The sequence below is a fragment of the Ananas comosus genome, linkage group 10 (assembly GCF_001540865.1).
Source record: "Ananas comosus cultivar F153 linkage group 10, ASM154086v1, whole genome shotgun sequence".
NCBI lineage: Eukaryota > Viridiplantae > Streptophyta > Magnoliopsida > Poales > Bromeliaceae > Ananas > Ananas comosus.
In genome coordinates this window covers 2,926,354-3,034,692 of record NC_033630.1, presented here as the reverse complement: position 1 = coordinate 3,034,692, position 108,339 = coordinate 2,926,354, and the positions used below count along the sequence as shown (strand labels likewise).

The window sequence follows — 108,339 nt, the reverse complement described above, 5'->3', positions numbered from 1 at the left end:
TATGGTCTACTCGAAAACTCCTTCCACTTGAGTTGAACACGCTCCTGACATAATAAGAGAGGTAGAGTATCTGTGACCTTTTTTCCTCGCTCCATTTCTTATATTATATCAGATTTAAATTTTGGAAAAAGTTTTGTTTGATATTTTCATTGTCATATTCAATATTAAGTCTCCGAAGTCTTGATGTTTACTTGCCATACGTACGTAGCGGTAGTTATGGTTAGTTTGGCAAACTTTGAATAATCTCTTATCTTGCTTTTAGGTTGTCTTCTCTGCTGGAGGACATTTTTGTGAACAAGTCCCATCTGTAGGAATTTATTCAGGCCTTTGACAATACTCACTGGTTATGGTGCGAATAATGTAATTTTATGTTGTGTTTTTTTTTCTTTTTCTAGTATGTTCATTCACCTGCTTAGAAACGGCTGATTTCTTAGTCTTGTTGCGATGTTCGTTCCAAGTAAATCTTGCGAACGTGTAATCAAGCTTTTAAAGCGTTTTTATTGTTGTTTGTTGACTGCGTGGATGTATGAGCCGTAAGTGATAAGTATGTCACCTGCATTGTTAAGTAAATAAAGAACCACAGATAGTCAATATATTATAATTGATGAAAAAAGCTTCATAAAATGATATAATTATATATTGGCTCGATTATCACGGTGGCACGCACATATCCTATATGATATTTATATTTATATTATATATACTATAATGTTATATATATAGAGTGACTATGAATATTTACAAGTGTTTCCATCATGGTGCTTATTAGGTTTAAGTTATGGACTCGACTTTTTGATTATAATAGCCCTGACTTAAACCGATATTCAGACTACCGACCACTCTCACTAATCGGTAACCACTCCATCATTCAACCGCTCAGCAACTTGCTATTAAGGTGACGTAAAAAACACACAAGTATTCAACGCCCCATACTGATTTATTTGATCAATGTTTATTCTTAGCCGACTACTCTTAAATATACTATATATAACTTTGAGTCTCCGTATCGTTTTTAAAAGACCAAGTTTTTAGTTGCATGTAGATTTTTAGCGTATTGTGATTAACGATAATATACGGGTTATAGCGATGATATGGGGTCCGCCGTTTGATGTTAGGCTTGAGTTGGGTGGTTGGTTGAATTATTATAATCTATATGAGTGGAAAATGTCCGAGGAATTTAGATGAGTTTAAACGGGTTAAAAAATTATTTACGAAGCCGCAATGAAGAGAGAGAGAGAGAGTTGACGCTAGGAATGCTGTTATCGATAACAAACGAGGTTCCGTTGTCATCTATTGGGTTTTCAATGTAGAGCCTTTCCAAATCGACGGATCCGGTACTGTTGAACATGGTCATATACACTTGAAGTGTCTTTACAATATCAAATATTTCAATATTTTTCGGGCACCTCATTTGCCTTAATAATCAAAAGGATTTTTAATTTATAATTTTAATAGTTGATATGATGGTTTTCTCGTTAAACGGCTTGTAAAGATATCAAATCAATTGATATTTTTGTTGGTGAATAATTATTTAAACTATTTTAAACAAGATCAATACTCTCTTTGATCTTGATTACAAGACTCAAATAAATCATACATTATATTTAAAGAATATTTATTTGTTCAGCCCGTTCATATTTTGTTGTGTTCACTCGCATGGATAAGGAGACATATCGGAATATTAATGAAAATTTGATTTCTAAACATTTATGTGTATTAAATCATTGTTAAACGGTGCTTGATCGTCATATCAAAGGCTCCATCATTCGAAAGATAAAGTGTGGCTAACGGAGCCCGTTTGCAAATATCTCAATTAGCATTTCTAGCTCAACTCATTTACATAGAGGTTTGAGCTAGAATACTCTCAAAAAACATGTCAAGGGGTGATACTTTGAGTTGATTAAACCATTGATGAGAGGTAAGTAGGATTGGGAATGCGTTGCAATGGATGAGTGTGATAGGTAGCGTGGTAAGGTTAGGATTATGTGATTTGAAGTATCCAAGGGGCCATTAGTAATTTAAGGAGTAAATCCAAGGGCCTAGAACTTAAGAAGAACCAAGGAGTTTGCTTTTATTAAAGTATTCGTAACTCAATTATGTATATATATATATATTATGAATATATATATATTTATACGTATAGTATATATATACTAATAATCATAATATAATATATAAAGAGAGCGAGAGAGACGATCGGGGGGACGTGGAGGAGAGAGAGAGCGGCGGGCTGATATGCTTCTGGAATTCACGGATTTGGCTCCGTGCGTTCAAGTCTTTTCGATGTTGGGACTTATCCGAATAGACGATCAACTCGTTAGATTTGATTTAGAATTTTAAGTTATATTAGAAAATAAATTTTGTTATTTTTTATATATATATATATATATATATATATATATATATATATATATATATATATAGAGGCTACTATACTATTTACACAAAAAGAGAAAAATAAGTGAGTGGATGGGGAGTGTGCAGTGTAGCACTTATTTTTGACATTTATCCCTTCTGATTAAATGGGATACATATCCTAAGACATATATCTAGCCATTTGCTTGTTATTGTTACAGAAATTAATATTGTCAGTGTACATTTTATTTTATTGTATAAATTATCATTAGATATGATGTAATAATATTACTGTTTTATTTTTAGAGCGAGAATTTTCAGTTGAATTTATCATGCACTTAGCTTTTAGTTTATAACTCACGATACGTGTTACCGACCGTCCCTAGAGTAAGCGGCAAAGAATTTGATGATTGGTATTCGAGACCTAAGTTCAAATCCTACTTGATTCACATTTCCGACTAGATTTATTTCTAAATGAATTAAACGAAACGGATAGCATACTACCTAACTTAAAAAAAAAAAAAAAAAAAAAACATTCATGTTAAACAAAAAAACTTACGAAACGTGTTAGCAGTGATGTATACCTATATTTCGTACAATGATATCAAATTCGTGCTGGCCTATTTATTTGCTTAGCCTTTTAGGTTGATATTAATCTTCACATAAATTCGTATTGAATGGGATCATTTCGACTCCGCAGAACCGAGATGGGATAAGTTTATCTTAGTAAATTAAAATTTTGAAAATGTATTTAAGTTATATTATTAGCTTAGCTCTTTAGGTTGGTATCAATCCTCATCACTTAAATCTGCGCCAAATAAGGTGTGGACTAGAATAGGACGAGAATATATAATTTTGATTGAGTGGAAGCACGAAGAGGCAATTTTTTTTTTTTTTTTTTTTTTTTTTTTTTTTTTTTTTTTTTTTTTTTTTTGCAGTTTGAAACTTTTAGAAAATGTATGTAATAATGTAATAATGTAATTAAAGTAACTATCTCACCCAAATTCCACACGGCATCTCCTCACTCTACTCCCAGTTTTGTCAATAATATAAGGATTAATTTCATACAAATCTCTACAAATATAGTAAATAATAAATATATTTTTATAAAGTTTAATTTTTATATATATTATTTTTTTTTGAGAAATAGGTAGCACGCTACCGCTTCGTTTATTTCATTTAGAAATAAACTTAGCTGGAAATGTGAATTAACTAGGATTCGAACTTGGGTCTCGGATACCAACCACTAAGCCCTTTGCCACTTGCTCTAGAAACGGTCGGTAACTTTTATATATTGTTCCTATAAAGATTTTAATATTTTTTAAATATGTCCTTCTGATTTATTACCGATAGAGAACCGTTAGAGAACTGTTTATATTTTCAATTTTGCCATCACAAATATGTCCTTCCAAAAGCGATAACAATATAATATAAGAAGAATAAAAATATCAAAAACTAATCATGGTATAATATTTAACCTGTGGTTAACTAAATTTTTCTAACGGATTCTACCAGCAGGAATATATTTAAAAATATTAGAATTTTTACTGGAACAATATATGAAACTTGAATTTTATATAGATAAATTTATTATTCACTGTTTCTTCCCCAAATCATCACACAACAATAAAACTCACGCGCATACAAAACAACGGACACAGAGAGCAAACTCGGCGCCGATTAAAAAGCCGACGCCGACTTGTTTTAACCCCTGTTTGGTTCGGCCCCTGTTGGGAATCCACATGCAGTAGAAGCGCCACTCAAAACGCTCCCCCGATTTTAAAAACCCACTGAAAAGATTCGAACTTGATCCGATTCCCATCGACAAACCGCGGTTTCGGCGCTTCACTGAGGTTGGTTTTGTTTGAAATCTCGAAAAAATATGTGTGCTTTTATAAAGTTTTGTTTGATGGGTTTGCTTTCCCATGTGAAAGGTGGATTCTTGTATTTTAGTTTGTAATTTCAACACTTCCGTGATGTTTGTTGTGCTCAACATCTCGAGAAAAATGTGTTCTTTTAATTAAATTTTATTTTATTGGCTTTGTTTTTCAAAGTGAAGCTACGTTTCTTGTTGAAATAGTTTTTTTGACTAGGAAATCTCCTACCTCTACTCTCAGTTTCAACATTTCTCGGAGGTTTGTTGTGTTTAAAATCTCAATAAATATTCGTGCTTTACTGGGTTGCTTCTCCCCGTGAAAACATAGTTTCTTGTTCAAATAGTTTCCTTGGTTAAAAATTCTCACAATTTTATTCGTAGTTTCAACACTTCTCTGAGGTTCGTTATGCTCAAAATCTCAATAAAAATGTGCTCTTTTTATCAAACTTCCATTGGTTAGGAATTCTCCCAATTTTATCCATAGTTTCAGCACTTCCCTGAGGCTGGTTTTGAATAAAATCTCAGGAAAAATGTGTCCTTTTTATCAAATTTCCCTTCCTGGGCTTGTTCTTTCATGTTTAAGATAGCTTCTTGTTCAAATAGTTTCCTTTGTTAGGATTTCTTGTGCTTTTAATTTTGGGTATCTTTGGTTGGTTTATCGATTCTGATGAAAAGCTGCACAGGAATAGCATCTTTTTCCTGTTTTTACTTGTTTTCTTAAGTAGATTCCCTTTGCCCTAACTTGTATCTTTTATTTCTTATACCTTTTGGGCATGCTTAGGTTGACCTTGTTCTTAGCAGGTGAGCTGAAACGTGCTTTTCCCTGCTGAATTTTTATTATTTATTATGCTCTCATCGAAAACCACGATCTCCAATATATTTCTAAACATTTTATCACATGGTTTGTAGTAAATTGTGTCGCGGTTTCAAGATGCGATCTTTTTAAATCAGAACCCGGCCATTGTTGCAGATAAGCGCGAAAATTTGACCGGGCATCGAAGATGCTGGAGAAGGAGGGATTGAACATCGAAAAGGTGATCGGCGAATTCGAAGAGCTCACGAAGAACGCTGTTGAAGTTCAGAGAGAGACCTTAAAGAGAATCCTCGAGGAGAACGGCGAAACCGAGTATCTGCGGAGTTTGGGTCTAAGAGGAAGAGTTGATCCAGGGAGTTTCAAATCATGTGTCCCATTAATTACACACAAGGATATAGAGCCTTATATACAGAGAATTGCAGATGGGGATTCTTCTCCTATCCTCACTCGGAAACCAGTGACCAAGATATCACTTAGGTAGTAGTATTACGAAATCTCCTTTCGATGAATATAATTTTTTTTTTTTCTAAATTTTCCTAATTTTGTACGATTTTGGGTTCGTAGTTCCGGTACTACGCAAGGGAAGCCCAAGTATTTGCTGTTCAGCGAGGAGTTGGTGCATTCGACAATGCAGATATACCGAATATCATATGCTTTCAGAAACAGGTACTGTTCTATTTCAGGCCACTTCGTACCGGATATTTTCTTCGAGTTTACACTTCATTTTTTTTTTTTTCGTATTCGTCTGCGGAGTTTGGATAATACCAAAACTTGTGCTGGTTACTTTCATTGCATAAAAGAGATGTATGGTGTTTGTCTTATTCCTTTCTCAAGTGGCCTTTGTGGGCTTCTCTTTTCATTAAAAGAAATAGGCTAGTTTTAGCTATAGTACATTTAATTTTGGTAGAGTTATTGAGTGTTACACATAATGTTGATTGACATTAAGCCACTTGAACCCTGAAATGGGTGGTCATTTTCCTCTTTTTCGCTTCAAACATTAATTATTATACAGATGATCATGAATATTATTATTATTATTATTATTATTTTTGGAACTCTACTTGTCTCAGGGAATTCCCTATTGAACCTGGAAAAGCACTTCAATTCATTTACAGCAGCAAACAGTTTGTAACCAAAGGCGGGCTCATCGCCACGACCGCGACGACTAACGTATACCGCAGTGAGCAATTCAAGTCCACTATGAAGGATATCCAGTCCCAATCTTGCAGCCCCTTCGAAGTCATATTCGGCCCCGACTTCCACCAGTCCCTGTACTGCCACCTCCTCTGCGGACTAATCTATTCAGACGAAGTTCGATTCGTATCTTCTACATTCGCACACAGCATCGTTCACGCCTTTCGAACCTTCGAAGAAATCTGGGAAGAACTGTGTAATGATATAAGAGGAGGAGTTCTCTCCTCGAGAATCACTATTCCATCTATAAGGGAAGCTGTTTCCAGTCTCTTAAGCCCGAACCCCACCCTAGCCGATTCGATATACGAGAAATGCGTGAGCTTGAGTAACTGGTACGGAGTGATCCCCGAACTTTGGCCTAACGCTAGATACGTGTATGGAATCATGACGGGCTCGATGGAACCGTATTTGAAGAAACTGAGGCATTATGCAGGGAATCTACCGTTGGTTAGTGCGGAGTATGGGGCTTCCGAAGGATGGATCGGGACTAGTGTCGACCCGAAGTTGCCTCCCGAGTTGACAACTTTTGCTGTGCTTCCCGATATCGGCTATTTTGAGTTCATTCCCTTGAAACCGAAGGTCGAGGCGAGGGAATTGGAGACAAGCGATTCGCATGCGGAATTAGAACCGGTCGGTCTAACCGAAGTTCAAGTTGGCAAAGAGTACGAGATCGTCGTCACCAATTTCGCAGGTACATCCTCTATTTCACCGAATTCGCAAGCAACATATTAAATTTTTCTACTACTTTGAACATTGAACTAGATGTCTTGTCGGAGCACGTAAAAAGTGATTTAGAAGGAGAAAAAGGCAACTTTTAGGTAGAGGAGGTGCCTTTAGAAATAGTTAATTACTCTAGAGCAGTTGGAAGTCTCTTTCAAGGTGAGATTAGTGTTACCGGTACATAAAAATGACGGCCCAATTCGATAACTAAAACCGCGTAGTGCTGCAGTTGTTTGCAGCAAATCTGGGTAGCTTGTTTTCCGTAGACGAATCTTATTCCAGGAAACTTAAACATGCTATTCTTAAACTTTAATCTAATTAAAGCTGAAATAAGCTTAGCTACAGGAAATTTGTTCAAAGTATATAAGCTAGGCACATGAAGAGTCAAACCGAGAACATGAGCAGAGGAAAGTGTACTTGTCTTAGGAACGGATTATTTAATGCGATCACGTTACTGCATTACGGTAAACTATCAAATTGCATACGAAAACCTTCGACTAGTTAACACGCTTCTTGTCTTGAACATAATAAGAGAGTAGAGTACTGGACCTCTTTTTTCCGCAATCTTAATTATTCAAGTGTTAAATTTTGGAAAAGTTTGTTTGAAATATTTCATTATCATATTAAATTAAGCTCTCCGAAGCTTGATGTTACCTTGCATACGTACGTAGCGGTAGTTAGGTTAGTTGGCAAAGCCTTGAATAATCTTCTATCTTGCTTTTAGTTCTCTGCATTTATTTGTTGACAAGTCAATGTAGGGATTAATTCAGGCCTTGACAAATCATTGGTTAGGTGCCGAAAAATGTTTGAATATCATTCACTAGACTAGAAACGGCTGATTCTTAGTCTTTTTGCGATGTTTCGGTTCCAAGTAATCTTGCGAAAGGTAACATCAAGCTTTTAAATTTTTTTTGTTGTTGTTGACTCGTGGATATGCCGAGTGATAAGTAGTCACCTGCATTTACGTAATAAGAACCACAATAGTCAAATATATATATGATGAAAAAAGCTTCATAAAAGTGATTATATATTGCTCGATTAATCGGTGGCACCGACATATATATATATATATATATATATATATATGTACATGTACATGTACATGTACATATATATATATAGAGTGGGCTACTATGCTATCGGAAGCACGGAGCCTTTCGTGCTTCCAGCTCGTTTTCGATGTTGCAGCTTTCGAATCGTCGATCGGCTCCGTTAAACTTGATCTAGAGTATTTGGAGTACCTAGAAAATAAATTTTATTATTTTTCGATATCATTTGCCTAGTGAAACGAAGGGGCTTTAAAATTCAACGGCTGAAAAAAAATCTACAAATGTATATAATGATGACATTAAAATTTAAATCAAATGATATTGATCTTGTTTTTATATACGTATAAAGGAATTTTCTATCAAAATTCACAGTGATTTGGATACTTTCTACACCCGTTAAAACTGGCAAACGGCTTCACACGACTCATTGAAAATTAATTGTTGATTTGAGCCCATTCGATCACTAAGCATGTTCTAAAATATAAATTTATTTCTAGGTACTCCAAATACTCTAGATCAAGTTTAAGGGCCGATCGACGATTCGAAAGTCGTCCAACATCAAAACGACTGAGAAGCACAGGAAGGCTCCGATGGCTTCCGATAGCAATAGTAGCCTCAGCCTTACACATATATATATTATATATATATATATATTATAATATATATGTTTGAGCTTCCATATAGCTGTTAAGAAAGTTACCAAGTTTTCTTGTGCATGTAGATTTTTAGGCTATTGGATTAAGAGATATAACGGTTAGGATGATATGGGCCCTGGGTTATGGTGGTTGTTGAATAGTATAACTAACATGGTTGAAAAATGGATCCGAAGAATAGATCTAATCGGTAAGAAACTTTACAAAAGGCACCAAGTGCTTGTCTTTTAAACACAATAGCTGGACTCACATATATATATATATATATATATATATACTATAGAATTGAGCTCCTGATGCTTTTAAAAAGTATCAAGTTGTTGGTGCTGTGAGATTGTTAGCCATTGGATTAAGCCAATATATCGGTTATAAGGATGACAGTGGCGCCCCTAAGGGTTGAGTGTGTGGTTGGTTGAGATAGTATAGATCTAATGGTTGAAAAATGATCCCGAAGGAATTAGATCTAACAGGTAAAAACTTTACGAGCCACACAACAACAGAATTAGGTTATAGGACACATTGTTTGGGACACTTTTGAGTAAGTGTCCACTTTATGCTAAACTTAAAGAAAACTACTAATGCCTAAATATAAAGCCGCCAATCCAACAAAAATAAAAAATAACTCTACTCAACCACCGCAGCCCGAGTCCATTTGCCCGAATTACAAATAGAAAAGAAAAAAAAAAGCAAAAATCAATTACCATATTTCTTCTCTCTTCACATTCAATTCTACTGAAATTACTAGACGAAGAGTCATTCCTGTCGTCCTCCTACCGCCACCGCAACCAACGAAATTAGAGTTCGGCGGTTGCTAAATGACTTAAATAAGTTGTTGGTAAAATAGTCAGAGCACTCTGTTTGTTTTTTTTTATTTTTATTTTTTCTTTAGGAGCGACACTCTTAAACTGCTCACTATATAACCTAGGCGACCCCACATATACAACACTTTATCTAAAAGTTCGGTAATTTAGCTAGATCAGACTTTTTTGACAATGTAACCTACATTTAAAAGTGTCGCTATAGACCGTTTTTTGTTGTAGTGCCAAATGTTTGGTGCTTTTACAAAGCACCACATAACTAGCTGGACTCCATATATTATATATATATATATATATATATAATAACAGGCTAATATACTATTAATAGCACCAAGTCTTGGTGCTACTCCAAGTTTTTGGCCATTGGATTAAGATGATGTTGCGGTTAAGATGTGTGGGCTCCCAAGGTTGATGGAGTGGTTGGTTGAATATATATAGATCTAAACGGTGAAAATGATCAAAAGGGTAGATCTAACGACGAAAACTGGTAAGCACCAAGTGCTTCATCTATTAATAGCATAAGTACGCGGACTCTCTCTCTCTCTCTAATCTCTCTCTCTCTCTCTATTATATATATATATACCATTTTCTTACCTTTGCTGCTTTTCGTTTGTTGATTAGGTAAATATAAAAATTCGTCCCCCCCCCCCTCCTAGAAAACTATAGCTTATATTGCAACGAGTATTGAACATTGCATGCAAAAGTAACTATTCATATATAGTAAGATGATCGTGTTAAGAACTCGAAATACCTGAAAATAAGATCCAACGTAGTCGTTACATATATTTGGTTTGCGTCTGTTGTAATGGCAAACAGGATTGTATCGATACCGACTAGGCGATGTTGTGAAAGTCGCGGGTTTCCACAACTCGACACCGAAGCTCAAATTCGTATGCAGGAGGAACCTCCTGCTGTCCATCAACATCGACAAGAACACCGAGAAGGACCTCCAGTTAGCTGTCGAGGAAGCCTCCAAGCTGCTAGCGGCGGAGAAGCTCGATCTAGTCGACTTCACGAGCCAGGCCGACATGTCCACGGACCCGGGCCACTACGTAATCTTCTGGGAACTGAGTGCTGATAATGCCCCAAAGGATGTGCTACAAAGCTGCTGCGATTGCCTGGACCGCGCGCTGATCGATGCGGGCTATGTCGGGTCGAGAAAGATCAAATCTATCGGGCCCCTCGAGCTCCGCATTGTTCGAGGAGGGACATTCCAGAAGATTCTTCACCATTTCCTGGGCCTCGGGGCCGCGGTGAGCCAGTTTAAGACGCCGCGATGCGTCGGACCGGCGAACGCAAACGTTTCGCAGATTTTATGTGATAATTGTATTGAGAGCTTTTTTAGCAATGCGTATTATTGATACATGTTAGTATGAAATATCAACTCATCATCTTATAATTAATAAAATGTGTTTGAATGTGTTGGGGAATTGAAAAGAAATAAATAACTTTAATTATTTTAATTATTTCTTTTCTTTGTTTTGCTTTGATGTTCTTGAAGATTTGTGAAACACACGAGCGGGGATCAAACCACAAGTTAAATATGAAACTTAAACCCAAAAACTTCTTGCAGTAGAGAGGCTTTAAGACCGGCTCTGATATTATACTCTACAGAAGATTTATCTAGTAAAAAAATAATTTAGAAATAGCTAATTTTAGAGTGTGTTAGGTTCATTAAAAGTGAGATCTAAAATTATCGGTTCTGAAAAATGAAAATGAAAATACTCACTTTTTTACCAGAACGCTCGAATAAAAACTTCTTATAGAAAATTGATGGCGCAACTTTTCGTCTCATATGAGTACCAATCATGGAAAGTTGGTGCGGCGCGTATTTTTTGCGACCTTTTTGTCGAACACAATTTCCCTACCTCCCTAAATAGTCTTACGAACAAGGACGATAACAAGCATGAGATCGATTTTTTGAATAGTTAATTAATAGATACTTACAAATTCTGCCGAATTCATCTTGCAAACAGCAATCAATTTCAGTACATCTGTTTTATAAAAAACTTCGAATTCAGCCATATTCGTATGGCAGACGGCAACCAATTTCAATACATCTGTTCTGCTAAAAAAAAACCAACGTCAACGGTTCCTCACTGGCACTAAAAAAATAATGAATAATGAGAGTTGTTTGGAGTTGATCGAGTTGGCCCTATCATTGCTGATCACGTGGTTGAGCATCAAATTGGTGCGGAGAAGTGACAACGTGGGTACGTACGTAACGTCACATGTTGTGCATGGCTTGTGGGACCTGCAAATGCAGGTGCATCTATATATTTTAATTATAATGTATGTCTTTATTTTTTGTTTGAATTTTTAGAATTATTGATTAGCACTTTGGAGTCACGTGTCTCACTGAAAAAAATAGAGTGACCATGTAATTAGAATTTCGACGGCCTTTGTCTTCTATTAAAAGTTGTTTTTCATTTTTTTTTCTAGAGATAAAGGTAATATATTGTCCACTTTGTTTATTATTTAGAAATGAACTCGGTTAAAACTTTATTGTATGAAGCAATTAATTAGGTTTTGAATTTAGGATCTCACGTATACATCGTTAAGTTTTTAGCCAACTGTAGTAGGTACGGTCAATTCTTGGTATTTTATTGTTGTTACTGTATTTAGTTGAAATTCTGTGAGTTTAAAAAATTCAGAGTTCCGCAAAATTTTGAAAAAAATTGGCAATTGTGGGAATGATAAATTATAAATATGTAACACTGAAAACATATTATTATATATATAAAAGCATTAAATAAAAGTGCAAAATATACTGAACAATTCATTTGTTAGCGTAGACCTAAACAACTAGAGGGTCGAGCGAGGTTTTGAGTCCGATTATATATTAGCCTGATTCGGCTCACTCTAATGGGCCTACCGATAGGCCCAATACGAGTCCCGGGCCTCACGGGCCGAGCCGCGGGTTGTAATACATAAGACATAATTCTTTATGGGTCGAATTTGGTAATTGTGACTAAGAATTTAAGTGCCGAGGCACGGAATTATGCCCAAAGCTTATCGGCGCGGTACGCTATGGTGTGTGTCAGGTCGTGCCGATGCATGCCGGTTACAAAAAAATATGTGTATTGACACGTAATGGAATGAAATATTTATTAATTTTAGCAATAAAATATGTCAATTATTTCATATATTATTATTATTATTATTATTTTTTAAATTTTACTGAAAAAATTATTTACTAATTTCAGGAATAAAGAGTTTTGAATTGCTCTATCGGCCCCGCACCAGGCTGTATCTTATCGATATTTTGTTTACACGATACGATGCGGTGGATACGGCCCGTGCAGATAGGCAATTTAATTATTGACTAGTGTAGTGACCCGCGCGATGCGACGGGCAAATATTGTTGTAGCGAAATTTTGTCTTCATCAAGATTTGAATACATATAATGATTAAAAGAAATCAAAAGAATGCCTCATAAGTTTACGAAAAAAAAAAAAAGCGACACATTCTAACCTCGCACAAATTTCTATACAGAGATGGCTTAAAGCAATTTAATCAGTTTACATTCAATAGGCAAAAGAAAAAAAAACACTTGAAGCTATAATTAAACAAAAGTAGTTGTAATTCAGCGACTTTAAACAAAAAAAAGTCTGGCATACTTGAAAAACTTCAGAATATAAAATATAATAAACTCATATAAGATTTAGAAGTAAAAAGTAGTAGAAACCTCGCAGCATGGAAGCTATCACCAAAACAATAAAAGTAGCCACTATTTTAAGTATAAAATATGATATACAGTTAAGGACAAAATAGTAAATACATAAAAGAACTAAAAAATTTTGAGTAACAAACAAATAAAAGTATAAGCAGTTAATTCAACAGCAGCATGAGTGACCATAGATATAATAAAATTGAGAGATGTATAAGCCGAGGAAAGAGTGCTTGTAGAAGTCCAGGAAAGAGTGCAAGAGTTGGCTGAAAGAAAAGGCAATAGTCAGTAAAAAATTAAAGAAAGAATGAAATATGACTAATAGAAAAACTTGATTGAGAAATATTACTAACCTACTGTCCCAAAAATATGCGATTGCAGTAGTTCGAAAATCAAGTGAAGCAGCAACTTACAAAATTAATTATAATATATAAGTTGCAAAACTTATAGTCAAATAATTTTAAAAAGGAATAGTAAGAAAACACCAACACAACAATCAAAGAAACTAATATAGAGACACACTGGTTGTAATTATTTCGCAATGTCCATCCTAGTTAATTTACTTTGTAAAATATGAATTAAGCCAATAGATAAGTTAAGCTGACATATTAGGCGGGCACAAATCCTATAGAAACCCACAATTAAGCAAGATAGTTAAACTAACAGGTATTTTGTACAAAAGTCCAAATATAAGAAAATACTGACATGTCGACAAAAGAAAATAGAATCTAATCAGAAACTATACCTCAAGTGAAGCAACAACTTTGAAAATTGATTATAAAAGTAAAAAAAACATCATAACAATGATCGAAAAGATATAAAGTGAAATAAAATAAAGAAACGGCACCTAAGGTTGAGTAGAAGCTAGAGGAATATCGGCAAGAACTTGTAGTAAAAAAAAGGGAAAAAAAATGCAAACCTAAAATAATGGTAAAATATATATCATAAGGAGTATAAGCAGTAGTAGTAGAAATTTGAGTAAATCAAAAAAGATCAACAGGTAGTAAAATTCTATTTTAAATATAGGCTCAGACATGTAATGAGTATTATCAATAGTCAACAATAGTTTTTTTCTCATTTCAGAAGTCTTTGAGAAAAGGTACCGCGTATAGTTATATGTTCTCAATAGCTTCTGCATATCTTGCTGGGGGTAATCACTGGTTGCATTTATTTAGTAACTGCCATCCTAGTTGATACCCACCGACAAAGAAATAGATTTTTTTTTGCTGCAAATAATTTTTTTACAGAGACATATTATATAGGCAGCAAAAAAGGACCACGGAGAATGAATCCGAACCATTTTCGTGTCCGGAGGGGATGAATAAGCCGAAACGAAGCGTCGCCAATGGAAATGGCGCGACCGTAAGAAGGATCGACCATGAACTCGACCCAACATTCCGGCTAGAGAGGAAACATTCCGTCCAGAGAGGGAACAGCAGTCGGAGCGGCACCTAGGGTCGAATGAAACGAAGCGTCACTAACGGGAACGGGCGCGATGGGAAGAAGGCCCGACCATGAGCTCGTCCCAACATTCTGTCCAAAGAGGGAACAGGAGTCTAAGCGGCACCTAGAGGGGCGAGCGACGGAGACGAAGGTGGAAGATGAAGTTATTTAGAAGCATAGAAAACTAAATGGGAAGCGGAGTAGGGAGGAAAAGTTATTTGGTTGGGTGGGACTCGCCCACTAATTAACAAAGTATCTTAAGATTACAGATAGGGTCCACAGAAAATTAGATTAAGCTAATGTTGCCATGTGGACAAAGAGAACGGGCTTTCATAGGGGCTATAGATATAGATGCATCCTTTGTCAAGGGGAATAACTGGTTGCAATTATTTTGTAATTGCCATTCTAGTTAATTTACTGTGTAAAATCTTCATTGACATTCAACCGTAATTTTATTTCATTTTGTCATAATCGCCAAATATATAAGTAATTACAAATGTAAACTATCTCAATCTTTGCTTCATCACTTGTTAAGCGAAATTCTTGGTTGCAACGGTTGCATAACTGCCATCCAAGTTGCCTTACCATGTATATACTCTTTTTATATTAATCATAAGATTATTCATTTTGTCATCATTTTGTCATCATTGCCAATGCCAACAAATAAAAAACTTAATATCACGTTCGTAGAACTTATTAGAAAGTATCTNCATAAAAGAATTCAACTATCAGACTAAAAGCAAATTCTTGTCATATATACAGCAAATTCTTGTCATATATACAGTAAAGCAAAGAATCCAAAAAATGCAGAAAAGTTTGACCTCATTATTCCTTGATCATCATTTTCAGTAGGTCTAAATAAGGAGTCTATCATTTCCACCTTTGGCGACTGGGTTCGGACAGATGCCCTATACTTTGAAATGAGAGGCCACTGTCTAGAACTAACAACCTAACAATTTCCACCAAACAAACACAGGGACAAGGTCAGCTATATTTTTTTCAAAAAGAAAAAGAAAAAAAACCCAAGCACCCAACAAAGATGGAATTTATATTTACAGCAGCAATTGATGGCACATCAGATTGCCCTGGCTGTCCATGGGAAACATCCATCCCCAAGATAATTGTGGGCATCTTAGACACCAGAGGAATAGCAGGAGTATGCTCAACATGCAACAACGAGTTGATTCCACCCAGCTGTTCATAGCCATAAGAAAGCAATTTAAGATTTAAAACAAAAGGAAATTATAATTTGACAAAAAGCATATAAAAAATGGACCTTGGCATTAATCTTTAGGAGCACATTTGTAAGGTACTGATCATTGACTCTAGTTGGAGCAATGCATTGTGTGACAATTCCAAATTCAGCGAGGCATTTTCTCTTCCAAGGTCCTATCATTGAACATGGCCAGAAACTAAGAAAAGGATCATAAGAGTGGTGAAAGTGCAATTTCACAGAACAGACCATAAACATCACAGTTCTTCCGCTCAGGCAAAAGGCAGAGAAGGAAACGTGGTGCTCCTGGAAGCTTTGTCTTAATTTGTTGAAACATGTCTTCCACCCTAGCAGTGGGAGGAGCTCGCCTCAACTGAGGACTCTCTTCAAATACATCGAATGGTTGCTCAATGGACTAAAGAGTAGCAAAAAAATAGCAATGAATAAATACAGATTAAAAGGACACAAAGAGTAACAAGATAACAAGGATAACCTACAATTCCTTTCATATCTCCACATTTGATCAGATCTCGGACAAGAGACCTGATATCACAACGAGCCGAGAAATTGACCACAGCCCAGCGATCAACATTTGAGGGCTGAACCAGTTTCTGCAAAAAGGAAAACAGCGAATTTTCTTTTTTTATCATAATCAAAAAGTTATGGGATGAAGCAATAGAACAACAAAAAATGACCTTGTTGTTGAAGTTCCATCTCCCATTTCGTGGAAGAAAATCTTCACCGTTACCAACTTTCAGCTATTGGTCAAGAAAGTTTGTTAGCATTAACAAGGAATATAGTAATCATAACTGATAGTTTTTAATGTTGATGCTAACCTTTGGGGCTGGTAAAACACGGCCTTCCACTTGTGTAAAACTTGTAGCAATGGAAATACCGCAAGCCCGCAGCATTGGCTCAGAATCATAATTGCTGTGCTTTAAGGCCTACATAGAGGGCAAAAAAACGGAGACAACTAAGGACAAGCGAGGACACACAGACACACAAACAGACATACGCACACGCATGCGCGCACACGAATAGAGAGAAGAAGAGAGACTCACATCATTTAAAACCCTCATTCTCTCTTGAGGCTTCTGCCTCGATTTCTCCACCAGTGAGGCACGTTGAAGGTTAGATAAAGCCTTTGTGTATCTTTGCAGTGATACTAAATTGCATAACTGGGAAGTGAAAGAAGCATCAACAAATTTATAAGCATCGAAAACTAAAAATACTTCCACAAATAAATTAAAAAACAAACAGACCTCCATGGGAATGTACGTGGGGCGCTTTGGTTTTCCAACATTAATGCATGGCAGATCAGCCGAATACCTTAACTCAATATTCCGATGTTTAACAAAATACTCATAGACTGTTATTTCTGAAGTATGGAAATCTTCACCATTTCCATCCCTACCATTTCTCTGCTTTAATACAAACCTGATGAAACAATAATGACAGACAGACATTAGCTAACAACATACAAATTCAATCTACTCCATGAAATCGATAAATAAGGCATCAAAGATACAAAAGAACCATGAGTAATGTTGACTTCGATTTCTCCTGAATTCTCTTGGTGAGTAAATTTTAAACATTCATGGTAAGATAAAGGTTAAGTACACATCATATAAATTCAAAGAAATAATTACATTTGCTCATTGCACGGCAGTTCACTCAAGCCAACAATCTTGTATTCAGTATTTTGTGGACTTGTCTTTATACTCAGATTTTTCAGCATGCGCTTAGCCTGTACCACCACCAAATAGAACCAATATATATATATATATATAGCATTTGGTCTAGGGCCAATGATAAATCAAAATATGCCAATGATAAATCAAAATATTACCACGCATGACCAAACGGATAGATAGTGGAAAAAGGACTAAAACTGAAGATTTTATTCATATATTAACCCTGCCTCTTATAAATCTAAATTTTCAATAGTGCCCTTTCTTAAAAAAACATATCTTTCATAATTGAGCAAAAAAACTTTGCTTAAAACTGACATTAAAAAACTACCAATTCCTTTTTTATTGAAATTAAGAAGTTCACAAAAAAGTGTATTGAGATCAAAACCGACCTCCATCACCATGACCTCCTCTAACCCTTTCGAAATCTCTCAACCCCCATCCCAACGCGCGACCACGATCGCGACGACGCAATTGGCGAGATGGTGATGACGAACCAGTCGCTCGCGAGCATGAAGGCGAAGGGGTTAATCAACAAATATTAGAAAGAAAACGTAATTATATCAAAATTGGTGATGAAACAAATTCGCAAACTTGCATAATCTAGCTAGCTCAAAAATTTGTCATACATTCAAAAAATTAAAAAACGAAACTCTTCAGGTCGATGAGAGAAACTAAAACTGTAAATTATTAAACAGGGATAAAAACATGGAGGGAATTGACATATGCACATATTAGGTAGAAAGAAAATTACCATTTAAAACCGTGGCTTCCTGATGTACTCCCCAGAATATGGGGTCGAGCAAGGACATCATAAATTATAGGCCGCTCAAATCATGGAATCACCAAATGCGTTCCTTCAGGGTAAACCTAAATTAGCGAAAGTTTGCATTAGATAAAAAGCAAATAAGCAGGTTCCATACAAACCAGTAAAAAAAAAAACACTGTACAAAAACAAAATTTAAGTTTAGTGAAATAACTATAGAACCATTCCTTATGAGTCCACTAATTTTACGTGATTGGCTGCATTGTGACAACATGATATAGTGATTTTTTTTCCTATTGAAAATTTGTCAGATTTGAATAGTGAAAAAAAAAGGGAACTGTTATCACATCCAAAAACATTCAAAAGAGGAACATCAACAGAGAGAGTTTTTTATTTTTCTCACCTCCGAATCGCTCGACCCCTTGGCTGTAATCGAGCCTCTTGACTGTAATCGAGAAGCCTTTGCTCGATCCGCTTCCCCGGAGGTGAAATCGAAGCCGTGTAGGGACCGCTACCAAAATCAGAGATGAAAAAAATCACCAAGAGATGCAAAATAAATTTTTTTTACAGAGGCATAGTATATAGGCAGCAAGAAGGGACTAAAGAGACTAAATAAATATATATGTATACATTTTATTTTGAAACAAATCTATAAGTGTTGTGACATCTTCAACTAAAGGACATTTTTATAATTGTGAGGAGCATTAAAAAAGGATCTGTTTTCACCTCCAAAACATTCGAAAACATCAAAAGAGCGAGCTTTCTTTTTTTCTCACCTCCGAACCACTCAGCCTCTTGACAGTAATCGAGCCTCTTGACTGTAATCAAGAAGCTTCCGCTCGATCCGCTTCCCTGGAGGTGAAATCAAAGCCCGCAGAGTGATCACTACCAAATCAGATAAGAAAAAAATCACCAGGAAACGCAAATATTTTTTTTACAGAGGGATATTATATAGGCAGTAAGAAGGAACCATGGAGAATAAATTCGCACCATTTTCGTGACCGGAAGGGATGCATAAGCCGAAACGAAGCGTTGCTAACGGGAACGGCGCGACCGGAAGAAGGGACGGCCATGAACTCGGCCAAGATTCCGTCCAAAGAGGGAACGGTTGTCGGAGCGGCATCTAGGGTGCGAACGAAACGAAGCGACCGGAGGTGATGCATAAGCCGAAACGAAGCGTCGCTAACGGGAACGGCGCGACCAGAAGAAGGGACGGCCATGAACTCGGCCAATATTCCGTCCAGAGAGGGAACGGGAGTCGGAGCGGCACCTAGAAAGGCGAGCGAAGGAGACGGTGGTGGAAAAGACGAAATTAATTAGAAAATAAAAAATTAAATGGGAAACAGAATAGAACAAATTTTTAGGTTGGGTGGGCCCCACCCACTAATTAACAGTCTCTTAGAATGACAGGTAGGGTCCACCAAAAATTAGATTAAGCTAATGCTGCCACGTGGACAAAGAGAACACGGGCTTTCATAAGGTTATAGATTCTGACTACTTTTGGACCAATAGAGTTTTCAGGACCCGATCCAATTAGAAAAGTGAACCCAATCCAAACAAAACGGGTAGCGGCAAATGGTGAAGCCCTAATGCCGCGGTGAAGGAGATGCTGCATCTCCCGAAAATGTCGTACCCAATTTGCCATTTGGGGAGGAGGGGGAGGAGCAGCTGCAGTAGCTTGATCTCGCAGCTGAGTTGGCGGCGATTGCGATCGAGCTCGGCCATGGCGCGGGGGGGAGAAGGGGAGGAGCTCGGGGGGTTCTCGGAATCCATGGAGAGGCTCAGGAACTACGAGAGGATCGGCGTGCCCAGAGGCGCAGGGACCGACTCCGGCGACGGCTTCGACCTTGGCCGGATGCGGCGGTTGCTCCGCCGCCTCGGCGATCCCCACGCCCTGTTCAAGGTCAAATCGCTCCTCTGTATTTTCCCCCCCATCCTTTTTTTTTTAAAAGTAAAAACGCATTGAGAATCCCTCACCTATGGGCCATGCTGAAACAGCCCCCTTAACTTTTAATTATTCTTTTTTAGTTTGAGTTTTTATAGTTAGTCAAGTTAGAATTTTATTAAATTTAATGACTTTGTTAGGAATTGACCATTAATCGGTTTACTTTATTCACTAAAAAGTGATTAGAATCATTAAATTTGGTGAAATTATAAATAATTTGAGAAATTTCCTTTTTTTTTTTTTTGACTTAAGTCCCTTAATTCTGAAAAACACAAAAAAAGAGGCCTATAGGTGAGCGGTCTCCATACATTTTCATTCTCTTTTTTCTTTTTTTGGTTTTTGAAAAGTCTCAATTGCGTACAATTAAGTGGTTTTGCGGTAACATGTATTGTGTTTTTGGGGGCAAATGCATATATATCACTGCAAAGTTTGAAAAATGCGGATTTGCCACGCAAAATTGTAATTCTTTTTTTACAAGTTATCATTTTCAAATGGATTCCCTCAAAATTTCAAAATGTTGCAGATTAATCTATGATAATTGACTATGTCAGTTCACGACCATTATGCTTTTGACAAAAAATAGATAAAAACGTACAAAACTTACCTGAACTATGGCCTATTTTGAATTGGCTACCAACCTTTTAAAAATTTGATTTTATTATCCAATCTTTCAATTTGTTTGATTTGAGTCAGTCAACGGCACTTTGACTTTAAAATTTGAATCCGTCATTCATCATTATAAGTTTAGCTAGTATACTTCATGCAATTTTGCATTTATAAATTTACTAAATTAAGCAATTAGCGTAAATTTTAAAATCAAGTAGCTGACTCAAATCAAACAAATTGAAAGGTTGAATATTAAAATTAATTTTTTGCAAAGTTGGGTAGCCGATTCAAAATAGTCCATACTTCAAGTAAGCTCTATGTCTTTACCCAAAAAAAAGACATGACACAAAATATAGAATAGTGACGTTATAAAGGTACTCATTCGACCGTACGATGGCCATTTTTACAGGAAAAATTCTGCTTTAGCTCGTCGGTCAGCTGGCAGAGGGATAAATTTGCAAATATTTAACATGTGTAGGGGATATGTTTAGTCTGTAAAATTTGTGAGGGACTAATCTGCAATTTCATTACTTCACAGAGATATACAAGCAATTTTCCCTTGCTCTGAGGTAGCTGAATCTGTTTTTAGGCTTCTGGGTTTTATGTACTACTGGACTGAATGAATTTCTATATGAATGTTCTATGCACGTTCTTGATATTTATGAGCAAGACAAAGTTGATAGAGAATTCAATTTTTGCAGTCAACTTTAATTTTTCAGATTAGAATAGTCAAATAGTCGAATATATATGGCAATGTCACTGTTGTGATCTTGTCTATAGGCTGTTCATATCGCTGGCACTAAAGGGAAAGGTTCATCTGCAGCATTTCTGTCCAATATTTTACGAGAAGGCGGCTATAAAGTTGGCTGCTATACCAGGTTTTACATGTTTTTCCAATTTCTTGCAACAATCTGCAGCAATAACATAACTTTGGAAAATTATTTAACATGAGAATGAGATGGGCGTTGATGCACTTCTATTTTCAGTTTATTGATTCTTTAAAATTTATGTTAAGCTTTCATTCTATTTGCATACCTTTTATCTTCTAATTATCACACCATATTTTATCCTCATTTTCTGTTTCATGTTTTGTTTGTTCGTTTTTTTTTTTTTTTTATTTTTTTATTTTTTATTTTATAAGTTTTATGGGTAAGTATCAGACATTTTTATTTTTTGACGTGGAAGCAATTAAATTATTTAAGCAGCCATTCAATTTTGCGGCTATAATTACTTCTAATTATCTCTAGTCAAGGTTGGCTGCAAAACATCTAATGCCCTTGTTGTGCAGTCCACATCTTTTGACCATTCGGGAACGGATTTCTTTAGGAAGAAATGGAGATCCTGTTTCAGCTGAATTACTAAGGGATACTTTCCATGGAGCGAAGGGAGTTCTTGATCAATCGATAGAGCTGGAAAATGGAGCTCTGACCCATTTTGAGGTATGTATTTTGCGATAAGCACTTAGTGCTTTGTTGCATTTGCTTTCACATGTTTAGATGCAACTGGGGCTGTTTATTTTGTAGCTTTCACTGCTATTTACTTAGTGTAAAACTATTTGGATTCCATGCATGCTTCTACAATTCAATATTTATTGCTTTTACAACGAGTGTTTTGTTCTGTCACCTCTTTTTTTTTTTAAGGGTTTTTGTGATTTGAGCATATTTCATGCATTTGTAGGTGTTCACAGCTCTTGCTTTTCTTCTGTTTTCTCAAGAGAAAGTTGACATCGCCATTATTGAAGTAAGTAGAATGCAATACTTTTCTACCTAATGGTCCTTCTAGGGGTTCGAATGCTTATATTTATTTATTGGAGATATAGCACTAACTAGAAATATGCTTCTGTTTGTGCTTTCGATAGATTAGCAATAGTATGTTGTAATATCATCATGGTAATTATATCCCTTGTTTGTAACAGGCTGGTCTTGGAGGTGCAAGGGATGCAACCAATGTAATTCGCAACAGTGAACTTGCTGCCTCTGTATTAACTTCGATTGGCGAGGAACATTTGGCTGCTCTGGGTGGTTCTTTAGAAAGTGTGGCGATGGCAAAGTCAGGAATAATCAAGCAGGGGCGTCCGGTTGTGTAGTTTTCACCACTTGGTTCTTTCACATACCTTCCCCTTTTATTTGTTATTGTTGATTATACAACTTCTAATTAACACTCCCATAACAAAATTTCGGAAGTGCTGATCAGAGTAGCTTAGTAACTAGTACTTCTATCCTTAAGTAGCTATACTACACTGAGCTGAAATCCTCTAGAAATACTTAAATTATAATGTTTTTTCTAATTTTTCAGGTTATTATTGGTGGCCCTCTTGAGGAAAAAATTGAGCGCATTATTAAGGATAGGGCATCTGTCATGAATTCTCCGGTCATATCGGCATGTGATCCTGGAATACGGAGCATTTTAAAATGCTTTGCGAGAGACGATGACGAACCTCGCCAAACTTGTGACATAGTTGTTGACATTCAAAAAGACATGAAACTGGTAAAATTTGGTAGCAAATTTTTCTTATTTTTGGGTTTGCGGTGGGGGTTTTTTTTTTTGGAGGGGGGGGAGAGATATGTATATATTTTTCCCTGCAAAAATTCTATTTATGTAAATACCAGTGTACAATCTGAATTTTCATATATGCCCTCAACTAGTGCAATCTCTTATAAAAACGTCCTTATCTTTTGTTGGGGAGTTATCCAATTTATGGGGAGAATTTTTTGCAAGTACAATAGCGTGTATCTTAAAAAAAAAGGGAAAAAATTGACTTTTGAAGAGCATAAACATTTCTCTGCATAAGAGTATTTCTTCCTTAGAGGATTTGCTTTTACTCATCAGGAGATAGCTGAAATATTATGCAGAGTATCAAATTACACGATTTGAAACTTCACATGCTTGGAGCTCATCAGCTACAAAATGCTGTTACGGCAACATGTACAGCCCTCTGCCTCAGTAAACAAGGTAAAAGGTCTGTATAACTCTGGTTCTGTAATTCATAAATGAAAATTGCCTAACTGTACTTCTGATGAGTGCTAGTGATATCAATCAAACTTTTAAAGTGAATTCTTGAATCATCTCTGTATAATAGCATGTCCTAATAATCACGCTTAAAACAAGGTTGGAGAATATCGGATGCATCCATTCGAGCTGGCTTGGAAAGGACAAAGTTGCATGGTAGAAACCAATTTCTGACTCAGAAGGAAGCCTCAGCTTTTGGGCTTCAAGAAGTGTCATTACTTGTTGATGGAGGTTTTATTGATGTTCCAACCATGATTTTTATCTTCTTGGATTTTTTTTTTTTTTTTTTTTTTTTTTTTTTTTGTTCGCCGAGAGGCCTTTTGACATTTGGAAATATGTTCCAGCTCATACTGAAGCTTCTGCGAAGGGCCTATCAGATGTAATAAGAATGGCGCATCCGGATGGGCCGTTGGCTCTTGTGGTGGCAATGGCGAGCGATAAAGATCATCTTGCATTTGCTCAACAGCTTCTTTCAGGTAGTGTAAATACACACTTGAGTCATTTACTACCTTTGCCGAATCTGTAATTCTTCTTATAACACCTTGAGCCTCCTTGCGCCTTTGTATGCTGTACTATTGTTGGCAACCGGTGTAACATGTGTTTCTAATTAATGTGGATCTGCGACCTTACATAACAGTTACTGCAGTTCCAACAATCACTCTTCTTTATCAGTTTCTTTATTTTCTTTTCATGATTTCTGCTTTCTGAAGGCTGTGCTTCTCTAAAATTTCAAAGTGAAATTTCGTTTCTTTACTGGAAATTTGCTCTTTATGTGGGGAAAGAACCTGCACAATGTGCTAACAATGCATGAACGATCCTCTTCTCCTTTCCCCATCAAAAATATTCCTCAATTAGTTAGTTACGAGATTACCTCGAACTGATTTGAACTTCCCTATCAAATACTATCTTTCCGCGTCATAGGCAAGAATTATTGACCGCCAAAGTTGTATAATTAGGTGAAATAATCAAAGTTTAATGTCTAATTCTTGGAGGATTAGCCATGCTGCTGCAAATGCCGTGAAGTTTCTGTGTACTAAAGTTTGTTTTTCTCGTTCATGCCTTAATTCTTTCAAGCACTTATATCTAGAATTTCTTTCACAGGCAGGAGACCTGACATCGTCCTTTTAACTGAGACGAGCATAAGTGGAGGAAAATCCCGCACGAGTTCGGCTTCAGCTCTGAAAAATATATGGATAAAGGCTGCGCAAGACCTCAGTATCAATCTCATAGACCTTGGAGCGGTCGAACTTCACAAACTTTCCAAGGATAATAATTGCTCGTTCGTATCAATGAGTGACAACGAAACTATGTTGATCGGTTACCAAGTTGCACCGGTTAATGATTCGATCAGGGTTTGTTCTCAGTTGCTTCAGTCGAAGGAGCAGGATCAGAATGGTCTCATTGTTGTAACAGGCTCCCTGCATATAGTATCGTCGCTGTTAGCGGCTGTATACAAGTAATAGTTGTAGTTTATTCTATTTATTTTTTGTAGGTCTTTTTGATATTCAAGGACCTGATAAACAGCAGGGGTTGTTAAAAGGCAATGTTGTTGACCTTGCTGTTTAGCTGTATTATTATTGCATTTCTACCGTTTTTTCGATTGATGCTGTAAAATTTCTAATTGTTGGTACTAAATTTTTTGTCAAAGAAAATGTTGAGGCAGTGTTTATACATCATCTTTTTGTCAATGAATTAAATCTAAGTGTTAATTTGACTCGTATTAGAGCTTCGGAAGGTGTTAAGTTTGCTTTCAAAAGAGAGGGAGAGAGTAAAACTTTGACAAATATTTACAGGCTACTGGCGAAATTAACCTCGTCCTTGTGTTTTTAGTGGGTCTTTTCATATTTGATAATTGGATGATTGGATTCTAATGTATAGGATCTTATGGGATTAGATGTAATGGATCCGGGTTGGTTGGCATTCCATTCCGTTCCGATCCTTTCTGAATGAGGTGGTAAGTAAGTAAGAGTCGCAAATAAGAAAAATATAAACCCCTTCTAAATTCGCTCTGATATGCTAAAAAATGAAGCGGGAGGTGGGAATCTCCTTCGTCCGTCTAGATTCCACAAAATAAGAAAAAAAAAATCTAACCAGCTCCGAATATGTTCTGATTCACTAAAAAAATTTGAGGTATGTCTCTGAATCTGTCCCGTTTGCGGCCCTATATGCTTGGCTTCACTTCTTATAAGATAAATCTGAGTTCCAAAATATCCGCTCAAAAAAGAGAAAGGAAATAAGGCAAGTCATTTTTGGGCATAAGCAACACTCAGAAAATTTCAAATTTTCACACAATAAACCCTTTTTTTTTGTTACAGAAAATCCATGGGTTAAAATTCCATTAAAAAAGGTCAGTTACAAACATTTTTTTTAACCTTTTTATTAATAATCCAATAAAAACTATTTACATGTGAACTGATCTCTCTTTTTTGAACTCAATCTACCACAAACCCATCATATAACCTTCAATCTGACCGTACCACACCACTTCGATGAGTTAAAAACTTAAATCTATTTGATCTGAACCTGCTAATTTATGTTCATACTTTATTCTCTTTATAATTATCCAGCTCATCAATTTTTCTATAAAATATATTATCAGTTAAATATTATTATTGTTTTCTAATTAAATAATATTACTAATTTGGCATGCTATCATGCGATTAATAACATGAGAAGAAAACCGTGAAGAGAGACTGAATTTCGTGCTAATTGAGTGGACTCCAATACATTAATTTATTGTAGAGAATAATTTGGATTTGACCCTACTACTCCACTTTTTTGCACATAAACAATTTATGTCTTGAGGACTTGTAATGCAGTGGCAACACATTAATTTAACTCAAATTTTTTTAGTTATTATAATTAAGTATTCCAATCTAATTTAGTCGACTAAATTAGAATATTTTACTGAAATGGTATTTTATTTATTATTTACATGATCGATCATAATATTATTATAATTTTAGTGCATCAACAATATATTGCTGTCTATTTAACTTAACTAAATTATAAAATATAATTATAATAATTTTTAAAAAATTAAAATTTTAGGACTAAAATGTCACGTGTCTTTTAGATGAAAGGTGTAGTTAGATTAAAAAAAAACTTCTACCAAACCAGAAGTCACAGGCTGCACATTTCCTTGCCATTATTTATGTCCAAGCATTGTTATTTGTACACTTTAAAAGAAAGTATACGTTTTATTTCTTTTTATTTAAGAGTCAATAATTACTTCTTATTTTTATCAATTTTTTTTGAAGTACAAAATTGTAATTTTTTTTTTCTAATTTTAAAACTAAAGAAATATAAAATCTACATTCCAATATGAGGTATACAAATAGGTAGGGCTGGTAATGAGCCAAACACGAACTAGTTAGGACAAGCTCGTGTTTATTTATTTATAAATAAGCTGAACACGAGCTAAGTCGTTGAATATCGAGCTAAAAAATTTAGTTCATATTCAACTTGTTTATTAACGAGTTGAAATAAGTTTATTTGTAAACATAATGTTAGATTGGTCATTTGGTTGTCCTACTATTGGGAGAAAAGTTAAAAAAATTTTAAAAAATTAAAATTTTAATTTAATAATTAAAATTTATAGAATATAAATCTTTTTATATTTGGTTTGATCTAAAATCTAAATAGTATATATATATTCGAGCTGTATCGTGCATAATACGAACGAACTAATTCAATATATTTAACATGTTAAGGTTTCGATCTAAAAAATTTAACTTTTACACAACTTGTTTATTAAATAAATGATAGATCTCGATTTCATTCAAGTCCAAAAGGAACTGACTCGCAAATTATAAGCCTTAAATTGCTTTTTTTTTTTTTTAGGAACTCTTATGTTTCTTCTGTGCTCATCTTCTCTTCTTCTTTTTTCTTTTCTCTTTTCACTTTGCTACTTAAAAAAAAAGGAAAAAACTCCAAACCTCCCTCTCTTTTTCCTCTTCTTCTTTGAGCTCCTCCTTTTTCTCTCCCACTCATTTCTCTTTTACTTTTTTTTTTTTTTTCATTTTTTTTTTCTCCCTCGTAGGAGGAGATGGGTTCACATAGGGAGCCGAATACAAACGAACTAATCTAATATATTCGACTTGTTAAGATTACGAGTTTAGCCGACCGTTCCGAGCACAAGTGGTAAAAGATTTGATAGTTGATATCCGAGATTCCAAATTCGAATTCTAGCTAATTTATATTTTTAGCTAAATTTATTTCTAAATAAAATAAATAAAACGGATAGCATGCTACTTATCTCTCAAAAATAAAAAAAAAAAAATTACTGAGTTTAAAAATTTAGCTCGTGTTCGACCTGTATATTACAACAATGGTCAATCTCGATCTTATTTCAAGTCAAAAAAGAACTGACTTGCGAATGAGGAGCCTTCACTAGCATTTCTCTTCTAGGAGTAGGGACTCTTCTGTTTCTTCTGTGCACTACTTCTTCTCCTCCCACTTTTTTTCACTTTGCTACTAAACAAAGAAAAAACTCTAAAAACCTCCCTCTCTTCTTCTCCTTCCTTGTTTTCCTCTCCCACTCCTTCCTCTTTTACTTCTTGTTTTCCATTTTTTTTTTCTCCCTTGTAGGAGGAGATGGGTTCACATAGGGAGCCATGGCCATCTCTTTACCGTAACAGGAGCAACCACATCTACATCAAGCTCTTCGTTTCCACCCTTCTTGTGGTGATCTCCTATCGCCTCCTCTTCTCCTGCTCCGCCCCCTTCTTTTCCTTCTCTAACCCACCAACCACTGCTGAGGGAGCTGTGGCTTCTGAAGTTGGAGTTGGGGTTGAGGAAACTCGGAAAGGTGAGAAATTTTAGCCCTTGGATCTTGTTTTTGAGTTGGGTTTTTGGTAAGATGTGGACAAAATGAGAGTGGGTTTTAGGAGGAGTAAAAATTGGATCTTTGTTGAAATTCATACTTGGAGAGAGTATTTTATTGTTGGAATACTTGAAAATTTCAATTTTTTGGGAGTATTTGGTTTTTGGGTTTTTGTCCTGGAAAAGATCTGGTGAGTGTAAATCGAATAAATTTTGATTTAATTGTTGAAAATTGTGAAAATGTTGGAAATTGGGTTTGTGTTCCATTGAAGGATCTAAAAATAAAAAAAAAAAGAATTTTGACTACTGCTTTGGTATGCTTCTAATTATAGAAACATATGTTTGGTTCTAGTTAACAAGAAAGGGACAATTTGATGAAGTTATGAATTTATGGGTTTTTCCTCTTTGATTTGGATGATATAAGTTCTAGTTGACATCTGGTCCCTCTCACCAGAAATAAAGTGAACTTTGGATGTTTTTGGTAAGAAACTTTACAAAGAATGGTTAAATCAATAATATCCTTACTGGTTGTGTAGTAGTTTTCAGGTTCACTTGTAACATTGCTTGGATTAGGCGAAGAGTGTTTTGATGTTATTTTCACTGATTTACTCTTTCCATTCCCTTCACCATTATTTGGCTTAATGCTAGAAAATCTGCATTGAGTACTTGGGAATTTATAGTTTCCTGGGATTAATCTTCAATGTAATTTTATAGTGAATTGTGCAGCACCGAAAATGGCAATTAATGATTGTAATCAGTGGTTGTGGACATGCCAATATAATTGGTCGCTACCGTTATCCTGGGGACTATGTGTACGATATTCTAATAACAAAAAAAGAGAAAAAAAATGAAGATCAATTTGAATTCGTGTACAGTTTATCTTCTCTGATTTCTCTGAATACTTTTGCTCGTCAGAAACTACAGTTATTGCGGAGGCAGCAAATCCTCAAATGGCGTCAGATGATGAAGAAGTTTTTCAAGAAGGTAGTGTGCATTTCAAATATTTTAAACACGATGATGAGAAATAGTACGAATTCGTGAATATATCTTTTATAGAAACTTATATCAACTATGCAATTTGGGTTGTTTTAGTATAATTATTTCAACGAGAAAAGAAAATCCAGCTAGATAAAATGATTTGATTAGAGAATTTTTCGTATATTTTCTGTTAAATCAATAAGTTGGCATGTTTTATCGTATTTGCTGTATCCTGCCGCTAATTTTGATGTAAATCACCTAACTGTGCAGTAACGGAAGTTAGCTCAACGGCGTGCTACTCTTTTTTTTCTTTCCTTTGTTTCTTATATCTTAAAATTTTGTCCGTTGAATGTAAAGCAACAAAATTTTTATTAACAGTAATTGCTGTTATATTTCATGGTAAAACTAGTTCTTGGTTGTTGGTGAATGAATTGTTGCATTTATTCGTTGATAATTTCACAGTTATGTGTAGTATATCTTAATGGTTAGGTTCTTGGTTGTTGGTGAAACTATGCTCATGCTAATTGTGCTTTCTCATACGTATCCAAGCGTCCTATCCTTCGTTTCCCTGAACTTCCTGCGGAAGGTATCCAAGTGTCATGCCCCCATCCAAAGTTAACATTGGGTAGACTAAAGAATCCGCAAAACATTCCTTTTAGTTTCTGTTTGTATTGCCGTATCCATGAGATTTTGTTGTTCCGAAAAGTTAAAAATAAAAAGAACCGTTAGAAAGATAAACAAAGCTTTCTTTTCTCTTTTTGTATGTGTTGTTAAAGTTGGCATGAAGAGCATTTGCTAACTACCATGTATTCTTTTGCCATTTGTACTTTATTGTTTTTTTCCTGTTTTTGTCTATAACTGCTGCTTATATTGTGTTGGCTTTTTACGAAAAGGTATGAGCAACTTCTGTGACAAGTTACATAATTTCCTTTTTGTTCTATACTGATCATATATGGTTTCTTTTAATTTTTATTTTTTGAGTCAGAACAATGTGATCTTTTCGCTGGAGAATGGATACCAAATCCTTCAGGACCAGCTTATACAAATGCGAGCTGCCGTTTTATTGAAGATCATCAGAACTGTATGTTGAATGGAAAGCCTGACACAGGGTATCTTTACTGGAAATGGAAACCATACGGTTGTGACATACCACCATTGGATGCCAAGAAGTTTCTAGATGCCATGCGGAATAAAAGTTGGGCGCTCATTGGTGACTCGATTCTTCGCAATCATGCCCAATCATTGATTTGCCTTCTATCCAAGGTATTTTTGTCGTATATGATATAAGATTCGCAAGACTGCTTTTCTTGCTTGATGTTGTTTTTGTTTGATTTTCTTGCTTGGTATTGTAAAAATTAACTTTTGTATGGTTGACTTCATGATTACAATAATTGTGCAAGTTTGCAAACTAATGCATTTTGCCGGAGAAGGTTTGGCTTAAAAATGATGATTGTTTTCGACTTTTGTGATGACTAAACATATTAGTAAACATTTGAGGATCTGAAATGGCTTGTTTCTTCTGTTTTTGACCTATGGGAGGAAAAAGAAAGAAAAAAAAGGTTCGACTTCGTTTGTTGTCGAAGGGACTTTTAAACTACAAAAGGCTAGTGTTTGGTTCAGGCGAAGGGCGCATCAATAAACAAATCCGTGAAGACTCAATCCTTACCGTGCATCTGAAACTAAAAGGCTTAAGTTATTGAGGCCTGAGCCTGTACCTGGAACAGTTTTGCATTGAAACTTATACAAAGATACGATTAAGGTGCCGACTAAGGATGGGTACAGGGTCTAGTCCTTTGAGGTCCATAGTAAACCATAAAGTTGAAAGGCGAACTCACGAGAACTCAATCCTTGTCTTGTACCCAGTTGCTATTGCTTTTTATTATGATCTGCCTCTATTGTTTAGATCTCATTCTTATCGGACTTGTTCTTCTGTATGGTTCAGGCAGAAGAAGCTGTTGAGGTCAACCACGACGAAAATTTCAAATCGCGAGAATGGCGCTTCCCCTCCCACAACTTCACCGTCTCTCTTCTCTGGGCTCCTTTTCTAATCAAGTCTGAAACTTTCGAGAACGAAGACGGTGAGTCAAAATCCGAAATCCAGCTCCATCTCGACGAACTGGACCCGAAATGGATCAACCAATACGAAAGCTTTGACTACGTAGTCATATCGGGCGGGCAATGGTTCTTGAAGACCGTGATCGTTTGGCAGAACGGAACAGTCATCGGCTGCCACTACTGCCCGGGAAAGAACTTACCTGAGCTCGGGGTGGAGTACATTTACCGAAATGCCCTCCGGATGGCCTTCAACTTCATCACCTCTTCATCTCGCAAGCCGCGTGTTATATACAGGACGTGGACCACTTCGAAGACGGCGAGTGGTTTAACGGCGGGAAGTGTGATAGGACGGTGCCGTATAAGGAAGGTGAGTTCAAAGGTAAAAATATAGACCATTTAATGCGGAGGGTCGAGCTGGAAGAGTTCAAGAGGGTGGAAGGTGCAGGGCATGCTGCTCCGCTAAAGCTGATGGATACTTACCATCTTTCGTTGCTACGGCCGGACGGGCACGCGGGCCCTTACAGACAATTTCGTCCCTTTGATAAGGGTAGGAATGTGAAAGTACAAACCGATTGCTTGCACTGGTGCGTGCCGGGGCCGATAGATGCTTGGAACGATTTAATGATGGAAATGGTGATGAATGAGTGAAAGTGCGAAAATATATGTAGATATTGAATTGTTTGGAGAGTAAGGAGGAGGGGGGTTTTTCTGAGCTAACAATTCGCGGGGGATTAGTTTGTGTTTGTATGATGAGTTGTGATTACTTGTAAAAGTGAAGAGTTCGCGGTTGATCTATTCTTTGTTGGCTTCAGCTGTTACTAAAACAAACTTGATGTGGGATTTATTCTGCCCTTAGTTTTGGTCTTCTTTCCTTGTTCTTTTGGTTTCACAGGCAAAAAAAATCCATCATTAAATCAAGAAGAGCGAAAGCAACAATGCAAACCACGAAAAGAATGTTTCGTCTCAGGCAATTTGGTTCTTAGTCTCATAAAACTGCACCTTCCTTTTCTCCACAGTTCATATCAAATACTCAAACAACATCACCTACAATTTATCAAATTTCTAATCCATGTCAAACCAAAGTGCGTGAGAACTTCGGCTCATATTAAACATACAAACATTTATATACAAAATCACTCGGCTCATATTAAACATACAAACATTTATACACAAAATCACTGTTTCAAGCTCGCTAATGTACATACACAAGAACCTCAAAAAACAACTTAAAAAGGAGCATTCTCCTTGTTTGGATATTGCATCCTTCTAATCTAACTTTCTGCTGCTGCCGCTGCACTTTGCTCTACCATGGCTTTTCTACACGCGATCGCGCTGTTAACACCCTTTTTACAAAGCTTTTGACAAAACATAGTTACCTGATAAAATAGATACAATTAACAGCGTCAGAACACCACGAGGTAGCCGGTTAAGTAAACATTCTCGATATCTATTCTATCATGAGTATGTTCTCTGACAGCAAGGTGACGGATTGCTGACATGACCAAGCATTTAGAAACAATTTCTGGTTCCTCCTGAATGGAAGTTGATGAAATATACCGTCGAGAGTTTCACGATCAAAAGATGAACAAAACAAAGAGGGATTAGATATTCAACTCCAACAGTTAAATTGAGGGAAAAACATATTTGAATTAGATGATAATACATAATACTAATCAAGAACTCAATATATAACAAAGGAAAAAAAAAGACATTATACAGTTTCAATAAAGAGGAGATCCTTTTACAGGCAAAACCCTAATAAAAGCATGCTACCAAATACATCTGGATCAGTTACAATTCAAAGCAGGAAAAAAAAGTGCCCAAGAAAAAAAAAAGCCCAAGAACAACAAGCAATGTCACTCAAGAAAACTGATTTTCCTATAATAATGCCACATCAGCCTATATCATACATATTATCCGAATTTGGCTTGAGACCACCTTAAATTACTTCAAATGTAAGGCACTTAGGTTGGCAGTCAAGCAAGCAGACAAGCAATGCTTTCCGTGGTTCTGGACATCTGCGATCGCATTCCTAATGCCCAACTATTGATTCAAGGAATCCGACAGTTGTCGCATTACAACATATATATGCAAGCTACGAAAGGAAGACTGGCGACATTAAAGCGACTCACATTTAACCCCGTTCTGGTCCTAAGGTGCAAGAAGACAGACTGTCTCAAGAGCCGAAGGTGAAACTCCGCAGGAGTTGATACAAGCGATTGCATTAGCTGCCAGAAGTTGAATAGGGGAAAATTGAGGAGGCGCACAAGCTTATACAGGACATATCAAATTGTTGAACAACTTATGATCTTGCAGGAAACCTTATCTCACATGAGCTCATCAAATTACAACACTAGAAAAAATTGAAACTACGACATAAGTACATAAGAGGACTTGCAATGTACCAATTCAACATTTAGGTGACATGAAAATTCCACCAAATGGTGAAAAGAGATGAATGTTGAATAAAATGATGACACTGTTTTAGGCTCAAGAACATATTGAGCGCAAACCTACTTTCCTAACAAACAGGAAACTAGGATGGTAACAGTATAAAAAGCACTAGAAACATTAACAGTAATTATCTACCCAAAAATGTTTAGTCCATGATTGTAGCACCTTACTCAGCTTAAATCTTTCGTAGCGCCTAATATTCATCCTTTATGGCAAAAACTAAAATCACAATTTTTTTTCTGTTTTCAGAAACTTAGAACACTGAAGTACACATTTAAAATTCAGGTATCCATTTAAAACGACTTTAACCATGTAAGGTTACACAACAATCTATAGAAAAGAGATTGTGTTTGGATATACAAGAACTGTAGATACTAGTATGGCGTACAAGAGGGATCAAGACAATAAAAATGTGGGAATTAAAGCCCTGTTCGAATGTCGGAATAAGTTATCTGATGATAACTTATTCAGTATGAAAAATTTCTTATGTGGTTGAAAATTAACAGTTTTAACTTCCGCTCCTTGAAAGATTTTGACATTTATAATTTGGTACAATAACATATTTCATCTATAGGTAATTTATCCGATTCGAAAAAGTGACTTGTAGCCAATATAATATACCATTCTAAACATTTGATCGCACTTCTGATTACCAAATAATATATATACCTTTTGAGTAAATGAAAAAGATGCACCATATAAAATGTTCATGCATCCAATCAGAGTCCGAGACTCTGTTTCGGGTGCATGAGTATTTTGTTCGGTATATCTCGTTGATTTACTCAAAAAAAATTTTGGTAGATGAGGAGTGCAATAGAATATCTAGAATGGATACCATATGCTGCCTTCAAGTCATTTTAAATTACCTTGTAAATAAAATATGCAATCCTATCCGATTATGGATATCAGTACCTCTCGAGAAACAAAAATCAAATTCTTTACAACGACCGTAGAAAATCCTCATACTGAGTAAGTTAAACTTGGATAGCTTATTGGGACAGTCAAACAAGAGCTAAGTGCTATACATGATAAAATTACACGTCATAGAGCTGATGATCCTCAACTATGCGTACAATTGGATCTGACGAGAAAGCCAAGGTACAGAAGAACTAAGCATTCTAGTACTGACAGGACAACTAGACAGGGAAGATGGCTGTAAATGCAGAAAAATTCTAGAATACAACGGATATATTAGTGATGTGGCGTAACAAACCAATCAAATTAATCTTTTTAAGAATATATGTCCCATCATGATTGTAAAAAAGTATTTTTATTGTACTTTTGTTTGAAAAGGAGGAATGTGATTGGCTTGTTATTGATGACGTGGTGCAAGTGTGACGGTGTAGAATTCCTCGTACATGCATCGGACTGAATCATTACACCCCAAAATAATTAAAAGGATAAACCATATAAAACTTATCTAAACTATAGATAATTTTGAGTTTGATCATCCAACCTTTCAAAATTTTAGCGAACCAGCTTACCATTTAATTTATTTCATTTGAATCAGTCAACCGTACTCTTACTTTATAATTTAATTACGTTTGTTTATCTTTACGGGCTAAGTAAAGTTAATTAATTTTATGTAACACCGGCAACTATAAATTTATTGAAATAAGTTATTAGCCGAAAAATCAAAATATGGACTCAAATCAAACAAATTGAAAAGTGTTGTGAAAAATTAGATGGCCAATTCAACATAGCTTATAGTCCAGATAAATTACGTATATTTTTACTAGAATACAAAAGAATACAAAGCATAAGCACCTGTGGTGGTTATCATCGGCAGCGGAGGAGGAGGCGGAGGTGGAGGCGGGGTGGGGGTTGTGGGAGGGGATGGGGTTGGAGCCTTTGAGGGCCCGGCCGAGGGCGAAGAAGGAGAGGGCGGCGAGGGCGGCGGCGCCCCAGGCGCGGGAGTACCACCGGCTGTAGCGCCGCGTCGCGAAGAGCCACTGCTCGCGGAGCGTCGCCGGGTCCGGGTTCGCCGGGTCCGGCGGGTTCGGGTAGCGCGGGCCGGCGCTCCACGTCGCCGTCTCCGGCGGGTTCGGGAAGTGCACGCCGCTCCGCCACGCCCCCGCCGCCGGTGTCTTCGGAAGAGCGCGCTGGGGCTCCGGCTCCGGCTCCGCCATGGCCAACGCCACACCACTTTTGTGAGCGTTTTACGAACCCTTCTCTCTCTCTCTCTCTCTCTCTCTCTCTCCTCCTTTGGTTTTATATGCGACGGTTTAGTTAGCGCGCGGGTGGAAGCGGCATGAAGCCAGTCGATGGTTCCAGTGGCTCTTTTTTTNTTTTTAAATTTTATATTTTATTCTTTAAAAATTTTAAAATATTTTTAAAAGTACGGTGTCAAGAGCACGTTTGTTTTACTAAAACTAAATTTTGGATAGCAATAAACTTTGGATTGAAATAGAATTGGGTGAAAACTAATTTTCTTTTGTTATTTATTTCGTAGTTATAAAAAGTGAAGTTTTATTAGTTTTGTTGTTTGTTTGATAAAAAAATATATGATGTAAAATTATAATTTATGTATAAATAATAAATAATTTAATAAATAAAAATAATATAATTATATTTTATATAATTAAAATTTAATTTAAAACAACTAAATTATTTTTTTATATATAAATTATAATAATACCATAATAAAATTATAAAGTAAAAAATATTAATACTTAATTAATCAATTAATTGTACAAACTAAATAAAAAAATATTAAGATTTAACTAATTAATTTTTATTATATTTTAAATATACCATTAACTAAAAGAGTAATTAGTACAATAATTAAATATATTTAAAAATAATTATTTTTACCTAGTATATTATTTTATTACTTTTTCTTCACTTTCCTTCATCGTAATTGATTTTGGCAGACGATGGGCCGAAGTCAATTACGTCGTTTCAGATTAACTCGAGTTTCGACTGTAACTTTTTTACGGCGAACCAAATAATGAAAGTAATCATTATGGCGAAAACGACTTCCCCCTTTCCACTTCCACCTCACTTTCATTCAAACAAACATCCCCTAATGGAAATGACAAAATAACAAAATTATATTATCCTTATTGTTTCTATAAAAAAATAATTTTTAATATATTTCTATTATTTTGAAATATATTTTTTATATAAATTATAAGAAATAGACGGAATAGTGATGAAATTCTGACAGGGAGATAAAATATAGATTTAGAAAGTGAGGGAGGAAAAGTAATATATATATATTATATATATATATATATTATATATATATATATATATATAATATATATACATAAGTTTTCTGTAATTTAGTCTTATTTTAAAATATTGAATATATTTCAGTATCTTTATTATATATTCCTCATTACTGTTCAATATTTTAAATTTATTTCTCTATTTTTAAAATATTATTATAAATTTTATTATTAAATTTAAGATAAAATATTTATAAAAATATTTTAAAAATCGATAAAATATTTTGATGAACCAGAATTATATTAAATATATTTAAATATATTAAAATATAGATATTATTTCTGTATTTTAACTATGATGATCTTTTTTGACAAATAATCTACAAATTGCTATATACTATATATATATATATATATATATATATATATATTATATATATATATAATGTGCGTACTTAGAGTTCACGAAATCTTTTGTAGATTTAGTAAAAAAAAACAAACAAAAAATTTAATAAAAAGTGGGCATGCAGAAGGCACATGAGTATAGGCTGAATTGCTCAACTATCAAATCTTTTAAAAAAATTTCTAATTTGCTATATAATCTATTTTAATTTATACATTTTGAGTCATTTAGTGGCTCTTATACTTTTAAATTTGAATGTGTTATTTATTTTCATAGATTTGATTAATATATTTTACGTAATTTACACAACTATAGCTCTACTAAAATAAGTAATAAATCAAAACTTTATACTGAAATTAATTTTTATATTAGCTTAAATCAAAACAAAATTAAATATTGTATACAAAAAATCAAAGTTTTTAAAATTTTGGATAATAAAATAAAACTGGATCAAAATTTAGATAAGTTTTATATATTTTTACTTTTTTATATAGTATAATATTATGTTCCAACACCACTACCTAGAGGGTGAGATATCAAACTGAAAATAACTTAATCTAATAGAAAAAATTTAGTCGTGATATGAAATAAACAACTTTGAATAGACATATGCAGTTAGAAAATGCTAACAAGCTCTGATTTACAGTCACAGAACACACGAATTATTTAACCTATAAAAAAGTCTGTGAAATAAGGGTTCGGCTATATAAGGTTCGATTCGATTCGATGCGGTCGGGTTTTGGATCAGAGAAGCTTGATCGAGTCTCGTCGCGTCAAATTGAGTCCAAAGTGGTTCACGAAAATCTAGTTCAAAGATCGTAATGGCAGCGATGGTGTCTATCCATAATAACAACACAATAGAAAAAGAAGACCTAACAAAAAAAAAAAAATTAAGGGCGAAATATTAGTAATGCTCATAAATATAAGATGAAAGTGATAACAAATTGTTAGGAGTCGTTTAGCATTAGCGAGTGGCTAATACAATTAGCCCGAAAAGGACATGGCAAAAGCGATGTAGAAAATACCTTTCCTATATATTAACTGATCTTAATATAATCTACACAAAGTGTTATTATTTATAATAATAAAAAAAATATTTTCTTATCATAGTGGTGGAAAATAGGCAAGGAAAAAAAAGAGAAAAGAAGAAGAACGAGAAATTTTAAAAAAGAACAGAAGATATTATGGGGTTTGAGTGAAGGTTCGGAATTAGGATCAAAGTCAACAAAAAAAAAAAAAATGCCAACTGTTTTTGAATAAAGGAGAAAACAAAAGCTAGGTTTTGGAATAAAAATAACAGTAGGTTTTGTTTAATAAAAATGTTGATATATGTATATGTTATAATCGGAACGGCGAAAAAATAGATCCAGAAAATAATTTAATGCAAGAAAAGAAAAGATAAGAAAAGAACACACCGATAATTACGTGGTTCGGCCAACGGCCTACGTCCACGGACGAAGACGGAGCAAATACTTTATTAATGTCGAAAAGGCGGAGTACAAGAAAATCTCTTAAAGACCAAAACTCAATTAGATCGAAAACGCCGAAATCCGCATCCTACAACCGACTCCAAATAAGATAGCTCGGCTCACCATAGATGATGTACGGCTCCTTTTGATGCCTCGGAATATCAACATGCATGAATTAATTAGAGCCGCCGCAGTCGCCGCAACGTGACCATCAGCAAGAAAGAAGCCCAGAGAACTTGAACTTAATTGCAAGCTTAATTAGGCATGGCTTCTTAGATCACCGTACGGTCCATCCAGCATAAACTTAATTAATGCGTGGCTTTTAATTTTCGTCGCACCGATTAATTTGGCCGTAGCATATATTTATAATACATGTCTCCTAAATAGAGTCTAATCCTAATTCAATTAAAAATTAGATTCCGACTCATAATCCACATATGCCAAATTAAATCTAAATTATATCCAATCCCAATTAGATTAGGATTTAATTCCAATTTAGATAACTACAAATCTAAACCAAATATAACAATCTCCACCTTGGTTTAATTTGTAGTTTAGCCGCCGCTATGTCGAGATCGCCACAAAATTCCACCTTGAATTTAATTCGCCTCAATGCTCCTTAACGCTCCGTCCTCCGTCTTCTCCAAACGCCCCATAGGGCCTCAAATGCTGCTAACTGCCACCAAGTCCAAACAATGCTTGAACTTGGCAATAGTAAGGGACTTAGTAAGCATATCTGCCGGATTGTCCTCAGTACCAATTTTCTTAACTGTCAACGTGCGTTTCCCAATCACATCCCGAACAAAGTGAAACTTTACATCGATGTGCTTTGTCCTCTCATGAAACATTTGATCTTTAGACAAATGAATAGCACTTTGACTGTCCGAATAAACAATCGTCGGATCCCAATAAGAAGTAAGCTCTCCAAATAAGCCTCTTAGCCACATAGCTTCCTTCACACCCTCTGTCATAGCAATATATTCCGCCTCCGTCGTAGACAAGGCGACAATAGGTTGTAGTGAAGCTTTCCAACTAACTGCACATCCGCCAATAGAGAATACATAACCTGAAAGTGATCTCCTCCTATCCAAATCACCTGCAAAATCCGAATCAACATATCCAACCACACCATCCTTACACCTCCCAAACTCCAAACAAGTGCTAGTGGTACCTCGTAAGTATCTCAGAATCCACTTAACAGCCTGCCAATGAGCCTTACCAGGATTGGTCATATATCTGCTAACCATGCTCACTGCGTAGGAGATGTCCGGCCGTGTGCAAACCATGGCGTACATGATGCTCCCGACAGCACTAGAATAGGGAACATGTGACATGTACTCCCGCTCATCATCGGACTGCGGTGATAACTCGGCGGAAAGTCTGAAATGCGCCGCAAAAGGAGTGCTCACTGGTTTTGCGTCTGTCATCCCGAAACGCTTTAAAATCTTCTCTATATATTTCTCTTGTGTCAAATGCAGTAGTCCTGACTTGTTGTCCCTCTTAATTTCCATACCAAGGATTTTCTTAGCAGCACCTAGATCTTTCATCTCAAACTCACCCTTAAGTAAAGCCTTCAATTTATTTATCTCAACTATGTCGCTGGAAGCAATTAACATATCATCGACATAGAGCAACAAATATATGAAAGATCCCTTATCAAGCTTTCTGAAATATACGCAACTGTCACGTTTGCTTCTGGAATATCCGTGACCTGTCATAAAGGAGTCGAACCGCTTATACCATTGTCGAGGAGACTGCTTTAAGCCATAAAGCGATTTCTTTAACAGGCAAACATGGTCCTCCTTCCCTTCAACAATGAATCCCTCCGGCTGTTTCATATAAATTTGCTCCTCAAGTTCTCCATGCAGAAAAGCTGTCTTAACATCAAGCTGCTCAAGATACAGGTCATTCATGGCTACTAACGATAAAAGAACACGAATAGAAGTATGCTTTACGACGGGTGAGAAAATATCATTAAAGTCCACACCTTCTACCTGACTGTAGCCCTTAGCAACTAAACGAGCTTTATACCTTGTATCTTCCACGCCGGGGATTCCGTCCTTTTTCTTGAAGACCCACTTACAGCCGACAATTTTCTTGCCTGTAGGCGGTTTTACCAACTCCCATGTGCGATTCTTATGGAGAGACTCCATCTCCTCATTCATCGCCACCAACCACTCTGCAGAACTGGCACCGGAAATAGCTTGATTATATGTCGAAGGTTCACCTTCTTCTTCTGTATCTTGTGCCACTGAAAGAGCGTACGCAACCATATCTTCATAACCATATCTCTGCGGTGGTTTGATCTGTCTCCTCGCTCTGCCTGTAGCAATGCTCTGCCTCTCAACTTGTGGGGTTTCAGTTACTGAGGTGTCTGTCGACTGAACTTGTTCTGACTGAGAAGAATCCTGTGACTGAACTATACCATCGGTCTCTACCTCCACCTGCTTGCTAGCACTCGGGGTCTCATCAGAAGAATTACGGTTAGGATATAACATAGCAGATTCATCAAATGTGACATCCCTACTAATAATTAATTTAGACGATTCAGGACACCACAATCTATATCCCTTAACCCCCGATGCATAACCAATAAAAATGCACTTTTTAGCCCTAGGTTCTAACTTGCCTTCATTAACATGAACATAAGCAGGACAACCAAATATTCGCAAATTAGAATAATCAGAAGGGCTACCAGACCATACCTCCTCCGGAGTTTTGCAATCAAGTGCTGAATGTGGAGATCGATTCACCAGATAGCATGCCGTAGAGATCGCCTCTGCCCAGAAACTCTTCGCTAAGCCAGCATTAGAGAGCATACAACGGGCCCTCTCCAAAAGAGTTCTATTCATCCGTTCGGCCACCCCGTTCTGCTGTGGAGTATGCCTAACGGTTTTATGTCGAACGATCCCTTCCTTCTTGCAGAATTCTTCAAACTCTGACGAACAGAATTCCAAACCGTTGTCGGTCCTTAATCTCTTAATCTTCTTTTCAGTTTGCTTCTCAATCATGACCTTCCACTGCTTGAAATAATTGAACACCTCATCCTTACTTTTCAGAAAGAACGCCCACACTTTACGAGAATAGTCGTCAATAAAAGTCAACATATATCTAGCACCACCATGAGTAGGAGTACGAGAAGGTCCCCAAAGATCAGAATGGATGTAGTCCAGAGTACCTTTTGTTCGGTGAACTGCGGCCTTAAAGCTGACTCTCTTTTGTTTGCCAAGAACACAATGCTCGCAGAAGTCCAACTTTTCTAAACTCTGACTACCAAGTAAACCTCTCTCGCCCAACTTCATCATACCATATTCACTCATATGGCCCAGTCGCATATGCCATAATCTGGTGCTATCCGAATCTGACATAGAAGAAGAAGTCACCGCTGCTGAACCTGTCACAGTGGAACCCTGTAGAACATATAACATGTCGGACAACTTGGCCTTCATCACTACAAGATTCCCTTTAGCGACCTTCATTAATCCATCAGCTGAAGAATACTTAAAGCCTTTAGTATCAAGTGTACCCAATGAGATCAGATTTTTTCTCATATCCGGAACATGCCGAACCTCAGATATAGTCCTCACTACTCCATCGAACATTCGTACCCGAACAGTGCCAATTCCAATAACTGTGCACTTAGAGTGATTTCCCATCAATACATCTCCACCTTCAATAGGCATGTACGTCGAGAACCATTCTCTATGTGTACAGATATGAAAAGAACATGCGGAGTCCATAAGCCACTCATCCTGTCTGCGTGTCTTATCCGTAACTGTAAAGACGATATCATTTTTATCTGATTCTCCTGCTGCAACACTTGCTTCTGCTTCAGTATTGGTGTTTTTCTGACTTTGATTCTTATCACCGTTATTCTTTCGCTGCTCTTTATTTTTCAACTCGAAACAATCAGCTTTTATGTGACCCTTCTTCTTACAATAACCACAAATCAGATTTCTGTGCTTTGACTTTAATCTAGATGTACCTCTATTACCGGAACCCTTCTCCCGAGACCTCCCTCTAGCGACCAAACCTTGTCCTGAAGCTCCACCTGTCTCGTTGCTTATCTGCATGTCAATTCTCTCTTTTGAAAGTAAAGAGGATTTAACATCATCGAGACATAGAGTATCTCGTCCAAACAAGAAAGTCTCATGAAAATTCTTATAAGAGGGCGGTAGAGAACATAATAATAAAAGGGCTACATCTATCAAGCGGAGATCCATAATGATAGAATTAAATTCATCTAAATGCGACTTAATAGAGGTACCTTCCGCCATGCGCAACATAAAGAGACGTTGCTTCAAATATAACTTGTTGGTGAGAGATTTCGTCATATAGAGAGACTCCAATTTAAGCCAAAGCCCTGCAGCGGTCTTTTCATCCAAGACCTCGCGCAATACCTCATTGGATAAACATAATTGTATTGCCGTAAGAGCTTTATCATCAATCTCCTCCTTCTGCTCTGCCGTTAACGAATCGGGCATCTTTTCTTTTCCCAACAGTGCCTTCTGCAATCCTCGTCAATACTGCACGCATCTTGACTTATCATAATGCGAAACTGTTGGTCCTGTCAAATTTCTGAATCTCGAACTTCGTCATCATCTTAATCCTCAAAGGGAATAGAAAGTCTCTGATACCAGTTTGTTATAATCGGAACGGCGAAAAAATAGATCTAGAAAATAATTTAATGCAAGAAAAGAAAAGATAAGGAAAGAACACACCGATAATTACGTGGTTCGGCCAACGGCCTACGTCCACGGGCGAAGACGGAGCAAATACTTTATTAATGTCGAAAAGGCGGAGTACAAGAAAATCTCTTAAAGACCAAAACTCAATTAGATCGAAAACGCCGAAATCCGCATCCTACAAGCGACTCCAAATAAGATAGCTCGGCTCACCATAGATGATGTACGGCTCCTTTTGATGCCTCGGAATATCAACATGCATGAATTAATTAGAGCCGCCGCAGCCGCCGCAACGTGACCATCAGCAAGAAAGAAGCCCAGAGAACTTGAACTTAATTGCAAGCTTAATTAGGCATGGCTTCTTAATTAGATCACCGTACGGACCATCCAGAATAAATTTAATTAATGCGTGGCTTTTAATTTTGGTCGCACCAATTAATTTGGCCGTAGCATATATTTATAATACATGTCTCTTAAATAAATAGAGTCTAATCCTAATTCAATTAGAAATTAGATTCCGACTCATAATCCATATATGCCAAATTAAATCTAAATTATATCCAATCCCAATTAGATTAGGATTTAATTCCAATTTAGATAACTACAAATCTAAACCAAATATAACAGTATATATAGCAAGATCTAGAAAAACTTCTTTTGTATTCTGTTGCTAGTACCTAAAGCATTTAATTAAAAAGTCCAAAAATGTTTTGAAAAATTACCAACCCTAAAGCATTATTTTCATCTTCTTCCTTAGAGTTTTGGGGCTAACTTCATTTTCTCATCTTATATGTTTATTAGGAAATGTAATTTTTATCTTTTTTCCTAACTATATGTTTTGATGTAATCTTGCTTTAATAAAATGCTTATGGACTTTTGCTTTAGAGATAAAAACAACACACACACATTAGTCATTAATCTATGTGTTGTACACTGATGCGACTCATATTTGTATCTCTATACAGTAATTCAATATTTTTGAAATATAAATAATATTTATTGTCTTGTTGTCTTAATTCAGATTGCCATATGTCAATTATTCGGCTTGTCATTTGGCAAAAGTAAAAATATTCAGACTCTTGATATCATATACTGTATAGATTTTATAAAGAGAAACAAACTCTAACTATAATCAAAATTTCGAAGAAATTTGAATTATAACTTGTAATGATACCACACTAGTAAGTTCTCTTATTACAAATTCTCTGAGCATCTTAAAATTAAGCCAATATGGGAAAAAAAACACAAAGTATTCATTTTCATGTATCCTCATGATTCACATTGTGCTATTGAAAAATAAGGTCAAATGAAATACAAAAGAAACATAGAAACCCCACAAGTACATCCTCTTATTATTTTTAGAAGGAATATAATCTCAATACCAATCAACTGATCTGTACATTTTGTTGTCACCTCCACATGTCTGTCCCTTTTTCCTATATATGTGTACATGGAGAATAGTTGACAATATTCTCCTAAAATCAATTGATAAATAAGTTAATTCTCTACCCACAATAATGGAATAATATTTAGAGGCAAATATGCTCTTTAGTGGTAGACCCTACTTGATTTATTTTACATCACAAGGAGGGTCTATAATGAGATGTGAACAACCTCTCCTTTTTTTTTTTTCCTTTTTTTTTTTGGCTTTTTGCTAAGGCACTAACACTATCATTGTACATTTTGAATAGCAGCGATAATGCAAATCTCGCTATCTTCCTCATCTTTTCTTTTTTTTTTTTTTTAAGAGAAAGACAGCATCATAGCTGTTTTGTTTATTTCTTTTAAAAATAAACTTAGTCGAAATTATAAATTAATTACGATTTGAATTTGGGATCTCGGATACCAACCGTCAAGTTCTTTGCCACTTGTGCTAGATACGATTGGTGTCATTTTATATTTCAAATTTGTCTTTTGGAGGCTCTTTGAATGAAAAAAGACATGGAAAAAGATAAGAAAACCAGAAGTATCCAAAATAAACACCAAATATAGTACAACTTACAATAGGTGGAATTAAAAGTTGCAAATTGAATTTTCTTGTCTAGACTCTAGAGATTCTTTGTTTTTTTTTTTTTTGAAAAAGAGAAATATACCAAACAATTCGCTTCCTTCATTACAAAAAAAAAATAATAATAATATCATAGAAAAGACAGCTAAGGTCTCCAGTAATTTTTTTTTAAAAAAAAACAGAAGAGAATGCTGTGTGCTGCAGAAAAAAGGCGAAGTGACAAAGAGGAAAGAAGAGTAATATTAAAAAAAAAGAAAAAAGAGAAAAAAAAGAGCGCACAAGAAAGGCAGATTAATAGCGGTACTCAGACTACAAACTCAAAAGGCTTTGAATACTGAGCAAACACGAGATCAATTTGTACTTTTGTCATTGAAAATAACTTCGTTTCTCTGGAGTCACATTGGCCCATCAGAATGCCGAAATTTTAGCGATTCAAAACTCATGATCCCAGCTTTCCAACGCAACTACAATGTATCGAAGATGTTTTGACTGATCAAAGATCAACCAACCATTGTCGTGCGTAGATTGTTAGAAAACAATATCATTAATTAGAAAAATGCAATTTTGCATATCTACTGCAGGAGTACAAAGATGCGAAAGCTCAAGCACAAATTGAAGACTGCATCTAGAAGTTGAATAGGTGGTCGATTACGGCCACAATGCGCTCCAGCAGTCAAAATCCCCCTACCCTCTCTTATCATTTGGTGAGATGTGGCCTTCGATTGAGCTCGCCCTTCTTCTTATTTGGTGAGCTGTGGCCATTTTCTTTTTATCTTCGATCTAGAGACCCGAGAAAAAGATCCTTTATGGGGGGGTCCCACTTGTAATACCTAAGCATTACGCCCCTCTTACATCAGCACCCTCTTTCTCTCTCTTCTCTCTCTATTGCTAGTTTGCTACTCCCAACACCACACGGCTCTAACTCCCCACGCCCCCTCCTCTCTCGCACGTGTATATAAACCGATTCCAAAACCACACATGTACACTGCCCCAACCCCCAATTATATATTACGCACGACCGTATTAATTTCCTCCTATTCNTTCTTCTTCTTCTTCTTCTTCAACCGCGCTCAGTAGCTCCTCCTCCTGCCATGGAGAACGGGACGAGAGCTCCGACGCCCCACGTCGCGCTCCTCCCCACCCCGGGGATGGGGCACCTCATCCCGCTCGCGGAGCTCGCGAAGCGCCTCGTGGCGGCCCCGCATGGCTTCTCCGTCACCATCGTCACCTTCGCGAGCACGGCGAGCAAGACGCAGCGGGCGTTCCTCTCGTCCCTCCCCCGCTCCATCTCCTCGCTCTCGCTCCCCCCCGTGCCCCTCGACGACCTACCCGCCGACGCGCACATCGAGACGCTCATGTCCCACGAGGCCGCGCGCTCCGTCCCCGCCCTCGCCGCGCTCCTCCGCGGGCTCAAGGCCGAGACCCGCCTCGTCGCCTTCGTGGCCGACCTCTTCGGCGCCGACACCCTCGACGCCGCGCGCGAGGTCGGCGTCCCGGGCTACCTCTTCTTCCCCTCCAACCTCCACCTGCTCTCCCTCCTGCTCCACCTCCCCTCCCTCGACGCGTCCACCACCTGCGAGTTCCGGGACCTCCCGGGCCCCGTCGAGCTCCCCGGCTGCGTCCCCATCCCGGGCTCCGAGATCCTCGACCCGCTCCAGGACCGCTCCAACGAGTGCTACCGCTGGATGGTCCACCACGGCGCGCGCTACCGCGAGGCCCGGGGCATCCTGGTCAACACCTTCGAGGCGATCGAGCCCGGCCCGGCCGCCGCGCTCCGGGCCGAGGACCCGGCCCGGCCCCCGGTCTACCCGGTCGGGCCGCTGGTCCAGAGCGCCGACCCGGCCGGCCCCGACCCGGCCGGGTGCGTCGCGTGGCTGGACGAGCAGCCCCCCGGGTCCGTGCTCTTCGTGTCCTTCGGGAGCGGGGGCACGCTCACGACGGAGCAGATGCGGGAGCTGGCCCTGGGGCTCGAGATGAGCTCGCAGCGGTTCCTGTGGGTGGTGCGGAGCCCGAGCGACAAGGGGGAGGTGAGCGCGGCGTACTACGACGCCGAGAGCAAGGGGGACCCGTTCGCGTACCTCCCCGAGGGCTTCGCGGAGCGGACGAAGCGGGTGGGCAAGGTGGTGTCGTCGTGGGCGCCGCAGATGCGGGTGCTGGGCCACGAGGCGACGGGCGGGTTCCTGACGCACTGCGGCTGGAACTCGACGCTGGAGAGCGTGGTGAGCGGCGTGCCCATGATCGCGTGGCCGCTCTACGCCGAGCAGCGCCAGAACGCCATCGTGCTCGTGGGCGGCGTCGGCGCGGCGCTGCGGCCGAAGCGGGCGGCGGCGGCGGCGGTGGTGGGGAGGGAGGAGGTGGCGGAGGTGGTGAGGGAGCTCATGGAGGGGGAGGCCGGGAAGAAGGTGCGCGCCAAGGTGAGGGAGCTCAAGGAGGCCGCCCAGACGGGCCTCAGCGAGGACGGCGCCGCCTACGAGGCGCTCCTCCAAGTCGCCGGCAGGTGGAAGCAAGTAAACTGAGTTCTGTTCGGTTCGGTTCGGTTCGGTTCGGTTCATGCTTCTCTACTGCATGTGTATTCTTTTCCGTTCCGACCCACTAGCAGTTCGGCCGTCCAAGTTGGATGCTCTACAGAGTACAGACTACAGTTTTACGAGAAACGCTCGCGTCACTTACCTGTCATGAGTCCCCACCCCCCCTTAATTTGCTGTCCATGTCCAGCGACATGGTAATAATGTTGTACATTGTTATTAAATTGTGTGTGATATATATGGACGGTGACTGTGAAGGTTTAGAGTAAAACGGAGAGTTCACATGCGTTAGGTNTATATATATATATATATATATATATATATATATATATATATATATATATAGAGGAGTTTCGGGGCCTTGGGGACTTGGGATTGTGTGCAGTGGTGGGATAGCTTTGTAGAACGCGACAGCGGACCACTGTCTTAAATTCAATGCGGGGTCTCAAGTGTTAGTTATTGTCCTCCACAATCTCTTTTTTTATTTTATTTTTTTTAAAAAATAACATACTATGTGTTACAGGCCAAATTTTTTATTAATTTTGAGGTTTTTCAAAAATAACTATCATTTTGGATTTTGTAGATGGCCAATTTGCGTAAAAAATTTAAAATTTTGAGTTTTTGCAAAACTATACCTTCTTTTTCGATTTTTAGATTTGAATCGAATTTTCAGAAAAGTGACCAAAATATACTTATTCCTTTCTCTCTCTCTCTCTTTTTTTTTCTCTCGTTCTTTGTTTTTTTTTTCCTCTCCGAAGAGTGAGCTCTTCGGGCGGAAGCGGAGGCGGCCACCTCATCTCTGTCCCCCGCGTCCTCGCCTACGTTCGTGCACCACCTACTTTCCTCACCTTCGACCTCACTAAGGCTGCACTCGCAGCCGCCTTATAGGACGCCACTCCTTGCATCTGCCCTATGCGCCCTCGCCTGCGACCTCATCGATGCTGCGCCACAATCATTTTTTTTTCTCTCCGAACCTCCTCCACCACCTCTGCAGCCATTCGCAACGTACCTTCACCTCCACCTCCACCGCAATAAATTTTTCACCCACCAAATCCATTTCTGAAAACCCACCGTCCTCACCACCGCCGCTGACGACGACGAAAAGGATGTGCTTCTCGGCGCCAAGAAGCTCGCTGGCGAGGGAGGGGGTACGTGACCCACCATGCCCATCCAGCACCGGTGACGAGCGAGGTGGAGACGGAGGAGACCGTGATGATGCTGGAGTAGAGGGCGGGGTGGCGGTGAGCGTGACATTCCAGAGGGCAATAGCGAGCGCGGCCTCAGCGGGTTGAAGGCGAAAAGGGAAGGGGATGCATGGGAGTATCTCTGATCAAATATTTTTATTTGCTTAAAACAAAAAAAAAATTAACTAAAAATTAAAAACTAAAGAATAAGGAAAAATAACTAGAGAAGAAGAAAGAAAAAGATTAAATTGTACTGTTAAAATAAAGTTACACTATTTTAGAAGAACGTTACACAATTATAGACGTAAGTTGGACTCTTTGAAATATAAATTATATTATTTAAACGAAAATTACACCCTTTAAAATGAGGAAAAAAAAACAAGAAAAGAAGTAGAAAGGAAGTTAAATAAAAACAAAAAAAACGTAAAAGGAGAGTTTATAAAAAAAGGGGGTTAATTGCAAACATAGTGAATTACAAAAATATTCATACAAAGTTTAACTTTCATATATTGTCTCTACAAAAATCCTAATATTTTCAAATATGTCCCTGCTTTTATAATACGTTAGAAAATTTAGTTAACTATAGGTTAAATATTTAACTCTGGTTAGTTTATGAGTTAATTTAATGTTTTTTTCCCTCTTATATTAGACTGTTGTGTCTTTTGATGAGACATATTTGTTGGCTTAAATGGACTAGCATCCTGCCCTGAGGTAGAAGGCCATATTGGGCCGAGTCATGTTCGAAATGACGTGAGGCTGAGTGGGCCGAGTCATGTTCGAAATGGTGTGAGGCTGGTTGGGCCGAGTCATAATCGAGAACCGTGGGCGCTGTATCTGTACGCTTTAAATGAATTGGTTGCGTATTTCTAATAACTTGAGCTTTTGGGATTAAAGGTTAGCGCCAATAATCCGACAATATTTGTGATGGCAAAATTGATATTTCACTTATTTGCTGGTAAAATATAAATAGTTTTTTAACGGTAACAAACCAGACATATATATTTGAAAAAATTAAAATTTTGTTGGGACAATATATGAAAGTTGAAATTTATAAGAATATATTTGTAATTAATTATATTTGTATGTCCCTGTGTACATTTAATCCTAAAAAAAAAAAAAAGTCACATAGCAAGCTTGCTCCTCCCCGAGACTTACAGTCCGACCCTTCGCCTGTAACGCGGCGCCCACGAAGGCCAAGAAGGCAAGACTCGATAGGAACGCTAAAGGGAGGCACGCCGAGGAGTCTGGGAGACTTATCCGCGTAAGGGACTCGAGAAGGCTGGCTCGGATGTGCGACACTTGAGCGCCGCGCGGGGAATTTTGAGGCGAAAAAGCTAACCCCGTGAGCCACAAGCTCGCTTGCCCCCAACATCAGCACCTCAGCGTGACACCCCGCACGTCCATGCTTCGCACCTCCGTGCTTCGCATTTGACCCGTGCGGCCCTCGTGTTCCATCGCTCCTGAACAAAACTCCAATCGGTTATTATTGTCCTGCATATTTGTGGTTGGTTAACACCTCTTCGTACAGGTACATACATTTTTGTTGGTTACATATTTAGTTTGGGATCTTTCTAATTTGATTTACATAACAATTTCCAGTTTAGGGTTGTTGACTTTTATGACCAAACTAAATCAAGGTCAAACATTCAATGTAACTGCAACTAGATGGTAGGACAAAATTGAAATTTAAATCAAGTTTCAAAAGACTAAATTTCTAAGTCGCCCATTCCTTTTTCATGGCATGCATGTTTTTTTAGAAAAACTTTGTGCATCTTTTATGCCTGTAGGCTACACTAAGGTACACTGTAGTAGGAAGAAATTTCAAATGTGTTGCCCTGCGTACAAAATTATTCAAATCTCAAATCTTGAAATGTAAATCAAAATCATCAAATCTGATTCAGAACACCTAAAGAAGATGTATAAACTAAATTGAGATTATTGATCAATATCTCTCTTTCTCAATCAAAAACTTTTTTTTTTTTTTTTTTTTTTTTTTTGAGAGATAGGTAGCACGCTACCCGCTTCGTTTATTTCATTTTGAAATAAACTTAGCTAGAAATGTAAATCAACTAGAATTCGAACTTGGGTCTCGGATACCGACCACCAAGTCCTTTGCCACTTGCTCTAGGAACGGTCGGTTTTCTCAATCAAAAACTAATTAATGTTTGTAGAACAAATCTTATACACTCATTACACTCATTCCTCAATCCACTTTGGTATGTTAAGACTATATTGTTTCACTTATTTAATAATTCTTCATTATTCATCAATTATATATAGTCCATATTTCTTATCATTATAGCGTCAGCTCTATTTACTAATAATGCTAACTACCATTTTAAATTGGTCAATTTCTAATTAGGAGAACATGCACTTAAGGTTTCTAGTATTAGGAGACACACACTTATATTAATATCAAGGAAAATAATAATTTAAAGTAGCCTTCGCTTGGACTGATGTNGAATATTCGACTTAAATTCAGATTTGGATCTAGATTTAGATTTTAAGCTTAGAATATTTTTTGGATTCGGATTTAGATTTACTATAGTTCTTTGGATTCAGATTTAAATTATCCGAAATCGAAACTGGTTTTGATATATTTCCCACAATATGTTACATCTTCTTTACATCCATTTATAATGTTTTTTAGAATTCTTAAGTTTTTTAATATATTTCTAACTTTTTTTAATACAAATTAAGAAGCTTACATATATATTGATTAATTCTTTTTGCCTTTAGTTTTAAATATTTCACAAATATTCAATTCATATCTATATCCTTTAAAAATCCAACGTCCAACTCCGAACTGTTTCACTGGACGTGAATTTTAATTTTAATATTCAATCATAATCCGAGTCCATATCAGATGAGACAAAAATAGATGGATATGGATATGAGTTGAGTACTATTGGATCCATATCCATTACATTTTCATCCAATAAATTAGGACACTACTAAAGGCCTACTTGACATCAAGAATATATATATATATATATATATATATATATATATATATATATGCTGGGGCTACTATACTCTTATGAGTATAGACCCACTTATACTCATAAATTTTTAACTGTTGATTGATGGGATGTGTGGTTAGGATGATCGTGGTCCCCATTTAAAATGATATTGGTCCCCTAGGTTGAGTGGATAATTGATTAAATAGTATGATCTAACAGATAAAAATGATTAATGAAATAAATCTAAGAGTCAAAAATTTATGAGTATAAGAGAACCAATACTCACAAAAGTATAGTAGCCAGACTCAATATATATATATATATATATATATATAGAATTGAGCTAGAATACTCTCAAAAGCATCAAATTTTTGGTGCTTTTGAGTTTCTAGCTCTTAGATCTACTCCTTGATTACTAATAACATTTGGATCAAACACTATTCCACTCACTACCATCCACCACCACCTATCACCATCATCTCAACCTTACATCTCTCGATCAAATGGCTTAAAAACTCAAAAACACCAACCCCTTAGTGCTTTTGAGAGTATTCTAGCTCAACTCTCTCTCTCTCTCTCTCTCTCTCTCTCTCTCTATATATATATATATATATATCATTAACTTATTTGGTGATTGTGATATAAATAGTCAACTAAGTTAATACAAGATTCCAATAGTTATACTTTTTCAAAAACGTGCACTCCACTATAATTAAGTTGATTGATTTATCATATAGCAACAACTGAGAAGTGATAAATCATATCAAAATGCAAGCGCACCATCGTTCTAGTTTAGACAACATTTTTATGTCTCACAACAATTTTATTACCGACCGTCCCTAGAGAATGTGGCAAAGGACTTAGTGGTTGGTATCCGAGAACTAAGTTCGAATCCTAGTTGATTCACATTTCCAGCTAAGTTTATTTCTAAATGAAATAAACGAAGCGGGTGGCGTGCTATCTATCTCTCAAATAAAAAAAACAATTTTATTATTATTGTTTAGAATAGCTAGTAACCTACTGCGCTCTTTTCTAATTTTATGGTCTAATCTCGCTTTGATCAAAATTTATCTGTGCATACTAATAAAAAGGCGCAATAAATGAATTTAATTGTAACTGTTCACACTGGAACAAGTCTCCACACTGCAATTTTTCATCATCATTCTCACCACTTTTTTTTTTTTTTTTGATAAGATATTAAATGAGTTGTTAGAGCCTTGTTCCTAATTTGAGATACTTCAGTGGGGTCTCATGCAAAATTCCATTGAGAGCACTTTGTGGGGGTCCCAACAACTCGGATGAGCCACAACGGCTACATGAGTGGGGAGACCAAAACCAATTACCAGAAATTAGTGGGGACAAAGGTAAAAAGCAACTTCTTTTTTTTTTCTTTTTTTTTTTTTTAGAAATAGGTAGCAAACTACTTGCTTCATTCATTAAGCGAAATGAACTAAGCGTACATGATGGAGACAGCTAGGACCTCCTGAAAGAGCCGAAAAAATACAAGAAAGAAAATCCAAAATAAAGAACTCTACACCTATCGATTAGACAAAATAAACAAGAAAAATTGGGTGGATAACGAAAAAGAAGAAATGGGGACCGAGCATGGAAGAAGGGACAAGCAAGGATCAAAGGGCTGCGTTCCAGGCATTGGTCAAAGAAGCGACACGTTCAAGAGCCCGGGTAGCATTGGGAAGCACCTTGCGGAAGATAGTGTTGTTGCACTCAGTCCAGACGACCCATCAGATTGCCGTCAAACGGGTTAAACTTTTCGATCTCGTGGCGGCATTGGGTATGTTAGATATATTGTATGAGTATTGCATGATTACTTATGATATGTTTATGTTCATTAAGTGCACAATTGGACAAAAAAAAAGAATTGAAAATATAATGGGATAATGATGTCACCATATTTATTTTCAATATAAATATATTAAATAAAATAAATTAAATATAATTTAGTATCTATCCGTCAATAAAAAAAGTCAACTTATTAATAATGCTACTCAAATTATTAAGTTTTCGAAACATCAAGGTTTATATCAGTAAGTAGAAACTAAAATTTTTAAAATATAATAATTTTTTTAGGGTGTGATAATCCTATCAAGATTATCACATTTGATTCATTCAGTCTGTAATTTAGTAAGTAATATAGTATTACAAATGGTACAAGATCACTCAAAAAATATTACCGAACATGGTGGCTATATTGTATTACTAATGACGAATTATTTTACATGTTATGTATAATTACAAGTTTATTTCTCTAAACCCTCAAATCCTTTTAATACGTTATTTTTAAAATTTTAATTTAAAATTTTTAAATTATCAGATTTTAAATTTTAATTTTAAATTTTAAAAATTTTAAATATCTGGTATGTCAAAATAACTATAACGTTACATGACGCAAACCAAACCCACAGTTATCTTCTAGAAGTAGTGGAAGCAAACTGTTTCTACTTTGAAACTTTATATTCTCATTATTATTAACAATAATTAGTGCTTTGTCACTGTTATGGTATTGTTTTCAATTTGTGTTTGGTTATGCGGTGACTTTTCAACAAACGAGGTGAGGTGGGGCCGCGTAGATAGCAAAGTTTTCAAAGAGAGGATAAAGTGTGGGCACAATGAAATGGACTCGTTGGATTTATATTGGGGAAAAAAAAGAAATTAATATTATTTCTTTTATTTTATAAAGATTGTTCTAAAGGTGGATGCACCTTTGCTAGTGATTTGAGAAGTATCTTTTATCATGTTAAAAGAAGTTTCCAATTAAATATTGTGATACATTTAAGCATAATTCACTATTTAAATCATAAACATTTGTATATTTTGTATTCCATTGTCTTCCTTGCATGGAGTTTGAACTTAAAACCTAACTTTCACTCTGCTATTATTTGAAAATGGTTAACTATTTTAAAATCAAGCTATTGAAAATAATAATTAGGTTATAATAATACTATTAGCAGCATGGAGTCCTTCGTGTTACCAAATTATTTTCAATGATGAGATATCTGAATCAACGATTGGCTTCATTAGATATTATCTACGTTATTGAAAGTACTTAGAAACTAACTTTTTTTTTATTTTTCGACATTATTTATCTATAAAATGAATAGTTTCAAAATAAACAACTAAAAAAATTTATAAAAATTAATTATAAAACGCTTAAATTTTAAATTAGAGGCACTGATCTTGCTGTAAATAGTAAAAAAAATTTAGACTTCACTGAATTTAAATTGTTTTACACCGTTTAAACTTACAAATGGATTATATCAGTCATTAAAATTATCTATTTTAGAATCTTTTGATCATTAGTCAAATAATATCGAAAATATATATTAGTTTGTAACAATTTTCAATAGTATTAATCATATCTAAGAAAGCAGTTTGTCGATTCGAGTATTCTATTATCGAAAACAACTTAATAGTACAGAGTTTTGTACTACTGATAGTATAACAGCCGAACTTGTATCAATAATGCACGGTGAGTTCGCCAATTCTATTAGGTAACTTCCACCACTAGTATCCAACTTTTGGGCAAGTGTTTTTAATTGCTAGTAATTAATTTGAAAAGATGTTGCACAAAAGATTTTGTTTTCTTTTTCTCTGTTGGTAGTGCATAGGTTGTTATCGGATCCTTTTCGGGTGAAAGTGGGGATGCCAGAAAAGCCGGATTCAGCTAAAATTTTAGTAGGATTAGAATACGAATTTACAAGAAATCTACAAATAATATGAAAATAGCGTCTTTACACTTTTTAGCCTCATCTGTTGACCGATTGGAGATAACTTTAACATATGACAATCGTTTGTCTGCTCAACATTAGCGGTGACCTCGGCTCTGTTGGGAGGAGGACATATGGCAGTGGACACAGGGTGTGGAGACCAGCGCTGCAGCCAACAACGCGTCACCTGTTTGAACTCGTCTCTCCATCCTCTCTCTCTGGATATAACCATATATATCTATATATAATATTATAATGCGAAATTTAAAATTTCTGTACTGGTTCAGAATATTTGAGATTCATTAAATTTCTAATCTTGAGATCTTTATAATTTATTTTCAAATCTTAACCTTTAAAATTTAAATTCTTTTGAATCTCTAACAACTCTAATTGAAATTAATTAATTATATTAAGTTTTATTAATAAGTCATTGTATATAATATAATTAAACTTTAATATTATTAATCAATACACGCTAATAAAATGCGCTAATAAAATTAATATTGATCGATGTATAAAAATATAGTTGAGAGTTTAGGAGTGTGGGTAATCCGAGACGAAGTCGCAATATTTCGGTCTACATTAAAGGTTAGGGTTTTGGGGGGGACCTGTTTCGGGGTGCACCACGCAGGCATGTCGGCATCCAAACCCCCTTTACTCTCTCTCCACTCTCTCTCTCTCCCACATATAGGTTATGTAAAACATAATGAGCATACGGGGATATATCATTTTGTTACGTTATAGGGTACCTACTACTATATATATATATATTACTCATATAATATGGTATATTATCAAAATTTATTTAAATTCTTTGATACTCAAAATTTTAAATGTTAAATTTTAATTTAATATTAGTAATATTTATTTTTTAAATTTAACTTCACAATTTAAAATTTTAATCTCTAGACTCTATGAAAATTAATTAATTAATTTATTTTATTAATGAATATTCAATCTGTAGTTGATAACTATAATTAATTAATATTATTAATAATACACGTGATAATGCGATAATAACAATTAATACTTTGATTTCTCGGCGAGTCTGATATAAAAACAATAACCATAATTTAAATTTGAGGAGTAAGATTTATAGAATATAGGTGGCGTATGCTGTATATATATAATTAATTTTATTAAACAATTTTCCACTCATATTATTCTCCTTTCTATTTATTTTTTAAAATTATTTTGATATATTTATCACAAATCTTTTTTCGCATAAATCTTTATAAAATAAGTTGTCGTTTTAATAAATTTTATTTAAATAAAATTAACTATTAAATTATTTTTATATAACTTTTATTTAATTAATAATTAGACTTATAAAATTATTTAAAAATATAAAAAACTAAAATTTATTAAAATAAATTTTAAATCCGCAGCATCGCGCGGGTATTTCACTAGTAGTAGTTGATGGTGGAGTTATAATTAATTTCAGATTTATGGAGAATTTAATGCACCAAAACCTTTTCTTTTCATTTTATCTTTTTTTTTTGTTGGAAATATTGTTTGTACATAAAAAAAAAAGGTGTAACTTTTATATTTATCCATTCAAAAATTTAAACACACTTTTTAGATATTTAATAATCTTTTTTAGAAAAGGATTAATAAGATTAGTAAGAAACTATTAAACGATGAATAGAGTGTAAAATTTACAACCACTTGCTTAGTACGCAATTAGAGCATTGTTCGCCTCTGAAACCACACTCCATAACCGACCCAACAACAGAGGCCTTTACACCCGGTCCATGCTGGCCAGAGGACCATTGATGGGCCACAGGTCCATAAATGTGGGTCGATCCCAAGTGTAGTCAAACTGAAGCTCGATCCGGTTTTTCAAACATTAGGCTCAACCGCTACTTGTAAAGGAGCTTACTGTTAGGGATTTTAAAAAATTCTGTGCAGTCCGGTTCCTGGCCAACTCCGCAAGCTGAAAACTGCTTGAGCCGAATTGTTAAAAAGACCCGAATTCAGACTGTTGTGGGAGAGTAAAGGGTTGCAAAACTGCTGTCATTATGCATCATTATCACTCAAAAAAAACTACCATAAGTTATAAGAGCTCATTATGTGGGTTAATGAGAGAGTTAGTGGATGAATTATGCTAGCTAAAGTCATTATATTTCTAGGCCTATAAACGTAGGTGTGGTTAAAGCCAAAAGATACAATAGTGTGTGTATGTAATTCTCTTTTCTAAATAATTAAGAGTACTTAATTTTTTTGGATTAACCTCTATCTCTCTTTTCATCCCTTCGCATACTTGGTCGTAGAACACGAAGATCCGGACTAGCAACAGAAATAAAAACTTGCTTACTTTTGCGGAGAAAGATGGGTGCAGTATAGACTTTTGCTAACAAAAATGATAAAGCCATGACATTAGGGTGTGTTTGATTGGATGAACTTCTGAGTACGACATCTGCTGAGTAGGAGATGAAGTCGCGAGCTCTGATCGTCCCAGAGCGTACGACCTTCTCTCACGGGCATCGCACTTTTCCGTCCAGCTTCGTCACCCAAACGTCGGATGGGGTCGCCGGCTTCAACCTCCCACCTTCGCCATTTCAACCGCATTCTCAACCAAAAAGTGAAAAAAAAAGAGAGAAAAAAAACAGCTGTGGACCCAAAAATCATTGATCACTTCTTAAGATCTTAGTCCTAATGGTCATGATAATGAAATTCTTATTAGTCTTTTCTAAAAGTAAAAAAGGGCCATAAATAACTAAGAGCTTTTTTTGCAAATAGCCCCCTTACAAATTTTTTTTTTTAAATTGGCCCTGTCAAAAATTTATTTGCAAAAATGGCCCTGGCCCTCCCATGCAAGCGCCACGTCAGCGCCACGCGGGCAGGGCTGAGTCAGATGGTTAAGTTGAACACGGTGAACCATTCACCGTGTTCAATACAAAGTTTTTGTATTGGATACGGTGAATGATTCACCGTGTCCAATACAAAATAGCTAAGATCGAAATATTTGTATTGGACACGGCGAACCATTCACCGTGTCCAATACAAATAATTGGACACGATGAATGATTCACCGTGTCTAATACAAATACCTCCAACTTAATCATTGTTGGGGTATTTGTATTGGACATTCACCGTGTTCAATACAAAAATTTTATATTGAATACGGTGAATGGTTCACCGTGTTCAACTTAAACACCTGGGTCCGCCCTGCCCGCGTGGCGCTGACGTGGCAGGGACAGGGCCATTTTTGCAAATAATTTTTGGACGGGACTATTTTTGCAAATAAAATTTGTCAGGGGGCTATTTGCAAAAAAAGTCCATAACTAATGCATTGGGTCGGCAACTTTCATCATCTGCACCTTTCAAACATTCCATAATATTTGGTTTTAGTTTTTTTGCATTTCGCATATTTTCCTGCAAACTTTGGAAATCTGTTATTTATCTCGAAAAGTTACGAAGGAACTACAGCCTTCTGCTTTGATACAATATGAGATAATTATTTATTTAGGTCCTGTTTGAGTCAAAATCAAACATTCCATAATAGCTAATGTTATATACAAATTTTCTTGTGCATTCATAATTTAATTAATAGGATAGTAAATTTCATGTATAAGGTGATATAATTTAATATGAAGAAAATACCTTGAGGGCCAAATTTGTTATCTATTATGGACATTTTATTATACTTATTATCTACCAAACACTATATACTTCTTATATAATTCAAAAGGGTCTTAAACTGATAACACTTTGCAAAAAAAATTTATAGGAATTACGTGGTGGAGCAGCAACCCAGGATAACTTTAGACCTAATTTGATAATATTATTAAAAGCTCAAAAAAGTTGAAAATGCTTTTAAATCTTTCCTTCCTACAACATTTCAAACTTGCAGTTGTAACTACCAACAGAAAAGAATATGGCTATATCCTTTTTCAGCTGTGGTTCCAACGACAATTTTATGATATATATATATATATATATATATATATATAAACAATTTTCTGTAGCATAAATATAATATTTTTAGCCATCACTTTNGTCGTATATATTAAACAGCTTTCTGTAGCATAAATATAACATTTTTAGCCATCACTTTACCAAACTTTAGTTTTGTTTTATTGTTGCTAATTCAAATTTCAAAATATGTTGAATACTCCCTCGAGTTCCACGATTTGCCTTTTGTTTCAGTGCGCAAAACGAGGCCAATTTTTAAATTAATCACGATTACTTAATATATACGACCTGTTCCGGATGAGGCCAACTTAATTTTTGTGACCAAATACACGCACGTTCCATTTTTAAATCTTTGGCTCTTGTTTTTATTGTACAAAACAAGGTCGAGCTCTTGACCCACCTACTTAATCCGACCGTGTCCAACTAATGTACATCGATAGTCCTCGTAGTATCCCAAAATTATAAATTAGTAATTATAATTTTATTTTTTATAATCTAGGTTTCGAAATTAGATATAATATTCTACACTTTATTCCGAAAGTCTAACTTATTTAATCCTGTTAACATTTCACAAGAGATATACAAATGTATATTAATTAGCATCATTTCATAAATGGACTTTTTTTTCGTATTTGGTTATCTCTTAATTTTTTTTTTCACAACTAGTCTCACAAAATTTATAATTATAAAATTGACTCTATTCCCGTCACGCAAGCATCATATAAACGTCATGTCAGCGACTGTGGAGAGTTAAGTTGAACACGGTAAATGATTCACGATATTTAAGTACGGTGAATTATTTATTTACCGTGTTTGGATGAGCTGAACAGTAGCCAACCCCATAATGCAAAAGAACTCAAATAGTATTGCAATATATTTTAACTTAAATATGGTGAATCATTTATCGTGTCTAAACTTGGCAAATGATTCATTGTGTTCAACTTATGTCATCCGGCTGCTGACGTGGCGCTTGTGTGGTGGGGATAGGACTAGTTTTGTAATTATAAATTTTGTGAAAAAAAATTATGATGAGGCCTTTCATAAAAAATTAATATATTTTCAATGCTTAGAAACTAATAAAAGTACATGACACGTTAAATTGTATATACATTTTACTCTTACACCCCGTTTGGCTCGGGTATAGTTTCTCTCTCTCTCTTTTTAATGTTAATCTGATGGGGTGATTTCCTATTAGGGATACGGGCAGGTTGGTTTTTGAATAATTTTAGTAAAACCTGAATAAAGAACTGACATCCAAAACTGTACCCGAACTCGACCGGATATAAAAATTCAAATCCGACAAAATTAAAAAGAAACTAAAACTCGTGCTTGCAATTTAAAAATCAAACTCGACTATTTAATAAACTAAATATAAAACTAAACCATTAATATATATTAATTATTAAAGTAAATGTCTAAGAAAGTTTATTATATATATAATAGGTTTTATACGTGTTTAGTTTCAAATTCAGGTTCGGATTGATTACAGACAAATGCCATAATCGAACTCGAATTTATCGAATTTTTGTTCCTTATGTTTATAACCGAAATCATATCCGTTTAGTACCAGTTAAACCTGCTCTGTTTATATACCATTTGGTTCGGAATTAAGTAAAAACTTATTATTACATGAATAGGGTTAAGTTCAGGGTTAAGGTGGGGTTAGAATAATTTTGTGTTTAGTTGAGAATTGGATTTAGTCCAGATATAGATAAAATAGTATTTGGTTGGAGAAGATGGGATAAGAATGATAGTGGATTATTATAAATAGAAAATAGTATTTGGTTGGGGTAGGGTGAGATTCCACCCCCAAATTAGATATTTGGAAATAACTTTGGGATTAAGAGATTATTCCATCCCTTGATCCCGAACCAAACAGTTGAGTCTTGGGTATCCCTAGCCATTGGCATTTCCTAGTACGTACGATCTTTTATAGCAACATTGCTGGCCGTGCACTACTCATCCTTTCTCTATTTTTCTATACAATCACAAAAACACATAAACAGAGAGAGAGAGAGAGAGAGAGAGAGAGAGAGAGAGATATGGAGGAGAGAATTAGCAAAGTATGTGTAACTGGAGCTTCTGGGTATATTGGATCGTGGCTTGTGAAGAAGCTGTTGGAAAAAGGCTACCAGGTTCATGCCACAATCAGAAACTTGGGTCCTCTCTCTCTCTCTCCCTCTACACTTAATTTTCATTTTTTTTTTACCATTATAATTACTTCTAATGAACTAATAGTTGAGAGTATTTTACCCTTTAGTCCAAAAGTTATTACACATTACATTTGATGATCATGAATATGATCTAAATTATTGCTGCAGGAGATAAGTCCAAGTGTGGGCTATTGAAGAACATTCCAGAATCAGAAGGAAGGCTCTCTCTGTTTGAGGCTGACATATATGACTCCAAATCTTTTGAACCAGCAATCAAAGGTTGTGATTTTGTTTTCCTTGTGGCCACTCCACTCCAGCACAGCCCCTGCAGCTCTCAGGTTGGTGGTGGATCTCCTAAACTTAATCTTTGTTTGAATAAGTACTAATTATGTTGTGTTATGTAGTCGGAAAAGTTTTCGGCTTGAAATGAAAATCAAAATAATTGCCATTTCAGTGTCTGGGGATGGATTTTTTGAGAGAAAAAGGAAGCATTCTATCTGTTTCGTTTATTTTTTAGAAATAAACTTAGTTGAAAATGTGAATCAACTAGAATTCAAATTTGTGACTTCGGATATCAATCACCAAACTTTTTGCCACTTATATTAGGGGCGATCGGTTCATGCTAAAAAACAGTTTAGATTATGCTGAAGTTTTTTTTTTTTTTCTTTTTTTGTAAGATATCAATGTTTTGAAGGGCATAGTAACAGAATTAGTTTTAAACCACTCTGTTGATCCAAGCTGGGATCTTGGCTTGTTAAGAAGCTCCTACAGAGAGGTTGCATCCTTGCCTCCTTGGTGCCACTTTTAGACACTTAGGGGGTGTTTATTTTTTCAAAAATATTTTAAAAAATATTTTTTTGGCTAAAAAAAAGTAACTTCCATTCTTTTAGTTGATGGAAAAGGCAATTTTTTTTAATTTTTTTCCCTCATATTCTACAAAAAAAACTAGCATTTTTACTTTCAAATTTTTTATTATAAAAAAAAACCAGTAAAAGAGAGTGTTTTTCAGTAAAAGAGAGTGTCTTTCGAGAAACCAAACACTCCTTTAGATCTCTCTCTCTCTCTTTTCTCACTTTTCATCCATCCTTGCACTCGTTAATGTGACTTTCAATTACTCTCTTATTTCTCGCTATTCGTGCATCTTTGTACGTACTGGTATAACTTTCATTCAATCATTCATTACATCGCATACTTTAAATTCTAATTACTCAATTTATAAGTTTATTCAGATGGAAGTTGTAGATCTTGGGTTAGAAACATATGTCCCTCTGTTTTGTATTCCGCAAGTTATTCTATAGGGTAGTGTTTGGTTGGGGAACAAGGGGGGGGGAATAAGCCCTTGTTCCCTCTTTGTTCCCAAACGCAATATTTGTTGCCCGGGAACAGTGTTTCTAGGATTTTAAGAACAAGCCGGTATAAGGCTGAAATTACTGTTCCACCTTTTTACTGGAACAAGCTTGTTCCTTGATGAGAACAAGATTAATTAAAATCTAAATTTAATTTTCATGATAGTAAATTATTAATTAATCTAATTAATATATTTAAATTATTATTTATTACTTTAATAATTAAGTAATTAATTAACTTATTATTTGTAATTAATTAATAATAATTAGATAATTATAATAATTAATTTATTAGTGATAATTAATTATTAATAATTAATAATTATATTTATCATTATTTATTAATAATTACTATCCTTAATAATTAGATAATCGATTGTATTAATAATTTATTATTTATAATTAGTTATTAATAATTATTAATTAGACAATCGCTATTATTATTAATTTATTATTTATAATTAATTAATGATAATTAATAATAATTATTATTATTTATTAATAATTATTAATAATTATTATCCTTAATAATTTAGATAATCGATATTATTATTAATTTATTATTTATAATTAATTATTAATAACTAGATAATAATTATATTAATTTATTACTCCTAATTTATTATTAATAAATATTAATAATAATTATAATAATTAGATAATCAATGTTATTATTAATAAAAATTAGATAATCGATATTATTATTAATTTATTATTAATAATTAATTAATAATAATAATAATTAATAATTATTTTTTATTAATAATTATCAATTATTATTATAATTAATTAGGTATTCAATATTATTAATTTATTATTTATAATTAAATATTAATAATTAAATTATTATTTATTTTTAAGTAATATTTTGATGTTAATTAATTACATAATACAAATTTAATTTCAAATTATAACTCTTATTCCTCTTGTTCCAATCTAATCATCCAAACACTATTTATCTTATACCTAGGAACAACCCAACTTTTATTCAAACGCAAAATTGGTCTAGTTCCTGCTTATACCTAAACTTGTACCTATCCCTGGAACTAGCAATTCTTACTTATACCCGAACCAAACGCAGCCAAGTATAGAAGATTGATTCCCTGGACGCATGAGGGAAATTGAAGTATGATGGATTTGGGTCGGGCTTTGACCCATTCTTTAAGAAAATTAAGGCCCGACCCAGGCCCAAGCCCAATGCTTGTACTTGTTGGGCTTTATTATTTAGGGCCACTTCAAATGGCACATAAATATTTGTGTAGTACAAAACTGAAATAGGGTTAATCGCTGTTTACTATATCTTGCTTTACGAATTTTTTCCACTTTTTGTACTGTACTATTTTTTATTTTTTAAAGGCACCACTAAACAGGCTTTTTTAATCCCTACACTATAAATAATAAATCTATAAATTTTATATAAAAATTATTTTAAAAAATACTAGAAATTTGTACTCCACTTTTTGTATTATTATAAAAATTATTAATAATAAATCTACTTTTTGTACTATGATTTTAGGAAAAACTTCAAAAACCTCCCGTGGTTTCGCACTTTCTCACTTTAGTACTCTTTGGTTTAAAGTGTATCAATTTGCCCTCCTGTGGTTTTATTTTTATCTTTTCGACATCTTTTTCCTTAATATATTCGTTAAATTATGTACAAAAAACTTCAGATACCCATCTAGATTTATCGAATATTACTTTAGTACCCTTTAATTTTAACTTTGTCACTGATTTAAGAAAAAATAATAATAAAATTGATACTAAAAAGAGAAAAACGAAACCACAGGAGGGCAAATTGATACACTTTAAACCACAGGGTACTGAAGTGAGAAAGTGCGAAACCACAGGAGGGTTTTTGAAGTTTTCCCATGATTTTATTTGTATAGTTAAAAGTAGCAAAACGTATATTGAACTCATTTTGACATAAAAATAATAAAATGTATACTATTCAACCAACCACCACTCAACGATATGCAATTAGAATGATAATGGTCCTCTAGAGTTGAGTGGGCGGATAGCCGATAGTATCAAGCTCTTGGTGCTACCAAGTTTTCTGTCGTTAGATCTATCTTTTTGATCATTTCCATCCGTTAGATCATACTATTCAACCAACCACCACTCAACCCTAAAGGGACCACTATTATGTTAATCGCACGTCATTTCATTCAAGGGCCGAAAATCTAATAGCACTAATGACTTGGTGCTATTAATAGTATTCCAGCCAAATTCTATATGGATCATACTATTAGTAGCGTTAATGACTATATAGAATTTGGCTGGAATATTATTAATAGCACCAAGTCATTGGTGCTATTAGATTTTCGGCTCTTGGATGAAATAATGTGTGGTTAATGTGTGGTTAGAATGATGGTGGTCTTCTAGGATTGAATTGGTGGTTTGTTGAATAGTATGATCTAACGGATGGAAATGATCAAAAAAATAAATCTAACGGTAGAAAATTCGGTAGCACCAAGAGCTTGGATATATATATATATGTGTGTGTAGAGCTACTATGCTATCGGAAGCATAGAGAATCTAATGCTTCCAACTTTTTTACCATTGGATAAAAAATTATATGATTCAGATGATTACGGTCCCCCCAGAGTTGAGTAGTACCCTAGGGTTGAGTGGTCCTCACAGGGTAATAGTATTAATCCAAATGTTAGAAATGATTAAAGGGGTTGATTTAAGGGCCAAAAAATTGAAAGCACCAGATCCTCTATACTTTCCATAGCATAGTAGCTCTCTCTCTCTCTCTCTCTCTCTCTCTCTCTCTCTCTCTCTCTCTCTCTCTCTCTATATATATATATATATATATAGAGCTAGTCTCCTATACCATCTATAGTACCGGGGCTCCGGAACTATAGTCTTGTTTTCGATCTGAGGGTGTTCAAATCAACGATCTATACCGTTAAAACTGATCTAGGGTATTTAAAATTTTTAGAAATAAAATTTTATATTTTTTCGACATAGTTTACTTTATGATCAAACCATTTCAAAATTGTCAATTTTCAATGGCTACTATAGCGAGTTTGGAGTTTAACGGTGTAGAAGAATCTAAATTTCTTCAAATTTTGATAGAAAATATTTTAAACTATCTAGATTAAGGTTAACATTCTTGATCTTGAATTTAAAAGTCCTATGCTCAAATTTTAAAAATTATTCAATTTCCACCGTCTATTTTGACATAATTTATTTACTAAGTAAACGATATCTAAAAATATTAAAATTTTATTCCTAAGAATTTCATATACCCTAGATCATATTTAACGGTATGGATCGTTAATTTGAATATACTAAGATCGAAAACAAAACTATAGTACCGGAGCTCCAGTACTGTAGATAGTATAGTAACCTAATTCTATATATATATATATGGTTAGTTGGTAATTAATTAATGTATTGGCAGTATTGCGCTTTCCCGTGGGCTCCGCATATACCAAATAGTTCCCAAATGAGATTAAAATCCCAAAGGTAAATTGATAAGTCATCTCATTCAATATATATATCTCCTAATCAATAGTACACTTGATTAGTAAGATGATTTTTCCCTCTTTTTGTGGTCTCAACTTTTTTACATATATCTGATAAATAGCATTTGGGTTAGCAATTTCGGATACGGCCAATGTATAATATATTTGACCCAAATGTGACGCAAAAATAGTGTGAAAAAGAAAAAGAATTTACACAATACAACATATTTAACAAGAAAACCTATTTACTAACACAATTATTATAAAAAAAAATTATTTTGCTAAATATTAATGTTATATATAAGCATTTAGACATAATTTTCAAGTAAAGAGAGGCATAAAAACCAAAAACACAATCCAATCCAAAAATGCCACCAATAATAGCTAAGCCTAGCATTTTCCTTACTGCCAAAGTAAAATTCCTTATATTTAGGGTTTGTAATTAATTAAGCATAGCATTAATATAATAAATTCGTAAAAATTATTTAATTAAATTGACTTATACAGTATAAAGACACCACAGAAGCTGCGGTTGATGCGATCCACACAATCCTACGGTTGTGCGACGAATCGGGTTCGGTGAAGCGGGTCATCTACACGGGCTCAGTCACGGCCGCTTCCCCCTTGAAAGAAGATGGCACCGGATTCAACAACTTCATCGACGAGTCATGCTGGACTCCGCTCGATGTCTCGTACGCTCACTCCGAGGATCACGAGAAGGTATTTTTCCTAAATTATTTTTTAGTAGTTAGTAGTTGAGCTCTATCATAAACACTTCTATAAATCTCACATGTCTGTGTTGAACACGCGTGCGTATCTGAGTCGGACTTGTGTCCAATACGGGCAAGCCATGAAGATGTGTTGGCAAAATAGATATTATTTCTAATATAAGTATTGAAAAAAATGAATAGTTGAATGGTGCTTTTGAAAAAAAATGAAAGGGTACAATGTAAGAAGTGAAAATTTTCAGGCCTACGTATCTTCGAAAACCCTTTCGGAAAAGGCCGTGCTAAGCTACAACGACGACAGACGATCAAAAGGGTCGAAACTGGAGGTGGTGAGCCTAGCATGCGGCCTCGTCGGCGGCGGCGACACGATCCTTCCGTATACGCCGTTGAGCGTACGCGTCATCGTCGCGCCGCTGACGGGCGAGGAGATTTGCCACAGGCAACTGATGTTCCTGCAGGCATTGCTAGGCTCGGTTCCGTTGATTCACATTGATGATGTCTGTGAGGCCCACATTTTCTGCATGGAGAGGCCTTCTATTGCTGGTAGGTTCCTTTGTGCTGCAGGTTACCCTGCAATGCAAGAGTGTGTGGACTACTTTGTGAAGGAGTTTCCGGGGATCAAATTGATCATTAAAGAGTAAGTTCGATTAACTTGAATCCTAATTTAGATGTAATTTTCTTTGGAATAGATGATACTTTAGTCCCTAAAGTTTTTAAGTTAGAACTTAGAAGCCAATTTTTATGGTTCTATAGTTCAAGAAAGGGCCCCTATAACTTAGTTCTCCGGTTTCAGTAAGCATGGCATGTTTTGGCATGTTTTATATGTGGCTCAATAGATGAGTGATATTGGCATAACCACCTCAAAATTCAGCCTAAGCGCTACTTATGAGTCTGCATTTCTATGTGACTGCTGATCAATTTAATCAAAGTATGAAAAATGGAGCTACTAATTTATTGCCACAGTATGTGACTGCATTTAATCAAAGTATGTGACTGCATTTCTATGAGCTAATAATTTAATCAAAGTATGTGACTGCATTTCTATGAGCTTGGAAGTTACTATTTTGCACACAAAATACAAAACTTATATAATAATTAGAGTCCGGCTGTTGTACTATTGATAGTATGGAGGCCTTCGTGTTATCAAATTATTTTTAATAATACAGCTTTCAAATCGACGATCGGCTCCGTTAGACTTGATCTACACTATTGAAAGTATTTGAAAAATAAATTTTATAATTTTTTATCAGACGAGTAATTTAAAAATGAACGACTAAAAATAAAATTCTCATAAAAAATGATGATAAAAGACTTGAATTTAAAATAAAAAATAATGATCTAACTTTAAATAGTGAAAAAAAAAATTCTATAAAAATTTTATTAGATTTGAATTGTTTTACACCGTCAAATTCGCAAACACATCACACCGATCATTAAAATCATCAATTTTGAGATCTGTTGATCGCTAGCCAAATAATGTCGAAAAATTATAAAATTTATTTTCCTAATACTTTCTATAGTATAAATTAAGTTTAACGGAGCCGATCGTCAATTTGAAAACCGGCATCATTAAAAACAATTTGGTAGTATGAAGGTCTCCGTACTACCGATAGCTCTAGTAATTATGTCTCTCTTCCTCTAATTTTAAAACTTTTATGTACTACGTCCAGAATTTCGAGCCATTACTAATGCATATCCTTTTATGTAAATAAGAATATACTATAAAATTAAATAAATTAATTATTTTCTCAAAATGCAAAAAGTAAGGAATATTCTCCTTTTTCCCAATCATTTTTCTTTCTAAAATAAGCAGTTACAATATTTTCATAGTTTATCCAATATCATAACATGTTTTCTAACAAATATACGATAGATGGAAGGGGGTAATTAAAAGTGACAGCAACTTTTACAGTTAAGAAGATAATATATATAAACATTTTTAAAATTTAGAAGGGTAAAACTATCATAATTGCGACAACTTTTGCATGATTTTCTGTGTTTTAACCTTTATTTTTTAATTTAGTTTTATTATAGTTAATCTTTTTTTTTTTTTTTTTGCCATGATTTGTAATTTTAGGGTCGAAGGAGAGGGAGCAAGAGTGGAGCCTAAATCACAAAAACTCGTGGATTTGGGGTTCAGATATCGCTACAGCGTGGAGGAAATATTAAACGAAAGCGTGAGATGCGCCCGGAAGATGGGGAGTCTTAAGAAAATGGACTAGGAGATGATCGTACACATTCATTTTATGAACATTCATGAATCTGTTTATGTTAGAAAATTGTCTACGGAAAATGATTGTGATTTGTGTTTATGTTGCAGTGTAGACGCATTATGTGTGGATGTTGTTCTCTTTTTCTTTTATTGAGCGAAAAGTTGTTTGTTATCTATTTAGGTTTTTTTTTTAATTAATCATCAAAAGTGTATGTTTAGCAACAAAAAAATAAAAATAAAAAATTGTGTTGAATATAATATTAGAAATAGCATTTTTGGATAACTTAAGCTTTTGAAAAAAAAAAAATTAAATATAATATTATAGTAGAAGATCTTGCATTCAAGTATTGTTAAGCTTTTTGCCTCGTTTAATCTTCTCTCTCATTTAATTCAGTTATGCCTCATACACAAGGAGAGTATTGAATATAAACATTAAAAATATCGTTTTCTCATGACTTAAATTTTTCGAGATTATTTAACTACTTGGAAGTAATTTTTCTTCACTATTTTGATAATAAAATCGGCCATCAAACCAGATGAGGAAGCGATTCACAATATTAAAAGTTCAACCCGATGAAACCGATAAATAAAAATACTAGAATATACATATTTCCTCTTAGGGGTGCTTGCTTTTTCAAAAAAGCGCGAAAAACTATTTTTTGCGGAAAAAACACACTATTCTATAATTTTTTACTTTTTGGATAAAAAGATCAAAAATAAAACACAATGTTTCCATCAAATCTGAAAAAAAAAAAAGGTTTCAGAATCACTATTTTTCTTAGTAATAAAAAAAATTCAGAATAACTATTACTTTCTCTTTAGGAATCATCAAATGCACAGAAAATATAATTTGCCAACCACAAAACTTTTTTTTTTAGAATATTTTTTCGAAAATCAAACATTTTCTTAGTTACAGCAATTTTTTTTAGGAGTCAAATGGACAGAGAATATTTTTTGAACTAAAAAACTAATTTTTGTGTATTTTTTGAAAAACCAAAATATCTTTTTCAGTAACAGAGATATATGATTAGCTGATTAGTTTAGTTTTAAAAATCGGTTTTGTAAGCTCGACTGCCCCCATCAACCAGTCGTCACTAGTTTTTCTAACACTTCGGCCGGTGGACTGTGGAACCCAGTTGAATTGGGCGGTTAGGTCTGGTTCTCTTAACATTAGATTTTTTTTTTTTTTTCCGCTATCTGTAACGCTCCAATAGTCTCACGTCGGATGAAAAAGTGATTCTGATTAGATTATATAAGGCCTCACACGCTAGTAATAATAACTAGATTTAAACATTTTAGGCCGGTAGTTTGGCCCAATGAATTATTATTGTTAGCAGGCCGAATAGTTATAATTGGTTTTAGAGTCGAATACCAGCCTGACGCTATTAGATAGAATCGAGTTGAGAAAGTACTAACACGTAATGCAATCTTCCCACAATCCCATTTTTTATTGCTAGCAGGTCAGATCGGGCCGGGCGGTTATACTTTCACCGATAAGCAGATTTTTTATTACTGTCAGGTCGGGCCAGGGCGGTTACACTTTCACTGATAAGCTGATAAGTTTTGCAGGATTTTACCAATCTCGAAAATAATTAAGTGCTGGTGCTGTAAGCAGAAGCGAGAAGGACAGACGAATTAAGTAGGATGGAAACCCCCAACAAGTGAAGGTACAAATAACTATAAAAGACGAGGCACCTCTCACAAGGAACTCTGATTTGTTGTAATCTTATGTCCAAATGTACCCAGGCATGCATGGTTTGCTTTCAACTGATTGATATATATAGAGGTGCAAAAAGTTTTTTTTTTTAAAAAAAATAATAATAATAAGAATTACAATATATAAAAAATATATTTTAGATTAATATAAAATAAAAATATAGAAAATTTATCTGAATTATAGATTATTTTGAATTGACTATTCAATTTTTCAAAATTTTAATCTTGCTATCCAACATTTCAATTTGTTTGATTTGAACCAATCAGTGGCACTTTGACTTCAAAATTTAAGCTAATCATTTTCATAATTTATAGTCTAAAAAGATAAATAATATATTTAAATTTTAAAATTAAAGTGTTATCGATTGACTTAAATCAAATAAATTAAAAGATTGACTACTAAAATATGAATTTAAAAGGACGGATAGCCAACTCAAAATAGTTCACAGACGAGATAAGATATGTACATTTTAACCTTAATATAATAATTATATATTAAAAAAATTATATTTTAATAAATATGTAGATATTTAATTAAGTATTATAAATTTTATACAAAATAACTGTTATAAAGAAAATTTTTTTTTATATATATAAAAAAATATATTGGGACAAAGAACTTCTTTGCGCTGCCCTAAGAAAGAAAGAAAGCAAGCAAGCAAGCAAGCAAGCAAGCAAGCAAAGTTGGCAACTACTCGTCAGCTGGATTTCTACTTGCCTTCTCCTCACCTGCCGTTCTTCACTTCGCCCAACGCAACGTCCCAAACTTCGCACTTTAAATTCTCAACAACATTCTCTTTCATTTTCCAACATCCAACTTGTTTTCCCCCTCTCACTCTCTTTCTCTTTCTCTCTCTCTCTCTCTCTCTCTTTTGTGGTGATATTGAGATGAATAAACTCCAAAGGAAGAAACCCAAGCGCGCAGGTTACGATTCCGAAGGTACGGCACACTTCGGAATCTTTTCACGACCGTAGAGTATAGTATTGTTTGATAAAATATTATTTATTTATTTGGTTGAATTATGAAAAATTTGTTTATAAATGATTGTGTTTTTTTTTTTTTCTCTCTCTCTAATTTTTAAAAATCTGTATGCTTATTTTAGCTATAGATTTTTCTTTGTGGGGTAATCTTCTGCTTTTCAAGCTCGCAAGCTCATTTCAGCTGTAGATTTTTTTCCATGGGATGCTGAAGTCTAAAATTTCTATAGAGAAAATTTTAACAAAAAAAAACTTATTTTTACGGTGCAGAAACTTCAACAAAGTCAAACATATCGTACATATTTATTTATTTATTTTTTGAGAAAAAAGGTAATATGCTGTTCGTTTTATTCATTGGATTGATGAATTAGACTACAGAGATGGATGAGGCAGTGAGAGCCTCTGTTAAAAAAAAAAAAAAAAAAAGATTGATGAATTAGACTACAGAGATGGATGAGGCAGTGAGAGCCTCTGTTAAAAAAAAAAAAAAAAAAAAAGAAGGCGGTAAATATTATTAGGATGCATAAGTAATCGTTGGTTCATATCTAATTGGGCTTTGAACTTGTTTATTGATGTGAAGCAGAGGTTAGTAGCATCGAGTGGGAGATCATCAACATGACCGAGCAAGAAGAAGACCTCATTTATAGATTGTACCGGCTGGTCGGCGACAGGTAATTAAATGCTCTGTAAAGGTGTCTTCGGAAGCTACTGATGTGTTGATATACTGATATACGAAGGCACAAATTACTTATTGGTTAATATACAAATAAGGGGTACCAGAAATATTATTTAGCGTGAAATTAGGTGGGCCATGGGAGTTTTAGTTTAGTAGTACTAGTTAACTGTTATATTAACATTTCACTTCTTTATTAAGGTGCTGTTTAACTTATTAAGTATGAGATTTCACTTCTTTATTAAGGTGCTGTTTAACTTATTAAGTATGAGATTTTTCTTGTGCGACTGAAAGTGAGAAATTTGATTTAATGTCCTATATTTATCATTTGGTAGAATAACATATTTTATTTATAAGTTGATTTATTTTATTCTAACAAATTAATGAAAATATAGAATATGGTATAACTTTTAATCACACTCCTTATCTATCAGATATTATAAATTATCTAAATAAACTAAAAAATTTATATACTGAACAAAATATTCATGCATTCGAATAGGACTAAGCGCTTAGTGAAGGGCTCTAATTTGTTCTATGTTAGTTAAATGCCAAAGGCTCTTTTCAGCCGTGTAAGGCAAGGATGTCAAGGGTCGAATTCAGGGCAGGTTTTTAAAAACCCAAACCCGAACTTGCCTACCAAATCCGAAATCCGAATTCAAACACAAATTCGATAGATTTTAAAAATTCATATCGAAATCTGAACTTGACCAAAAATTCAAAATCCAAAACCGCAGACCTGAACCAGAAACAATTATTTCCCGTTACCATATTTCAGAATATATTACATTAAATTTAAATTTTTAAAACATAAATTCAAATATACATATCCGAATCCAAATCCATCTGATTTTCGTTCTTTAAATCCGTATCTAAAACTATATCTGTTTGGCAACAAATAAATTCACTCAGTTCGAATTTGAATTTGAATAAAATTTCGTCCATTGACATTCTAGTGCTAGGCCCATTGCCCCAATTATACATAAACCATTCTAGGCATATTCTGAAGAGATCCTTAAAAAATAAATGTTGATACCTTATGCCCTTTTTAACTTTAGTTTGGCCCTTTAACAAAGTAAATATATGTTTTTGGCCCCAGTATATATTTCCCCCAAATAAAAATTCTACAAACTAATATGAAACACATTTGACCAATCCTGTTGGTATTTAAATTAAGCCTATTTGTGACCAATTGCCACAAATGCACACATGACACAACATGGTCGAATGGCCACATTTTTATAAATGGATATGTAACATTGCCATTGTCATGGTGGGTCCTTAGATAATTACCACAAACACAATTACATTGAATGATACTATGGAATTGCTATTAATGCCCTACAATCCATTTACCAGTAATGTTATGCTCACTTATATCTTTTACTACTTTCTTATTGTACGTAACGTCGATGATGTAATTTATGAGAAAGATAATTATAACGATAATGTAAAATAATAGGTCGGAAAATAGGGTGCCTCCCTCTCGTAATCAATTTTTTTTTTTTTTAGAAACAAAGGTAGCATACTATCCGCTTCGTTTATTTTTTTTAGAAATAAATTTGGCTGGAAATATGATGTGAATCAACTAGAATTCGAACTTAGGACTTCAGGTCCCAACTATAAAGCCCTTTGCTACTTGCGCTAGGGCCACTCAGTACGTAACCAAAATCGTTGCACAAATTTGTGATCTTATTAAGAAAAACTAAATTCATGTTTCTGTGTAATTTCTCGAAAATGCTAAGAAAAACTAATTTTACGGCGGTTTTTTGCAGGTGGGCTCTGATCGCGGGCCGGATTCCGGGCCGGAAACCGGAAGAGATCGAAAGGTTTTGGATTATGAGGCATGGTGAAGGGTTTGCTGAGAGGAGAAGTAATGGCAAAGTAACTAAAAGAGGAGGACACTAGTTAATTTAGGTTGAAGATGATTGAGTACTGCTTTAGTGTAGTTTTTCATCTTGTTTCTAGTTTGACATTTGTTTCTAATCTGACAATGTAAATGCGTTTTAGCTAGGTATGTATTTAGCAGTGTGTCTAAAACTCTCCCTCCACTTAGATATTTACATCTCTAACCATTTTTCTCGAGATTAGGAGTCTAAAGAGTTCGAATTCAAAACCTCATATTCTGATACCACATGAAACGACCATTTATCTCACAAAAAAAAAAATTACGTGCCAACAAAAAACAGTTCTTGCATGAAACTTAAGCCGACAAAAAACAGTATCTTTATATTCTAAATTCAACAGTTCATGCATTTTAAGTTTTCCTTCTAGCACATACAAATTCTATAACAAGGATAAATTAGAACACTTGGCTACATGATTAAATCTTGGATTTTACCATGAATGTGTTATATAGATATACTTTCTCAGGTAATTAATTTGCTACTTTGAGAAGCAAAAGCAAAAGTACATGGGTCACAGATGAGAGAAACTGTTGCCTACACCTGGTCCACCATTAATGGACTGTCGAGTAATCTGTCCTTAATTCCATCTCTACTTCTCATCCCAACCACTCTTTAAAAAATAATTCTAAATTCAAACACTCCTTATATATAGAAATTCCGACTATAACTTGCTGCTAAAGTTTCAAATAAGAGTTTCTGATTTTATATTTCAAATGCTCATTTTAGCTTTATAACATAGTAAAAACTCAGATTTTATTTTCCAAGTAAGTATTTGGTTATTGTTTCCNGAAAAAAAAAAAAAAAAAAAAAAAAAAAAAAACCTATTTCAAAATTCAAGCCCATTGAGGCATAATGAGCTTTGCAATATAGACATGGATCCACTAAATTTTCTTGTCCATGAGTTGTTGCATTAACAAGATCATGATTATCTTAATCACGCCATTATCTAAATAGATAAGTAGATAAGAATATCTATCATTGTTCCCATTTAGTTTTCAATCAAACCAACCGTTCGAAAATAAGAATCAATCTCTCAATCGATTCCTCTCCTTCATTCTCTAGAAAAAGAATAAAAGAGAATTCAAATTCTGTAAAAGCGAATAATTTCCAAATGCAATCAACAAGCAAGAAGAGAATAACCTTTTTGGTCACACTTGTCGTTCGTACAAACATTTTTGTTCAATTTGCGCCTTTGGCTTCTTCAGAACTGTTGTTTGAATCGATACGCTTAAAAAGACGCTAACAAATATTGTAACTAGAATCCTCGAAACAGCTACTTACGAATTAAAGCAAAAACTTGAAACTGAAGTAATTTTGTGATTCTCAGATAGAGAAGCTATTTCAGAAGCCATGCAAAGGAGCACATAGTCCGGATTGCGAAGAGTGGAACTTTAGTTCAAAGAATGTAGGATTAGAACTTAAACCACTTATTCCACTCCCCAAATCAGAATCTTTATTAGTGTAAAACTTTTTAATCATGCAACGAACAATTCCCAAACTAGAAACAAAAACTCGGTGCCGCAATATTATGTGTCAACAATTCTTTTTTGCCTTTTTTTTAAGAAAAGTTGCCAACTCATCATAATTAAGAACCCATTTTTTGTGGTTTCCATTTCAGAGATTACTCAAAATCAACTATCCCTAGTTAGTGGCATGATGTGGATCCAAATGAGGCAATTGTTGGCTCCTTCGGAGAGCTTTTTTCTGAAGAGAACTTTACTATAGGGTTGTTTTGGTACAGGTTTTTGACTATGAGGAAGCAATGAAAATAGCTTTCCTTATTGTGCAGTAATAAGGAAATAACTTAACTTTTTTCTGGTTATCATGAAAGTTAGAAGATCAGGGTCAATTAACTAATTACATGAAAATTACCGAGAACTCGATATTCTGTGACAGTGTAAAGAAGATAATATTGATGGACATATTCTTGGTACAATGATAATAAAAACTGGATCTTCAAGCAACCACTTTGCGCGGCAATTGTGAAGGTTAAGATCACACCCAAATCCCTTCTCCCAAATTGGCCTAAAGACATCAAATTATACAGTGTTATTTTATCATACAATAATCTTCTGAGTCAAGAGACAGCAGTCACACCTTGCAATCCACCTAAAAAGAAAATGAAAAATGTTGCAGACAAAGGAAGACCACAATACTGCATAATAGTTCAGTGAAGAGCTGGACATGGTTTGGTTGTTGGTGACATGAAATAATGATCCAGTGCGAGCATTAGGCGCCAAAATCACGATAGAATAAAGTAAACATAGTCGGTTTCTCACATTGAATTTATGGCTAACAAAGGTGACAAAAGTGAAGAGTAATGCTTTGATCATCTCTTTTTCTTCATGGGTTTCTCCATCACCGATCTACCAAAGGAGTTCTTAACTTAAAAAAGTTAGATCCATCACCTAAAGAGCATAACTCATAAGCGTGCGCAACAAAGCGCCACCTGAATACAACAAAATGTAAAAGAAGTTGGGTAAAGTAGTGCATACTCCCTGTACTATATATCCTGATAATGCGACTTTGTCCCCGAATTTCTCACTTAAGATTTATATTGCAATTCTAGACTATCTATAAGGTAACCATTTTACTTATGTAAAATCTCCTTTTGGATCCAGTTTATATGAAAACATGCTGAACAGGTCATCTTACAGAAGGAAAAAGGATAGCATGTTATCAAATTTCCGTTTAACAGCTAGAGATGACTAGGGCAGTACAGGGACTATCAATTCATTTACTCAAAGAACTTTAAAGAACATAAGTAATTCTCTTTTAGATTCGCAGGAAACTACTCCAAAAGTTCGGGTTCCACTTCCACCAACTTCTTTCTTATTTGGATCAGTGGAATTCTTACTAGGACTAGTTCCAGTGGTGGCAGAATCCAACAGAGAAATTATTTCTAGACCTAATTCACTGAACCATCTATCCACAACCTGGTGATCCGCCGTCCATTTCATTCGTATTTGGATCAAAACAACTTCGAAGGCCAAGATTTTTCGAATATGAATAAAGCTGTAGCTCACCGGGTGGTTGGGTTTAAAAGTAAAGATGTATGGATCAACCGGATGGTCCACGACAGATATCGTGGTGGTGGATGAGTTCCATTTAAATTCCTTCATACATCCTTTGTCTCCTTAGAACACGTAGACAAGCTTCGACTATATAAATTGAAGGCGCCTATAAGCGAAAACACAACCAAATCCTCGTGCCTCTTACTTAATGGTCTTACACTTATCTTAATCTACTTGTTGTCACTATAAATAACCCATGTACAATATAATACACTTGCAATATTAGCCAATTCGGTTCCGTTCGCCACAAACCCAAGCATACTCTAAAAGAATTCCTCTGAAGAATGGGAGGGATGTTACACGCAACAGTAGGAATAATGGGTAGTCTTTCTCTCCTTTTTTGTTCAAAATACGAAGAGAAAAACAAACGATTGTTTATTGACAAGCTACCTGGTTGCTGTTTTGCAGGGAATGCAGCTTCGTTGCTTCTTTACGCAGCACCCATGTACTGAATTACATGCAATGATCCTGCAATAATAGGGAGGTTTTGATCACATTACTTAATAATTTCTTCTTCATTCGCAGATTAACGTTTAAAAGGGTGATAAAGAAGAGAAGCACAGAAGAATTCTCTTGCGTACCTTACATTATAGCTTTTCTGAATTGCCTGCTATATACCTGGTATGGTCTGCCAGTTGTAAGCCGCGGATTTGAGAACTTCCCTGTAATCACCATCAATGCCATAGGGATAGTTCTGGAAACCTCATTCATTTTCACGTATATATGGTTTGCGTTGCCTGAACGCAAGGCAAGTCCAAATTGCTTTCCTTGTTTCAGAAATTTTCTTATGTATAGATCTTTACACGCTATAATTAGACAGGAAGAAATATGGTTTAGCAGTGAATAGAAAACAAAAGTGATCACATATGCATATTGTTTCGTTTGATTTTCTTGTAAGCATTGCTGTCGATTGGCTTTTTATCTACTGACCATTCATAATCTATTTGAATTTCTCTGCCGGTCATTTACGAAGTTAAATGAGAGAAAAAAAGCTACAGTAAAAATGCACAACAAACATGCCAACATAACTTAGCCTCGTACATACATCAAGTTCAAAAATCCACTGAACGAAAGAAGTAATTCCCTATACCAGCAAGTTTTTGCATGAGAACCTCGGTTCATTCAGGTCTAGTTTGAGCATCAATAAACATGATCTCGAATAAAGAAATTCATGCAAAGCTTAGGAAACTCAATTGGTTATATGGTTTAACTGTACATATCAGTTGGCAATATTCGTCATAACTTTCCGATCGAACCTTCCATTGGTTTAAAACTGTTGTCATGGCTTCACCTTTCGCTACGGATATTAGCCTGCGCGAAATTCACATCTTGATTAGCTTATGCATATGCAACTTTTGGCAATGTATTGCTAAGTTTCTCTGGTCATTTTGCACAGAAAACAGCGATATTAATGATGGTACCAGTGACAGTGCTGTTCACTATGACTGTCTTTGTCTCAAGCTTTCTGCTGCATGATCACCGCCACCGCAAAGTATTTGTCGGGACCATCGGTTTAGTGGCCTCCATATCCATGTATAGCTCTCCCTTAATCGCTGTGGTAGAATCTCTTTCTCATACAATTGCCTAATTGGCTTACTAGTTATTAGTAATTTCATGATATCTCTAACAAATTCGCGTTCTTGAGTAATATGTCTGTAACAATCTTAGCAGCAAACGGCAACGCAAAGATTGGTAAGACTTCTACTACAAATTGCCTAATTTCTTCCTAAAAAAATAATCCTTTTTCAAACAGGGCACAAGATCCCAAAATACTCAATAACTTAAAAGAGTCGACTATGATTTTAGTGGAAGCAATTGTTGTCTATCAGCTCATGAGTTTGCTGTAAAATTCAAGCTGGCAGCTCATAGTAATCCTCCATTCATGTTATACATATATTTTGTAGCATGCCGATCTTTCTCGCTGTAACTTATCAGTATGTGGTGTGCATCTTCTATTCAGCACGAATAAGTGACACTAAAATCTACTTGTGCTGATACGAAATTGCAGAAGGAAGTAATAAAGACCAGAAGTGTTGAGTTCATGCCCTTCTATTTATCTTTCTTCTCCTTCTTAGCCAGTTCTCTGTGGCTGGCATACGGACTTCTGGGGCGTGATCTTTTCCTCGCGGTTTGTGAGCTCAATAACGGTGTTCTACAGATGTCAGAATTAAGGTTTTCAATATCATTAAGCTAATCTTTACTATCTATTTTTCTTTTTTCTTTTTTCCTCAGGCACCTAATTTCCTTGGTAGTCCAGTGGGCCTTCTTCAATTAATACTGTATTTCATCTACAGAAAAAACAAAGCAGCTCCTGAAGAACTTCACGAAATCGATCTAAACAAGAATGATCTGAAAACAGTACCCAAGCAGCAGGAAGTTAATGGACGAAAACTTGATGCGTAAAATAGATTTATAGATCCTTTCCCCCGCATCAATTGTGTTATAAGTTCATCATCATCTAGTGTATGTGATGTTGATGTATCCGACAAGATGCTATGATGCATACATGTGAACTAATGCACCCTATATCAAGAGCTTTTTAAATTATATGCATCGGCAGATCGAATTGTACAAACTCTACACCAAAGCTAAAACAATTCATTCTTATTTCAGAATGAATGATTTCCCCAGTATAAGCCATGTCTAATGTCTAATCGGATTGGAGGAGCACCAGTCATCCAATTCAAGCAAAAGCATTACAAAAGCAATGACCACGCGGTTTGTATGAAAGCTATGAAGCATTCAAAAATTTTCAAATTTATTAAAAAATAGTTAATAACTTTGTTTAATCACCTGGCCTTAATCTCTACTTTATTCTAGTTGACATCAACGCGCGACCGTCGCGTGGTAATTTTGATGGTGAGATAGTTATAGTAACTAAAAATGAAGTTTAACACAGTAATATGTAATTCAGTTAAGGTTCAGAAAGATTTCGACTTAATATTTTTTCTCGACACGTGAAAGTTAGTGGTGGCTGATAAACTTAATAGAAGTTCAATTTAGAAATTAATTGAAACAAATTAATTGTTTATGTTGGTGATTTGCAATCATTCTGAATTTCAGATGGATCTCAATTCTCAAACTTTTGTTGTCCATCACTCCCATTGAAATCTGGGTGGAAAGAAGGAGAGCAAGTTAAACAATCTCAATCCCATGACAGAAGGGGATGAAACTAAATTCAGCCACCCAGTTGGATAAAACCACTGATCTTAGTAAGAGCAAGAGAGTTATTAGAGTAACAAATACAGAGATCTTTGACTATTTCAGAAATATATTTGCCAATTTTAAAAGCTTACAGAAGTATACATAATATTTTATAGTTTGCAGAAAGAAATATACAATATATTGTGCTGCAATGAAACATAGTTTAGTTAACTTTGTTTCCAGATTAGAGATATTCAACTAGAAAATGCAGTTCCAGTACATTTCTAAGTCAGTATCTGTTAAAACATACATAATCCAGTGTAAAGTCATAGAATTGTGGGAAAACTACACTTGAACAGGATATTCAGTCAACGTCGCGAAGTTTGAAATTTACATTAACTAAAAAGGGAAAAGAAAAAATAAAAGCATTCCTTGCCCTCATATAAATTATACATAAGAAGATTCATGGTTCTACATCAGAAAACCTGTGAATTCTAAAATTTTGGAGACACCTCTTCGAGAATACAATCTAGTTTCTATAAACTTATCTCCTGATCCAAAACTGCTGATATTTCTATCCGCATCTCGTTGCAAGAACGACGAGTCTTTGGATTTGAAGTACAACAATGTGCTTAAGGTTGCGACGGAGAGGGCGATGATGGAGGCTTAAAATCATGATACTGCACATCCAAATGAGAAGCAGAAAGTGTAAGAAGAAAAGAGGTTAGAAACAAGATTATGTTTTGTTACTGAATGTAGACAATGGCGAATGAATCTTAGGACAATATTTTTTGCGCCTATTGCTGCATCACTAAGGCCACAAATTTCTTTCAGAGAAACTAAAATCACAGGTTTTTATATGGCAGAAGTTCGAAAATACCAAACATTTTCCATCTTGTTATATCTACTTTGAATCAGTATCTCTTCCGATTTAGAATTTCAGGTGCCTTTGGATATGTCCAATCCTATCTTATAAATGAATAGGCTTAAATGGATTATGATTAGAGGTTTACGTATGGGTAAGGTGAAAGAGGTCTCGGCTTTGCAGGAACAGATTCCTTGCTGGCTTCTGCAACAGAAACTGAGTTGACTTGCGGAGGAGGCTCGGCTGCAGCCTCCTCCTTGACCACTGCTTTTGTTTCAGGAGCAGCTTCTGCTGTAGAATCTGTAGAAGCACTCGAACTTCCCAGTGCTGGAGCTGGTAGGCTCCTCGCACTTGTAGGTGCAGGTAGAAGAGCCTTGCCGATCATCTAGGAATCATAAAGAAACATATGCCATTAATCTAACCCCGTCAGAATAATGTACCAAATAAAATTGATAAGTCTAATTGACTGTTGCTTCAAAAATAAAAAAAATAGAAAAAAAATTGATTGTTGCTTGATCCATTTTCATCAGGTAGTAGTAAGGTCCTCATACAACATGGAAGTGATTATTACGTAATTTACACCAATGCCCACAATCCATTGTTGTATGAAAAAAATCAATTTGGTAGTGTATGTTAGTTAATCATGGATATATAAAAAGATATGTACCTTTATCTCGCCAACAAGCTCTTTAGGAGCAACCTTGGTATTCAAGAACTCGTCAATCTGTCGGAGAGTTACCTTCCGGTCCTGTTAGCAAAATAAACATAAGTGCTTCATTTGGCCTAGCTACTGAAATAACTTCTTAATTAAGTAGAACCGAAATTATGGGCAAGTTGGGCCAAAGAGGTCCCAAGAAACCTTCCGCACGGCTTTATTGTGACATGTGAGAGACCAATTGTACGGGAAAGGTTTAGAAATGAGTCTTAACAGTTGGGTAACGTGCATGGTGGAGGTCAGATGAACCATCCCACGTGCACTGGCAAGAGAGTTAATGGACGAACCAAGTCAGATATTTCAAAAATAACATCGGGTACTCACTTCCGCAAACAAGAATTTCTTGGTAACCAACTGAATAATAGCTGCCGATCCCAAAAGCTGAAGTAAGGTCTCTACCTGCAGCAGAAAACACAAGGAAAAAAGAATTGATTTAATGCATAATAGTTGTTAATAAAGCAGTTTCTCATGGTACTTCGTCCGTCATGTACAAAAGAACCACCTACCTCTGTAAAGGCAAATAAACCTAAACCGGTAGCGGCAGCTAATCCAAGAGTAACAGGCAAACCGTCTGAGCTCTCCTGTACATAATTGAGATCTTCACTAACTAGGCAACTTAGATATACTTAAAAGAATGCATTACAACGGAAAAATAAATCCTGCAGTGGAGGAATTCCACAAAAGAGTTCAAATTACTGTCTTCGTATATTTTCCTAGCCAAAGATTTTCCTCGAAAAAAAAAGAAAAGAAAAGCAATGTATTAGGAGCTGCAAACTCAAAAATTTAAGATGATCCAATCATCAAAGAGTGTTCTGGCCAACTTACTCCCAGTGCAGTACTGATTGCATCGTTTAAATCACCAAAGTCGACAATTAGAGCCTTGTTCGGTGGAGTCCAAGGAAGCCCGCTCTTCTGAAATTGGAATTAGTCGAATCGGTGAGCTTGTCAAACCTCGTGAATTAAATATAAGGTACAACTAAGCATCAAAGGAGACACAAAATGCAAAGAATAATAACTATCCATCCTCGAGGTCCCTCTGCACCATCCTTGATCGCAAACGCAGCTTTAAAACCATTGGCAGTGACCAGCTCAGCAACAAATTCAGAGTTCCCATCGAACCTGGTTTTAACAGCGGTCATTTTGAAAACAAATATTTACAGCAGTAAAAGAAAGTTTCTGCTGATGAAATTCCTAGCTAGTAACATTTTTGAACAACAAGAACTACGAGATATTTCTTTGTACCCGGAAAATATAAATAGGCAAATATGAACAAGTGAAATATATCATACAAGGTGCTAAATGCTAATACTATACAGCGAAGGATGCTAAATGCTAATGCTAATGCTAAGAACATATAGCGAAAGACTCAGGGAACTATACGATTTTTGAAAGAGGAAGAGGATATTTATATTATCCGCAAAAAGGAATTGCAAGATCACTAAACAATGTACCGTTGATCTTACGTTATTGAGCATCGAATATACCTTGATTGCTTGATAAATAGAAAATGTTAACAGATCAGAGTTCTTTAACATACAGAAGTGCAAGTATAATAGCATGCAGGTATAGCGCCGAATTAGGCGCGATAGCAAGCATGAAGATTATCCAATCCCAAGGGAGCACAACAAATAGAGACCCATTTCTCAAACTTTCTTAATCAACTTCACAGTACAAACAAATTCAGATCTCAATTGTATTTGCTAAGAGAATATCCAACATTACGCTAAACATAAATCATTCTTTTGAAACAATATGAAAAATCAAATCACTCACTTGTCGAGAATGAACAATGTAGTATTCGCGGGGTCCTTAAACTTCGAGCTAAGCTTCTTCAAGAAGCCCAGCTTATCGCCCCCTCTGTACATGATCGAAACCGCCTTCTTCTTCAACCCCTTAACATCAGGGCTCCCAACCTCCTTAAAGTCCCTCCCTTCCCTTATATCAAGCAACTGCGCATCGGGGTCCTGCGACAGCTTCGCATAAGCGCCTTTCGCCGAATCAACCCCCCAAGGCTTCGGCTTTTGGAGGATTTGGAACAGCAAAAGCGGAACCGCCACCGCGGCGGTGCCTCCGCCGACGATCAAGGGATTCTCGGAAGCGAATTTCACGACCGCATCAAGGAATTGGCCCAAATCGACTTGATTCTCGGAAGCGAATTTCACGACCGCATCAAGGAATTGGCCCAAATCGAAGCCGATTGAGTCCCCAGGTGAGGATTCGGGGCTCATGCTCTGACCCAGAGCTTCCTCATAGGTGAGGGCGTGGGCGAAGCCACTGCTCCCGAGCAAAATCGAGGAGAGAGAAGCTAAACCCCCCTTCAAAAATGGCTTTTTGAACCGGAAAGGGAGGAGCTTTTTGGGCTCCGCTCGCTTCTCGGAGGCAAAAGTGCTTCTTTGAAGCGCGATTGGGGTCAACCCAGCTGCGTTGAGGACCTCCATTGCATAATTCCGAGCAAATTTAGGGTTTAATTCGCAAAATGGCAATGGAGCTCGTTAAGAATCGGATCGACTAGCGTATACATATATCTCCATGAAATTTGTAGAATTTTTTAAGCTTTTTCTTTCTCTTTTTTTGGGGGGGGGGTTATTATTTGGAGCTTGGAGAAGCAAAGATGAAGGAGAGGATTACACGGCGTGGAAGGGGGGATAGAGTAGGGGCGAACGAGAGGTCGACGCGTGGAATTAAGGGATGGGGTGTTCTTCGGCATGGGTATTGTGAGGTGAGGAGTTGTCGAAGGGTTTATGGAGGTTGGAGTGGCTTTGCTTCCGTTGCGTAGTACGTACTACCGAAAGAAGTGCTTTGCAAGTACAGTATACAGTAGTATCAAAATGTTGCATTATTTGAATGAATAAAAATTATAGAGAAATAGTACCCAAATCGAGATAGTATGGTTCACCGTTCATGCCATCACTAGCCCGAATGTTAAAGCACCATCCGTAGCCACTCCAGCAGGGTCTCACATTAGAAGATCAAAATTTTCGAATGAATATTTTTAATTATTAAACTTTCGAACTTTTCAGAGACCAAATAACGGTACAAGAGCTATCCTGAGAAAAGAAAACTTCCATTAATTTAAAAAAAAAAAAAAAAAAGATCCCATTTACTGACATGTTTAGTCCTAAGTCCTAACATTCCCAAAAGCCCCCATCTCCTCTCAATTTCCAAACACCCACAACGTATTTCTATTATTATTATTATTATTATTTTATTTACGTTAATTTTCACACGCGCGCTTCTTGCGCACGGACGTTCCCCCGTAGCACGTTGCCTAACGTTCTTTTAATTACACCCCTACTTTATTAGTTGAACTTTGCTGTTCATTACCGATCGTCCCCAGATTAAGTGATAAACGATTTTATGGTTGGTACTCAAAATATTAAGTTCGAATTCTAATTGATTCATATTTTCAACTAAATTTATTTTTAAATAAAATAAAAGAAACGAGTAACGTGCTACTTATTTCTCAAAAAAAAAAAAAACTTTTAGTGTTCTTTATTTTTCTTGCTATTGTTTTGATATATTTCACTTGATTTTTTCGTCATCGAGTGTTGAAAACATTTTCGCCAATCTCTTTCGCGTTCGTGCTTATAAAAACAAAAATTCTAATTACATCTTGGAACGGAGTTTCGAATTAATCCCGTAGGTAAGGACAAAAATACGACTTAGAATAATATCTCGCACGCTTTCAAATCAATCGAATTATTTATTTACATTTTTACGTCTATCCGTAAGTTATATTTTATTTTTATCATAAAATTAGTTAGATAATTAATCACAATCAGATTTTAGTGCGTTTTTTTAACCCAACAAAAAAGAGGGAGCTAGATTCACCTGAAATAACTTGACAACATCTGTAACCTTAATACAGCAAACCAAAACAGTAGTAGATTTGCTGATCTACAAAAGTACATTGATATTCTGGTTTCAGTTTTCTCCTATCGACTTCAGGACAAAGTGCGCAATCGCCTCAACTGCTGCTCTCTCTGCTTCATCCTGATTCACTCCAGTGGACTCTTGGAACTTCTTCCCAATCTTGAAAGAGTGGTCGCCGCCGTCGATCACATGCAGCTCATTCTCACATTTCATTTTCTTGCGTGTGGATTCGAGCTTGTCCAGTGGGCACAACCCATCTTTGCTACCCTGTAAAAGTTTTCCATCTTCAACTTAATTTAGTTTCAAATTTACCAAGATTACTCTGCCCACTATTAAACTCGTCAGAGGTTATAACGGTGATCAACAGCGAACGGTGTTTAATATTTATCCTTGATTACCTGCACAAACATTGTTGGAACCCTCAGCTGCAACAAAGTATCGTCTCGTACTGCTCCATTTATGCCCTATATCAGATTAATATGAATACGATGTAAAGGTGTTATGGTGTCGCAGGCGAATGGCTTCCACAGGTGAAGCATCAGTATACGCAGATTTGAGTGAAAAGAAAAAGAGAAACTTTTATCTATTCATAATTTTTTTTCTTTTTTAACTGTAAAACATAGAGCGATTTCTTATGCAATTTCATCAAATAGGAAAGAGGATGGTGAAAGTTAATTTAACACATTTGCAATAATCTTATGTAGTCATATCCGACAACACCGACTCCTATGTTTGTTTAAGAGTAACAATAATTGGTTAATGTACAGACGATGTGGAAGCCGCCTCATAAAAATTTACAGCAATCTATTATTGTACTTAGGACTACGAGTTTTAATAAATTTATAAAAGGTAATATAAAAGTACAAAGCATATAACTAACATGCATGAACATAGACGTATACCTTCAGCGGATAGCCCAAGCATATAACTGCTGCGACATTGATATCCTCGGCAGCGGCTACCATGCAGCTAACCCTGCCCAACAAAAATCGTTTAGTGTTTCAAACCCCTGTGTCGCTGGCTAATGGAACATTAGCAAGAAATGAAAGGAAATGAACTATTTTCTGATCGAGTGAAAAACTACCTTGAACCCATTGATTTTCCCATCAGAACCAGAGGATGTCCAGGAAACTTTGCAACAGCTTCTTTTACAACATATAAGTGATGATCAACTAATTTTTCTGCCTTGGGAGGAGCTCTACGTTTTCCACCGGAAATATCTGTCAAGTACAAGACGAATGTTAACATGCACGTAACTTACCTCTGTTTAGCTAACTAGAATTTACGGCAGATATAAGATTACTGCGAAACAAAGTTTACAATTTAAGCTATTGACATTGGACTAAGGACTTAACATATGAGGTCAAAGAATCTCCACTACCACACCACTGAAAAGTTAACATTGCCGACCATAAAACTATGACACTGCGGGCTACGTCTCCATTTATGTTATCCTTTTCTACGTGATCAATATACGTCGTAAAACCTATCTTTACAAAATTACAAGCTGTTCAAACTAAAAATATGTCAGAACCACATCGTAGCTATAACTCACAACTGAATCACCTCATATGTTATATCGATAAAAAATATTTCTCAATAATACATTAGAAGTATTAAAGTGAAGCAACTACTCAACATCTTGAACCATTACTCAATACATAATCTACAAAATCACTATGAACAATACAATTTTGGTAAAAATGTACAAAACTTATCTGAACTATGAACCATTTTGAGTTGGCTATCCAACCATTCAAAGTTTTTATTGTACAACCCAACCTTTCAATCCGTTTAATTTGAGTCAGTCAACGGTGCTTTGACTTCAAATTTTGAATGTATCGTTTATTTTTACTACTTTCGTTAGTATATTTCATGTAATTCTCGCAACTATGAATTTAATAAAGTAAGTAATTAGCTTATACTTTGAAGTCAAAGCACCGACGACTGACTCAAATCAAATAGATTGAAATGTTGGGTAGTAAAATCAAAAATTTTGAATGGTTGGGTAGCCAACTCAAAATAATCCATAGTTCAGATAAGTTCTGTACATTTTTATCTATAATTTTTAACTTACATGGATAGTCAAAGGTGACAACTTCAACAGCATCTAGCGCCTCGCCCATCATTTTCTGCCATCTGCAACATAATATAGCCCATAAAATTGTTGGACACACACAAACACTCTCTTCAGGTACGAAAGGATTGATTCAAAAATATGGTTTTTTTTCCATAGGTTCCAAAATCAGAAAATTCTCAAATTTGCCTAAAATAGCAATACATTATTTGCATTCAAGAATGCCCTGAGAAAGAAGCTTTGGACAGGACATAGGGACAAATTCAGTGGTTTCTACAAGTTAGAAAGAGCGAAACTCTTTTTAACTCTCTCTGGAAAATCATCAAACAACGTGTGTTCATATTTCGGTGGCTAAAGTGTTTATGCGAAAAGCACAGGTACGGACTTGCAATATCGGAATAGAAGAGCGACCATCCATACATTTCACCCACCAAGAAAATCTACTCCAAAAAGATACAAAAATTGATCTTTTTGATTCGTTTTGGGGTAAAAAGAAAAGCAAACAAATTGGTGGCTCACTTGACCATCCATTCGGAGGTGGACGGAGCCCCGGCGCCGTGGGCGAAGACGACAAGAGGGGACGCCGCCGCCGGAGGGACGCCGGCGGCGGCGGCCGGTTCGTCGTCTGCGTGGATTTTCCGGCGACGCTTCGCCGGAGGCTGGGGAGAAGGTGGAGCGTCGGGAGCCATGGAGGTCGGAGAGCCAAAACCCTAGACTCGTAAAAGCGCGGGAAGTAGTAGCTACCACTCTCTTTAGTGCGCCGGAGGTGGGGACTGGGGATACTTCCACCCTTATTTGTCAGATGGGGCTGTCAACGAGTTCGAGCCGTTCATTAACTAGTCCTGGGGTTTGTTAAATATGGAGCCATGTATTCAATTTATTTATTAACCAGTCGAATACAAATTGATTTGAGAATAGCAAGTTACATTGGTAATTTTTCTATTGAGTAAAATATTAAATATTTTTTTGAAAAATTAGAATTTTAAATGAATAATTGAAATTCATATAATATAAATTCATTTACATATATATATATATATATATATATATATATATATATNATTAATAGTATTCCAGCCTAATTCTCTCTCTCTCTCTCTCTCTCTCTCTATATATATATATATATATATATATATATATATATATATATATTCGAGTTATACCGAGTCTGAATATGAACGAGATGATCCAAACTCGTATTTGGCTCATTAAGATTTTGAGTTGAAAATTTTAACTTATATTCAGCTCATTTTTTAATAAGTGACCGATTTCGAGTTAATTTTAAGCCGAACATGAACTAGTTGGTAAATAACAAGTGGATTGTGAGGAAGGATGTAAAACGGACGGGGCGGCCGACGAGCCGTCCGGCCCGACACGCCTATGGGCCGGGCCTAGGCACAACACAGTACTGTAGAGCTCGTGCTGGGCCGGCCCGACCAATAATCACGGGCTATGCTGGGCCAAGAAAATTGAACCCGTCAGCCCTGCACGGCACGGCCCATTCGGGCCTAGGCCGTTCGAGCCGACATTTAGCGTGCGTGGCCCTGAACGGGCAGCCGTGCCTGCCGGGCCAGCACGGCCCGACCTATTATCTACCCGCTGCATCGCGCAGGTCCCTATACTAGTATAGAATTATTGTCACATCAACGAACTATTAAATATGTACATATTTATGTTGTATTTCTTTTCAAGACAATATAATAATTAAATAAAAAATATTAATAAAATGAAAAAAGATTACTGGAACAAGAAAGGACAAAACCTCCTATACTAATCCCCTTTCATCTACTAAAAAAAGCTCTTTTTTTCGCATTTAGTACTCTTAAGAAATTTTTTTTTATAAATAGCTCTATAAAATTTATATTTGTAAGATTGTCCCTATCTCCGCCACGCAAGCGCCACACGAAAGCCGCATAAGCGGCTAGATTAAGTTAAACACGATGAATCATTCACCGTATCCAAATACGGACGGTATTGCGTAATATCTAAAATTTAAAGATTTAGAAAAGATACGTTGAATTATTCATTGTGTCCAAATATGATAAATAGTTTATCTTGTTCAACTTAAATTCGGCGCTCGTATGGTGCTTGCGTGATAGAAATAGGATCAATCTTACAAATATAAATTTTATAGTGCTATTTATAGAAAAATTTAAAAAAAAGGACTAAATGCAAAAAAAAGCCCAAAAAAAATTTGTTTGAACATAGCAGCAGCAAAATTAGATCCACTTTGTTAAATACAAAATAGAATCCTATACTTCATTAGGGATATGCATCATGCACCTTTGAATTCAAATGTTTTTTAAAAATTTTAATAAAAAAATTTAATAAAATAAATGAGTTAATAAGAAACAAAAAAAAAAAAAAAACACTCCAATTATAGACTACATGCGTAGCACTGCTCTTAAATATTATATCCTGTTTGAAAATCGTGAAGAGGCTGATCTGTGGTCAATTCCTCCTCGTGTCTTTTTTTTTTAATTTTTTTTAATTCTTTCGTTCTTTTCGAGACCCGTAGAAGTAAACTTTTTTTATTCAATTAACTCAGCAGAAAAATATAATAATACTAAAAGTCTGAAACTTGAAAAGGAAAGATCAATACAGAGCCTAATGATACACCGACGGAAGTAAGCAAAGAAGATAATGCGCTTTCATGGGCCCTGATGACAATTTTGTCACTGTCGTTTTCTCTCGTATTACTATCTCAATTTTACTTTCTCTTGCTATTTGGCTTCAATACCAACTGTAATGATTCAGCTGGTTAGCAATTATAATTTATTGGCACCAAACCAACTCTTTTTTGGAGAGAGAAAAAAGAAATATGCTGCCTACTTTGTTCATTTTTAAAGTAAATAAAGCTTAAACTATGCTGGAATATTATCAATAGTATTAATCTATTTGTACTATTAATTTTTTAGTCATTGGATTGAAAAATGTGCGATTAGAATGATGTGGGCCTCTTAAAGTATCAATAGCATCCCCGCTGGACTCAATAAGCTTTGCTAGAAATATAAAATAGTTAGACGCTGTACTTAAAATTTTAAGTACTAACCATCAAACTCTTTGCTACTTAACAAGTTGTATGGACTCAAAATATTTAAACCTAATTATCGATACTAGAATTTATGATCCTTATATTTATAATCACAATTCATACTATTTTGGCTAAATTACAGAAAACCTTCCATGACATTTAAAAACCTACACTTTGCTCCTTTATAAAATGAAAAATGTGCACTTCACCCCCTACCGTTAGGGTTCCGTTATAAAATATTTTTTTTATGCCGAAAATACCCCTCCGCCCTCTTCCTTGTTGTTTCGCTTCCCTCTGGCTAGCCGTCTCGCCACCGCTTCGCCGCCTCGCCTTCCTCCACTGCCTCGCCCTCGCCCACATTCCCTTTGCCCTCCTCCGCCGCCTCGCCTTCACCCTCGTTGCCCTTGCCTACCTCTCCATCAACACCTACTTCGATTTTCTCCCTACTATCGTCAAAATTGAGGGGCGACAAGAGTGCAGGAGGAGAAGGGGAGCAGGTGGATAAGGAAATAGAGAGAAATTGCGGTCGGTTGAGGTGGAAATCGCGATCGATCGAAGAGGCGGCTGAGGAAGATGAGGAAGAAGACGAAATGGCGAGGGGCAAAATAGTCATTTTACACACCGTACCCTCCATGTGAATATTTTTTATTTTACAACGGGGTAAAATATAGGTTTTTAAATGTCAGGAGGGGAAAGTGAAAAAACGAATTATTACAGAAGATTTTTTATAATTTAGCCTACTATTTTTATAATTTAATATAAAATTATTAGGGCGCCACAAATACAGTAGAGATCAATCCTACTTTTTCATGGATGTTGGGAGCGCATTCTTGGCAACTCCATGTGCGAAACGTTTCCACAGAAGATTGCCGTCCTTGAATCATGGATGATTAAGATTAGGATCGATTATTTTTTATTTTTTTTATTTTTTTATGAACGGAGAGAATGATTTCTCAGCAATCCTGTGTTAAAAAAATGATCCCACTATCTGTAAAGGCAGTAAATAGATCCCATTCTTTATGCACCACAAAGTTTTTTTAAAAAAATTTAATTCAAAAACTCAACTGAAAAAAAAAAGATCAGAAAATCTCAGTCAATAAAGCTCTGAGTGATCCATTTGAAACTCGTCAATAAGTGATGCGTTCTCCGTACATTATCGCCTTTTTTTTTCTATTCTCTGTTCCTTGCAACAGGTTCAGTAGCCATCAATTCGGACGTAAAGAACACCCAAACAGATCTAATCAAAACTGAGGGGATCTATCAATTTTTGGATCTGTTCGGAAGTGAGAATTATGGCTTTTTTCGCATTTGATCCTATCAAAATATTTTTTTTTACAAATAATCTTATCAAAGTTATAATTACAAATTTGACCTTATCCCTGCCACGCGGGCGCAACATCAGCGTCATGATTTTAAGTTGAACACGTTGAATGGTTCACCATGTTCAAACACGGTGAATGATTTATTGTGCTCCACACCGTGTTCAAATACGGTGAATGATTTACTGTGTTCCATACCTATATTCTCCTCCCACTTTTTTTTATTTTTCTTATATTTTTTTTACAATACATATATACTATATCTTTTCCAAACACGGTGAACCATTCACTGTGTCTAACGCGGTGAATGATTTACCGTGTTCAACTTAATATATAGTTCCGCTGACGTGTCGTTAACGTGGTGCCTGCGTGGCAAGATTAGGACTATTTTTGCAAATATAAATTTACTGGGGCTATATTTAAAATAAATTTTTTTCAGGAGGTCAAATGCAAAAAAGAGCCCTGAGAATTACCTAATACTAATAGATAATAATCTAAACAAAATTAACATGAAAAATATATAAAATTATAAAATATATTATAACTTCGGATCGAATGGATCTGACATTGATCAACTCTTGGTTCTATTTGGGATTGAAGAACATCCGATGCTAATACATCAAATAAAATTAAAACTAAAATATATAAAAATATATATTTTTATATATATTTTTTATAAATTTAGAAAAGAATACGGTAACTAATTCATCTTGCGCTCATTCCTCTTACACTCATTCCTCTGACGCTTTTGTGAATTGTGAGTGAATGTGTTTCAGTTACACACGCACTCAAAACATATCCTTTGTGCCCCTTCTCCCACCTAACGCCTCTCCCCCTCCCCTTTCTCTCTACATCGACCCATCGATCGAAGAGATCGAGATCAAAGTCGAAATCGTCTTCTACAATGGTATTGCTTCGCCCGTTCGATTTTTTCCCCCCCTTTTTTTTTCTACACGAAATTGAAGCATTTTTCAGGGTTTTGTTTCCCCCCTTTTTTCCCCGCTATATTTGGGGTTCTTTGATCCGTTTGTAGGGGGGACTGAGCTCGAAAGTTTCGGTTTTGGGGGTTTCCTTTGAAGCGGAGAGGAATCGCGATCTGTGATTTGGGAATTTGTAGGAACCCTTTCTTCGATCCATGACAAAAGCTTGTTGTATGGTGTTGTTGATGTTTGTTATGTTAAAAGGGACTTTTTGGCTGTATATTTTTGGTAAGTAGGATTTTGGACTAGGTCCCTGTCGGGGAAGATTCGGTAATAGTTTTTTTTTTTTTTCTTTTCAATCAATAAGGCCGCTCAAAAGAGGTTGAGAAACAATTATAAGTGGAATCAGTGAGTTTCCCTGAAAATTTTCATTCAGATTGAGCAAGGATGGGGGTTATCTCGGATTTGCTTTTTACGAGTTCAGATGAAGCAATGAACCTTCTGCATCACGGCATCTTATGTTTGCAGATTGTAGTCAGGGCAATGAAGATCCTTAAATTTATAGTCTTTTCATGGATTGGAAGCATTAAGAATGTTGGATATTCGACTGTTTGTCATACAATCATCTAAGAGGAGCTTCTCACAGAATCTTTTTTGTTTTTTCGAAGAAGGTTGCTTTCTTTACCTTATTGAATTTCTCTGAATATGTTGTTTTCCTTAAGGTTATGGGATGTGACTGCTAGTTGAATCCTACATGTGACTGCCATGATCATATGATTCAGGTCTTGGAGTTAGAGGCATACTCGGAGGTGATTTTGGCAAACATTCTACCTTTTTATTCCCTTTGATAGTATTGTAGTTTATGTGAATTTCAGTGTCTGCTCTTCCATGTTATTTTTTCTAAGATTTGTTTGCATACTTTTAATCTTTTGTTTTACGTGTTTCTTGATCAGGTGATGGCTTAACTAAGAGCAATTAAATTGATGTACCAGTGAACTCAAGAAAAAGATGAAGCTTATCAGTATACTGCTTATTTTGGCTTATCTGAATTATGTTGCTGAATCTGATTTTCAAGGTGCTTACATTCCTCTTTCTGATCTATATGTCTGTTGTAAAGTAGAATTTTGGCTGTTCGTTAACATCATTTTGCGTCATTACATCTCATGCATTTAATAGTTCTCTGCTTGTGTAGATGTCTCTTTAAGTAATGTTTTCTGGCACTTCTGGGTATTATTTTCATTTTAACAAGTTTTTTTCCTTTTAACTTCGCTGTCAGGGCATTGTTATTCTTTCCTCGTACAGTTAAACTATATAGACTTACACAGAGAATGCATGTCTATTTATGTGTTTGTGCATGTCTATATCTCCTTGTTTGACTATGCTGGATAGTTTTCAAGACAGAAGTGATGTTGGAGTAGATATTGATAAAAAAAGCACTAACATCTCTTGCATGGAAATCACTTAAATAGTTTCTTTCTGCTGTTACAAGGAGAAGTTTTGAACTAGAGATTTTGCCTTTGGGCCTCAGAAACTTATTTCAGATTCCTTCAACATCAGTATGCACAGAGTGCTGGGGCAAATTGGCAATCTTTTAAACACCTTCTGACACAGAACTTGTGTGCATTTTCAGGAGATGCATTATATGACATGAAGGTTAAGTTAAATGCCACGGGTAACCAACTGTCTGATTGGAACAGAAACCAAGTCAACCCTTGCACGTGGAACTCAGTTATTTGTGATAGTAACAATAGAGTTGTTCAAGTGTAAGTTGGCTTGTGAAACTCTTTTTCCTTTCCATCAAAATCTTTGTGCTTGCTTTTATTTATTTTATGTGCTACAAGAAGGCCAAAATGGAGAAGTGTCTTATTGGAGATGAGGAAACAATTGCCATATGACCGCATAAAACCTAGTATTACTTGGGTAATCAAAGAGTCTAAATGCTTATGCCATTAAAATTTGTATATATATGGGTCTGTATGACTAGTATGATCCACAATATTTGGATACTAGCAATATTTAGTCAAAATCAATGTTACAATTTGTCGAAGAACTATAACTTTGACTGTCTCAAAGACTAAAGTTTCTACGATTACAAGGAACCTGTTAGGAGATCACTCCAAATTAACTATTTTTTTGTTTAGATAAAAAATAATGAATCTATTGTTCTATTTTTACTTGAAAAATTCTATGCTATTGTTTGAAAGCTTTTTAAATTGATGCATATCATTTGTCTCCACTTGATGTGTAGGAAAAAGACATTGTTAAACTGTCAGCTGTAGTTTCTAAGATTCTAAAGAGTCTAGATTGTAGCTAACTTCTTATTAGACAGTAATACTAGGTGATCTGTACATCTCATGGTTACCCAACAACAACTTTACTGCCAAACTGTCATGATTTCTAGTAATATTTAATGAACTCTTGTTTAAAATTTTTTAGTTTGTCTCTTGTTTGGCATCATGCTTAGTCTAGCATACATACTGTACCATTCAATGTATTTTTTTCAGAACATTGGCTTCCATGGGATTCACTGGCATTTTATCTCCAAGAATTGGAGAGCTGAAGTACTTAAGCGCACTGTAAGTATATTCTTTAGCCTGCAAACTTCTTAAGTCATAATAATGTCATGTAATCTTTATCCCAATGTGCAAGATGGATCCCCTTACATTTCATATAAATCAATATCTCACTGTAATTTGAAGCTTTATTGGCAAGCAAACTTTATCACTCCACTGTGCATAGTGAGTCGATATGTGATTTAAAAGGGTTATAAGTCAAGCTCATGCAGCTGGGAGATAACCCTCTTAGACATTCCTATTTAGACCTTGGATGTATAAGAACAGGAAGAAGCATGTGATTTAGCATTTTTTGGCACAAGTCATTAAACAACTGTTTGGAATACCATACTAGATATTTAGAACTTTTATAACTTATATATTTAGTTTTTTTTTTTTGAGTGAGAAAATGACTATTCTGTAGCTGATTAGGGATAAGATTTTTTACTGGTTTACTCCTCAATCCTCATTCTTCAACTTTCTTATTATGCATAAATGGCTAATCAGACTTGGTTAGTTGATGAACATATCATATTTGTATCGTATTTTCAATATTCAACAAATTAAACAGCTTCTTGTTTGCGCAATTTCCAAACTGATTGCATTAAGTAGGTCTCAAGATAATCAGTATAAATGAAGTAATCCGAAATTCCTGAGTTGAAAAGAATTATTTTACTAGTTTGGAAGGGTTACTACATTATCGTATGCTTAGCCCATAAACTGCATTATATATAATACTTGGCACACATTAAGAAAGACAATAGTGAAAATGATTTAAAATGAATCAGAAAAAAAGGCTTTGCACTAGAAGTATCATTGATCTATATTCTATGCATATTATGAATTTGATCCCAAGTGGGAGTATCTTAGGTTTTTTTGTTGTCTTACTTTCTGTAAATTCTAAAGCCATTTGTCATCATGTCCCACATTTTCTATTTTCTCAGCTTTTGTCTGAGGTATGTAATTGTTATGCAGGTCATTGCCTGGTAATAGTATCACTGGAGGAATACCTGAACAGTTTGGAAATTTATCTAGTTTGACAAGCTTGGATTTGGAAGATAATCTTTTGTCTGGAGAAATACCATCTACCCTGGGCAAGCTTTCTAAGCTCCAGATTCTGTTAGTAGAAGCAAAACCTTGATGACTGGAAGCCTGTTAATGTTGCTTGCACATAACCTTCTTTCTTGCTGCATTTATGTGATTTGTTTTCAGGATCTTAAGTCAAAACAATCTCAGTGGAAATATCCCCGAGTCTTTATCAAGTCTTTCAAGCTTAAATGACATGTAAGTGCTACAAATATTGATGCTAATCTTTTCTTTTGCTAGAGGGGTAAAAGATGGATTTTCTTTTTACAGTTATATTGAAAACGTGCAAATTTGCAAATTTTATAGTGTGCTTTTAATATAAACTTATTCTGTAATTTCATACTCACTATTTTGAGTTCTGTTTCCTCAATGACTATAATTCTCCAAATGAGATATATGTTGTTTGACAATCTTTTTCAACATGTTGGCAGTCGGCTGGCCTTCAATCATCTCTCTGGTCAGATACCTGATCCACTATTTCAAGTGGCCAGATACAAGTATGCATAAATGATCAACCCTGGACACTAAGGCGCAATATTGGCAGCTGATTTTGTTTACTTACTTGATGCAGCTTTACGGGAAACAATTTAAATTGTGGCATGAATTTTCCACACTCCTGTGCCTCCAATATGCCTTTTCAAGGTAAATAGATGTTATTACATCATGCAGTAGAAATCAAGTTGGAAGTTTCTTCTTTTAGATTTGGGGAGCACAGCTTATTTTGGCTTCATTCCTGGCAGGAGGATCTCATAATTCAAAAGTTGGAGTTGTGGTAGGAAGTATTGGAGGAGCGGCAGTGTTCATAGTCATAGGAGTTGTCTTTGTTTTTTGCAAGGGTAGGAAGAAAGGCAATCGACGTGAAGTTTTTGTAGATGTTCCAGGTTTGTCTTCCAATTGCCTCATTGTTTTACCCAAAAAAACTTCTGAGAACTCAGTTTGTTGTATTACTAATTATTACTGTTCTTCACGATTCCTTCCTTATCATAAGTTTCTATTTAGTACATCTTGGATTCCTATGTACTGCCTTCGTCTTACCAGCCATCAATCTTTTACAAATGAAATTAGCATGGAAATGAATAAGAGAATGCATCTTGTGCTCGCATTCTCTCCTTCTTCAAATGAACATAGTTCAGCTTAAAGCTTCAAATCTGGTTGTGCTTGGTTTTCTGTAGTGCAGCAGTTAATGATAATTAATTTTTTCTCATATAATTCATGGTTCCAGGTGAGGATGATCGAAGAATTGCATTTGGGCAGTTGAAAAGATTTGCTTGGCGAGAATTACAAATTGCAACTGATAATTTTAGTGAGAAAAATATTCTTGGACAGGGAGGTTTTGGGAAAGTATATAAAGGAGTGCTTCCAGATAACACGAAGATCGCTGTGAAGCGCTTGACCGACTACGAGAGTCCTGGAGGGGAAGCGGCCTTTCTACGTGAAGTTGAGCTGATAAGTGTAGCAGTTCATAGAAATCTCTTAAGGTTAATTGGTTTCTGTACAACACCAACAGAGCGTCTCCTTGTTTACCCTTTTATGCAAAACCTAAGTGTCGCCTACCGTTTACGAGGTAACAACTATTTTGTCCTTCTTATTGTCAGTTCTATTGGTTTATTTGATGTTTTTATCTATGATTGTAGCATTTGCTGATAATAATCTGCTTTCTGGGATTCATGTTAATCCCCACATGTTTGAGGCCCAAAAACAAAAGCTTCAATTTAGAGCTTCAGTTTCTGCCTCTTGTGAAAGTGTTTCTTCTCATAGCACCTTAAACACCATTTCATTGAACAGCACTACATCCTGCAGCAGTGTCGGACAGGCCCTTGGAGCCTGTTGGCGCATCAACTCTTTGTTTTATTCTGAGACTGTTTTTCTCAAAGCATAATCTATCATTAATGAGTCCTAATTATCATGAGTTGTTCAGACTTTAAACCTGGGGAACCGGTGTTAGATTGGCCCACGAGGAAACGAATATCTCTGGGTACAGCTCGTGGATTGGAGTACCTTCATGAGCACTGCAACCCGAAGATTATACATCGGGACGTCAAAGCCGCTAATGTCTTGCTTGATGAGGGCTTCGAAGCGGTTGTTGGGGACTTTGGCTTGGCTAAGTTGGTCGATGTGAGGAAGACATCTGTGACGACTCAAGTCCGTGGAACTATGGGCCACATAGCACCGGAGTATTTATCAACGGGAAAGTCATCTGAGAGAACTGATGTTTTTGGTTATGGGATCATGCTTCTTGAGCTTGTTACCGGACAGCGTGCAATAGACTTTTCCCGCTTGGAGGAAGAGGATGATGTTCTCCTGCTTGATCATGTAAGTTTTATATGAAAATTACATGAATGAGATAAAAAAATTTTCATCATGATTATCTTGTGATGAGCAGAATTTATCTATGAATCGTGACATGAATAAGGATGTGGATTTGGATTCGCAGTCATGCTGGTATGGCAATGTGCTATATAATTGAAGATTTTGGAAGTACATGTGCCATGTATGTTCACATTGTTAAAGATTTTATCATATAATAACTCTTTTGTAAAGTTTTAATGTCATAAATATCTATATTTGCATACAAAAGAACCAACCATAACAAATACACAATCCTATTATCATAACTTACATAACCCAAAAGTAAGATGAAAACATCATAAAACGTGTGAAGCATTTAATTTGCCACTTTCTTCTTACCAAAAGAATCCTATGTTTGGCCGTCTTTAACATTTAACTCAATTACATCTTGATTGAACCATTAATCATTTAATGCCCCAATTTGACAATATGTTGACTTGCTTGATAAACGTAATCAACCAAACTTCGTATGTTGGATTGCATTACTTGCAATTATCTTGGGTGACACAAGCATCTGGAAACAATGGCTTTAAAACCATTCACCTTACAATGCTGCAAATTTAGGCATCTTTGAGTGCCTGGCCATGGCTACTTTAGTTCGTAAACTTTGTTATATATTTGACAAACTCTGATATATATTTGACTTGACTGCATATTATTCATTGCTGATGAAGGTGAAGAAGCTACAAAGAGAAAAGCGACTTGACGCCATCGTGGACCGCAACTTGAACAAAGTGTATGATTGCCTGGAGGTTGAAATGATGATTCAAGTCGCGTTGCTTTGCACCCAACCTTCACCAGAGGAGCGCCCCACCATGTCCGAAGTAGTTCGGATGTTAGAAGGCGAGGGTTTGGCTGAGCGGTGGGAAGAGTGGCAGCAAGTAGAAGTCACGCGAAGGCAGGAGTACGAAAGGATGCAGCAGAGATTCGACTGGGGCGAGGATTCTGTATATAACCAGGATGCTATCGAACTCTCAGGTGGCCGATGACCAATTTAATCAAAATTCAAATCCTGATTTCGAGCAGGGAAAAGTTTTCTCATTTCTTCACTTTGTTGTAAATTTTGTATTATCTTGGGTCTTCTCGACCAAGAACAACTGCGGTCCCACTTGCATAGCAATGCGCTACTTTCTGAGTTTCCAGGTCTAAGGTATTTCGTTGTGAAAACCCGTCCTTGTTTGCTTCTTCCGATTGCGCAAGACAACAGGTGAGAAATAACTTGTTGTCCTTGTTGTTGTAGTAGGGTGGATGCTGTAGAATGTTTCTTTTCGTGATGTACTTCATCATTGCATTATCAGTTAGTTGCACCAAGTCCTTTTTTCCACGCAGAACTTGGTTAAACGCCACTGCATGTTATAGAGCATTAGGCTGAACAGAATTTTTATTTTGTTATGCTGTATTCATTCTTCAAGTTATTTTCTCGGAATAAAGTAAATCATGTAGCTTTGCAATGAGCCAATTTTTTTATTTTTAGAGATAGGTAGCATGCTATTCGTTTCGTTTATTTCATTTAGAAATAAACTTAGCTGGAAATATAAATCAACTAGGATTTGAAAGGTAGATCACCTGTCAAGCTTTTTGCCACTTGCTCTGGGGACGGTCGGTGCAATGAGCCAAAATTAATGTGCCTTTTTTAATTATAAGATAAAGGTAGTATATTATGTATTTCATACATTCGAAAAATGAATTTAGCAACCAAAAAAAATAATAATAATGAAAGGTAGATCACCAAGCCTTGCATAAGTCTTCCCACTGCCTTGCCAAACCCCCAATTCTATCAACAACGTTCGTCAGCGCCAAACAAATATGTCTAAAAATCACACTATTTCTTTTCGGTCATATTGTCCACCAATTTGCTGCTAAGATGTTCTGTCTCTTTACGTTAGACCGAGGAGACTCCATCATCGATCTTTCGTAGAGTGTTCTGATGTTCACCCCATTTCTCGGATCGTAGTCCTCGTCTAGAGTTCATATCAGTAGGAATAGGCTAAAAACACATCTTGAAAAAAAGATGATCAACCGTCTTATCGTCATCAGCAAAAACTACACATGATGGATCCCGTATCACCCCCTCTTTAGAAGGTTGTTTGCTATAAGAGTTCTCTTCTTAAGGACCAACCATACAAAGATTTTCACTTTTGCTAGGATTTTAATTAAGCTCTCTAATCTCAGTTGTCATTTTAAGCCTCCAAATCAGTGCCAAATCCTTAAACTGCTATAGAGAGGCGAACGTCTCTTTTTAGTCTCTTTTCAGTGTTGTTGCTCTTTTTTTTTTATTTTATAATTTGACATATCAGCCAACGACATTTTTTTTTTTTTTTTTTTAATCATTGTTGCTTAATTTGCTACAAATTTCGGTCAAGTTGTGGATAAAATAATTGCTTTCGATTTTTAATTTTTTGGTGCTAAATAAACACTTTAGACGAAAAAATTACAAGCACCCACCACCTCCTCCAATATGTAAAATAGCAAAAGAAGTCAAACAAGACCTGATGATGAGTGAACGGCTTTCGTAATAAGTTAATTCAAACCGTTCGAATACATTCTGTCACTAAACAGAATAGATACATTTAGGTCAAATAATGGATAACAAAAAATTACTTTTAATTTTTTAGTGTTAAATAAACATTTTAGACGAAAAAGTTATATGCAACCCACCACCTCCTTCCATATGTAAAATAGTAAAAGAAGTTAAACGAGTTCTAAAGATACGTAAATGGCTGACGTAATTAGTTAATTCAAATGACTCAAATGCATTTCGTCGCTTATGGAATAGTAACACCTGTGGGCTGTGGTGCACCCCAATAAAACTAGCCCACGTTTGTGGCCTAGTGACCTACGGATTAAACCGTGGGTACGATTCATTGCTCTCGGTGGGGTCCGGTTTGGTCGCGCGACAGGTTCTTTCTCCATGTGCTCTCTCTCAAGCTTATTATTATTTGACCCCATTGCTTGATCGGTCCCGTATATGTATTAATGTATGTATTCCTTGGATCTTTTTTACCCCCCCCCCCATCTCGTGCGCGCGCTTTGACTCCGTCCGAGATAACGCGATTGTTGATTTGTTTCAATGCGCTCAACAAAATGAACGGCGCAGATTTGATGAACAAACAGAAATGTACGTCATCATCGTGCCCACAGGCGGCAACAGCGACGGCGACGGCGACGACAACGACGATCGTTGCTGATCGACGACTATTTTTTGAAAAATGTATGGCGTGTGATTGCATTTTCACTTTCCCTTCCGATATCACAGATCGCTAGCTGCTCGTACATCATATATTGGCTTTAATGGTCCAACATTCTATTACTACGGGAGGCTAAATTAGGTCGAGCCACATTCAAAATTGCGTGAGATTGAATTAGGCCGTATCATGTTCGAAACGGTATGAGCCTAGTTCGGCTTAAGTCAAAATCAAGATCCATGAGTATCGTATTTAATACGCTTTAAGTAAATTGATTGTATATTTTTAACAGCTCGAACTTTTGAGATTAATGGTTAGCGTTAAAGATCCAACATAATATTCTTTTGATGTGTCGGTACCGACTTTTTTTTTTTTAAATGAATATGTATAAAAAATCAGTCTACATGCAAGGAGTCAACAATACCTGTGAATGAATGATATATATATATACATGCATGTCGATCTCTCCTTGGAAGGAAAAGAGAACTCGATCTGATGCACCTAAACTTTTTGGATTGGCAAGTTTNCTGCGTGACTACCACACGAATTTGTCAACAATCTCGCGCTGTCTAATTATGTACTTCCATTTATATTATTATTTTTTAGAAAAAGATAGCATGCTACCATCTTATTTATTGAAAAAGTGAATTAAGTTACGAAAGTGAGACAACACAGATCTCGAACTGGGCGAAAAAAAAAAACCATTGACTCATGATTTATATTATTATTAGCTTAAATTGATCAGCATTCTGCTCTTTTTGACGAAAGGTCAGATTGAACTGAGTCACATTTGAAATTGCATGAGACTGAATTGGATCGAATTATATTCGAAGTGGCGTAATACTAATTAGGTCGAATCACAATCGAGACCTGTAAACGTTGTATTTGTACACTTAAGTAAATTGATTGTATATTTTTAATAACTCAAATTTTTAGAATTAATGATTAGTATCAATTATTCAACCATTATTATTAGTATTATTATTATTCATGATGACCTTACCACTTTTTTGTGTTTTTGATAAGTAAACTAATAGGCATTCCTTTATCAACTATGGTATCTATCACTGATTGTAGACCATTACAGCTAATGAAATTCTCATAATCCTGTTGTACGGCTGCCGACCCATGCATGAAGGGCATGCCATTGATATATATATATATATATATATATATATATATATATATATATATATATATAAAGCTAGGTTAGTATGCTATCGGTAGTAAGGACAAGTTATTTTCAATGATGTGGTTTTCAAATTGACGATCGGCTCTGTTAAACTTGATCTACACTATTGAAAGTATTTGAAAACTAAATTTTATAATTTTTCGATATTATTTGGCTAGTAATCAAAAGATTTCAAGATTAACAATTTTAATGCTAGATGTGATGCGTTTGTGAATTTAATGGTGTAAAATAATTCAAATCTGATGAAATTTTTATAGAAAATATTTTTCACTATTTAGAGTAAGATAAGTACCTCTGATCTCAAATTCAAGTTTTTTATTATTATTTTTATGATATTTTTATTTTCAGTCGTTTATTTTTAAACTACTCGTTTGATAGGTAAATGATGCCGAAAAATTATGAAATTTAGTTTCCAAATACTTTAAATAATATACATCAAGTCTAACGGAGCCGATCGTCGATTTGAAAACCGCATCAATGAAAACAACTTGGTAGTACGGAGCTCTCCATGCCACCGATAGTATACTAAGTATACTATATATATATATATATATATATATATATATATATATATATATATATATAGCAGGACTGCTATGCTCTCAGGAGCACGGAGGCCGTTTTCGATGATGGAATTTTCGACTTGGCGACCAGCTCCGTTAGACTTGATCTAGCGTATTTGAAGTTTCTAGAAAATAATTTTTGCGATTTTTTGATATCATTTGCCTAGTGATCGAAAGGATTCAAAATCAATAATTTTTAATGGTTGATATCTACCGTTTTTAAGTTTAACGGTGTAGAAGTATTCAAATCAGATAAAATTTTGATACAAAATTTTTTATACTATCTACAACAAGATCAATATTTCTGATAAAAAATTTTAGTGTTATATCACCACTTTTTATAGAATTTTTATTTTTATAGGCTGGGGCTACTAAACTCATATGAGTTTAGAGCCCTTTGTGCTCATAAATTTTCGACCGCTCGGATGAAAAAATGTGCGGTTAGGATGAGAGTGGTTACGGTTAAGTTGATAGTGGGCCTCCTAGGACTAAGTGGGTGGTTGGTTGAATAGTATAATCTAACGGGTGAAAATGATTAAAGAGTAGATCTAACGGCTAAAAACTTATTAGTACAAGAGGCTCTAGACTCATAAGAGTATAGTAGCCGAACTCTCTCTCTCTCTCTCTATATCTCTCTCTCTCTCTCTCTCTCTATATATATATATATAGAGAGAGAGTATATATATATAACCGAGAACAGAGAGAGAGAGGGGGGGGGGGTATCAATCGGTATACGAATCAGTAAGCACAGGGCTTCCTGCATAGCCAACTTGTTCCGATAGATCCAAAAAAGCGGCTTCCAAATGCAGCGATCACTCAAGACCTCCAGACAACCTTAATCTAATCATATTAATGATATTGATAACTGAAATTTCATAATTTTTCGACATCATTGGTAGTAATCAAGAAGTCTCAAATTTACAATTTTAATGTAGATGTGATGCTTTGTGAATTTAACGCGGTATAAAACAATCCAAATGGCAGAAATATCTTTATAGAAAATTCTTTTACTATGTAGAATATAGATCATACTCGTCTGATCTTAAATTCAAGTCTTTTATCATCATTGGTTTTAGAAAATTTTTATTTTCAGGCGTCATGTTTAGACTACCCTACTCATTTGATAAGAAAAAATGCCAAAAGTCTAATAATAATTTCAAATACTCATCAATATCCCAGCGACGACTCAAATCTAAACGAGGCCCGATCGCTCGAATACTTGAAGCCGCATCATTGAAAACAACTCCGTAGCAACACAGGTCTCCGTCCTAAACGATATTTATTCTCTTCTCCTTGTATACCAAGCCCTCATCTCTTCTCTCTTCCTCTCTCTCTCTTCTCTCTCTCTCGTCTGTCTCGTCTCCATCTCTAAATAATAAGTTATAAGTAGTATATTAGTACCACTATATATAATATTATAATAGCAGGTTGTTGAAATCAGCCCCCAAATAATATATTAACAACAGAATCTTAGTACGGAGATCTCATGATCTCTAATCCCAACTGTGCAGGTGGTGATGCTACGTGCATGGGATATATATATCATAATATATATATATACTCTATATATATATATATATATATATATATATATATATTTATTTATTTATTTATTTATTTATTTATTTGGACTTGGTATAAGAGAAGAGGGTTTGGTTAGGTAGCTATTTCCAGCTTGCAAACTGTAGAACAAATATAGGGAGTTGGGAGTAGGTATCTTCCAAGAATTAAAAAGCCAAGAGTTGAGGTTGAATCTCCTCAAATACCTTTCTTGTCAAATTCTTTATTACTTATCAGGTTTAGAGTAAGTCTTATTGAGCTAGAGCTTATACAGAAGTGATATATGCAGTCTATTTCGATTTTCTGGTCGGATCGTAGGATCAGCTGATTGATGTTCTACTTTCGGTACAGCTTTCTGGTCCCGACTTCGTGAAGCAGTTTGAGAAGCTTGGATATAAATTATATCAATCAAAATATACTCGTATCCATTAAGAGGGTGATGATTCTGCACGAATTGCGTGTGATCAAATTTAGTCAATAAATAATGATCAAATTTAATATATCTACTATTCAACCAAAAACAGTTATATATATCAATTGTGCTAGGAACAACTGTACTTTTATATATGTCCCAATTATATACAATCAGCATTTGATTGTTTGAACCGACCGTCCCTAGAGCAAGTGGTAAAGGGCTTGGTGGTTGGCACTCTATACTCAAATTCGAATTCTAGTTGATTCACATTTCTAGCTAAGTTTATTTCTAAATGAAATAAACGAAATAGGTAGCGTGCTACCTATCTCTCTCTCTCTCTCTCAAAAAAAAAAGAAAAAAGCATTAGATTGCTTGGATCGACGTAAAATTGTTGACCTAGTCCGCCTCTCCTACACTTACAAAATTCGTGAGGTAAAGTTAACATGTGATCACTTTTAGCCCACAAATTTAGGCTCCATATATATATATATATATATATATATATATATATATATATATATATATATATATGAGAGAGAGAGAGAGTTGAAATAGAATATTATTGATAATAAACAGTTGTCATTCATTTGTTTTCGATGATGAAGTTTTCAAATCGATGATCGGTATTATTGAATATGATCTATACCATTTGAAGTGTGTAGAAATCAAATTTCAAATTTTTTCGACAATATTGGCCTAATGATTAAAAGATTTCAAAATCTGTAATTTTAATGATCGTGATCTATACCATTTGAAGTGTGTAGAAATTAAATTTCAAATTTTTTACAATATTGGCCTAGTGATCAAAAAATTTCAAAATCTGTAATTTTAATAATCGATACGAGACGTTTTCTCATTTAATGGTGTAAAGCTATCCAAATCAATTAAATTTTTATTAGAAAATTTTTTGAACTATTTAAAACAAGATCTATACTCTTGATCTTGATTACGAAACTCCTATCATCACTTTTTAAAGGATATTCATTTTTCAGCCATTCATTTTTGTGTCCACTTGATGGACGAGAGAACAATATTGGAAAAATA

General features: G+C 35.5%; 12 protein-coding genes across 24 annotated transcripts; 8 read left to right on the top strand and 4 right to left on the bottom strand.

Moving 5' to 3' along the window:
- Positions 3,993–10,909, top strand: LOC109716181 (jasmonic acid-amido synthetase JAR1-like). Of its 5 annotated transcripts, none has more exons than XM_020241505.1 (5): positions 3,993–4,208; positions 5,202–5,522; positions 5,610–5,711; positions 6,116–6,930; positions 10,296–10,909. In XM_020241505.1, exons 2-5 carry the CDS (start codon positions 5,233–5,235, stop codon positions 10,838–10,840), a joined length of 1,752 nt encoding a protein of 583 aa, XP_020097094.1. In that variant the 5' UTR covers positions 3,993–4,208; positions 5,202–5,232; the 3' UTR covers positions 10,841–10,909. The 5 variants fall into 5 exon arrangements, with proteins under 5 accessions (XP_020097094.1, XP_020097095.1, XP_020097099.1 ...); XM_020241506.1 differs by having other exon boundaries at positions 5,141–5,522; XM_020241510.1 differs by lacking the exon at positions 3,993–4,208 and adding an exon at positions 4,407–4,490.
- LOC109716183 (protein argonaute 4B-like) lies at positions 15,350–19,369 on the bottom strand. 2 transcript variants are annotated; one of them, XM_020241513.1, is made up of 14 exons: positions 19,253–19,369; positions 18,989–19,114; positions 18,666–18,773; positions 18,251–18,366; positions 17,455–17,552; positions 17,068–17,242; positions 16,867–16,983; positions 16,642–16,749; positions 16,501–16,563; positions 16,303–16,416; positions 16,055–16,220; positions 15,869–15,981; positions 15,649–15,786; positions 15,350–15,541 (listed from the first exon to the last, which is right to left on the bottom strand). In XM_020241513.1, exons 4-14 carry the CDS (start codon positions 18,251–18,253, stop codon positions 15,365–15,367), a joined length of 1,272 nt encoding a protein of 423 aa, XP_020097102.1. In that variant the 5' UTR covers positions 18,254–18,366; positions 18,666–18,773; positions 18,989–19,114; positions 19,253–19,369; the 3' UTR covers positions 15,350–15,364. The 2 variants fall into 2 exon arrangements, with proteins under 2 accessions (XP_020097102.1, XP_020097101.1); XM_020241512.1 differs by lacking the exons at positions 18,251–18,366; positions 18,666–18,773; positions 18,989–19,114; positions 19,253–19,369 and adding an exon at positions 17,889–18,159.
- On the top strand, positions 19,853–25,496 carry LOC109716182 (dihydrofolate synthetase). The gene is made up of 10 exons (XM_020241511.1): positions 19,853–20,165; positions 21,594–21,691; positions 22,102–22,252; positions 22,491–22,553; positions 22,729–22,890; positions 23,109–23,300; positions 23,666–23,765; positions 23,922–24,053; positions 24,167–24,298; positions 24,924–25,496. Exons 1-10 carry the CDS (start codon positions 19,869–19,871, stop codon positions 25,280–25,282), a joined length of 1,686 nt encoding a protein of 561 aa, XP_020097100.1. The 5' UTR covers positions 19,853–19,868; the 3' UTR covers positions 25,283–25,496.
- On the top strand, positions 28,355–32,545 carry LOC109716558 (protein trichome birefringence-like 23). Its single transcript, XM_020242075.1, is given in 5 exon segments — positions 28,355–28,632; positions 29,562–29,630; positions 30,610–30,887; positions 31,567–31,978; positions 31,981–32,545. Coding segments are annotated over 5 exon segments (1,320 nt in total). The 5' UTR covers positions 28,355–28,418; the 3' UTR covers positions 32,328–32,545.
- LOC109716559 lies at positions 32,665–36,407 on the bottom strand. 3 transcript variants are annotated; one of them, XR_002217966.1, is made up of 3 exons: positions 35,901–36,407; positions 33,812–33,907; positions 32,665–33,055 (listed from the first exon to the last, which is right to left on the bottom strand). XR_002217966.1 is itself a non-coding variant. In XM_020242076.1 (2 exons), the coding sequence occupies exons 1-2, from the start codon at positions 36,260–36,262 to the stop codon at positions 33,127–33,129; spliced, it is 447 nt and encodes a 148-aa protein (XP_020097665.1). In that variant the 5' UTR covers positions 36,263–36,407; the 3' UTR covers positions 32,665–33,126. The 3 variants fall into 3 exon arrangements, 2 of the variants coding, with proteins under 2 accessions (XP_020097665.1, XP_020097666.1); XM_020242076.1 differs by lacking the exon at positions 33,812–33,907 and having other exon boundaries at positions 32,665–33,211; XM_020242077.1 differs by lacking the exon at positions 33,812–33,907.
- LOC109716756 (hydroquinone glucosyltransferase) lies at positions 46,906–48,860 on the top strand. Its single transcript, XM_020242311.1, has one exon. It carries the CDS (start codon positions 46,963–46,965, stop codon positions 48,385–48,387), a length of 1,425 nt encoding a protein of 474 aa, XP_020097900.1. The 5' UTR covers positions 46,906–46,962; the 3' UTR covers positions 48,388–48,860.
- LOC109716157 (anthocyanidin reductase ((2S)-flavan-3-ol-forming)-like) lies at positions 62,098–70,272 on the top strand. Of its 2 annotated transcripts, none has more exons than XM_020241475.1 (5): positions 62,098–62,321; positions 62,508–62,677; positions 67,666–67,878; positions 68,129–68,523; positions 69,964–70,272. In XM_020241475.1, the coding sequence occupies exons 1-5, from the start codon at positions 62,252–62,254 to the stop codon at positions 70,106–70,108; spliced, it is 993 nt and encodes a 330-aa protein (XP_020097064.1). In that variant the 5' UTR covers positions 62,098–62,251; the 3' UTR covers positions 70,109–70,272. The 2 variants fall into 2 exon arrangements, with proteins under 2 accessions (XP_020097064.1, XP_020097063.1); XM_020241474.1 differs by having other exon boundaries at positions 62,100–62,346.
- On the top strand, positions 72,653–75,565 carry LOC109716575 (transcription factor TRY). Its single transcript, XM_020242102.1, has 3 exons — positions 72,653–72,754; positions 73,376–73,463; positions 75,241–75,565. Exons 1-3 carry the CDS (start codon positions 72,703–72,705, stop codon positions 75,371–75,373), a joined length of 273 nt encoding a protein of 90 aa, XP_020097691.1. The 5' UTR covers positions 72,653–72,702; the 3' UTR covers positions 75,374–75,565.
- LOC109716017 (bidirectional sugar transporter SWEET3b) lies at positions 78,522–81,079 on the top strand. Of its 3 annotated transcripts, none has more exons than XM_020241288.1 (6): positions 78,523–78,767; positions 78,855–78,891; positions 78,972–79,194; positions 79,843–80,004; positions 80,455–80,618; positions 80,741–81,079. In XM_020241288.1, the coding sequence occupies exons 1-6, from the start codon at positions 78,731–78,733 to the stop codon at positions 80,847–80,849; spliced, it is 732 nt and encodes a 243-aa protein (XP_020096877.1). In that variant the 5' UTR covers positions 78,523–78,730; the 3' UTR covers positions 80,850–81,079. The 3 variants fall into 3 exon arrangements, with proteins under 3 accessions (XP_020096878.1, XP_020096877.1, XP_020096876.1); XM_020241287.1 differs by having other exon boundaries at positions 78,529–78,767; positions 80,455–80,574; positions 80,679–81,079; XM_020241289.1 differs by lacking the exon at positions 80,455–80,618 and having other exon boundaries at positions 78,522–78,767; positions 80,679–81,079.
- On the bottom strand, positions 81,902–85,763 carry LOC109716495 (rhodanese-like domain-containing protein 4, chloroplastic). The gene is made up of 8 exons (XM_020241974.1): positions 84,944–85,763; positions 84,187–84,289; positions 83,996–84,082; positions 83,677–83,751; positions 83,495–83,569; positions 83,123–83,203; positions 82,604–82,840; positions 81,902–82,270 (listed from the first exon to the last, which is right to left on the bottom strand). The coding sequence occupies exons 1-8, from the start codon at positions 85,606–85,608 to the stop codon at positions 82,223–82,225; spliced, it is 1,371 nt and encodes a 456-aa protein (XP_020097563.1). The 5' UTR covers positions 85,609–85,763; the 3' UTR covers positions 81,902–82,222.
- Positions 86,939–89,957, bottom strand: LOC109716316 (KAT8 regulatory NSL complex subunit 3). The gene is made up of 6 exons (XM_020241680.1): positions 89,640–89,957; positions 89,121–89,182; positions 88,128–88,263; positions 87,946–88,018; positions 87,442–87,507; positions 86,939–87,310 (listed from the first exon to the last, which is right to left on the bottom strand). Exons 1-6 carry the CDS (start codon positions 89,807–89,809, stop codon positions 87,095–87,097), a joined length of 723 nt encoding a protein of 240 aa, XP_020097269.1. The 5' UTR covers positions 89,810–89,957; the 3' UTR covers positions 86,939–87,094.
- Positions 94,281–101,834, top strand: LOC109716314 (probable LRR receptor-like serine/threonine-protein kinase At5g10290). 3 transcript variants are annotated; one of them, XM_020241679.1, is made up of 14 exons: positions 94,283–94,380; positions 94,507–94,586; positions 95,116–95,202; positions 95,347–95,468; positions 96,024–96,156; positions 96,898–96,969; positions 97,921–98,064; positions 98,158–98,229; positions 98,463–98,528; positions 98,603–98,673; positions 98,772–98,912; positions 99,254–99,595; positions 99,950–100,344; positions 101,055–101,834. In XM_020241679.1, the coding sequence occupies exons 4-14, from the start codon at positions 95,402–95,404 to the stop codon at positions 101,367–101,369; spliced, it is 1,818 nt and encodes a 605-aa protein (XP_020097268.1). In that variant the 5' UTR covers positions 94,283–94,380; positions 94,507–94,586; positions 95,116–95,202; positions 95,347–95,401; the 3' UTR covers positions 101,370–101,834. The 3 variants fall into 3 exon arrangements, with proteins under 3 accessions (XP_020097266.1, XP_020097268.1, XP_020097267.1); XM_020241678.1 differs by having other exon boundaries at positions 94,507–94,681; XM_020241677.1 differs by lacking the exon at positions 94,507–94,586 and having other exon boundaries at positions 94,281–94,380.

Coding starts and splice junctions, on each gene's coding strand:
- LOC109716183 (XM_020241512.1), bottom strand. Junction 16,221..16,302: donor GTGGAGATATGAAAGGAATT/GTAGGTTATCCT, acceptor GCTACTCTTTAG/TCCATTGAGCAACCATTCGA. Junction 15,542..15,648: donor ATGTGCCATCAATTGCTGCT/GTAAATATAAAT, acceptor GGAAATTGTTAG/GTTGTTAGTTCTAGACAGTG.
- LOC109716157 (XM_020241474.1), top strand. CDS start 62,229: ATGGAGGAGAGAATTAGCAAAGTATGTGTAACTGGAGCTTCTGGGTAT. Junction 62,678..67,665: donor ACAGCCCCTGCAGCTCTCAG/GTTGGTGGTGGA, acceptor TGACTTATACAG/TATAAAGACACCACAGAAGC. Junction 67,879..68,128: donor ACTCCGAGGATCACGAGAAG/GTATTTTTCCTA, acceptor GAAAATTTTCAG/GCCTACGTATCTTCGAAAAC.
- LOC109716182 (XM_020241511.1), top strand. CDS start 19,869: ATGCTGCATCTCCCGAAAATGTCGTACCCAATTTGCCATTTGGGGAGG. Junction 22,554..22,728: donor TTGACATCGCCATTATTGAA/GTAAGTAGAATG, acceptor TGTTTGTAACAG/GCTGGTCTTGGAGGTGCAAG. Junction 22,891..23,108: donor TAATCAAGCAGGGGCGTCCG/GTTGTGTAGTTT, acceptor CTAATTTTTCAG/GTTATTATTGGTGGCCCTCT.
- LOC109716316 (XM_020241680.1), bottom strand. CDS start 89,809: ATGGCTCCCGACGCTCCACCTTCTCCCCAGCCTCCGGCGAAGCGTCGC. Junction 88,264..89,120: donor TGTCACCTTTGACTATCCAT/GTAAGTTAAAAA, acceptor TGTACTTGACAG/ATATTTCCGGTGGAAAACGT. Junction 88,019..88,127: donor GGAAAATCAATGGGTTCAAG/GTAGTTTTTCAC, acceptor TTTGTTGGGCAG/GGTTAGCTGCATGGTAGCCG.
- LOC109716017 (XM_020241287.1), top strand. CDS start 78,731: ATGGGAGGGATGTTACACGCAACAGTAGGAATAATGG. Junction 80,005..80,454: donor GCTCTCCCTTAATCGCTGTG/GTAGAATCTCTT, acceptor ACGAAATTGCAG/AAGGAAGTAATAAAGACCAG. Junction 80,575..80,678: donor GGCGTGATCTTTTCCTCGCG/GTTTGTGAGCTC, acceptor TTTTTTCCTCAG/GCACCTAATTTCCTTGGTAG.
- LOC109716559 (XM_020242076.1), bottom strand. CDS start 36,262: ATGGCGGAGCCGGAGCCGGAGCCCCAGCGCGCTCTTCCGAAGACACCG. Junction 33,212..35,900: donor GCCGATGATAACCACCACAG/GTGCTTATGCTT, acceptor ACTTCCATTCAG/GAGGAACCAGAAATTGTTTC.
- LOC109716495 (XM_020241974.1), bottom strand. CDS start 85,608: ATGGAGGTCCTCAACGCAGCTGGGTTGACCCCAATCGCGCTTCAAAGA. Junction 84,290..84,943: donor ACATTGTTCATTCTCGACAA/GTGAGTGATTTG, acceptor TGTTAAAACCAG/GTTCGATGGGAACTCTGAAT. Junction 83,204..83,494: donor AGAAATTCTTGTTTGCGGAA/GTGAGTACCCGA, acceptor TTTTGCTAACAG/GACCGGAAGGTAACTCTCCG.
- LOC109716575 (XM_020242102.1), top strand. CDS start 72,703: ATGAATAAACTCCAAAGGAAGAAACCCAAGCGCGCAGGTTACGATTCC. Junction 72,755..73,375: donor CGCAGGTTACGATTCCGAAG/GTACGGCACACT, acceptor GATGTGAAGCAG/AGGTTAGTAGCATCGAGTGG. Junction 73,464..75,240: donor TACCGGCTGGTCGGCGACAG/GTAATTAAATGC, acceptor GGTTTTTTGCAG/GTGGGCTCTGATCGCGGGCC.
- LOC109716314 (XM_020241677.1), top strand. CDS start 95,402: ATGAAGCTTATCAGTATACTGCTTATTTTGGCTTATCTGAATTATGTT. Junction 98,065..98,157: donor CTTTCTAAGCTCCAGATTCT/GTTAGTAGAAGC, acceptor ATTTGTTTTCAG/GATCTTAAGTCAAAACAATC. Junction 100,345..101,054: donor ATGTTCTCCTGCTTGATCAT/GTAAGTTTTATA, acceptor TTGCTGATGAAG/GTGAAGAAGCTACAAAGAGA.
- LOC109716181 (XM_020241505.1), top strand. CDS start 5,233: ATGCTGGAGAAGGAGGGATTGAACATCGAAAAGGTGATCGGCGAATTC. Junction 5,712..6,115: donor TCATATGCTTTCAGAAACAG/GTACTGTTCTAT, acceptor TACTTGTCTCAG/GGAATTCCCTATTGAACCTG. Junction 6,931..10,295: donor CGTCGTCACCAATTTCGCAG/GTACATCCTCTA, acceptor AATGGCAAACAG/GATTGTATCGATACCGACTA.
- LOC109716756 (XM_020242311.1), top strand. CDS start 46,963: ATGGAGAACGGGACGAGAGCTCCGACGCCCCACGTCGCGCTCCTCCCC.